Genomic DNA, 132,302 nt, shown 5'->3' with positions numbered 1-132,302 from the left:
GGCAACCCATGAAATTTGTTGGCTTGTATCATTGAGATCAATCCACTCTTGATTTCATAATTATTATTGGCAACTGCAGGAGGCACAATACCAGCTCTTTGGTTGTGTGTGTTAGGTGCATCCCCAGCACCAATGTTCCTTGCCCTTGGAGCTTGTTGATCTTGTTGCTCCATTAGCACTTGTTGTTCTTGTTCCTGAACTACTCTTTTTTGCTTATGTCTCAAACCCTGTTGTAGCCTGTCGATGTTGTCAATAGGCCTTTGAAGATTGTCTTTGCCTTTTGACCTTGTGTGCATCAACAAACTCGAGTACAGACTCGAACAGGTACACGGTCGAGCGCAGGCTCGAGTGGGTGGTCGAGTCGACTGGGCAGTAATGGCTATTTGTATCCGGCTTCTGACTCGATCAAGTGCTTGATCACTACTCGGTCGAGTGGTGGTCGAGTGGGTGGTCGAGTGGGTACCTGAAACTCAAGACAGCCAAGCAAAAGAAGATTCAAGTACAATAACTTCACAAGTGTGTGAACGAACTTAATCTTAGACTAATAATGATCCTAAATGTCACAAAACAAACTCAAATGGGCAACAGCGCCAAATTGAAACACATAATTTTTTGTGCTGTGGGTGAATGATGTATGGAATGATGACTTATGAATGAATGGATGGCAGGGTGTTTCAATTCCCCTTATGCAGTTGTAGTATAAGAGGTGTCAATCCAATCTGAGTGTTTGTGAACAATCAAGATGTGCATATGAGTCTAAGTCAAGCCAGATGTAAAGGTTGTTTGTCACTAACAATCCTATGATGAAATGGAAAGTGCAGAAAGTAAAACTACAAGAACAGAATGATTATGACAAACAAAAATAGAAACTATGGAAATGCAAGTATTGAACTAATGCAAGATAAGTAATGAACATGATACTAAATGAATGCAACAGAAATGCAACTAGAATGAAACAGGACAAATATAAATCATAAACACAAGTTCTGGGTTGTAACTCGAGCAAGCACTCGATCGAGTGTAGATCGAGTGCAGGGTCGAGCTGGACAAATACGCAAAACAGAGCAACACAAGAAAAACAGAGCAATACCAAAACGAATCAAACAACGATCAAACAACAGGATTTAAGCTAAGAAATCAATAAACAAGAAAGGTCTTGAGGAGGGATTCATGGGCTGGACTATGATTGAGTTCATCTAACTTGCTCAACAAATCTCAAACAACTTGAGCTAATCTCTAGACATATATTTCTAAGACATGTTTAATCCACTCTCATGGCAAGAAACAGTCAAACTCATGCATCTCTAGACTTGTTCTCACAAAGTAAAGAATCTACACAAGAAGGCATTAAGCAATATGTCAAAAATCAAACAAGACTTCTAATCTCTTAGCAAGCCTAATGATAGTCTCTAAATCTAGCCTTATCTATGCTCCTTAGACATTGGTGTGATGCTAAGAGGCTTGAAATCAGATCCTACCCTCTCAGATATAGGATCAGCATTAAGAACATCTAGCCTAGAAGAGATCTACAACAATCAAGCTTGACCAAATCAAACAAACCTCAAACACAACCCAGCCTAACCCATCCTCAAGATCCTAAGCAACTACTCACAAGCATACATGATGAACATCAAAATCATAAACCCATAAAATGATGAAACTTGCATGATTAGATAGGTAAAGCAAAGATCTACAATATTAAAGAAAGAATCAAACTCAAATTCTCAATATTCTGAAAGTTATGAAACCAACAATATTGAAGAATTTAGTCTTTTTTTTCCTTTTAAAAGAAGTACAAGATCTTAAGAAAATAAAAGTGCAAAAGGAATAATTCCCAAAAAGGTAAAAACTAGGTTTTTGACTCTCTAAAAAGCTGGCCTCTTTGGTGGCTGCAGGTACAAGCCCTTATATAGAAAAAGTAGTGGAAGCCCTAAAAACGCTAAAAGACAAAATAGCCAAGCGGCTCGACCAACTCGACCTGGTGCTCGGTCGAGTGACCGGTCGAGTTGGCTCGTCTTGTGCTCGTCCCACTCGGTCGAGTCCCTCTCAGCACACGGTCGAGTGTCTGGTCGAGTGGGCAGTCGAGTTGGACTCCGGACCTTGGTTCTTCAGCCTTAGCTCTCTTGCTTTCTCCTCATGATTGCTTCACTTCTCCTCAACATTGCTTCCATGCTCCTTAAGCTCCATAATCACCTGTTTATGCATGAAAAAATGCAAATGCAATGCAACTAAACTCTAATGCAAGAACAGTCCTAAAGCTATGCAATAATGGTCAAAATGGATAACAAAAGATGCAAAAAATTTGAATATATTAAGGGAAAACAGGGTAAAATATATGAACATCAGACAGTGCACGGTCAGGAGCAGCGGTGATAACTCTCTAATTTACATGTTTTTAGCATCCTTTTTTGTCCATATTTTGCATTGTTCATACCTTTAACTTAGCATTTTTATGTTATTTACTTTAAGAATCAACTTTTAGAGCATTTAGGGTGTTGCATTTCTGCATTTGCATATATTGGATGAAAACAGGTGCTAAAGAGCCAAAAATGGGGAAAAACAAGGATAACTCGAGCATGTACCCAAAGGAGCCATCGAGCAACAAGAACAAGTTCGAACCCCAGCATGATCGAGGAGGATCCAAGAGCGCGAAGAGCAACCCGAAGATCCACCCGAGGAGTTACCCGACTTCACCCTCGTGTACCCCATCGAGTAGACCATCGGGCAAGTCTGGGAAGCTAGGTCAAATGGGTTTCCATATATAAACCCCCTCTTTCCCTAGCTCGCAAAGGAGCACGCCACAGACCCTCAAACCAGAGAGTGAGAGGTTCCGTGAGAGAACTGAGCGACTCAACATTTTTCTTCTTGTTTTGCATTTTTACTTTGTAGTTTTCTTAGATCTTTATCCCATACTCTTCCTACTCTACTCTATCTTTTTAATACAATGTCATTTTCATTTATTTTGATTGCTTTGTTATTCGTTTCTATGTCCGAGTAGTGTAACAAAGTTTCTAGGGATGGGATAGATGATTAGGTGTTCTTGATCGGTTAGGATGCTTTAGTTGATTGTGATGATTGATAGATTTCCTTCTAGGTTGATGTTCTTAATGCTGTCAACAGACCGAAAGGTTGAGATTAGATCTATGGCGTTTACAATGCTACAGGCCGAAAGGAGTAGATAAAATGCTTGATTAGGTCAATGCTAGAGGTTTACATAGCTCTGAGTGACAAAATCAGATGAGTTTAAGTCTACTGACAGAAATGAATTGTTCTTAATGCCTGCTTGTTCATATTGCTAGTGTGACAGTGTAGTAGTGTGTTCAAGGTTGATTGTTCCTAGTGCGAAAGTGTGGTAACAAGGTTTTAGAGGTTCATTGTCTAGGAAATAATTGCTTGAGGCATGTAAGGCATCCGTGCTGGTCTAGAACACTTTGGATTCGATTACCCCATCCTTAGGAACTTTCGTATTTCATTTCTTGCATTTTCTTTACTTACTCGACCACTTACCCGATCAGGTACACGATAACCTGCATCGAGTAATACCTCGAGCTGTTCATATCTTACTTGCATACTCGATCACCCCACTCGATCATGTACTCGATTGCTTGCATCGAGTGCTTAGGTCGTGTGGTTTACTTGTCTATATTCTTTTACTTTGTTTATATTAGGACTGTTAGAACCCAAACCTTAATTGCTTGGCTTGACTTGTATTGTACTGATCATATCCTTCCTGCTAGCAATACACAACCATTTGGATTGATAACCCTTTGTACTACAACTGCATAGGGGATTGATACCCTGGGTGAAAACCTGTCTATCAATTTGGCGCCGTTGCCATTTGGTTGTTTTAATTTTGCTACGTTTAGGATTTCAGGACTTGCTAGATCAAGTTCGTTTGTTCATATTTGTTTCAGATACTGACCTATTTGCTTTCGCTTTTGTTTGTTTTGAATCTCAGGTACAACCCGAGCACCCACCCGACCCGTCACTCGATCACCTGGATCGAGTTGATCCTCGTGTACTCACTCGGATACTTACCTGTGCATGCAAACACGATCCAAGGATAACTAGAACCTGAGTCCTTTCATCTACAACATCGACCGACCTCGGCTACTCAGACAACAACAAGCTCAACCAGAACCAGCAATCATTGAGGAGACGATGAATAATCAGAACGGTCCACCAGCTCCTCAAGCAAGGACCAACATAGGAGCAGGAGATGCTCCGACTACTCACACTCAGAAGAATGGCATTATGCCACCAGCTATGCAGAACAATAATTTTGAGATCAAGAGTAGTCTCATCCAGATGATACAGAGCAACAAGTTTCATGGACTACCAATGGAGGACCCATTGGATCATCTGGATCAATTTGATAGGCTCTATAGCCTAACTAAGATAAATGGAGTCAGTGAAGATGGATTCAAGCTCAGGCTTTTCCCATTCTCTTTGGGAGATAAAGCACACATCTGGGAGAAATCGCTCCCTAAGGAGTCCATCATCACTTGGGAAGCGTGCAAGAAGGAATTCCTAGCCAAATTCTTCTCAAACTCCAGAACCGCAAGGCTGTGAAATGAAATTTCCAGCTTTGTACAAAAGAACAACGAAACGTTCAATGAAGCTTGGGAACATTTCAAGGGGTACACTACTCGATGTCCACATCACTGTTTCAGTAATGCTTCATTGCTGAGCACACTATACAGAGGAGTGGTCCCCAAGATATGGATGTTGCTGGACACCGCAAGTCATGGTAACTTCCTCAACATGGATGTTGATGAAGGTTGGGACCTAGTGGAGAACTTGGCTCAATCTTATGGCAACTACAATGAGGATTATGATCGCTCTGTGCGATCTACCAGAGAGGAAGATGCCAAGTACAAGAGGGACATGAAAGCCCTCAATGACAAGTTCGATCAGCTCCTCAACTAGCAGAAGCATGTTCATGCTATATCAGAGGAAGAGCAGTTTCTACAACAAGATGAGGATACTATGCAGCTAGAGGATGTTAACTACAACAACAACCAAGGAGGTTACAACAGAGGGTACAACAATTTCAAGCCGAATCCGAATCTATCTTATCGGAACCTGAATGTCGCGAATCCTCAAGACCAAACCTACCCATCTGCAGTTCAAGGGAACAAGACTCAACAGAAGCCTTTTGTCCAGTACAACCAAGGATATGCACCTAAGAAACAGTACTCAGGAACCTACAACCACCCACCTGGATTCCAACAACAACAAGGTCCACTAAACCAATCACTGGAAGCTGATTTACGCGGTCTTATTCAGCAGATGATTCAGCAACATGCTACAGCTTCTATGGACATCGCGAAACGGTTCGCGGAAATGAGCAACAAAATCGACTCAGGATACAATGACCTCAACGCAAAGTACGAATCACTCAACACAAAGGTTCGATACCTATAAGGCCACCATAACAACCAACCCGCACCAAAGATCAATCAACTGCCAGGTAAAGCTGTTCAAAACCCCAAAGATTATGCGACTGCCCAGGCCATTTTCCTGGATGATGACTACGAGGATTACCTCACTTGGGACAGTGATGATCAAGATGGGGAGGATGTGGAAAACCAAATGAAAAATGAGGCCAAATACTATATATCCGAGTATGAACCCGAGCCTTCACCCGAAGAGACTGAATCGAGTTGATGATCGAGCACTGGTTCGAGAATCATAAACTGAAGAACAACCCGAAGTGGAACCCGATGACCTACACGATGGTGTTGATCGGATGATGCATCGAGTAGATGTTGAGAAGGTAGATCAGCCTCAACCACCTGCGCTGGTAGGAGGGGAGTTGGAGGAAAGGTTCAATGCTGCACTTGACATTCAGCTGGAGGCGCTTGCAGAGCGAATGGCTAAGCGCAAAGCTCCACCACCTAAGTTGTTGCCCCCACACGAGCTTCAGAAGAAAGCTGCCAAGGAAGCAGCTCAATTGGAGGATGAGGTTAAGGAAGCTGTCAAGGAGATCGGTTTTGAAATCATGAGAAGTGGAGTTTGCTTGGATCCTGAGGTGAGAATTGAGGAAAAACTTGAAGATCCTGGCTCTTTCACCTTGTCGTGTTCGATAGGACTTCAGATCTTCAAGAGTTGTTTGTGTGACCTTGGAGCTTCGATCAGCATTATGCCGCTTTCAGTTGCTAACAAGCTGGGATTCACTGATTTCAAACCAAGTAAATTGTATTTGGTTCTAGACGATATAACGGTGAGACATCCGATTGGCATTCTGGAGAATCTGCCTCTAAGGATTGGGAGACTGGAAGTGCCTACCGACTTCATGATCCTGGATATGGATAGGGAACCAGAAGATCCACTGATTCTAGGAAGACCATTCTTGGCAACAGTTGGTGCTGTGATCGAAGCGAAACAAGACAATATCAAGATAGAGCATGGTGAACACTTCAAGATGGAGTTTGATGTGAAGAAAGGGGTTAAGAGGCCAACCATTGATGGTCAAGCTTTTTCCACCAGGACCAAACAAAGGAAAATGCTACGTGTTGAAGAGGTCAAAACCACAATTGCCATGGAACCTGGACAAAATCTGGAAGATCATTTGAACCAGCCTGCTGTAGTGGAGAGGATTCCAGAACCTCTTCCACTTGAACCCCATGCTTAAGGAGCATGAAGAGTCAAGCTTAGTGACTTTAAACAAGCTCACTTGGGAGGAAGTCCCAAAGGTATCTTTTAATTTTAGTTTATTTGCTTTATTTGCTTTTATTTAATTTTTCTCCTTTCGCAATTTTATAAAAAAAAAAAAGAAAAAGAAAAAGAAAAAAAAAACCGAAAATTGGAAAGAGGGAATTGGTAAACCCGAGGATCAACCCGACACCGTACTCGACGCGCCTGATCGTGTCTCTGCTCAGGTAGCAAGTGAAGTCCGAATGCAGCAAGGAAGCCCACTCTCGGTGAAGCCCACCAACCGAAACCCTAGCCTATTTAAGGGAGTCGAACCCTTCTCCCTCTTCATCACTGATAAGATTCTCCTAAACTCTAAAGCTTTTCGTTTTCATAAGTTTCTATTCTTCTCTCTCGATTCCAAGCTTATTCAATTTTCTTTGGAAGACTAACCCTATTAACCTCAAGAACTAGCCTTTCTTTTTCTTCTCAAGGAATCGACATGGAGCCAACCGCTAGAACCTACCAAAGGAAGGGAAGAAGAACCACCTCCGCCGCTGCTACAACCGGAGGAGATGCCGCCAAAGTTTGAGCATCTCATGGAAGAGGAAACATTCCACATTCCCAACCGTTGGGTGGACGTTTAGCCTCCCCAACCCGATGCACAACTCGATCCACCACCCGACCTGATGCACGTGTAACCGATCGAGTAGGCCACCGAGTTCGCTCACCGAGTCCAATGGCGAGTGCTGTCCGCCGTTCTCTTCGACGTAGGGACCTGTCTACGTCGGAAAAAACTCTTACCAATCCTATGGAGGTCGATTCTGATGCTGGAGGAGAAGAACAAGGGGAGATCCAAAACTCTCGATCAAGGAGCAGAGCCGCAATTGCAAGGGGGAAGAGACCGGCTTCGGAGAAGGCTGAGAAGATAGTTGGGAGAGCGGTTGAGGAAGAAGATCAACACGCCGAGGAGGAAAAAGAAAGAGAAGAGGAGCTAAGAGAGAGGACCCGCCAAGCCTCGCGGAGGCTGAAGCAAAAGGAAGTAGACACTCCGGCGAGACTATTCAAGGTCTTCCGGAAGATGAGCTTTGTTGGTACCTGATACCCTCATCGTGAGACCATGAAGCAATTGGGCATCGCTAAAGATGTAGAATTTCTGTTCGATATGTGCCACCTGGGCAATATGATGTGAACCCATCTAGAAGCATATAAGGAGGAGACGGTCCACTTCCTTTCAACCTTGAAGCTGCACTATTTCGAGTACCACCCGACCCTACTACCCGATGGGGGGATCGGGTTCATCACCTTCTCCGTTAGGAACAAGGAATACCGGCTCACTTTCAAGGAGATGGAGAAGCTATACGGCTTCAAAGCTGGTAGTGGAGAAGGTATGGAGGTCATCAAGGAGGAGATGAGGTCCCTATGGCTGACAATAAGAGAAAAGCACCCCTACAAGTCCACAAGCTCCAAATCCGCTCAAATAAGGAGCCCTGTCTTGAGGTATTTTCACAAGTCCCTCGCATGCACTCTTTTTTCTAGAAAAGAGACTGGGAATGTGAACGACCATGAGCTTCAGTTGTTATATGTTGCACTGTGTGGAGTTTTGGATAGTGCTAGGGATGGAACACCGCTAGTAGGAGATGTTGCTGATACTAGTATGTTGTTTGTGCTACTCGATCAATTCCTGTACTTGATATCGTGGGCCGTGAAAAGGAGAGAAGGAGGCGGAGAGATCTCTATTGGGGGACTAGTCACACCAATCTTAGTGGCATGTGATGTGCCCTTGAAGGGAATTGTTCACGAACCAAGGTGGCTGGATGCGGACTACCTCGTTCTAGCGAGATTTTTGGCCTATGAGAGGCCTAATGACATGACACTGTTCAAGTTTGTACATCCAACCGCCGGAGCTGCTCAAATGGTATTACCCAATGTCATATGCACCAAGGTTTGGCTAGGAAACAACATTGACTTCGCACCACCATTGGAAGAGTTGTACAACTCGGAGGAGGAGTCCGAAACCGAGAAGAGAGAGGAAACCGGGCAAAGACAAGGAGATAGCTTGGAGGAGTTTGATTTTGAGGAGTATGTATGCTATCAAAAGCAACCGGTTGGAGTGAGGGAAGCTCACAAGAGGATTGGGTGGCTGAAGAAAATGAACAAGTTCTTGGTGAAGAAGGTGAAAGATCTTACCGGTTCGGTGAAGATAATGGGAGGTCAAATCAAGGAGTTGCAAGATAAGGCAAGCTGTGCCTCAGCTCCTACCTCGGCACAAGCACCTACTTGGATGGGGAGAAGCGGACCGCTAGGAGGAACCCAAGGACTGCCACCTCCGGAACCTCAAAGAAAATCATCATACAAGCCCCAAGCTGAGGAGGACATCACCCGACCAGAAACATCGAGGAAAAGCCATTCTGACGCTTACCCGACACCCAACGCGATGGGGTACACGATGCATTATCCGATGCACCCATCGAGCACCCAATCGGGTGATTATGTTGGACTTTTTCCTCCACCGTACCAGATGCCATTCACGATACCGTACACGATGCACCCTGCGAGTGGATACACCGGTGATCATTCTGGACCTCTTCCACCATTTCCATCCTACTACCCGATGCCCTACCCGATGAGCTACGCGATCCCACCCTCGATCAACACCTCAGATGCTGGTCCGAGTAAGTCGTCCGTGCACATTACTGAGCTCTCTGACGAGCAAACACCGGCACCTGATGAAGCCGGAGACGACCCTGGCTACACGTTGGCAAGTATGGAGGCTGCTGCAACCTCCTTCTTCACCAACCCATAAGGTACCAATTTCATACAACACTTGTATATATCATTGCATTTAGTTTTATTTTGTTTTTTGTGGTCCTTGGGTTCTTTTTTCCAACTTTTATTTACACAGGGACTGTGTAATTTAAGTTTGGGGGAGGGTCCTAGAATGTATTTAACATTGTGTTTTATTTTCTTATTTTTATTATTTCAAATTTTTGCATGCTAGTTTTATTCATTTGAGTCTGCATTTATGTGCATTAAAAAACCCAAAAAAAATTGAAAAATTTTGTCAACAAAAAAAAAAAAAAAAAAAGAGAGTGTTCATGTAGTTTGATATTCATATATTTTACCTTGTTTTCCCTTAATTTATTCACAACTTTTGCATCTTTTGCTATCCATTTAGGCCATTATTGTGTAGCTTTAGGACTAATCATGCATTAGAGTATAGTTGCATTGCATTTGCATCTTTTCATGCATAAACAGGTGATTTTGGAGCTTAAGGAGCATGGAAGCAATGCTGAGGAGAAGTGAAGCAATCCTGAGGAGAAAACAAGAGAGTTAAGGCTGTAGAATCAAGGTCCGGAGTCCAACTCGACCGCACCACTCGACCACCACTCGACCGTGTGCTGAGAAGGACTCGACCGAGTGGAGAATGCACGAGAGAAGCCAGCTCGACCAGCCACTCGACCGAGCACTGGTCGAGTTGACCGAGCCGTTGACTTCTTTGACTTTTTGTATTTTTAGGGCTTCCACCTCACCTCCTATATAAGGCCCTTGTACCTGCAGCCACCAAAGAGTCCAGCTTTTTAGAGAGTCTAAAACCTAGTTTTTACCTTTTTTAGATTTTATTCCTTTTGCACTTTCTTGTATTTTAGATTTTGTACTTGTTTAAGAAAGAAAGACTAGATCCTTGTATTTTGTTTGTTTCATAACTTTCAAAATATTAAGATTTCGAGTTTTATTTCTTCATCAACATTGTAGATCTATGTTTCATCTTTCTAATGATGCAAGTTTCATTATTTTCTGGGTTTTTGACTTATTTCACCATGTGTTCTTGTGAGTAGTTTGTTTAGGACCTTGAGGATGGGTTAGGATGGGTTGATCTTGTGGTTTATTTGATTTGGTCAAGCTTGATTGTTGTAGATCTCTTCTAGGCTAGATGTTCTTAATGCTGATCCTATATCTGAGAAGGTAGGGTTTGATTTCAAGCATCTTAGCATCACACCAATGTTTAAGGAGCATAGATAAGGCTAGATCTAGAGCTTACCATTAGGCTTGCTAAGAGATTAGAAGTCTTGTTTGGTTTGAGATGTATTGCTTAATGCCTGCTTGTGTAGATTCTTTACTTTGTGAGAACAAGTCTAGAAATGCATAGGTTTGATTGTTTCTTGCCATGAGAGTGGATTAAACATGTCTTAGAATAGTATGTTTAGAGATCAGCTCAAAGTTTGCTTGAGATTTGTTGACCAAGTTAGATAACCACAATGATTAGCTCAGCCCATGAATCCCTCCTCAAGGCCTTCTTTGTTTATTAATATCTTAGTCTAAATATCATTGCTTGCTTGTTGTTTGATTAGTTTTTGCATTGCTCTGTTTTTCTTGTGTTGCTCTGTTTTCACGTTTAGTCTAGCTCGACCACGTACTCGACCTACACTCGGTCGAGTGCTGCTCGAGTTCATCCCCAGAACTTGTGTTTATGATTTGTGATTGTTTTGTTTCATTCCTGTTTCATTTCCATTGCATTCACTTAGTTTTCTGTTCATTACTTGTCTTGCATTAGTTCATTAGCATAGTGTCTATCTCTGTTCTAGTTTCATTATAGCTTTAATTTGTCTTTTCTGTTTGCATTTAGTATCTTGTTCTAGTTGTTTTTACTTTCTGCATTTCATATATCATAATAGGATTGTTAGTGACAAACAATCTTTACAATTGGCTTGACTTGGACTCATATGCACATCTTAATTGTTCACAATCACTCAGATAGGATTGACACCTCTTATACTGCAACTGCATAAGGGGAATTGAAACACCCTGACTTCTATTCATTCCATACATCATCATTCCATACATCATTCATTCACACACCACAAAGAAAGTCAGTTTCAATTTGGCGCCGTTGCCCATTTGAGTGTGTTTTGTGACATTTCGGATCATTATTAGTCTAAGATTAAGTTCGTTTAAACACTTGTGAAGTTACTGAACTCGAATCTTCCTTTGCTTGGCTGTTTTGTGTTTCAGGTACCCACTCGACCACCACTCGACCGAGCTGTGATCGAGCACTTGATCGAGCCAGAAGCCGGAACTAAATAGCCATTACTTCCCAGTCGAATCGACCACCCACTCGAGCCTGCGCTCGACCGTGTACCTGTTCGAGTCTGTAGTAGAGTTTGTTGATGCACACAAGGTCCAAAGGCAAAGACAGTCTTCAACAGCCTATTGACAACATCCACAGGCTACAAAAGGGTTTGAGACATAAGCAAGGAAGAGTAGTTCAACAACAACAAGGTCAAGACATCATGGAGCAACAAGCTATCCATGAGCAGAGACCAAGGCACATTGGTGCAGGAGATGCACCCAATACCCACAACCAAAGGGCTGGAATTGTACCACCTTCAGTAGCAAACAATAACTTTGAGATCAAGAGTGGATTGATCTCAATGATACAGGCCAACAAATTTCATGGGTTGCCAATGGAGGATCCACTAGATCACCTTGATGAGTTTGACAGAATATGTGGACTCACAAAGATCAATGGAGTGAGTGAAGATGGATTCAAATTAAGGCTCTTCCCATTTTCTCTTGGAGACAAAGCTCACCTTTGGGAGAAGACTCTTCCTACTGGAGCTATCACCACATGGGATGCATGCAAGAAAGCTTTTTTGGCCAAGTTCTTCTCCAATGCAAGGACTGCTAGATTGAGGAATGAAATTTCTGGGTTTGCTCAAAGGAATAATGAGAGCTTTTGTTAAGCTTGGGAGAGGTTTAAAGGATTCCAAACTCAGTGTCCTCACCATGGCTTCAGCAATGAGTCACTTCTAAGCACCTTGTATAGAGGAGTGCTCCCCAAGATAAGAATGCTTCTTGATACAGCCTCTAATGGAAACTTCCTCAACAAGAATGTGGAAGAAGGATGGGAATTAGTTGAGAACCTTGCTCAATCTGATGGCAACTATAATGAGGATTATGATAGGACCATAAGGGGCTCCTCAACTGATCAAGAGGACAAGTATAAGAAGGATTTGAAGATAGTCAATGAGAAGCTTGACAAGATACTCCTAAGCCAGTCCAAGTCCATTCACTTTATTGGTGAAGAAGAAGCTCCAGTTCAAGAGGGGGAGCCTGAATTTGCTGATTTGTGCTACATGCAAAACCAGGGAGGATTCAAAGGCTACAACCAAGGAGGTTTCAAAAACAACAATCTCTCTTATAGGAGCACCAATGTGGCCAACCCTCAAGACCAAGTCTATCCACCTCAACAACCTCAACAGCAATAAAACTACATCCCCAAGCAACAACACCAAGTGTTCCAGCCCCAATTGTGTCCCCCACCAGGGTTTCAGACTAACCAAGGCCAGGAACAAGACTTAAGAGCAATGATGCAACAGTTGTTGATTGGGCAAACACAAGGCAAGATTGAGGAAGCCAAACAGTTTGCTGAATTGAATCAAAGGCTCACATCACAATACAATGATCTGAACATGAAATTTGAAGGTCTCAACTCCAGAGTGAAGTATATGGAGAGCAACATTGCCTCTACTTCAGCTCATAAACCCAACCAACTCCCTGGAAAAGCTGTTCAAAATCCAAGGGAGTTCACTGCAAAAGCCATTCATATCTCTGATGAGGAAGTCACTGAGGACAGTGAAGTCCAAGTTTGGGGGAATTCATTAGTTACTGAAGCCCCAAGTGACGTTTGTGCAAAGCAACTGGAGTCCGCTATTGCACTCGACCAAGTACTCGAACAACCACTCGACCGAGTGCATGCTCGAGTGGTCGATCGAGTTGCAGACTCAGAAGCTGTCAAGCCTGCTAAGTACATTCCTCCTGCTTACAAGCCACCTCTTCCATTCCCAGGACGTTTCAAAGCACAAAAGATTAAGGAGCTTAGGGAAATCATTGAGAGAAAGGAGATGATGGCTAAGCAACAAGAAGAAGAGAGGGTTTTAAAGGAAGAAACTGTGGTTGAGGAAGTGTTGGCCATACAAGAGATCACCATTGCTTACCAAGAAGAAGAGAGAGGACCTGCCTTGGAACAGTATGATCCATATCCTCTCTACAAAGACTTTTTGCTTGATTTGTCAAAGAAGAAGGCTGAAGCTCAAGATGAGAAGGATCTTGAGGACCTTGGAGGAGTTATCATTCCAATCAAGCTTAAGAATCCAGGTCCATTCTATCTGCCTTGCACACTTAGCTATCTTCACTACAACCAATGCCTTTGTGATTTGGGAGCTTCAACAAGTGTGATGCCATACTCCATAGCACAAAAGCTTGGGAGAACTGATTTCAAATCCACCAACCTTCATATATGTCTAGCTGATGGGTCAAACAAGGAGATATTTGGAAGGTTGGAGGATGTCCCAGTCAAGATAGGGAAGGCAAGGGTTCACACTGATTTTGTGGTGTTGGAGATGGACAAGGAACCTGAAGATCCAATCATTCTTGGAAGGCCATTCCTAGCAACTGTTGGAGCAGTTATTGATGTCAAAGAGGGTCTTGTGACCTTGAACATTGCTGAAGATATAGCCATGAAGTTTAACATCTATAACCCAACCAACCTTCCTACCATTGATGATCAACCTTTTACTATCAAGGACAAAGGAGGTCAAGAAGGTTCAAGTGGTGAAGCAACTCCAAAGGCTAAGCTCTCCTTTCAAGATGATTATGTGGAAAAGCTTAAGAGGTCAGTTCAAGAGTTGACTAGTATGGTTGAGGATCTTCAAGTTAAGCTGAACAAGAGGTCCTTAAAGAAAGCAAGACCAAGGCTCAAAATCAAGAAGAAACATGGTTTGTGTGTTAAGGGTGAGGTGATCAAGGATCAACTTCACAGTGATCAAGAGGTTCCAGGGAGGATTTCATCACCTCCTTGGTATCTAAACAAAGCTTAAGAAGGTAACCAAAGTCAAGCTTAGTGACTTTAAACAAGCTCACTAGGGAGGAAGTCCCTAAGGTATCCTTTGTAAATATGGTTTATTTTCCTTGTAGTTTTGATGTGTTTTCTTTTATGTTTGTGTTGGACAGGCCTTTAGGTGAAAATGTAGTTGGGTAAGGAGAGATTTAGACTTGGAGAAGGAGACTCGCAGGCCCACTCGACCTGCCCACGAGAGGTACTCGACCGAGCTAGAAAGGAATTAAGGCCCATTTGATCTTCAAATCGCTAGAACGATCAAGTGGAGGGAAGAACAAGAAGAAAAATTTTGAAATTTCAAAATTTGGTCAAGGTGCTCGACCGTGTACAGTCGAGTATGGGGTCGAGTGGCAGCAAAAAGCAGGTCAAAGATTCCCATTTCAAATTTGAATGCTCTTGCCAACACCTTCTTTGCTAGGAAGGAAACTGGGAACATTAATGAGGGGGAGCTAAAGATGATTGATTTGGCTCTCAATGGAGTCATTTTCAAGCAAGAAATGGTACCATCATTCTTGGGAGCACTGTGGAGACTGACCTAGCAATGGTGCTCATTGACCACATGATTTACTTGAGAAGTTGGGTAGGCAAGCTGGAGAATAAAGGATCAAGAGGAGCACTAACCATTGGAGGCATCATTACTCCAATCCTACAAGCTGCTAAGGTTCCACTTAGAGGAGAAAGGGTTTCACCAAGATGGATTGACTCTAGCTACCTCACCTCTACTCTCATCCTAGCCAAGGAGATGCATCAAGGGAATCACATTTTCAACTTTGAACTTCCAACACTTGGGAAAAAGCAACTGATTTTGCCTAACCAAGAGCTCACCACCATTCAAGAAGGAGCCAACATTGACTTTTGGCCAGCTGAGGAGCATTTGTTTGATGGGATAGTTCAACCTAGAGTTGATGAAGCTGGAGATGTGCAAATGGCTGATGGGGAGGAGCAATTTTACTTTGAGGATTATGAGCTCAACCCAAGAGATAGTAGAGGAGTGAGGGAGGCTACCAAGAGATTAACCCTTTTGCAAAAATGGAACAAATGGCATGGGAAGAGGTTTGATAAGCTGAAGAAGAAGGTGACCAACATGGCTAAGTCTATCAAGGGCTTAAAGAAGGAGATTGCTGAGTTGAAGAGTGGGAATTCTTCACCTACACCATCAAGCCCTTTGAGGAGGAGTAGCTCAACTAGAGCACTTTCTAGAGTTGTGAACCCTGTGGAACCAGTTAGGACTTCAATGTATGAGCCAAATCAGAGGAAGAGGAGCTCAAGTACCCGAGAACAACCATTTTCAAGGTACTCGACCGGGTCACTCGAGCACCCACTCGACCGAGCACCTCCAATGTACTCGGCCGAGTTCCAGCCCAGATCACCCTATGGCTTCCCACCTCCAGCTGCTTATCCAGGTTACCCTCCCATCCACCCCAGTACTTCATGGATCCAGCACTCTACCAGCAGTTCTACCAGCAGCAAGGTCAGCATTTTGACACTCGTGGTCCAGCTCGACCCCCCACTCGAGCACGTACTCGACCGAGTCCCGGCCGATTCCCATCGTCGAGCTGCCCCAATCTCCACCTCCAAGTCAACAGCAAGACCCCAACTACTCCTATGACAGCATGCAGATGGATGTGGACAACTACTTCCACAATCCCTAAGGTACCACTATCACCTTCACTTGTAGATATCATTGCATTTCATATTGTGTTTTGTGTTTTATGATTTGTTTTTAATCTTGAATCCTCAATCAAATTTCTTTCACACAGGGACTGTGTGATTTAAGTTTGGGGGAGGGTTTGAGATAGCATTTGACATTGTGTTTTGTGATTCTTATTTCAAATTTTTAGCATCATCATGTTAGTATTTGCATATCATCTAAGGCATAGAAAAACCCTAAAAATTTGAATTTTTTTACAAAAATCTTTATAAAAAAAGAGTGTTCATGTAGTTTGCACTGCACATTAGGATCTTGTTTAGCATGTTTCATGTAGGATTGTATAGTATTTGCATTAGGGATCTATGATGAGTATTCCCTTGTTAGCTTGTTTATTCACTAGACTAGGATCAATGCCCAAGTTAATAGTACTTTGATGCTGGTTGAGTGGTTAGAAGCATAAGATTGAACCAAGCCTTAAATTTCTACATTGCATTTGGTCTAAATTGAAGCATGTTGAGATTTGAAACCATTTCCTATTTATAAGAACCTAATATTGACTTTCAATTATCAATGTGTGCATTGCTTTAAACTCATGGATACCATATACATATTTGGATCATCTTCTTTCTTTTTACCACTCTTGTTGATCCAAGTAGATGATTGAATCATTAGAATCAGTTCCCCTACCCCTAAACCAAACCTTCTTTCAAGCCATGTTTATTCTTGTGTGTGTGAGGCCTATTTTTGGGATTGAGCTTGGTAGAAAGTGTTAGATTTGAACTGACAAGAGTAAAGCCTTGTGTAGTTCTAGTTTGCATTTTTCAAACTAGATAGGACTAGGTGGTTCACTTGTTGGATTTGGAACTTGGCTGTTATGAAAAGAAAAGAGGAAAAAGAGAAAGAAAAGAGGTTAGAGTCTTTAGGAGGGGAATGTGTTTAAGTAAATTTAAATTCTAGTGAAAGAATGGGAAGAATAAGGTTGTTTAAAGATGGTTCTAGTTAAAGAAAAGAAAGAAAGAAAAGAGAAGTCTAGCAAAATGCTTATATGTCTTAAGAATAAGAAGAAAAGAGAACCATAGCAAATAAGTAAGAATCCCCCATTCCACTAGAAAGATCAAATAAGAAACCTCTCCTAAGACTTTAAAACCAAAAGAGAAAAGGGTGAAAAAGAAGAAAAGAAGTTAAAGGGTAGCACTAGGATCAATTGGGTTTAGATTGATAGGATAAACACTTTGGGTGTCTTTGGGTAGACAAGGTTTTGTTCTTGTATGTGTCTAAGTGTTCTTACCTTTAGCATTCTTCTAAAGCTCAATCCATTTTTTATGAGAGAACCTTGATATTGATAAGCCCTACTCTAAAAAGAGACCATCATTGTCTCTAAACCTTTTACTGCCAAGCCAAATGAGTTTAAGCATTGCATAGAATTGATTCATGTTCTTGATTAATGAATGTTAAAGGAAATGGTTGATTTGAATGCATGTGGACATCTAAGACTCAAATCAGTAAAGGTTGTGATATGCTTGTCTAAAGTCTTTAAGTATAGCTCATTCAACTTGCATCATAGTACTAGTAACTTGGACATTGATTCTAGATAGTCTATTTGGAAGCTTTAGGAGCTGAGATCCCACTTTCAAACCTCACCTACCTTCTTTTGTCTTGATTATTTGCTTGAGGGCAAGCAAAGACTAAGTTTGGGGGTGTTGATGTTCATATATTTTACCTTGTTTTCCCTTAGTTTATTCACAACTTTTGCATCTTTTGCTATCCATTTAGGCCATTATTGTGTAGCTTTAGGACTAATCATGCATTAGAGTATAGTTGCATTGCATTTGCATCTTTTCATGCATAAACAGGTGATTTTGGAGCTTAAGGAGCATGGAAGCAATGCTGAGGAGAAGTGAAGCAATCCTGAGGAGAAAACAAGAGAGTTAAGGCTGTAGAATCAAGGTCCGGAGTCCAACTCGACCGCACCACTCGACCACCACTCGACCACCACTCGACCGTGTGCTGAGAAGGACTCGACCGAGTGGAGAATGCACGAGAGAAGCCAGCTCGACCAGCCACTCGACCGAGCACTGGTCGAGTTGACCGAGCCGTTGACTGCTTTGACTTTTTGTATTTTTAGGGCTTCCACCTCACCTCCTATATAAGGCCCTTGTACCTGCAGCCACCAAAGAGTCCAGCTTTTTAGAGAGTCTAAAACCTAGTTTTTACCTTTTTTAGATTTTATTCCTTTTGCACTTTCTTTTATTTTAGATTTTGTACTTGTTTAAGAAAGAAAGACTAGATCCTTGTATTTTGTTTGTTTCATAACTTTCAAAATATTAAGATTTCGAGTTTTATTTCTTCATCAACATTGTAGATCTCTGTTTCATCTTTCTAATGATGCAAGTTTCATTATTTTCTGGGTTTTTGACTTATTTCACCATGTGTTCTTGTGAGTAGTTTGTTTAGGACCTTGAGGATAGGTTAGCCTGGGTTGATCTTGTGGTTTATTTGATTTGGTCAAGCTTGATTGTTGTAGATCTCTTCTAGGCTAGATGTTCTTAATGCTGATCCTATATCTGAGAAGGTAGGGTTTGATTTCAAGCATCTTAGCATCACACCAATGTTTAAGGAGCATAGATAAGGCTAGATCTAGAGCTTACCATTAGGCTTGCTAAGAGATTAGAAGTCTTGTTTGGTTTGAGATGTATTGCTTAATGCCTGCTTGTGTAGATTCTTTACTATGTGAGAACAAGTCTAGAAATGCATAGGTTTGATTGTTTCTTGCCATGAGAGTGGATTAAACATGTCTTAGAATAGTATGTCTAGAGATCAGCTCAAAGTTTGCTTGAGATTTGTTGACCAAGTTAGATAACCACAATGATTAGCTTAGCCCATGAATCCCTCCTCAAGGCCTTCTTTGTTTATTAATATCTTAGTCTAAATATCATTGCTTGCTTGTTGTTTGATTAGTTTTTGCATTGCTCTGTTTTTCTTGTGTTGCTCTGTTTTCACGTTTAGTCTAGCTCGACCACGTACTCGACCTACACTCGGTCGAGTGCTGCTCGAGTTCATCCCCAGAACTTGTGTTTATGATTTGTGATTGTCTTGTTTCATTCCTGTTTCATGTCCATTGCATTCACTTAGTTTTCTGTTCATTACTTGTCTTGCATTAGTTCATTAGCATAATGTCTATCTCTGTTCTAGTTTCATTATAGCTTTAATTTGTCTGTTCTGTTTGCATTTAGTATCTTGTTCTAGTTGTTTTTACTTTCTGCATTTCATATCTCATAATAGGATTGTTAGTGACAAACAATCTTTACAATTGGCTTGACTTAGACTCATATGCACATCTTAATTGTTCACAATCACTCAGATAGGATTGACACCTCTTATACTGCAACTGAATAAGTGGAATTGAAACACCCTGACTTCTATTCATTCCATACATCATCATTCCATACATCATTCATTCACACACCACAAAGAAAGTCAGTTTCATAGTTGCATTTACATATTAGGATTGAGTATAGTTTGTTTAATATAGGATTGTTGCATATGCATCTTAGGGGACAATGATTAAAACCACCTTGTTTAAAAATCAAACCTTAGGATTGAAGCTATAGCCCTTAGTCACAGTTCATTGTTGCTAGATCAATCTTTGGAAAGGGGACAATGATTAAAACCACCATGTTTAAAATCAAACCTTAGGATTGAGGCTATAGCCCTTAGTCACAGTTCATTGTTGCTAGATCAGTCTTTGGAAAAAAAATGAAAAATCTTTGCTTAGAACCTTTATGTCGTTTGAATGCTTCCTCTACTTGCTTGAACATTAGAACATCTCTATATTATTGGATTTAATTTGAACTTTAATTGTCTTGCTTATGGAACTTGAATACTTGCTCATGGTAACTCTAAACTCGGGTTAGCACGCCATTTTTACCAATCTTTTCGTTTAACCCGATTCATTTGTCCTACCCATGAACCAAAACCTTTCTTTCAAACCTTGTTGTGAAATGTTGAGTGAGGCCATTTTCATTGTGCTATAGGTTGTGAAACCTTGAGAGTATTGAGAACGATAAAGAACTATCTCTTGATTTAGCTAAGTTAGGATCTGAACTAGCTAATAGATTTGGTTTTGAAAGTTAAGTGGTTAGAATGTCTATTTGGGGTTGGGTTGTGGAATAAAAAAAAAAGTCCCTAAGGTTAGAATCAATTAGCTCTAAGTCTCTAAGTGAAAAAAAAAAAAAAAAAAAAAAAAGAAAAGAAAAGTTCTTGCTATAGTCTCCTAGAAAGAAATGAAAGAATATATATATATATATATTAGGAGTTTAGCAAAGAAGAAAAAAAAAAAAAAAAAAAAAGAGTTAGAAATTTAAAGTTTAAAAGTCTAAACCTTAAAGAGTAAAAAAAAAGAGTTAAAATCAAGGATGTGGGTAATTTAATTTTAGGGGGGTTTTAAAAGGGTAGATCATCAAGAGTTAAGTTTTGTATGCCCAAATTGTTCTCAATCTTAGATAGTTTTCACGACTGTCTAGCACTCCATCTTTTGAGAAAAAACCACCCAAAGAATTTGTTTGAAACTACCTTACTAAAAAGCCTTACCTTTGAAACCGATTGAGCTCGATTCACTTTCCATTTGCAAGAATTCGCCAAACACTTAATGAATGTGAAAGAGATGTTCTTTATCTTTAGTAGGAGGTTGAGCTAGATCGATGCATGTTAATAAGCATAGAAAAATATTTGTAAGTATGTTGATTGATCTTAGGACCATTAAACTATCTTTAAGGACTATAGCTTGAATCTTTCGGTTAGCATCTTAGGGTTATGAATCCCCACTTTCAAACCATACCCTCTTACTTCCTTACTAGAGGACTAGCAAGATTTAAGTTTGGGGGTCTGATAACTCACTAATTTACATGTTTTTAGCATCCATTTTTGTCCATATTTTGCATTGTTCATACCTCTAACTTAGCATTTTTAGATCATTAACTGTAGGAATTCACTTTTAGAGCATTTAGGGTGTTGCATTTCTGCATTTGCATATTTTGGATGAAAACAGGTGCTAAAGAGCCAAAAATGGGAAAAAACTAGGACAACTCGATCATGTACCCGAAGGAGCCATCGAGCTACAAGAACAAGTTTGAACCCCAACACGATCGAAGAAGGATCCAAGAGCGTGAAGAGCAACCCGAAGATCCACCCGATGAGTAACCCGACTTCACCCTCGTGTACCCCATCGAGTAGACCATCGGGCAGGTCTGGGAAGCTAGGTCAAATGGTTTCCATATATAAACCCCCTCTTCCCCTAGCTTGCAAACGAGCACGCCGCAGACCCTCAAACCAGAGAGCGAGAGCTTCTGTGAGAGAACTGAGCGACTTAACATTTTTCTTCTTGTTTTACATTTTTATTTTGTAGTTTTCTTAGATTTCTATCCTTTACTTTCTCTACTCTACTCTATCTTTTAATACAATGTCATTTTCGTTCATTTTGATTGCTTTATTATTCGTTTCTATGTCCGAGTAGTGTAGTAAAGTTTCTAGGGATGGGATAGATGATTTTGTGTTCTTGATCGGTTAGGATGCTTTAGTTGATTGTAAATGATTGATAGATTTCCTTCTAGATTGGTGTTCTTAGTGCTGTCAACAGACCGAAGGGTTGAGATTAGATCTAAGGCGTTTACAAATGATACAGGCCGAAAGGAGTAGATAAAATGCTTGATTTAGCCAATGCTAGAGGTTTACTTAACTCTGAGTAAGAAATTAGATGAATTTAAGTCTACTGACAATAATGAGTCGTTCTTAATGCCTGCTTGTTCATATTGCTAGTGCGACAGTGTGGTAGTGTGTTCAAGGTTGATTGTTGCTAGTGCGAAAGTGTGGTGACAAGGTCTTAGAGGTTCATTGTCTAGGAAATAATTACTTGAGGCATGTAAGGCATCTGTAATGGTCTAGAACACTTAGGATTCGATTACCCCCATCCTTCGGAACTTTCGTATTTTATTTGTTTACATTTTCTGTACTTACTCGACTACTTACCCGATCAGGTACACGATAACCTATATCGAGTAATACCTCGAGCTGTTCATATTTGACTTACATACTCGATCACCCCACTCGATCCAGTACTCGATTGCTTGCATCGAGTGCTTCGGTCGTGTAGTTTACTTGTTTATATTCTTTTACTTTGTTTATTTTAGGACTGTTAGAACCAAAACCCTATCTGCTTGGCTTGACTTGCATTGTTCTGATCATATCCTTCTTGCTAGCAATAGACAACCATTTGGATTGATAACCCTTTGTACTAAAACTGCATAGGGGATTGATACCATGGGTGAAAACTTGTCTATCAGCCACCAAGGCCAAACAAATGTCCTAAACAGGACCGCCACCAAGGCCAAACAAATGTCCTAAACAGGACCGCCACCAAGGCCACTCGTCCCGAAGGACCGTCACAAAGACCATCTGTCCCGAAGGACCGTCACAAAGACCATCTGCCCCGAAGGACCGCCTAAACAGGCACTCTGGCTAAACAGCCCGCCACAAAGGCCACACAATTGGCTAAACAGCCCGCCACAAATGCCACACAATGGCTAAACAGCCCGCCACAAAGGCCACACAATGTCTAAAAAGACCGCCACACACGGGCACACTGACTCGAAAGTCCGCCACTAAGGCCACACAAGCCCCTCCAAGGCACTCCATCCCTAAAATGGACAAATTCTAACTCCCGTAAAACTTTCCATATTTAGCACTTTTCATTTTTGGAAACTTTCCATTTTTGGAAACTTCTACTTCTGGAAACTTTCCCCAAAACAACCGCCTCATGGAAACTTTGTACCCGGAGCACCACCTCATCTTGTTACTGAGTCGCACAACCAACCACCCCAAGCGACCGAGTAAACAAGAGAGATGGGCTGGAATACTCCATTCCTGCTCTAGCCATGGATTACAGATGGGACCAAGCTAGACAAGTTCAAGTTGCGGCTTGCTTCTCATACCACTTCTTAAACCTTGCCTTTATCTTCGCCTCAGGCTCCCAAGTCTGCTCCTCAACACCATCACAGTCCCACATGACTCTCATCAAAGGAATCTTCTTCTTCTGAAGTTCCTTGATCCTCCTCTCGAGAACCCTTACTGGTCTCGCCTCCAATGTCATGTTAGGCTGAAGATCCTCAGGAATCTTAGCCAACACCCGCTCCCCCTCACGGAGACACTTCCGCAACATAGAAATGTGGAACACCTTGTGGAACACACGCATAACCTCAGGAAACTCCAGCCTATATGCTACCGGTCCCACCCGCTCAATCACTCTGAGCGGACCCATGTACCTCGGACTCAACTTAGTCTCTGACAATGACCTGTTCGGACCCCGCAACATGACCATCTTTAGATACACTCTGTCTCCTACCTGAAACTAAAGATCTCTCCTCCTCCTATCATCATAACTCCTCTGCCTATCCTGAGCCTCCTTCATGTTCAGCTTGAGAACCTGAATCTTCTCTGAGGTCTCCTGAACAAAACTAGCACCAAACATGCTCCTCTCCCCCACCTGAGTCCAGCATAACGGTGTACGAAATGACCTCCCATACAAAGCCTTATAAGTAGCCATTTTAATACTCGCCTGATAACTGTTATTGTAAGCAAACTCTACCAGGTTCAGATGATCTGCCCAATGGCCACCCCAACAAATCCTCCAGCGTCTAGATCGTCCTCTCTGACTGTCCATCAGTCTGGGGATGATAAGATGTACTCATATGCACCTTAGTGCCCATCTCTGCGTGAAATGCCTTCCAGAACACTGAAGTGAACTTAGAATCCCTATCAGACACAACGCTCGCTGGCACCCCATGCAATCTGACTATCTCTCTCACATACTTCTTAGCCAAGACCGCTACTCCATCAGTCTTCTTAATGGCCAGAAAATGTGCTGACTTAGTAAACCGGTCCACAATGACCCAAATAGCATCAAAGGTCTATGACACTGGCAATCCTACCACAAAATCCATAGTGATCATATCCCACTTCCACTCAAGAATGGGTTGACTCTTCAGTAAACCGTTAGGAACCTGATGCTCAGCCTTCACTAGCTGACACACATCACACCTCGAGACCCAACTAGCCACATCCTTCTTCATCCCGACCCAGTGATAGTACCTCTTGAGGTCACGGTACATCTTAGTCGCTCCTGGATGAATAAAAAACTTGCTCTCATGAGCCTCTCAGGATCTCATGTCTTAACTCCTCATCCTTGGGCACACAAACCCGACCGTGCACCAAGATAGTACCATTATCTGAGACCTGATACTCTAAATCCACATCCTTTGAGGCATTCACCAGCCCCAAATTCTTCTCCTGAGCCAACCGCACCCTACTCAGAAAATCTGCTCTATCAACTGCTTCCAAACCCAACGATTCTTGTGCAACCGCACACAAACTCAAAGCACTGATCTCTCCCACCAGAGTCTCCATCTCCTGCTCCTGAGCCGAAGCTACCCTCTTCCGACTCAGAGCATCTGCAACCGTGTTAGCCTTACCAGGGTGATAAGCTATCTCCAAATCATAATCTGCCACAAGCTGCATCCACCGCCTCTGTCTCAAATTCAACTCAGGCTGAGGGAATATATGCTTCAGGCTCTTATGATCTGTAAACACTTGTACCTTTGCACCATAAAGATAAGATCTCCAAATCTCCAGGGCAAAAACTACAGCAGCCATCTCGAAATCATGAGTAGGATAGTTGCCCTCATGCTTCCGCAGCTGCCGCGAAGCATAGGCAATCACCTTCCCATGCTGCATCAGCACACACCCCAAACCAACTATGGATGCATCAGTATAAACCACATAAGGTTCTCCCTGCTCAGGCAAAGCCAACACTGGCGTAGTAGTCAACATCTCCTTAAGGCTTTCGAAGCCCTCCTCACACTCCTATGACCATACAAAAGGAACATCATTCCCTGTCAACTTAGTCATAGGGCGTGCTCTACTTGCAAAACCCTGCACAAACCTCCTGTCGTAACCTGCCAAACCAAGGAAACTCCTGATCTCTGTGGCATTCTGCGGTCTAAGCCAATCCCTGATAGCCTGAATCTTCTCCGGATCTACAGAAACCCCCTCTACATAAACAATATGACCCAAAAAGCCCATCTCACGCTGCCAAAAACTACACTTGCTCAACTTGGCAAACAACTTCTGCTCCCGCAGCTTCTCCTGAACTGCCCTCAAATGCACTGTATGCTCCTCAGGACTTAGAATATACCAGGATATCGTCGATGAAAATGATGACAGACACGTCCAGAAACTCCTGAAACACACTGTTCATCAATCTCATAAACGTTTCTGGCGCGTTAGTCAATCCGAAAGGCATCTCTACCTTGGAGAACACAGTAGCACCCCTCAACTGATCCAACAACTCATCGATCCTTGGTAGAGGATACTTGTTCTTCACAGTGATCTGGTTCAAACCCCGATAATCAATGCACAACCTGAAACTCCCATCCTTCTTCTTCACAAACAACACCGGCGCTCCCCACAGTGATACACTAGAACGGATGAATCCCTTACTCAAGAAATCCTCTAGCTGCTTCTTCAGCTCTGCCATCTCTGCTGGAGCCATTCTGTAAGGAGCCTTGGATAACGGCATCGTCCCCGGTTCCATTTCAATGGTAAAAGGATCCGACCGAGATGGTGGTAATCCCTGCGATGACTGAAACACATCCTCAAACTCCTCCACTACCGGAATACCGCTAACCGTAGACTTCCCCACTGACTCTGGCATAGATATAGTAACCAAATAAGCCTCACAGCCCTTCTCGATCATCTTCCCAGCCTGAATGGCCGAGATCACGAGACTCCCCGAAGTCGGTCTAATACCCTGAAACACCAACTTCCCTCCTGGACGCTCAAACTCAACTCTACCCCGATGGCAATCCAAATGCACCATATGCTGATGCAACCAATCCATCCCGAGAATAACATCATACAACTCCACTGGACTGATAAGCAAATCCGCTGGCCACGACTCTCCTGCGATCTGAATATACCCCCCTCTAGTTTGTCCATTAACTCTCAAGAACTTACGTCCCACAACTCTGACAACTCCTGTACGCTCCCTGGGATCCCCTCTGATTCCCGCGCTCTCTGCACATTCCGGAGTAATGAAGCTATGAGAAGCTCTAAAATCAAACATAACATGGGACTTAAACCCGCCGACCAACAAGGTCTCTACACAAACCTCATGTGTTAAGAACCTAACACTTTATCACAGGAAAAACATAAAATCTGAACCTACTAAAATTCACAAAGTTTAGGTACCAGAAATTATACCTGTGATCGCCCCGGCACTGGTTCCACCAGCCTCTACAGTCGTGTAAACCTGTGGCGCCTGCTCAATCCGTGCCACCTGCTAACCTCCAGGCTGCACCTGCTGCAACGCTGCCACTGCCACCAGCTGCAACCTGGGACAGATGGGCCTGGTATGCCCTGGCTCCCTACAATGATAGCATACATGAGCCGCTGCCGTCGGGGAACTCCTATTGAGACAAGTAGCAACCTTGTGATCCTTTCTCCCATAACTGAAGCAACTCGCACCACTCGGCCTCTACATAGCCTCCCACCTCCTCTTGGTTCCCTGTGCAGGCCTACCGCCCCTACTAGGCTGAACTTCTGGACTAACCGCCACTGACTGTGCCCAGATATCCTCCTCAATCTCTCCTGCAGTCTCAACCAGCTCTGCACGCGTAGCATAACTCCGCCCTCTACAGTGAACTCTCAAATAATCACGTAGAGCCGTCAAAAACCTCCTGATCTGAGCCTCCTTAGACTCCATAGCCCGACCCTCATAACATAGAAGTCGACTGAACTCCAAGTCCAGCTCCCGCACAGACCGCGTCCCCTGAGATAACTGAAGGAACTGCACCTCCAACCGGTCCAATGCCTCTCTAGGAAAATACTTGCAGTTGAACTCCAAGACGAAGTCAGCCCAAGTCATCTCCCGCTGCACACTCCTAGCAGCCACTGATCTCCACCACAACTCAGCATCACCACTCAAATGGTGGACCCCTATGTCCACCCAAAACTCCTCAGGACATCTCAGAGTATGGAAGTTACGTTCCACACTCGTCCTCCACGCATCCGCAACAGTAGGGTCTATACCACCCGAAAATATCTCAGTGAAAAGACCCTTCATCTCCTTGAGCATAGACAAATAACGTCCATGAATCCTGCATCTGCAGCCACTGGCTGCCGCTCCTCCGCCACAATTGGTGTCACTACCTGAGCATGAGCCGGTACCACTGGTGGTAACCGCACTAAAACCTGTGCTAGCATCGCCGCAAATTCAACACCAGGGACTCCACCCGCTGGGACTCCCACACCCAGGACCCTAGCACCACCGGCCACTGGAGCATCAACACCGCCCCCTCCGACCACACTCACTGAATCCCCCAGAACACCCTGCGACTCGCCAACACCCTCAACAGTCACACTCTGGTCCTCGGTCTCACTAACCTCTGGGACTCTGCCCCTACCACGACCACGTCCGCGTCCACGACCACATCCGCGTCCACGACCACGACCAGCAACAGTACCATCTCTAGGCATCTGCACTACCATGAACATAAGACTAAGCAAACAATTACTATTATAACACAGAAACATAAACTCACCGTGGAATCACACTGTCGGCTCGAAGAGGATGTTCTAGGACACCATGCCACACACAATTGACTAACTCACATAATTAATCAAGATATGCAATCCCAAACATCACAATAGAAACCTAGTGAACCCAAACCTACAACCGTAAGGGTTCTGATACCAAAATGAAAGGACCGACCCTTTTTTTTAAAAAAATAAAAAATAAAAATAAAAATAATATAGTAAATAAACTACAAGTAGTGGTCCCATACCCACTAGCCACCTAACCACAATCATAATCATCAGCGGAATAACCAATCTCAATATCCAATAAATATCCAATAATATAACCAATAAATATAACATCAACAATATCCAATAATCAAATAATAGGAAACATAGAACCAGCAACCTAGAAATATTTTAATGATCCAACTCTAGCAAACTAGCAATGCCAGACAACATCAAACCGAGTCCCTAGAACATTCTCCTCTTCATTGCCTTGATTCCACGATCACACTTTGCCTTTACCTGCACCACAAACACATATTGAGATGCATGAGTATTTGATAAAAGTTCAGTGAGGCAATCCTCTCATCTACTGGGCTATACACACAAGCAACAGTGATTCCAATGTTCTAAACAATCAACAAACAAGCACACAAACCAGGAAAACGAACACCGACTCGCTGGAAGGGAGGTGTCGACCGACACCAGCCAAGTGTCGACCGACACCAGCCAAGTGTCGACCGACACTGGCATTGGTGTCGACCGACACTACCCCACAGTGTCGATCGATGTCGTTCTGCTGGTGTCGACCGACACCAAGTGGCGTTGATCGACACTACCCCTGCAACTGTGATCCGCACGAAGCCAAGAGTCGAATCTCGCTCCTAAATCTCCACCAAATCGTCCAATACTCAAAACCCAAGCCTTATACATCCGTAGGAACCTGTAGCAACCAATCCCAGCAGGAGAACACACAAACAAGCAACAAACAAGCAAGAACAAGGAAATCAAAGGGTTACATTAGCCATGGTCATGCACTCACCTCTTTGTAGGAAGATTCAGACCAATAGCAACGAATCCAACCCTCCTAGCAAGCCTCTAGATCCTTCCTAGCTCCAAATCTCACAAGAACAGCTAAGAAAACTCACAAATCTCTCTCAACACCGAATTCTCCTTCTTCTCTCTATTTCTTTGTCAAAAACGGCCAAAAGGGGAGGGAAAGGTCGAGTTCTCCTTTAAAAACTCGAGTTTAGGGTTTTCCTAAACCAACCACACAAACCGAACGATTAAAATCGAACCAAAGTTTAGCTGAATAACACTCTGTGAAGGGATTCCAAAGTCCTATTCCTGTGCCGAGAACCAAAACTTAGCTTCCTCCTCTGCTAAACGTAAAATCGCTAGTGGGTTGGAATCCAAATTGCTAAAGATTTTATCATTCCTAGCCTTCCAAATATAACAAAGGATCCACTGGAAAACATCTGCCAACGGAAGCTGTTGAAATCTCCAGAATAAAGAATCCATGTTTGCATAGATAAATTCTGAAGGAAAACAACCCGCAGATACCAGAAATAGGGACAAAGCCCAAACCTGTCTAGTTGGGGGTGTGAAAACCCATCCTGCGGACCCCACTAGCCCATTGCTAGCCGCCCCAACAGGGAGGCTAGTGGGGTCAGCAGGACGGGTTGTCATATAAAATCAATTGGTGACAGCTTGTCCTATGGGAAGGTTGTTAAAGGGTGGGGACCAGGGTTCGAGGAACGCCTGACGCACCAATAACCTGCTGGTGGGATAGTGGGGTCCACGGGACGGGTTATCATAGGGGGACATCAAAATAGAGCATGATTGATCGTCTCCTCCGACCCGCCACAAAGGGCACACTCAAAATCATAGCCCATTCCATGCCGCCGCAAATTAGTTGTTGTCGCCACACAACCCTTAACAACTTGCCACATAAAATGTCGAATTTTTGGTGGACACCGTATTTGCCAAACAAAGTCCTGTAAATGTATAATATTGGAGCCAGAAATAGGTAAAGATGTCTGGCTCTGCCGCAAAGCTTTATACCCAGATTTAATTGTGTAAAGACCGGTTTGGATCCGCATGTACGTGCTGGGTTTTTTAAAAAAAAAATCGTTTTTCATGATTATGGAATTGATACTTTAGAGTTCTGATTTTTGAAAAATCATTTTTCAAGATTTTAAAATTCATATCTTGAATGACTTGTATTCTATTGAACTGTTAGATAAAAAAAATTTAAAAGTTAAGAATACCAACTTATATGGGCTGATTGTTTTCAATTGGTATGGGTCGTAATGTTATTGTTTTTGTTCTTATTGGTTTGATGGAAGAAAACAAAAGGAAAACAAAAAACCGAAAAGAAATGTAACGTCAAAATATCTAGATTCGGATTCGCACATACGTGCAATGTTATATTTAAAAGACAAACTTATGATTATTTACATGAAAATGTCAAAGAATACTACATGTATATTTTATAAACTAATCCAAATATTTTTAACAGTTTGATTAGGGGTGTTAAATCGGGTTTGGATTCGGTGTTAAAATAACAATTTGAGTTATTTTATCTATTTTTGAACAGAAAATCCGTCTCATCTCATCTCGTATCCGTCAAAAAAATTTATGGAAGTATATAAACTAAGTAAAATGAATTACTTCAGAAACAAATGAGGTGAAATTAAGTAACATCAAATATATTTAAATTTGTTCCTAAAACGATTAAAATGCCATGAACCTTATGATCTAATGCTTTCTTAATTAACAGAGCTAAATGTTTTTTGGGAAAAAACCAGAAAAACATGCCATCTAATTTTTTTTAGCAGTTTAATTCCTCTAGTTATTAAATTTCTCAAAAAATACTTGGTTTAATTTCCGTTGTTCTTAAAAGCATTTATTTTATTAATAACGGAAGATCTATACTTACGACATAACGACTATTAATTCTAATGACGGAAATTTTAACCAGGGTTAAACTATAACCCCATGTAGTTAATTAAAGGGAACTAAAAACATTGTTGCCCTCTTCTTCTTCCCCCAAATCGATATAGAGTTTTAGAACCCTAAAAATTTCAGAAAATCAATTTTTAGGATCAATCAACATATCAATAGCCTCTTCTCCTCCAATGAAGACCAAGGATCCATCCTTCAACAAGACATCTCCTCTAAAGTGAATATTGAGCTTAATTTTCTCGACACCACTGAAAAATTAAAAAAAAATAACTGATTAGGCATCGAATTACCATCCCCAACCCAGAAAACTTGATCTAAACTAAAACAAATACAAAATCGGGACCCAAATGAATATATCTCCAACCTAGATAAATCGCCATCCCTAAATTGCGAACCCTAAATTAATTTGGGGGAAGAAAAAGAGGGCAACAGTGTCTTTAGTTTCCTCTAATTAACCACGTGAGGTTATCGTTTAACCCTGGTTAACATTTACATCATTAGAGTTAATAGTAGTTATGTTGTAAGTATGGATCTTCCGTTATTAATAAAATGAAGGTTTTTAAAGACAACGGAAATTAAACCAGGTATTTTTGGGAAATTTAATAATTAGAGGAATTAAACGGCCAAACAAAAAAATTAGATAGCGTATTTTTTCGGGTTTTTTCCCATGTTAAATCGGGTTTAGATTCGGTGTTAAAATAAAAATTTGAATTATTTTATCTATTTTTAAACAGAAAATCCGTCTCATCTCAACTCGTATCCGTCAGAAAAATTTATTGAAGTATATAAACTAAGTAAAATGAATTACTTCAGAAACAAATGAGATGAAATTTAGTAACATCAAATATATTTAAATTCGTTCCTAAAACGATTAAAATGCAATGAACCTTATGATCTAATGCTTTCTTAATTAAACGAATACCAACTTTTATAGTGTAGGACCTGTATGTTTCTGTTTTCAACAATTTGTATTAAATCCAATTACGAACGGGTTTGAACAAATAACAGGTATCACAATTTTTTTTCATTTTTCTTTATGAAGTCTCTAAAATGAAACGACAATGTTTGACGATGACTTTTTAGTTTTGGTTAAGTAGAAATCTTCGACCTCAACAAAGAGACTCCGGCAAATCCGAAGAAGCTCCAGCGAGTCCCGGTTCCTGATAGATTTTGGTCAGCCACTTGCTTAATCTCTCATTCTCCTTAATCGGTAAGTTCATTACAACAACATATATATAGCATTACGCCTATAATAGTACTTTAGACTTTACTTTAGGATTAATTATTAACTAATTTAAAGTAAAAACACTTACTACTTAGACATTGGCGTTGATTGGTAACACAAACAAAGCTTTACCACTTGTATACTTTTCATTTTTTACCAATCACAAAAACTTTACTAAAAAGTTTATTAAAAACTTTACTTTCAGTTTTTCTTTTACCGCTTTCCTGTACAGTTCTTTCTCACAGCTTTGTACTATTCCGTAAAAGCTTCAGCTTACAGATTTTCTGTACAGCTTTGGCTACGTTACCAATCAGACTCATTGACTTTGTTTTTGTTTTAACTATTGAAACCCAATTGGGCCTTGACTTGCTGCCTCTTTCTTTCTTCGTTGACACAAAACCACACTTTGTTCTTCTCTTCGTCTTCCTCCTCTTCTTTGCTTTTACTTCTTTCAATGATTTCTTCTGCAATTATTCTTACTAACTCTCTTCTTCTCATGCTTGATTCTCTTGCACATGATTGATAAAAGATGAGGTTCCAACAGTTACTCCGAGCCTTTTCCGGCACTTCTTATGCGGACTAGATCTGGTGCTTCTCAAGATAAGTCTCAGCTCCCACCATTGTCGCCACCATGTTCATGCTCAAAGGTACTGCTTGTAATCCAAGCATACACAACCCTTGTTCGATTTTCCTTTGTTATTGATCCTTCAATTTCATCTATATTTTCCATTACTTCTTCAAATTCAAAGATTCAAGTTTTAGCCCTTTCGTTTCCTACAGATTTGGGTATTTCTGTTTTTTTTTTTTTTCACTTCATAATTCATGGGTTTATTGTGGTTTCTCTGAATAAGATTCGTGGGTTTTGTTTATTTCACTGGAATTGTTTTAATTCATGTATCTTTCTCATCACTCTCAACTTAAAGTTTTATCATTGAGTTGTTTATCTTCAAAGTTAAGAGTAGCAACCTTAAAACCAAATTCCTTTTCATATTTCTCCAAGTATATTGGTTGAACATACAACTTCTTAGAGGTGGATGATTGTTCGGTTGCCTCACCATTAGAAGAGTAGACACATTAGTCTCTTGTAAAATAAGTCAAGGAGAGTGAAACCTGATATTAGGCAAAATTCAATTATACATAAACCACAGTAGCATATAGACAATGACCAGATCAGTAGAGAATATAAGATAGTATTAGAACTTGATCACCATGGTAGTTGGATTCACCATTTCAGTTGAATCATCAATGACTTCTTATGCTAGAAGGCCATCCTTTTATAGTACCTTAGAACAATTTTGTAAATAATTTTTGGAGTTTTTAGATTAATTTAGCCGATTTTTTTATTTATTTTTAATATAAAAAGTAGGAAAATTTACGTCCAGAGGCAAAATACTTCAACGACAAGAGTATTCTTCATTAATGGCAAAGCGATAATTTGTACCTGAGAGCGAACGTGAGCCCTTTTCACTTTGTGCTTTAATATAATAGATAATGTTACCATAATATATATATATATATTTTATATAATGTTGTAACATATGTATCAATTCAAAAACTTAGTGGGGGTATTGGTTTAGGATTCAAAGAGAATTTTAATAATTTTAATCTAAAATGTTCATAAATCTAGTGTTATTGGATTAAGAGTTTTATCAAGTCATTAAAATTTTTATGTTATTCATGTAAAACAAAAAAAATCTTGGATTGTTAATGAATTCAACTATTATGTTATTGGTTTTGGATTATATATTATTTTCTTCATAAAAAAGTCTTGTAAACACTCTCATCAAATTAAAAGAATTATAAATCATAGTCCATGACTTTTTGTTTTTCTTTTGTAGAAAATGAAAGAAACAATGAACGTGGGCTTTCAATGTGGGTCTTCCTAATCATCTTTCATCATATCTCCACCACTCCACCCATCTCAACCAAACTCATATACCCAAAAAAAAAATAGACAGAGTTACAATTATTTAGCAATGATCGAAAGCTAAAATATCAAAACAAAGCAAAACAGAACCAGAAAATTATAAAACTCAATGCCAATTCCTTCAGCACCACCACGGAGCAAGATCAATGAACCGTTACGTCTGATTCCTCCACCACCACCAAGAAAGAACCATGGCCCGTTCAGATTCCTCTACCACCACCGACAAAGAACCAACGTTTATGATAATGAAAAAAACTTCTAGTAATAAAACAACGTTTCGGAGATTTTAACTTCCCACCATATCCTCCTCCGAGTCTCTTTCTCTCTTTTTCTTTATATTTTTTTATCTCTTTTTTTGACAAAAGAGTTGAATAAACAAGAAAATATTATGCAATATTTTTTGAGAAAGTTTGCAAGATTTTATAAAAGATTTTACAAGATTAGGAAAAAAAGTCAGCAAAATTTTAAAAAACTTTCTAAGCAATCCCTTATAATTTTTCATTTTATACTTTCAATGATTTTATTTAACGTCATTAAAAATCTCAAACTAACACTACAAGAAAACAGGGTATTTACGACTACGTTTGGTGACTAAATACGTAGTCGCTTAATTTCCCGACTACTTGCCAACTATCTTACGACCAAGTTACAACTGCGTAACTTTAGTCGTAACTCAGATGTTATTTGCCGACCAAATACAATAGTCGGTATTGTAGTCGTTGATTCACGACCATTATATGACTAAACTAAAAGAACTTAATTTTGTTGCACCAAAGTAGCTAATTTGCCCACTAAGTAGCGACTATGCCAATTAGTCGGTAATTTGGCTACTAAGTAGCGACTAATGTTTTGGCATTCTTCAAATATAAACCATAAAACAATCATCATGTTATGGCATTCTCATATTATTCTCATTTTCAAAGGTACAAACAAAATCTATGTAAGTAATATCATTTTTTTTTATGCTTGCTTTACCATATCTATACTTATTGTTATATAATTTTAGGTGCACCATGTCTTAATTAATTATTAATTGTTTAGACTTGAGCTTTTGTTTTCTATTAGTGCAGATGTGAATTGATTGCAAAGTAAAAAATTACCTATGAAGGTGAAGCTCAAGAAAATGTGTATGAATCAGTAGGTCTGAATTTTTAAAATTAGTATCTTCATTTATGCTAAGTCATAAATGTAATTTTAATTTAAAAATAGAAAATGTAATTTTTATTATAGTAAGTATATATGTAAGTAATATTTTGTAAATTTAAAGTGATCAATATATTATGTAGTGTATATATAAGTAGTATGCTTTAAATAATATGTAAAGTAAATTAAATTATATTTTTTTATAAAATTAATTTTGGGTACTGATTGGCCACAAACAAGTGACTAAATTCAAAATATTGGGTTTAAACATGGTTATTACGTGTTGGACCAGATTTTGGACTCCAAAACAAGCCCAATTGGATCATTTTGCACCAACTAATCCACGACTAATAAGCGACTAAGTTTAAAACATTTTGGGTTAATTAAACTCGGGAATCCATTTACGCGGTCCAGCCCATAACCCTAACAAACGAGATAACCCTAATTTTTCAACCCTAATCTCTCATTTCTCACCATCCTCCGATTCTCTCAATCTCTCAATCTTCGATCGCCGAAACTCTAATCTCCCAATCTTATTTCTCACCATCCTTCATCTTCCTCCTGCCGATTCTCACGATGCCTCCTCTTAAGAAGCCTGGACGAAAGAGGAATGTTGTCCCCAACGCTCCTCTCAGACCCGGTGGCTCTAACCCTCCGTCGAAGGTGAGAAAAGTCAACCATATACCACCTCAATACAACTTCACGCCGGCGGCTCAAAATCCTACACCTCAAGAACAAGTCCGCGTTTCCCCCCAACTATCGACATCAGCCGCATCGCAGGTCAGAAACTATCCACCCCCACAGACCCTATTTCAGAAGTCCATGAATCGAAGCGTTGATGACCAACCAACTCGGTCATTACCAGAAGTTCAGAACAATCCACCGATTCGATCGAATCCTTTGTAAGAATCTGTGAGATCCCCAACTCAGAACTCTCATGCTCCTTCTTCTCAAGGTAACAACTTCGACGAGTCTGATCCAGTGTTGCCGGAACTCCAGGAAGACACGTTGAGGGCTCTTAACGCCATACTTATGGTACCGGACCTTCATACTTTTACCACTGTCCTCTCTCCGGAACCGAAGCCTAACACAACTTGGTATGTAAACACGTTTGTATCTCCAGCTCAGAACATGTTAGAGTTGCTTCTAGATTAGAGTTGCTTCTATATTAGAGTTGCTTCTAGATTAGAGAATATGTGTGGACTCCATGAACTATTGTTAATTGTTTTGTCGAGTATATGTGTTTTGTCATTCACTATTATTTATTGTTTTGTCATTCCCAAGTCTCTCATCAGTTAGTAGAGTATATGTTTTGTCATGAACTATTGTTTATTGTCATGAACTATTGTTTATTGTTTATGAACTATTGTTTATTGTTTTGTCGAATATATGTGTTTTGTCGAGTGTATGTGTTTTTGTCATGAACTAAAGTTTATTGTTTTGTCATTCCCAATTCTGACTTGATTATTATGTTATGAGGTTTACTCTTGATGCCAAATCACAACTGGTGCGGAAGATTACAAAGGTTTTTACAAACAAATTTGATGGTCCATACTATAATTGGTCATGTGTACCTCCGGATAGACGAGAAAGATACTTTCTTGAGTTTGCGGTATAGTTTTCTGTTATATCATTCACAGACAGGTTTTAATTGTTGTTTATCACTAACTTAATTCTATTTTCTTTTTACCTAGAAAACACACACTTGAGATCCATTGATAACAGGGACAGTGCAACATTTTTTCTATGAGATATGTCAACGCCGGATGAAAAATATGGTAAGCGACGCTAGGACTAGTCGAGGGCAACCTAAATGGATCGCGAGTGAACTCTAGAAAAGAATGGTTGCGTAGTGGGATACTGAAGAAGCACAAGAAAGGAGTCGAATCTATTCCAATGCTAGTATGTCAGAACGTAATGGTCTCGGTCCACACTCGCACTTATCTGGGCCAACATCATATCAACAAGTCAAACAAGGCTTGGTGAGTAACTTTAACTTATGTCTTAACCTTTTTTTTGTAACTTCAACTTATGTCTTAACCTTTTTTTGTTTTTGTAACATTCCAGGAAGAGAAACTTGGGAGACCTGTGAGTCTTAGTGAGGTTTTCAAAGAGACACATACAAGGCCAGATGCTACGTATGTCGATCGAAAAGCCAAGAAGATCTTCTCAACTTATGAGAAAAACTTACAAGCTAAGATATCTGAGATCGAGTCAGATCCTTCACGAGCTCATTAGCTCACAGCAGAAGATTATATGGTCATCTTTCTTCAGGTAAATTACCATTTTCACAATATATAATTAAAGAGTCTTCAAAACTTTCATTTTCAGAACTAACCGTTTCAGTTTTTTCTTTTCTAAGTCCACTGAGAAGGATTCACGAGGTAATCTTTTTGGACTTGGAAGCCTCAAGGATCATCTTCAGGATCTTCTCAATGACAAGAGCTATCAACAAGGAGAGTCGTCATCGTTTGTAGCATTGCAAGAGCAAGTGAAGGAATCTCATCGTATAATTGAAGAACAAGTTGCCTATACTACAAAACGTGATGCTGAGATTGCTGCTCGTGAAGCAGAACACTCCAAAGTTGTGGCTGACCAAGAGAAGAAGATAGAGAACTTGGAAAAGTTCATGCGTACGATGTGTCCAACCTTTGTCGAATTCCAAGAGTCTGAATCAAGTTACGCATCCACCACCTCTCCAACACAGATAACAGCTCCTACTTAGGTTACTTCTTAGGCCACTTATTATGGTTTAGGTTCTCTTTTGGTTACTATGAACTTGTCACTTTGGGATGATGTGTCAATCATATTTTTCGATTGATCGTTTTGGTTCTCTTTTTGTAATTGCTAATGTGGTGAACATATTACTATTGTGGTGAACTTTTGGGTATTAAAAATGTGAATTTTAGGTTTCTGTTTCATTAGTAATTCAATTTAAAAAACAAAACAAAAAAAGATTATGATTTTAATCACTATAGTCGTCAAACCAGTCATTAAATCTGGCTTAAAGTCGTCGTAACATAGTCATCAAATAGTCGTCCAATAGTAGCCACAGAGTCGCATAATTTAATGACGAATTCACAACTATTCTCAAACTAGTCGTAAAATATTTCTGTCAATATTTTTTAAGTCGTAACATAGTCATCAAATAGTTGTAAATAGTAACGACTAAATTACGACAACGTGCCATAGTCGTAAGATTATCGCTATTTACCGACTATGTTACAATTGAATTTCCTTACCGACTATAGATTTACGACAACAGTTATTAGTCGTAACTTAGTCGTTATGTGTGATTTAGCGACTATTAGTGCAGTCGTAAATCACCTGTTTTTTTGTAATACCTTCCCCTTAATCTATTCATAATTATTATTGTATTTCGAGATTGGTTTGTTGCCATAAACGGCATTTTGCGGATATTCAGATTTATGGAGGTTTTGATGTGAAAGAGTGTTGCTATGGTTGGTTTCTAATTTTCCGTAACATAATATTTTGTTTGTGATAAATTAACATATTTATCTCCATAATAATTTACATAATTTTTTCACAGGTCTTTGTAAAAGAATCTGTTTGGAAACGATTGTATTCTAAACAGGATCCAAATAAGATAAATACTTACAACTAAGGATCCGCGTCCCATTACTTCTTTTAGATTACCATGTTGTCCTCATATATTTTTTCTTCTTCTTATTTTTTGTTAATCGTAGAGGCATTGTATGTCATGAATAATTTTTTTTTAAAATCCCTAAGTGTGCTTTCCAATCTATACTAGTATTTTTGCAGCAGTTTTTACTCAAAAATATTTTTTGGAAAGTTTTTGCATTTAATGCAATTACTTTAATATTAGTTACCAAAAGTTTCAAAATTAATTATTGGTAAGATTTAAAAAATAAGGAAATCTGTTCTACTTCATTTAAACATAAATATATGATTCTCTTTCATTTTTATTTGAATTTATATTTAAATTATCTTGAATTATTCTATAATACATTTAGTTAATAAAAATTGTGATTTTTTTCTTGCATATGATGTAATAATATTTTTTAAAACGGACATATATTACTTAATAGATGACTAAAAAAAATACGGGTACAATATCTCACTTCGCCTAAAAAATTAGGCAATAGTTCAGAGTCATATTATAAAAAAGACCAAATTGATTCGGAATACAAATGAGTAGAAAGCTTAATTTATCAGGCATTCAAACTTAAAAAAACTTTTATTTGGTTTATTCCAGTTCTTTATTTTAAATATTTTTTCAAAATTCATTAATTAAATTTTTAAAAAGTTAAATATTAGAAATATTTATATTTTATAAAACGTATAAATATTTATATTTTTAGAAAGTTAAACTTTATAAAATATTAATAATATTTAAAAGTTTACGAAGTTTTAAATATTATAAATATTTAAACTTTATAAAAAAGTTTAAATATTATATATATTTCAACTTTTAAAAAAGTTTAAATATTATAAATATTTCAACTTTTAAAAAATTTAGAAGGCCTTTAAAAATTTAATAATATATATTAATTTTTATAAGAAACGTCAATCTTATAAAATGTAAATGGTTACAATCTTAATAAATAACATATCAACTCAATCTAATATTTATAATACAACAAAAATAAATATTAAAAATTAAGATGATATAGTGCGAGTTAAAATATCTCGGAACGCGATTATATAGCGGGACGGGTTTTGTCGATATTTATATAAATTGAAAATATCATTAATTCGGTGTTACACGGATAAAATATTATTTCATTAGTTTGTTAACACTATTGGTATCAGAGAATAGACATATCTAATTAAATTGATTAAATAAATATTATGTAAAAAATAAATTATATTAAGGTATTGTATGGTTTAAACTATAAAATTAACAATTATTCTACAATTATTTAACCAATAAAAACAACTTATAATTTAAATGTTTTAATTATAAATAATTTGCTCCGCGGTGTACCGCGGGTCCTAATCTAGTTAATAGTATAGATGTTACCATAATCTATATACTTTATATAATGCTGTAACATGTATCAATTCAAAAAATTTAATCTATTCATAATACAAAATCATAAAGTTTATATATAAAAGTAAAATACAAAAAAATTGTCCCGAGGTATATTAGGCTGGAGAAAAAAAAATGGAATATCACGTCGGAAAAAAGGAAAAAAACAAAACACACAATATATACATATTTCTTTAGGAAATTAAACTCGTGCCAATCAATATTATAGTAGGACACAGAATATTAGGATTCGAATATAAGTAGGATTTGGAATAAGATTTAATTAGAATATTTATAATATTCTGTGTATATAAAACCTTACTCCGGAAGTTGAAAAAACCTTCCGTAGTCTGATCATAAGAAGAAACTCAAAAACCTACACACATACTGACACGCTTGTTTTTGCTTGAACGACGATGCCTAAAAGAAAGAGAGACGTGGATGACATTATCAGCAACACGAGCTTTGTAGAATTACCCCAAGATGTGGTGGGAGAGATACTTGAGAAACTTCCGGTGAAATCACTATTGAGATTCAAAGCAGTTTCCAAACTATGGAGAAGGGAAATCGAATCCCGGCGTTTCCAGAAGAGACATCTAAGACATGAGCAGAAATCTCGAGACCCGAGTATCCTGGTATGCCATCCTAGGCTTGACCAAGGCACAAAATTAGCTTCTCTTAGGACATTGAGTGTGGGAGCAGCGTCAGTTTCGTTTGAGACCCATACTCAATACCCTGTCGATACAACGACTAGATCATACATGCTAAGAAGTACACGGAGTTGCGACGGTCTGACTTGCATATATTCAGAAACCTTTATGTATGTGGTCAATCCCACAACTAGATGGTACCGTAGACTTCCCGAGGCGAGATGTCAAGCATTTTTTCGTGATACAAAGAACCAGTTTTTTGTGGGTTATCCAGGATTCGGTAAAGACAATATCACGGGAATATACAAGTTGGTTTGGTTATATAACTCTCACTGCGTAGACCTATACGACGGCCAAACTAATACGTGCGAGATTTTCTCTTTCGACACCAACAACACTTGGAGGTATGATGTGATTGTTTCTTCTCCTCATCCAATGCTACGTCAGAAAGTCCCGGCTCACGCACATGGATCCCTCCATTGGTTTATTGATGCAGTCACAGAAACACAAGTCTTAGCTTTCGATCTTCACACTGAAACTTTTACGGTAATGGCCAACATACCGGTTGCCCATGCACCTCATCCACGGATCTCGATGTGCACTTTGAATGACCGCCTATGCTTATCGGAGGATAAGGGAAACACACAAACTATATGGTCGTTAAATCAAGACAATATGACATGGCACAAAACTTTCTCCATAAATCTCCGTGCAACTCTCTCTTGTATTGAAGAGGAGAATATTTTTCCAATACCACCCGTCGCATCACTTTTCAACAACCGGTTATTGCTTTATGATGACAGCGACCACGACCGGAAGCTTGTGATATTCAATTATCGTTTAAATTCGTATGGTGAGATTTTCAACCCTCGTTATTTGGTAGGTGCCATTTCTTTTTCGGAAAGCTTAATCACTCTTCCATAAAACTCTCTTTTAACTTTGTTTTTTTTTTTGTTTTTTTTCCACATATATAGCAGGAGGTTATTGACTTATTGTCTAGTAACTTTCATGGGCCTGTTGATGGCAACTCCTATTTTTATATCTACTCAATTTTTCCTTATCAAAACTCTTTTTTTTTTTTTCTTTTTTTTTTTTCATTTAACTGGTAAAATTGAGAAAGAAAACCAACAAATCCTCTCTTTGTCTCCACTAATGTTGTTGGAGATTTGTACTATGTGAACGTCACTAATTAAAATCAAACAGACTCGGTCTGTTTCTTTATGACATGAAGTGACCCGGTCCAGTGCAGTAGGTCAGCCTATTAGGTTGCATCCAAAAACTGAGGCGTGTGCCTCGTTTGATGAGGCTCAAGTTATGGTGCACGCAGATTTGACTAAAGAGTTACCTCGGGAGTATGTTTTCACGGGAGAAGAAGAGGGGGAATTGGAGTCAGTCATAACATATAGCTACCCTTGGTTACCACCAAGATGCTCTCGTTGTAAGAAATGGGGTCATCTTGTTGCAACTTGTTTATCCTCTGAGGTTTCTGCTCTTGATATGCATGTTTTGCCGCAGTCCACCTCTAAGGCTGTGGGGGATGAGGTCTCTGCGCCTGAAAAACAAGTTTTGCCGCCGTCCACCTCTAAGGATGCGGGGGATGAGGCTTCTGCTAATGATAAGCGAGTTCCACCACCGTCCACCACTGGTGAGATTTGTCCGCCACTAGCCGTAGTTGAGATTCCGCAGATTCAAACAGCCTCTTCGCCGATCCCAAGAGAGGATCCACCGGGGGAGGAATGGATCACACCTAAAACAAGTCGTATCAGCCCGAGAAAACAATCAGCAGCCCCTAATCTTGGTGTTGTCTCTATGTTGACGACTTCATACTCTGTTTTGGGGGAAGAAACAGAGCTGTTAGAGGAGGTTGAACCGGGAAAAGCAATGACTGCAGGGGAGGTATCCACTGTAAGTTGCTCTGATGCCTCAAATGTCACCATACGTCAGACAGGAGATGCAGGAGCTGTGGTAAAACGCGGCCAACAATCCGGTGTACCTGTGAGGACTTATTTACTTCGCGGAACAAAATCAGTCAATAAACAAATCTCAACTCTTCCTACTCATTCTGCTATGGATCCTCCTAGAGATCAGAGTAAGAAACCTCAAATCAAACATTAATGTCAGGTTTCCGCTAGAATGTGCGTGGTTTGAATAAAACCTCTAAGCATTCAGTTATCAAGCAGTGGGTGGAGGGTAATAAGTTTAAGTTTGGGTGTTTGCTGGAAACTCGGGTTCGGGAAAGAAAGGCTCAGCGGTTGGGGAGTCGGTTGTTTCCTGGATGGTCTGTCTTAACGAACTATGAGTATAGTCCTCGGGGACGTATTTGGGTGCTATGAAAGGATGATGTGAGGATGGATTCTTTCTATAAAAGTGAGCAGATGATAACGTGCTCAGTGAAACTTGATGATCGAACAGAGGAGTTTTTCTGTTCGTTCATATATGGTTTAAATACAGTGGAGGCTCGTAAAGTGTTATGGCGGGAGATAAAAGATCACCATGATTCCCCTATATTCCAAAATAAGCCTTGGATATTATTTGGAGATTTTAATGAAACCTTAGATATGCAGGAACACTCGAGAGTCGATGACAATCCGATAATCACTGGAGGAATGCGGGATTCCTGTCAGTTGTTAACCATTGTTCTCTCTCTGATATGGCCTGGCAGGGACCACTTTTTACATGGTGTAATAAGCGGGAAGATGACTTAATTCTGAAAAAGCTTGATCATGTGATGGTGAATGCCACTTGGGCAAGGATGTATCCACAAGCTTACAACGTTTTTGCAGCAGGGGGTTGTTCAGATCATTTAAACTGCCGGATTATGGTGCAGAGTGACACTCAAGGTCGTAGGCGTAAACCTTTTAAGTTTGTCAATGTCATGACTGAGATGGAGGAGTTTCTCCCGCTAGTAAGAGATTATTGGCAGGGCACATCACCTTTGTTTCTGTCTACGTCAACTTTGTTTCGGTTCACCAAGAAACTTAAGGCTCTCAAACCAGCTCTCCGTTCCCTAGCTAAGCGCCGTCTTGGTAATCTGGTATTAAGGACGAGGCAAGCTTTTGATCTCCTGTGTCAAAAACAGCAGGCAAATTTGACTAATCCGTCACTACTAACAATGGAGGAGGAGAATGCAGCCTATCTTTGATGGGATCATTTGGCGGGCCTAGAAGAGAAATTTCTAAAGCAGCGGTCGAAGTTACACTGGTTGAAGGTAGGTGATAAGAACAACAAAGCATTTCACAGAGCAGCTGCAACTCGGGTTGCACAGAATTCTATCAAGGAGATCCATTGTGCTGATGGAAGGGTGGTTACAAATGCTGACGAGATTAAGGATGAGGCAGAACGACACTTTAGATAGTTCTTGCAGTTCATTCCCAGTGAGTTTGAGGGATCCACGGTTGATGAACTTGAGCACCTGTTGTCGTTCCGCTGCTCTAGCATTGATCAACAAATTTTAACTCGGGAAGTAACTGGTGAGGAAGTGAGGCAGGTTCTTTTTTCAATGCCGAATGAGAAATCGTCGAGGCCTGATGGTTTCACCTCAGAATTTTTTTAAACGACATGGGATCTGTTGGGAACTGAGTTCGTCTTAGCTGTACAATCTTTCTTCGCCAAAGGTTTCTTGCCCAAAGGTACAAATTCTACAATACTAGCCTTAATCCCTAAGATGGTTTCTGCTATGGAAATGAAAGATTATCGGCCCATCTCATGTTGTAATGTGCTATATAAAGTAATTTCGAAGATCATCGCTAACAGGCTCAAGAGGGTGTTGCCTAAGTTTGTGTCTGCAAATCAATCTGCTTTTGTCAAGGATCGTCTGCTGATTGAGAACGTGCTTCTTGCTACTGAGCTGGTTAAAAATTATCATAAGGAGGCCCTCTCTGGTTGTTGTGCTATAAAGATTGATATATCCAAAGCATTTAATTCTGTTCAATGGTCTTTTCTGTCCAAGATTCTAACTGCGTTGCAGTTTCCTCCTTTGTTCATCCACTGGATAATGCTATGTGTTACAACAGCTTCGTTCTCAGTGCAAGTTAATGGTGAGCTGGCTGGTTTTTTTCAAAGCTCTAGGGGTCTTCGTCAGGGCTGTTCTCTCTCACCGTATTTATTCGTCATCTGTATGGATGTTTTATCTAAGCTCCTAGACAAGGCTGCCGGTGAACGTGTGTTTGGGTTCCATCCACGATGTAAAATTCTTGGTCTCACCCATTTAAGCTTCGCCGACGATCTCATGGTTTTGTCGGATGGCAAGGTACGGTCTATAGAGGGAGTTGTCACCGTGTTTACTCAGTTTGCCAAAATGTCAGGTTTGTCGATTAGTATGGATAAATCAACACTATATATGGCTGGTAATGCAGAACATCTTGACACGGAGCGTTTCCCATTTGCGGTTGGTTCACTCCCGGTTCGCTATTTGGGGCTCCCTCTAGTCACAAAACGGCTCACCTCTGCTGACTGTTTGCCGCTGGTGGAGCAGCTTCGAAAACGAATTGGTTCATGGACAGCTTGCTATCTCTCTTTTGCTGGTCGGTTCAATTTGATTTCCTCTGTTCTTTGGAGTGTCTGCAATTTTCGGATGGCGGCCTATCGTTTGCCGAGTGCGTGTATTGCGGAGATTAACTCTATGTGTTCAGCTTTTCTTTGGTCTGGCGCAGAGATGAATGTGCGAAAGGCAAAGGTTGCTTGGGAGGTGCTGTGTAAGCCACGAAATGAAGGTGGACTTGGGTTAAGATCTCTCCATGAGGCAAACAAGGTTTGTTGTTTGAAGCTGATATGGAGGTTAGTATCTCATGGAGATTCTCTGTGGGTAAAATGGTCGCATACCAATTTGTTACAGGACGCCTCTTTCTGGTCAGTGAAGAGTAACTCCTCTCTTGGGTCTTGGATTTGGACAAAGCTCCTGAAATACAGGGACGTGGCTAAAACGTTTTGTAAGGTCGAAGTTGGTAATGGTGACCGCATATCTTTCTGGTTTGACGATTGGTCTGGTATGGGGATGCTTGCGGAGGTTGTGGGGGACAGAGGAGTAGTAGAGTTTGGGATACCTTGGCAGAGTTCTCTAGCGGAGGCCTGGGCTCAACGGCGACGTCGACGTCACAGTGCAGATCATCTAACAGCGATTGAGGCTGCTTTGCTTCAGTCCAGTCAAAACCGGCAGTAGGGAGAAGACAGAGTAGTCTGGCGTGGGAAAAATGATGTGTTTCGTCCCAAATTCATTACTAGGGATACTTGGAACCACATACGTACGACAACACATGTGGTAGCGTGGCATAGGGGGGTCTGGTTTGGTCATGCGACTCCAAAATTGTCCTTCTGTGTATGGCTGGCTGCTCTTGATCGTCTCGCGACAGGGGCGCGTATGATTGCTTGGAACGGGGGGTCGGCTGGTACTTGTACTTTCTGTCAACTTGCCATGGAAACGAGGGATCACTTGTTTTTTGTGTGTGACTATGCCTCTGCAGTCTGGTCAGCTCTTGCTAAAGGTCTGCTTAAGGCACACTACACTACTGACTGGTCTATCCTACTTGATTATATTTCAAACCCACACATCCCACTTGTGGAGGGATTCCTCGTCCGGTATGTTTTCCAAGCTGTCACTTACATGCTTTGGAGGGAGCGAAATGGACGTCGCCATGGTGATGCGCCAAAGCCTGCATCAGCACTAATCGAGTGGCTTGATCGACAAGTTAAGGATCAACTCTTAGCTATTGGCCAACTAGGTGATCGGCGTTATGATGAAGTGTTTCAGCTTTGGTTACAATCTCGTGGCTAGGGTGTATGGTTAAGAGATTCTCAATTATTTGTCTTTTTCAAATTAAGTTGCACAAGTTGTAAAACAGTTCTATTTTTCTTTTGAATATAATTTAACATTAAATTAAAAAAAAAAAAAAGAAGTGACAAAATTAGAAAAATTAAGTAAGGCCTATCACATACTGTGTTTATCTTCTTTTCTTTCTTTATAGCTACACATTTATCTTTATGCTATTTAAGTGACAATCTTATGTAATAAGACGAAAATTTTGGACATTATTGATTCTTATTTTCTTTTAAGAATACTCTATGAATCCAATGTGCTCAATTGTTCTTAAGAAACACTACTAGCTTGTTCATCAAACAAGCTAGAAAACCTTTGTAATCTTTGAGTTTTTGTTGGAAATCAATAAAGACGCTTGTTCTTCCCTTTTCTTTTATTCTTATAATTAGTTATGCCAGTTTTCTTTATATAATTTGACTCTATCTGTCGGGAGTCGGGACAAGAACAAATAGTTGTGGCTATTTAGAATAGATATCTCCTAGTTTTCACATGTATATATACATTTCAATTTTGCATACTAATTGGATATAAATTTCAGTTCCAAAAATATTATTTAATTTTATTTTCCCCAGCAATAATATTTTGTGTAAATTGACAAAAATCTATTAAATTGAATGCGGGTAATTAAAGACAATTATTATTTCGAGCAAACGCAAATGAAGTAATATCTGAACATTTATATAGATTTTTAAGTTAATAATACTAATTTATATCCAATTTTGCATACAAAAATATTATTTATTTTATTTTGACCAGTAACAATTTGTATTATATTAATATTTTAAATTGTTCGTAGAAGAGAGATTTGTTCACATTCACTTTTTCAACGTTACTCTTGATTTATTATTAAAAATAACTGGAAACAACATCCTTATTGAATTGGGAAAATAAAAGGAAATCCTAGTAACTGTAATAAAAACCAAAAAAACTTAAACCGAGCTGTAGTCAAATTTCTGTAACGTTGAGGAGGTGAATACAACATGATGCTTACTTAGTCCCTCCGTTCTTGACATCCTCTTCCTTGGCCACTCCAACAACTGATCCTTCATTGGGACTCTCATCTTTCTTATCATCAAGAGTTGGCATCTTAGGGATGGCTGGGCATTGCTTCTTAGTCGTAGATTTTTTATCACTCCCATCTGAACTGTCATCTGATTTACGTTTCGATGATGGCGTTGAGCTGGCGTACATACCAACTTCAGGGTCACCAGCACTGTTAGTGATCATCAATACTTCCTGAATTGTACAAATATATTTTGTCTCTGTTATTCAAATGTTGGAGATAATGATGAAACATGCAAACCAAAAGTAAACGGAACCTCGTTAGCAGAAGGAATTGTATTTGCGTCAACGGAAGATTCAGACCCTTCACTGTTAATCGCCCACCCCATATCAACATCTGACCAAACCTTGGCAACTTTGTATGTATCATAACGGCCGTAAATGTTCTCCTTTCCAATAGCAAGACATAATTGGAATGTCTTCCCAATCAAATTCTTTATTGGGTCAGGCACATTTTCTGGATCCTCTAGCTAGTATCACAAAAACATATAAACTCAATTGTAAAATATAACATTGTACAACAGATATATATTATAGTACAATATATGTCCTTACTAAATAACATACCTCATCCAAGGAACCCCCAAGTAACTCTGTTGCGGAGAATCCAATCATAGTTTTAACAAAACTGTCAAAAAACATACATTTGGATTTCCCGGTGTTGTCCATGATATGAACGTGTAGCTTGTACCTACAAAGTATTTATTAGGATAACTGTTGTAATAAATGTAAATTATTGATTGGATATATGTGATGACTTACTTAGGAACAACAGACTTAGAGTAGTTGTTACAAATCTCGCACCAAAACTTTGGCTTTGGTGGTTCATCGACACCTTCCGCTTTAATAGCTTCTACTTTGATAGATTGTACAATAGATCCGACACATACTTATCTGGTTGGATCAATTTACTCTAATTAGTAAGGACTATCATTTTATCCTTTAAAACATTAACAATAAAAATGACATACTGTTATATTACCTCTTCGATTGAGATTAACTCAGCTATTGTTCTAGCTGGATACTGTAGGAATGCATCATTTTTTTCTTTCTTAGGCACGACCCTTTTTACAGCCTTGGTGATAGTTAAAGCTAGTCCAGTCCATCTTTTGGAAGTCTTTTATTTTTTATTTTAATTAAAAAGAAAAACAAAATAAGGTTAATAGCACCAATATATATATATATATATATATATTATAGTTCACTAAATATAGTTTTTGGGTATATACCTGTTTTTGAAACTCTCGATTTCTTGTAGTTTCGGATTAATTAAGACTTGTGAGCTATTGAAAGCGTTAGACACACTCCTGATATCTGCGTGATATATATATTTACAATAATAATTAAGTTTTTTTAATAAAGAGAACGTAGTTAAGAATTGCCTAAAAAAGTACCTTTATAAAGACCTAACTTAGCAAATCGAATGACACAGATCACAATTCCATCCTCTGTTTCTTGGCAAGCTGCGTGGAGCATTTCAGCAAAATTGTCCCATAGTGTAGTAGGCATTAGATTCTCACTGAAAAAAAAAAAAATGGGATAGCAGTTAATGATCTAAACCGTTACGTATAATTATATTTTATTAAGTTAAAAATAGAGGACATAAATAAGGGAAAGACATACTTCTCGTCCCTCATTTGGAAGTCAATCTTAGTTTTTATTGAGTTTGAGGCATTAACGACTTGCAGTTCTCCACAATGAACCACTTGACCGATGACATCTAATAAATTATTGGCAATATACATAAATAGTTAGTAAGTCATCACATAAACAAACAAATGAATGAATTAGTAAGGAAACAAATAACACTCACCAACTAACACGTTTGTGTTAAGAGTTCCAGCAAGAATTTGATCGAATTTTGCAAATCTTAGGAATAGATCATTAGAGACATCATCAGTAGGGGTCATGGTAGTAGCGGTTTGGAAACTGATCTTATAGCGTTCGTCTGTAACCCTATATTGACCAGTTGATGGATTTAGTCCAAAGTTTTGGATGATTTTCCACGACCCCTCAGAAGCTCCATTCTCGAATTTTTGGATCAAGTCCTTTTTGACTACAGCTCCCATCCGATCACCCTATATGTTTTGGGAAAAATTTGTTAAATAAGACAATAATGAGAAGATAATAATAATTTGAATATATGATGAAATAACATACAGCTTCATCCACTAAGATGAACTCCATGGTTTCACTGGCAGTAAGCGAAGATTGCATTAAGATTGCGTATACGCCATGAATTCTTAAAAGGCTTCAGTTGTTTCAAAGGTGTGAAAGGTAATGGCAAGGATAACATGTTTGTAGCTAAGTTTTTTAGTAAATGTTTGAAGACGGGATTGAATGATGGTGTTAAAGAGAATAGACTATTGTATTTATAGGGTTGAGGATGATTATTTGGTTAGGATCGTGATATTATTGTGAGTATTTTTAAAAACGATACGGTATTTGTTCTTTTTAAGAGTATATTCTTCTTTTTAGTTATGTAAATCTTATCCGTGTAATCTTATTTTTGGTTAAGCAAATAATTGATCGGGAGTTTATGATATTGAGTAGTATCTTACATGGATATTTTATGGGATTTTGTTAAGGGGATATTTTTTGGTTTGGAATATTTGGTTAGTGTATCCCACTATAATCGATTTTATCCATGTATTAGCGATTTTTAGGACTTAAAAATCACGGCATAATATCTTGATTATTCTAGGATAATTAACAATTAATAGTAGGATAATTTTCTTTTATGCCCTCAACAATTTTACCCATTATTTAACAATTTGTAATGGCAATTGTATGTAATTTTTTACAGTTTTCAAGGTTAGTTTTAATTTTGTACTTCTCAATTAATATAGTAAGGATATGAGATGTATATTAAAAGAATTTTAGATATTTTAAAAATATTTTGAGAGGTTTTGAGAAGGATAATTTACACTAACTATATAAATTAAATATTCAAATGGAGACTTTATATATTTCGTGAAGTAAGTCTCCACTTTGGAACAGGTACTTTTAATATTTTAGTATTTTTTGAAAACAGTTAGATAGTTTGTTAAAATTGTAATTCTTTTTAGATAATTTTAACCAACTAAATAAAATTAAATATTCAAGAAGAATATGGGTATTCTGTCTAAATTTCTTACCCAATCTCTGTTAAAAATATTATCTAACAAGTAATTATTTAAAAGAGAACAATCGTAAGTATGACATACCGGTTTGCGGAGAGGTTTAAAAGAATTTATCTGGTCACCTATGTTACCAAAATGCAGTTTTATTTTTGGTCAAATATTCTGAGAGAACTTTAGGTCATCTCCAGTGGGAGTGCTTATTGGGTTACTCATGTTTTTTGTGGGCCAAATTTTAATTAAAAAACTCAAAATTTGGCCCCACTAGAAAGAGAATCGCATCTAAAATTACTTGGTGTGGAAACATTTCTCTACTGTTTTTGTGGGCCATAGACAATTTTATTAGTTCAATATAACTGTATAATTAAAGTAATTGTTTTTTTTTGAGAATCTTCTCCCGTTTCTGGAATGGAGATGCCCTTAGAGTTAAGCATGCTTGAGCTGAAGTAGTTTTAAGATTGGTGACTATCCGGAAGTAATTGTAGGAACTGTGCGAGTGGAGACAAAACACATGGAAAGATCATGTGGTGATTTGTAGGGATAGTAAACAAATCTTTAAAGCCTTACGGACGTAGCAAATCGGCGGTCGGATATGGATGGGCCCACAGGCCAGAAATAGATATGAGCCTACTAAGTGAGATGGGCCCATGGACTGAGAGTGGACATGGATGGGCCCACTAAGCAAGGTGATTATTAGAGCGTTACAATAAGACATAAAATTCTGATTGATATAGGACAAGAGGAGATGGAACGGGACTTGATAAAACGGGACGTGTTTCCAGTTTCAAAGTAGATATGTCTAGGTTATATATGTGTAATAATCCAAATTAAAACTAAACTTAAATTATATATATTTAAAATAATACAATTATATGAAAATATTTTGTCCGTGCTGTAGCACGGGTTACTACCTAGTCTTTGACTATTTCTAAAACCTCTTGTATTTATATATTACTATGTACAATCAAAATTATTTTCATTTGAAATTTAATTAATCAAAATTAGTTGGCGTGAAAGTAAACATATGTTACTATGTATAACACGGTTCATACTTCATATAGTAAATTTAAATATGATCAACCAATTTGAAATTAGTTAGTTTAGTATATGAGTGTGATGAAACATGTAGGTTTTATATAAGGTTAAGTCTTTAAGATATTATGTGTGTATATTTAGACCAACCTCCAAAAATATATAATTGTACTAATGTTAATGCTAATTCCCATCAAACTTGTGATTATTAGTATGTCTTTGAATATAGTATTGTTGGTTTTTTTAAATATTGTGCATATGTTAAATTGGTAAATCAGTATTTACACAGATTTAGTTTTCTTTTTTTTGGTGAACACAGATTTAGTTTTCATATCACAAAGTAACATTGCTGATATATATTACTCATGACTAAATTTAATTTCGTCAATATATAAACTGTGTAATTGAATAAGATTTTTGGTCAAACATGTAAGATTTGTGGAGGTTAAAACATAAAAAGTAAAAACAAATATAGTATAATAAAATCATACAATGTTCTTTAGTTTAGTTTTCTGTTTTTTTTCTTATTTCTATCCATTTTGACATCAATTGCTCTAATGTTTGACACCATTGGAAGATGAGATCAAATCAAAGGAGGAAGATTGTACATATTTTTATTTTCCTGCAAGAAATTAAAAAAAAGTATTAAAGATCTTAGATATTTGTTAAAATCAAATCAGAAAGAAAAGCACACATAGAAACTTAAAATTAAACTTATAAAAACAAAACATATATGATGCGGATAATAATTAAAAAAAAACAAATAGTATCCTTATAAAAATCGTAAAAATTAAAAAAAACAATTATTAAAATTTTATTATTATATGTACCCTTCCAAAAAAAAAAGAAAGAAAAATAATGTATATGTTATCCTATAAAAGAAAATCGTTATAGACTTAAAAATTTGGGAGAAATAACCTTTGATTTGATGAAATATATTTTTATATCATATTAAAAAATCAAATTTATTTTTTTCTGAAATTAAGTTTCTTCAAACAAAAGAAAAATCTATGAAAATGGAAATGAATAAAAAAATTTGAAAATCAAAAGATTTATGCTCCTTATCCTTAAAACAACTCATATGATGGACTAAAATATGGTTATGTATTCTATATCTCTTCAGTGTATAAAAAATCTCGAGTGGAGCTCTCCAAAATATCTCTTTAGCATAGGGTTATAATTATGGTTAAAATATTTCCAAAATATCTCTTTAGCAATTGAGACTAATCTAAATTGTTACGTCTTATCTCCAACACAAATTTATATTATTCTTTCTTTCAATTTATTACCATTTTATTTTCTCTCAACCAGCCACTAGCTGACATCAACTCTCACCCTGTCAAAGATTTGCTATGTATCCCCCAAGACACAGTGTCGATTCTTGGGGTTTATTGGGTGTGCAAAAGCACCACAAATTCTTTTTTTTTTTTTAGAATTCAAATTTTAAACGTTAAATATTTAGGCTGTTATTTAAAAAAAAAATTAAACATAACACATGGTTCAATATTTTGTGTAATAGGTAGAAATACAATTATTTTCTCATAATGGTATGTTAGTTTTCCATGGAATTTGTTTCTTATTTATTTTAATTAATTCAATTACTCTTTCTTAACAAATCTATTTTCTTTACACTTAACTATATAAAAATGTTTCCAAAATTTTAGTGATTACACTCATTTAATATATGAATTTAAACCTGAACATATAAAATTACCAATATACATTTCAAAAAAAAAAAAACTCTTCAAGCTAATAATAATAATAATAATAGTAGTAGTAATAATAATAATAATAATAAGAATAATAATATAATAATAATAATAATATCAGTGTTATTATCATAACAATAATAATTATTATAATTATCAGTGACTTATTCAAGATTAATATGCAATATAATGTAGTACTATATAATTGGCTTAAGACTTGATATTACGTATCTGGTTGGAGTAGTTGGAAGATGCAAGGAGCGCATGCGTTAAATGGATTTTAAACTTAAAAGAAAAAATGTGTTATATAAACAAAACACTAGGTTCTGACCCGCACACGTTAATTAAACACCTCGTAAAGGCTCTTTACAATATTGTTTAAAGAGTTTTAAAAGGTTTTAAAAATATCTTGTAAACGCTTTTACAAGGTTTTTAAAAGGTTTTTAAATGGTTTTTAAATGGTTTTTAAAAAGGTTTTTAAAAGGTTTTTAAACACCTTGTAAACGATTTTACAATGTTTTTAAACACCTTGTAATCGTTTTTACAAGGTTTTTAAAAGAGTTTTAAAAGGTTTTTAAACACCTTGTAAACGCTTTTAAAAGTTTTTTAAAAGCATTTACAAGATTTTTAAAAACGTTTACAATGTTTTTAAAAGCGTTTACAATATTTTTAAAAGGTTTTTAAACATATTGTAAACGCTTTTTAAAAGGTTTTTAAACACATTGTAAACGCTTTTTAAAAGGTTTTTAAAAGCGTTTACAATGTTTTTATAAGGTATAAATTTCAAAAAATTTGGCGGGAAATTTTTTCGATTTTGGCAGGAAAAATATAATTTTTGAGGGAAAAATTTATGATTTTGGCGGGAAAAAAAATAATTTTTGGCAGGAAAATTTTTTATTTTTGGCAGAAAAATATTTTCGATTTTGATGACTATACATTCTTGTTGTCACTAAAAAAATGGTATTTTCGTCATTTTGTACATAAAAAGGGTAGTTTTAAAAATGGTCAACATGGAAGGGTATTTTAAAAAAAGGGCGTAGAAAAATGGGCATTTTCAAAAATGCCCCAAAAAAATAAGGAGATTTGCACTCAGACACACTTTACTAAAAGTATGTTCATTTGACACACTTTCTGACCAAGAGACACTTTTTAGCCAACTTTTATATTGTTCACGTGATTTTTAGACTATTTTGGCTCTGATCATGTAAACATATGTGTAACTAGAGAGAAAAAAACAGTTGTATTAAGGTCCGTCCGATTCTAACTAAGAATTTGATCCGACGACTAAAGATGAGTGTGTAATTGGTTGCATCCTAGACCATTTGATTTCAATTACTAATTTGGATCTAATGGCTTAGAATGGTTGCAAAAAAATGACTGAAAATTTTTGCATCTCTCTCTTCTTTCTTACTCTTTCTTCTTCCTTCTACACTTTTTTTTCTCTTTCTAATTATTATGACATATATATTCGATTTTGTTTTTATGATTCATTATAATTTTATTTTTTCTACATTTTAAGATCTATTTTACTATATTTAAAGTGAATAATTATAATACATATTATCCAATTATAGTTGAATATTTGTTAATTGTGTGGATACGTATTTGTGGATATCAATGTCTTATTACGTGGATACATATTTGTGGATATCAATGTCTTATTTGTGGATACTTATTTTTAAATCAAGTCCACATGGATGATGAATATATGGACATTCTTTGTATTTGGCTATGAACCGATGATTTATCATGGCTGATGATATGCAAATAGATTTTTCTTTTGATTATACCAGACAAAAAAAAGACAAATGAAAAAATCTGAAAGTTGTTGTCCAAGAGACAATGACCATATGGTCAGTTTATTTGTGGCATCAACAACTAATTCCCCTATGTTGCAAGTCTATAGCACAAAAAAAAAATCCAACTAGTCCATAAGCGTTTTGTTTCGAATACACATGTATTATGTGCACTTAGTTATGCTTATAAACTATAAAAGAAAAATCAGCAATAACAGTTTTTAGTAATGTCTAGTAACATATCTAAGTACAAACACAAGACAAACATATTTCACAACAATTTTTACTCCTCTTTGCTCTGCAAAACACAACCAATTGTGGGAGTGTGAGAGAATCTGCAATATCAAATACATGAATAGACGATGTGAAAACAAATTATTTGAACTGTTGGATCATAAGATAAACGAGTATGTTCAGTCATACAACCATCCACATAAAAACAATCCATGTTTATTCATACAAGTATACGACCATCCACAGAAAACCTATCCACTCATCCATATCCATTAAGTTAGGGTTCATATATCCTTCTATACCACTTTATAGACACATAACCATCCATATTATGCTGAAAATCATATTGTTTTCAATAGAACTTATCTTCTTTTCGTAGAAAAAACTTATGTAAATAAAACCAAGCTTATTTACTTTAGCGGCATTATGTGTAATCTTAAATAAAATAAACGTAAAGCTACAAACGAAGTACATATATAGAGAGAGACACATGGGGTGAGAGATGACATTTGTTCTCATTTCAGATATGAATGTGAGAAAATAAAGCGTAATATGAGAAAACTACTAATAGAGATCGTGAACTGTCCATTATTGGTTGATCATTTGTTCACTATTAAATGGACACAAGAATGTTTAACAAAACCATTGTTTTTGGTATATTGCTACCAAAAATACAGTCCACTATTCAACCATCACACCTATTTTCCACTCTTCTACCTCTTCCATCATCCAAATGATGTGGATCAGTGACGTGATGCACACATGACATAGAGTAAGACTTGACATAAAAAAGAAGAAGGTATAAAATGAAAATCATAGCAAGAACAAATGTGGAGGCAACAATAAAATACTGACCAAGAAGCAGGAGCTAGACAATGTGGATCAAAAGAAGAGCTTGTCAAGGAACACACAAAGCCAACACATTGTCCTACACCCTAAACCCTAAACCCTAAACCCTAAGCCTTAACCCCTAAACCCTAAACCCTAAACCCTAAACCCTTAAACCTAAATCCTAAACCTTAAATCATAAACCTTTAACCCTAAACCGTAAACCTTAAACCCTTAACCCTAAATCCTAAAATCTAAACCCTTAACTCTAAACCGTAAACTTTAAACCCTAAACTTAATTTGACATAAATTAACAAAACTTAGCTAAAACTTAAGAATTTTTTAGTAGAAACCATATTATAACTTGAACAAGCAAATTACATTTTATTATTGTTTATATCAAAATATTTTTGTTTCAATTTTTTCTCAAAATTTTGTAATGAACATCTAAGCATATCCTAGAAACTGTGACCACATGGATATATATGATCAAAATGTCCAAAAAAAATGAATTAGTACGAATCTAACTGACACCCATAAAGTTGGAAAATTTTGACCTTAAACTTTGGACAGAAGATTTACGAAACCATATTATCATTGTTTTGTGGACATCAACTTTTGAGCTTGCTTGATTCCACAAGGATCTGACCATATAATAGTTATTGCCTGGACATAAAAAAATGTGTTTTAAAAATTGATGGTGTTATACACAGCCACAAGAAAAAAAAATGATGATGTGGATACCAACCTTTTAAAGATCACAAAGTTATACGGCTGGCTATAAAAGAGCAAAAGTTAACTAGTTCTAGTACTTTACATTGGTCATGAGGATCTTAGTCTTGAATTTCGATTGTAAATTTTTCATTCTTCTTGTCTACATAAATCTACAACAATGTTTATTACAAAAGCCTTAGTTTGACATTTATTCTTTTGACCAGTGTTCATCAACCAGATTCAATCTCAAATCCATTTAATTAATTCTTGGAGTAAATTTCAAATATTGATAGAAACAAATAAACTAAAAAGAACTCTAATTTTGACGGCTAACGCAAATACCAAATAATAATTACCAAATCTAGCTTAAATCTAAGATTCAATTACCAAATCTAGCTTAAATCAAAGAAAAGAACTTGTAATGCTCAGGAAACAAAAAAAATGCTCAGGAAACGAAGGTACATCAAAGAAGAGGAAGATGAGAGAGGAAAATTCTCGCAAAGCTCAATTCGTTATTATTTTGTTTAAATCAGCAATTGTACCACTAGATGATGAAAAAGGCGAAAGAGAAAAACCAATTAGACGATTCAAAGATAAAACCAAGTTTCGAGACTGCCATCACGGAACAACCTTTGTTCTTCGCATCGCAGCCATGAGTTGGAAATGACTCAGAATTAAGTAATTAAAAACATTATTCTCCACAGTCAAAAATCAAAGGTGTTAGATTGGTAAATGCTCTTCTTTGAAATAGTAAACCATAGTTCCCCAAAGTAGTAAACAATAAATTGCAGAGAAATTGAGATAGAGAAGAGCGATGAAAGAGAGAGGAGAGCGATAAAAGAGAGAGAAGGAGGTGAATTTGGTAACTAGAAGAAATTTTTAGTTTGATGGTATTGTTGTTAATAAAGTTGTAACTAGAGGGTAAAAAAGTTAATAGATATAGAAAAAGTGCCTTGTGGACAGAAAGTGTGCTATTGGGCAATTAAATGTATGAAAAGTGTGTTAGAATGCAATATTTCTAAAAAAATAGATATTATGGTTTGATATAATAATTATTTATAATACGTTCTAAAGGTATATCATTATATATATAGGTGAGAGTTTATGTTGCTTTTAATTATAAATAGTAAGGATTACAAAGTTTCTTTTGGTTGCTTTGTGGTTATTTTCAGTTTTGGGAATTCTTGATCACAAATATTTCGGAGTGGATGTAATTATTTGATCGATTTATTAAAAGATAATTAATAAACTAATAAATATTCCGGGTCAATCCGAGATCGGCGCGTTTTCAAGACTTAATCTAATGGCATTACATGTAATATTATCTAACTTTATGTCTACTTAATTAAAAATATTTCCCTTTTAATAGTATAGGTATATAGTAAATATATACTAAGGTTTTCATATTTTTTTCTGTTTTTTTCAATATGTATTAAGATGAATTAATTAACATAGGTTTTTTGGTTAAGAAAATTTAAAAATCTAAAATAAAAGATAATATTCAAAAATTAAATTAGATTTCTATAAATATCTCAAAATCTAGAACCATTTATATGATAGATATATGATATGTTTTTTTTTTTTTTTCAAAACTTGTTTTGTACTCCCCAATTAATAGAATAGATGGTGATTTTGTGATGAAAGGTTTATCTATAGAATGTTTATAAATGAATGATTTCAAAACAATTTGACAATTGAATGCCCTTTAACAAAAACAAAAACAAAAAAAAAATTTGACAATTAGCCCTTCCCTGCATTTAGATGATCGAATAAACATTGCATTTTATTTTGAATCTCTATTATATTATTTAAGCAACCCTTTAAACAAATAACCTTACTCTATTTAGTATATTACACAAAATGCCACTGTATTTAATTACCAAATATAATAATCTCATTTTAATATTAATTTGTTGTAACCATAAAACAGATTATTTATTAATACAGTTATTAAAAAAAAACTAATTCACGTAAATATTAATATAGTTATTTTTTTAGTATTTATTAACTGTTTTTTCTATTTTTCAACTCAAAAAATCTTATAAAATCAGAAAAAAAATCTTGAACAATATATATTTACGTGAAAGTATATTGGAAATATTTTAACAACAATATTTTAGAAAAAATATATATATTTAATGAAGTTATAACCAAATATTTTTGAAATTATTTAATAAAATTATTTTAACAGATTTCATTTATTATTTCAAAAATCTTAGGAAACAATAATAAACTATTTAAAACAATTATCAAACTTAATTTTATTCATAAAACTAAGATTAAATATATGCATCCCTAAATTGTTTAATAATAACATACATGTTTTAAAACTAAGATACAACATTGCTTATATTTTTAAAATATAAAATATTATATCTAATTTATTAAAAAAAGTTTTGTACTTCACATCGACGCAAAGAGATTATATTAAAATATAGGAAATTATAAATCTTATATTTTTTTTTTGTCAACAAAATCTTATATTTTATTAAATATTTTATATGTAACTAAAAAATAAATAAATAAGTTAAATCTAGATTTCAGAACATGACCGCTTCAATACAGGTTTTATTTATTTTTAGGATTTTACCAAATTTATATGATTCACGGATTTGAACATTTATTCAAAAAAATAATAGAATTATAAATAATTCAGAATACATTTATTCATAAACCAATTCAGAAAATCTCAATTTTATAATAAATATATTTTAATCAATTAAAATAAAATAAAAACTTACTTTTGTCAATACTTTCAATAAAACAATTATTCATAACATTAATATTAGATTATAACAAATGATATTTGAATAACTAGAAATTCAATCTTTCTTACACATAATTTTAACCTTAATTTTTCAAAAACATCTACACAAATGTTTTTACTAGAAAATTATAAATAATAATTATGATCAATTATAATATTATTTTTCCTTAAATAATTATTTTGATCATTCGAAATAAAAATAAAAATAATTATCCACGGAAAACTATTAAATCTCCACTATCTAAAAAATGCGGGTTACAATTTTTTTTAGTAAATTTTATACAATGGATGATCTTATTTTCTAAAAGATTTCACTCATTCACAAATTAATTCAAAATTTTAGAGGATTTGATATATATAATTTAATATAATGAGATGATTAACTAATCGACAAAATTTTCTATCGTAGGATAGGTAATATATTGTTCTGTCATACCATTCAAAACATATATATATAATTACGGGTTAACTTATTTGATACTTATAAATATTCAAATTTCATGATTTTGCACTGAGATCGATGAGTTTTAGTAATAAAAATATTTTATTATACTCCATTCTACCTTCCAATCATATAATTTTCTTGCACTTTAATTCATTTCTTACTTTGACTCAATACCGTTACAAATTGTAAAGCGGATCACGAGTAAATAAGGGTTTTCTTGATTCTACCAATTCTAAAAAAAATTAAGTAATTATACCCAAAATCTAATAATGGTAAATCGTTAAGTTTGTTGTACCGACTATAGTCGAAACCGAAGTATGAAACTAAGTAAATTAAATTTATAAATTATAAAATACATAGAATAAATCAAATAAAGATAATACTATTATTTTGTAACTAATAAATCAAAATTTACGTAAATATTTTTCCGCACTGCACAGTGCGGATTATCATCTAGTAGGAATATTATGATCGAATTAAAAGTAAAATGATTTTGTTAATACTTAAGAGTGGTAAGAGTTTATGATTGGAAAAAACTAAAAATATAAATCTATTAAAAAAAAAAAAAATCACATAATATCTACAAAAGCGTATGATTTGTAAATTTAAAAATAAAGGGGTAAAAAGAGAGCCCAGATATAAATTAAAGGTCAAATTGCAAATAGTCAAAAAACTTGTATTGCCTTTCTCCTTTATCCACTCGTTCGCCCGGCCAAAAAACCTTGCTAAAACCTTCTTCACTCACAGTCTCTGCCTCTGGTGAGATCTTGCCGGAAAGATATTTAAATGTCGTCTTCCAGAATATTCCTAGTCGGAAATACAATCTTCCGGCCTCACAAGCCCTCGTTTCCCCTCTCTTTCAATCGCTTCCCGTCCGTTGTATCTCTCCGCTACCGATGCTTCTCCAGTGACGCCGCCACCGCAGTAGCAACCACCGTGGATTCGGATTTATTGTCTCATCCTCCTCCTCCTCATCCATGGCCAGAGTGGGTAACTTTCGTCGATCGTTTGAAGACGAAAGGATATTTTACCAAAGACACCGAAGATGATACGGTTTACCAGGAGATGAATCTAGTTAAAGACGCTTGTCTCAGCTTCGCTCGTGATCGATACGACCTTCTCAGGTTTACAATTTCTCTAATTTTATCAATCTTTAGTGTTGAAACTGATGATGTTGTTACTCTCTCTTCTTGATGCAGATCCTTAACATCGGGAGATGTACAAGCTCTTGTAGAGCGTGGATGCCCTAATCTATTCAGAAAAACTGTGAATTCATCTAAAAGGATTCGAGCTCATGTTCGATTAGACGAAGGAGATGTATGTAATGTACCCTTGTTGCATTTTGAGCTATGGAGTTGTTAATACTTCAGTTAAGAGATATCTTAACCTATAAGAAAAATGTTTCCTTTTTTGATTTAGGTTTGTGGTTCTTGTGATCTTCGTAGCTCGTGTGATAGAGCTTATGTGATACTTAAGGATACAGAAGCTGATGCTCGAACTGTTGATGTTATGCGTTTGCTGTTGTTCAATGCGCTTGATTCGATTGTTATCTCTCGTGGTGAGATTCCACCTGGTAAAGAACTTATTCATGAGTCTGCAAGAAGACTTCTTTTAGAGTTGGTTGAGTTTAGTGAGAAGCCTCTAAGTCCTGCCTTGCCTAAACCTTCTTCCAAGGAATCTTTGCCTCCAAAAGAGAGGGCTTTTAAATCAAGGAATGATGAGCCTTCTTCTCAGCGTGTGGCTTTTAAATCGAGGAATGATGAGCCTTCTTCTCAACGTGTGGCGTTGAGGAATGATGAGCCTTCTCAACGTGATCGACTTCATTACAGTGCAGATTGGGCTTGTCCCAGGTAAGTTATTTCTAAGAATGATTAGCTTTGTATGCCTTGTCTCTAGAGAAATTAGACTGCTTCTATATACACGGTGAATCCATTGTTTAGTTTCCTAAGCTCTTGTCTTCTAGATAATGTCGTATCTGAGGTTGCAATAATGGTGTCAGCTTCTTTGGATGGAGAGGTTAAAACATTGGTTTGAGATATTAGTGTTTTTTTCAGTAAATTGACTTAATTTTGGGGGTTTTCTGCCTCTTTGTTCCTCTGCAGATGTGACTTTGTGAACTTTGCTAGAAATGAAAGATGCCGAGAATGCAATGAAGTCGCTGACAGACGACCTGCTGCTACTGTTGTCAAGGAAGGTGACTGGCTATGTCCTGAGTAAGTCTAAATCTGAAAATTACCAGTTTCTCTCGAAATCAAAAGTATAGACTTTTATATCACACCCTCATTGGTTATTTCCATGCTGACTCCGCAGGTGCAGTTTCTTAAACTTCACAAGAAACCAGAGCTGTCTGAAATGTAAAGCAAAGGGACCAAAGAAAACTTCAATGGTGAATGTTGTTGAAATGAAAAAAGGAGACTGGACCTGCACTGGGTAAGTTTCCCTTACCTCTCAAAGCCTTTACAATATCATTTTTATTTTGCTTCTACGTCTTAGCGTTTGCTTAAGACCATCAGCTGTATCTGCCCCTTAGTCTTTATTTCTGTCTGCTAAGAATTGAAAGTGTGTAAAGGTCATGGTGTCTTACTATCTTTGCTCGATTGCTCTGTACTGATCAGACTGTTTTGTATGTATATTTTCAGGTGTGGATATATGAACTTTGCTAGCAATAAACAGTGTCGACAGTGCCGAGAACAACGTAACAAGACACTAGCAGAGCCTGGAGATTGGGAATGCCCCTCGTGCGTCTCACTTTCTCTCTCAATTTCTTATTTAGTAATTTGGTATCTTCATATCCTAAACCAAACATTCTTGTTCCCATTGGCTCATGTTAATTTTGCAGATGCGACTTCGTGAACTTTAGGAGAAACGATGCTTGCAAGAAATGCGAGTGCAAACGACCAAGCGAAGCCAATACCGATCAAGAAGACCATACATGGAAGCGACCCGCCTTGCTGTAAACTTATGCTTATGGACTTGCCAGATTTACAGCTTGCTACTTCCTTTCAACTTGTTATACTTTCTTCCTCTCTTCGTTGAGTTCCCAAATTTCCAAACATAAAAACAATTTTGAAGTAGAAAAATGGAAACGTAGTTTGTAGTCACGTTTATCGTCAAAGCTATTTTATATAGTCAAGTACAAACTATGTTATCTCTAATACAAAACAAGCCATGCTTATACTTCTACATAAGCTTCAGGGCCACACAAAAAAGTGCTAGTTTTTCGTTAGGAGTAGACCTTAGCTACTAACAACATGAGAAAGACATAAGTTATGCACAAAACAACTAAGATAACGATAAGATCTGATTCATCAGTTAGCCTCCATTTGAAATTTCACCTTCAGATTCCTTTTTCCCTCTTCTTTATCTTCCGAACCATGTTCCTTGAGACATGATTTTGGTGCCTCCTGAGACAAAAGAACGTCGTTTACTTCATTGTCTTCCTCAAAGGCGTCCAGGCGGTACGTAACTTTACATCGTCCTAGTCTAAACTTTTTGGTCCTAGCAAATTGATAAGCCGTCACTGCATCTATACTCTGCATGAATACTACTTTCGCAGAGCTTTTCTCTGGGCTTACATCAGTTCTTGAAGCATCTATTTTCCCAAACACACTGAACCTCTTCAACACTTCTGATTTGGATGGGATATCCCCATGTCTACTCAAGAACTTCATTCTCAAACATTTTGGATTAGCAAGCCGCATATCTTTCATCAGGTGTAGATTCAGTGTTTTATCAGTAGAAATAGATTGTTGGGCTGCTCTCTTCTTTCTCATGGAGTTACGTGCAGATGCTTTGTTTCGACTTGCTTTCCTTTTGACTCCAATGGATCTGACATTATCAACTGATCTCATCTGGCTTTCAACAGTTCTTGCAGCATCCAAATCTTGTAATTGTTCTGCAGGTGCAATGCCTGCATCATCAGAACTGAATTCTTTGTTTGAAGTGCCTGAAATATGTCGCGAAGTCTGTCCTACCTCCACTATATGCGACTCGAATGCATCGTCAGACCAGTTTCCTTGTGTTCCATTAAAACTCTTCCTACCTAACGACTGCTCGTTGATGGACTTGGCACTGAGTATAGAACTATCAAGCTTGTCTCTTGGGTTAGCATATGTTTTTCTCATTGAACAAGCTAGAGTATGACAGGCTCCCGGAACAACAAAAGAAACAGGCTTTGCCAAATATGCCTTGTCGTTACTCGCATCAAGCAAGGGTGACAACTGTTTTGCGGATGTCACAGTTGTATCAACCAAACCAATGATGTCATCATGAGTTTCAATCATAAGATCAGAAGGTTCTTCTGATACATCAACTTTTGGTCGAGCAGTGTTAGTGTTGTCTTCCTCTATCATATCTTCAACAGAAGGTTCTGAATTCAGTAAGCAGACACTGTGCTCAACTTGACACCCTCTACTCTTGGACCGGTGACCATCATCTTCATGAACAGCTGTCCTAGTTGTTTGTTTAACGGATGTCACAGTTGTATCAACCAAACCAATGATGTCATCATGAGTTCCAATCATAACATCAGAAGGTTCTTCTGACACATCAACTCTTGGTCGAGCAGTGTTATTGGTGTCTTCCTCTATCATATCTTCAACAGCAGGTTCTGAATTCAGTAAGCAGACACTCTGCTCAACTTGACACCCTCTACTTTTCGACTGGTGACCATCATCTTCATGAACAGCTGTCCTAGCCATAGTTTCACAAGCTCGCATGGTGCTAGAATAAGAGTCAGGGTTCCTCGTATTCCATGTGCTAGAATATGAGTTAATTCGAGGGTTCCTCGTATTCCATGTGCTAGAACAAGAGCTAATTCGAGGGTTCCTCGTATTCCATGTGCTAGAATAAGAGTTATCGACAGACTGGTCAGATGAATAACAATGGATATCCTTCGGCAATGGACTCAAATCGCTACTGTTTTCCACGTCTGCATCCCATGTTGTAGGAAACATATAATCCAGGTCCACGCAGTACATCGTGTTTGAGGGATCAAGATACCAATCTGATTCTTCAGATCTGTCCATTAGTCTTGCACCTGTGCACATATTCACAGAATCATTTAAGAATACAAATCACAGAAATATCTGTCAATCAATACTGCACCTTGGTCTAGTTCTGAACAGAGCATATAAATTTAACACTCAAATCTGGCTTCTTTAAGTTCCTCTAAAACTACTCGAACAAAACAGTATCAATAGCTCTAAAGCATATAGAGAACAACACCAAATGTGTCTTCTTTCCCAATTGAACTGAGCATAAACATAAGTAGTAACACAAAAACAACAAAACCACAAAAAAAAAAAAAAAGAAGAGATTTTTCACACTTACTTGCTCTGATTTCCTCATAGACAGATGCAGAACGCTTAAAATCAACAGCGTACCGCCGAAAACTAAGGATCTGAGCGCTCGAGCTATTAGTATTAGCTAAACTCCTTAGAGGCACTTGTATCGAAACGGCCATATCTCGAACAAAACACAGAGCCGAATCAGATGAGTTTGGAAACCACGATAGAGAACTTTCACTATCGAAGTACGGCGATTCAATAAGCGGCTGACACGGACACCATAACCCAAACGAGATATTCCAAAAGTGAGCTCGCAGTGCTCGATTCACAAACCGACGAAACCTCCTCGAATCTGAAACCAGGGCTTCGAAATTGCGATCGAAGCTTCGGAGACATGGCTTTGGAACGTAGCGCGGCTCAATCAGGCCGAAGAACGAGACTAGAATTCCAACCGGTACGGATGAATTAAGAATCCGACCCGGAATCCATGTATCTGACAAGCTCAGGTTTACCCAAACTAGCTCCCCTCTCTCCCACATCTTCTTCTTCTCTGATGAAATTAGGGTTTAAAGCTTTCTCTCTCTGATACCATCACAGTGACAAGACAAGAGAGAAGAAGTTGTAAAAGCTGTGTGTAATAACGTCTCTTCTTAAGCTTTTTGTAATTTAATTGAATTGCACTTCATGATGTTTCAAACTCTCAAGAACTGACTACACGCCGTTTATTAAAGTTTTGCTGTTTTTATATTACGAAAGAGAACTTCTTGCCGTTTCATTTATTCCGCCGTTGAAAACCACAAAAAGCCGCTGCTCTGCTTAGCTTCGGTGCTTCAATGGCGACGGCGACGACGGTGAATATCAAACTTTCAAGATCAAGCCGTATCTATCGCTCTTACGTATGTAATCGAATCTCTTTCTTATGATCACGATATCAATGGCGATTACGAATTTGAAACCCTCCGGTTTTTGAATTATTGACTCAGGAACCAGTGGAAGGAAGAATTGTGATCAAATCTGCGAATTCGATTTCGCATCAAACGATACGTTTATCCGTCAATGGATCAGTCAACTTGCAGGTTTCAGATTCTCTCTCTCGATTAAGCCTTTGTTCGATTTGGTTCCAACGAGTTAAATCTATCTTCCTCACTCCTACAGGTTCGTGGAGGATCAGCTGGAGTTATCGAGTCTTTCTATGGAGTCATCAAACCCATTCAAATCGTGTAAGCATTTGTAGGTTCTTGAATTGATTACTTGATGTTTAATTACTTGAGCTGAAGCAAAGAATTCGAGTTTTGGCCACAGCAAGAAGACAATCGAAGTTGGATCCTCTGGTAAAATCGCTGCTGGAACTACAGAGGTAACAACACAGTCCCATTGAGTGAGAGAAAGCTAAGCTCTAGATACCAAACCTCTCTGTGTGGTTGTGTTTGTTGATGTAGATACCATTCTCTTTGAATCTGAGGGAGCCTGGGATTGTAGAGAAGTTCTATGAGACATTTCATGGAACAAATATTAACATCCAAGTCAGTAAATTTTGATCATTTTTTTTTAGAAAAGATTTTTAGATTTTATTTCATCTGAGGATTGGGAAAAAATTGATGCAAAATCTGTGATAGTATCTATTAACTGTAGATATACCACGAGGATACTTGCACAAACCTTTGTCTGCAACGGTGGAGTTTATTATTGAGGGCAGTAGAGGTAACCTTGTTTTTTTACTGACTTCATTGATGTTTCTAGGATAAACTTGAATTGTTTTGTGATGTTTTTTCATCGGTTTTTGGTTGAAGTTGATCTTCCGGAGCGGCCAATTCCTCCGGAAATGGTCATCTTCTACATTACTCAAGACACTCAGAGACATCCGTTGCTCCCAGAGATTAAGACAGGTTTGTTCTTCCAACAACTTCACTCTAGATTGGAGATTTTTTGATCTGGTAATGAGAGAAGTAATCTGACTATTGATCTCCCTAGGTGGTTTCCGAGTTACCGGAAAATTAGCCACCCAATGCTCTTTGCAGGATCCACTCAGTGGCGAGTTAACAGTGGAAGCATCATCAGTTCCTATTACTTCTATCGACATTCACCTACTCCGTGTCGAGTCGATAATTGTAGGGGAAAGGATTGTCACTGAGACCTCTTTGATTCAGTCTACACAGGTGTTAACTATGACCATTTTTGTTTGTTTATGTAACAATCGTAATATCTAAATGATTTGCTAATTGAGTACCTGTTCAGATTGCAGATGGAGATGTGTGCCGTAACATGACTTTACCCATTTACGTTGTACTTCCTCGGCTTCTGATGTGTCCTTCCGTTTTCGCAGGGTAAGTTTCTTTGCTTCATTTTCAATAAACCTAGGCAGTTGATCGAAGCAAATGAATCTCTAACTAGTATATACTATCGAAACTGCGATATTGATGATCATTCCTGTCTTTGTCGAACAGTCCCTTCTCGGTGGAATTCAAGGTCTGCCTCACCATAAGTTTCAAATCAAAGCTAGCCAAAGCACAACCGAAGTCAGATCCAACTGCTCCCCGACTATGGGTGAGAAAGCAAACTTTTTTCTTTCTTTTCTTCGCTTGTGATTTGGATCATATGATAAACAATTCATGTGAGATTTTCCAGATGGCACTGGAGAGATTACCGCTGGAACTTGTCCGGACAAAGCGAGATCAGTTTAGCTGCTAAAGAACAAGCTAACATATCAGGTCAAGGCATGTTTCTTTGTTTGTCATACGACTCATACGCTTACACTTGGGATTGGAGTTGGATGCTTATTGGCTTGCTCTGCCTGCCAAATTTACGCGGTTTTTTTTTTGTGTCTGTACAAATTCTGATTTTTTTACCCTGCCAGTGTGTTAAGGTAGACTTCAAGATGTTCCTACTACACACCATGACACCATAGGCTCCAAATGAAATATACTATGTTTTAAAAAGGGAAAGAATGACTCAAAACAGAGAGGGATTAAGAGATAATTTTAACCCAAAAACAAATTGAATCAAATGAACGAATATGAACAATGTACATGTGTGATGTATATACATAGATAGAGAAAGTGACCAGTAAAAGAACTAACGGAAAGGCAAACAAAGACTTATCTCCTGTATCTTACAGCCAACGGCCATCGTGTGGAATTAGGGTGAAGAGCTTTCAGCAAAGCTACAAACTTCAGTGCATTCTCTTTGCTGCACCACTTGAGCTTCCATGCAACTGAATTCACTGTTTTTTTCTCTATGATCTTCAATGACACAACAGTTCCTTCCGATTCAACAATCTGAACAAAAACAATACTCATTGAAGTTTGTACAAGGAAGTTGACATCTCATCTCGATGAAGTATGAGCAAAAAGGGAAGAAGAATGAAGAAACTGATTACCATCTCAGATATAGCATAAATAGAGCAGCACGAGTCCAGCAAGAAATATGGAGCAGAAGAAGAATAAGCAGCTCGAGAACTAAGTTCTGCGAAGTCCTCATTACAGATAAAGAGACGCCTACCAGCCACAAGTAGCGACCGCCAAAGCCACGGCACTTCTGTTTAGTTTAAATCAAACAAAAATCTTAGTGGTCAATCAGTGATAGCTTTTATTTGGAGGTTTTGGACGCAGTGAACATAATAATACAACAACAATAGTGATGAAACTGTTCTGCTTCATGATTCATGATTCAGAGTGAACTTTATCTGAAGCATTTAAGTAAAAAACAGGGACCCAATACATTTTATCTGGTAAGGTTCTCGATCTCATGTAATATGAACCAGAGAAAAAAAATGAGGGGGAGGGATATGGCATATCGAGAATATTAATCCTACAGTCTAGGTGGCCAATGTGAGCATGATTTGGCCTAAACACAGGTTTGCAGAATTATCGACAAAAAAATACTCTTTTGAGGTTTAATCACATTTAGTTTCAGGGGGGAGATGTAACTTTTCATGAACCATTTTTATCAATCTAGGATATCATAGTTAGACAAGAGAGTATATACCTCCAAGAGTGCTGCTCTGAAAATGGAGAACATTGTACTGGAATATACTCAACTGCAAACCTCCACATATTTCTTTCTCAAACAAGTCCACCTGAATATTCTCCAGACTGCCATTAACATGGAAGAGAAATTATGACAGCAAAAATTTACATAGCCGACTCTGAGTTGAAAGTTAAATAGCCTACCTTTGCAAAGAACATTTAAACTCTGTAGCATGGGAATCAGAAACTTGTATGAAATTGAGTAATTCTGTTGTTTTCTCAATGCACTTCGTTACGAATATGTATTCTACATCCTCCCAAAAGTGTAGCCTACCTAGAAGGAAAGAGAAAGGTTCAAGGACATGGACAATGGATAACAAAACCAAATCTACAATGTCGAATCAGAAGAAAAAGACTAACATCACAAACTGAAGTCCTAGACCAACTGAAACGTCTTGCAATTCCTTGGTTTTATGGCAACACAGTACACTTAAGGTTTTTCCTGCAGTCACCCATCGCCATTAAGGACTCAGCATTATTAAAATAACGTGCTAGGCAATGAACACAGCTGATTAGTCTAACCTTCATAATCAGTAGCCATACCTACGAGTAGCACGTACAGCTTGTCTTGGCTACTCAGCAGCAACAGTGCTTCCCTGTATTTCAGAATATTGTCAGAAGGGTAGCGAAAATATAACTCATGATACGATGTGGCTTCTCAAACCAGCTATGAAGCAAAAGCCGAAACTCAGAGACGGCTTCTCTCACTCATCACTCATCTAAGGGAGCCCAAAACATCTAATACTAAGACTATCGTGTAGTTCTGCAAGTAAATTGAATATTAAGTAAGCTTAGCCATACTGAGAAGAATGAAATCACTTTTTTCCTTTGGAAGTCAGGAATCAGATATGGATACTAATGTATAAACCTATTGAAGGGGACTCGCATTACTATCCTTTACCTATAAACTACAACCATGCAAATGGAACAATAACTCACCGTTGCTTGTATGTGGAACCTTCCTTTAGTATAAGATCGCAACTCATGTACATCCTACAAGTTTCTTGAGAACTGGAATCTGACAGATTAGCTGAAAAATATTCCTCTACTAAATCGCTTTTTCCTTCAAGTGCTCTTTCAGTCCCCAAAAATCTAATATTGCTATTACTACTACTACAAACTGTTGACAAACTTCCCCGCAAATGATCAGAAATACACTCATCTTCACCGGAATCACTGATTTCTACATCATTCCTGAGAGATGTCTCTCCACTGAGAATGCAACTTTCCTCTTTCTGCAGAGAAACAAATCTTTTTATTGGTTTCCTTTTCCTTTTCTCAACCAAATGGTAAATCTGATTAACACCAGAATCAAGATCACCATTATGCAATCCAGAAACGTTAGTAGTATTCTCCTTCCCCGAGTCATCTGTCCTCAAAGTTTTACTTATGCTACCATTCTTCCGTTGAGAATCGAAAGAGCTCGTTCCGTTTGTTTCAGATTTATGAATCTGCTCCCTGAGTCTATTCACATAAAAATTATCTGTAAACCGCCCCTCTTCATGATTTGAATACTCAGACTCAGAGTCGTAGTTAGCATCTTCACTGCAGCTGCTTGTGCTATCAGATGATGCCACTGAAAAAGAATCTGCAGACAACTGCAAGATTTCTTCCACCAAGTTATGTCGTCGATATAAGACATCTTTCTGATAATGAGGGGGTGACCCAGGATATGTAGATCCCGTCATATCCTGGGTTATATCCAATGTTAACATGTTTCCATTTTCAGCTACTTTCTCGCTAACAAGTGTTGTAGGAAACAGGTTCTTTGATTCAACTGACAAGGTAACCATCTTATCGTGTAAACATTCCTGATGCTTCTGATTTAGATCTGTACTCTGAAGGCTTAATGAAGAGATGTCATCGGCTATCTTTTGTGTCTCATTACCTTCAACGTACTCCATATCATCCATACCAGTATTATGATCCACACATGAACCATTGCCTTCTAATTCTAAACCTTTCCTATAGCTCTTAGCTCTTGGAGCATGTAAAGACCCAGGCGCATATCTCGGTGTTCCACCACGATGCCTCGAGGTTTCTCTAATCTTTGAGTACTTCTTTTCCAAATTGATACCCGGACTGTCTTTGCTGACATCTGCAAAATCCTCTAGCGAATGATCCATCCACTCCTTGAACTCTCGTAACCACAGAACATTACGTTCTTTCTTCAGGTTTTCAACTTTACTGATAAGACCAAATATATCGGCTTCTTTACACTTCACATTCTCTTTGTTCTCGTGATCAATTGAAGCTGAATCTTCGTCAGAATTCACATAGGTACTCTTTTCCTCATAATCAATAGAAGCGAGACGGCAGATCTTTTTCTGTTAAAGGTTAAAACAGGAACATAATAAGCTTCTGATGATTATATATCAAACAAAACAAACCATGATAATGAAAAGCACAAATAAAGAAGTGGAATGCGATATCTCCGTGGCTCACAAATTTCTACAAAAAGCCATACCACAATGCCCAATTTCTTATTAGCTTGAATTTCTTTTCTTTCCATTTTTTTCATTTTTCTGAATTCTACTATCAAACAAATGAAAATAATCTATATATGTGTGAAAGTATATATAAATGGATTTGCGGCTGCTTACCTTTATTCTATTACAACTTCCTTCTTCATTTGCTTCCTCTCTAGCTAGAGAATAGAACCCGAGACTGGCAGGCTCCCACTGCCTGTGGGCTACAATGATGTGCCTCTTCCAAAATTCTCTAGTTCCTATATGTTTGCCATCTAGCTTCAGCTGAAAATCCGTACAACACAAGAGGCATTAAAAACAAGCAAAACCTCACATGATGCAATTTCTGCCTTCTCAACAAGATCTCAGGGTCTCTAAAACAAGAATATTAAAACTAAGCTTACATTATCCGGAAGAGCAATGTAGCTGAAGACATGCGCCCTGTACCATCGAGCACAACACACTGGATTTCCTTCTAACCACAATTCTTTAAGTGCTGAAAGACTCCAGAGGAACTCCAATTCTGAAAAGTTGGAGATAATATTGTAGGAAACATCGAGGCCTTCGAGTGACTTCAAGTTCTCAATCCCACGCAACGTAGTTAGAGCATTGTTCCTCAAAACAAGTTTTACAAGATGACATGATACCTGCATCGTGCAAAAACCAGAGTAAATGTTTCAGCTCCGATACATGATTTCAGAATTAAACCATCATACTCTCCCACTAAGGAGACAAGCTAGGCAGTTCAAATAAGGAACTATAAGTATACAAACTTCAAGGGAAATGTACTAAAACATTAGTAACATTGCATTTAAAAAAAAAAAAAAAAAAAAAAAAAAAAAAAAAAAAAAAAAACAATGCAAGGATATGCTGAAGATTGAAGTCTCCTACCTGACTCAAATGCGAGACTGTTCTAAGATGATTGAAACCTAGATCAAGGTGCTTCAGTTTGGTGCATCTCCGAAGATTATCCACTTTTGCAAACTTATTTCGACTCAGATCAAGAGACTCAGCAGCTGGCAGAAGCTGCAAGGACTCATCCATAAGCACAAGACGGTTACAGGCACAAGATATGACCGACAACTTATTCCACTCTGGCGAATTCGTTATCTCTGCAATTCTACTCGCAAACACATGCCGCAAAGCATCCTATATCAAACGAGAATAACAGTGTTCAATTTCTTTATACAACCTAAAGCAGCACAAAGGAAGTAAGAAGTAGGAAGCAAAGCTGACAGTGGAGTTATGGCAGATGATTTTTTCCAAAGTGTGGCGGAGCTCAAGCAAGCCTTTGGCCGGAGAAGTAGACAAATCACAGCGACGAAGTTCCAAAACCTTAAGCCTACCAAAGGGAATAAGAGAGAGAGGAGTGGGATCACGAGCAGGAGAAGGAAGCGTGGAAACGACCTTAAGTGAAGTGAGGATACGGAGCATACGACGGAGCTGCTCGAGAGCGCGGTAATCTCCGAGATCGGAAACGTAAGCGCGAAGGTAATCAACAGGAGCGCCAGAGAGCATGCGCTCGAGTTCACGGAGAGACTCGAGACGGAGATGGAGGTAGTGAAGACCAGCGGGATTAAGCTTGAGAATCGTGGTTTCTTCGAGAAGAGACTCGGCTTCTTGTTCTAGAAACTTCTGTAGCTTCTCAATATAGCGATCTCCCGTCACAATTGCCATTGAAATCGGGGAAAATTGAAGGAAGCTTCTCGGGGAAAGAAATGAAGAACCGTCGAGGAGATGAGGAGACGGAATCGAGAGAGAGAGACAGAGAGGAAGGCCTAGAGAGGGAAGAAGAAAGGAGGTTTTGGAGGGATAATGATAGAAACCGCCATGGCTGATGCTGATGCAGAGAGAGAAGGAACAAAGGAGGAAACTGGAAAACGAATGATTGGGGAGAAACAAAACAAAATAAAATAAAATAAATATAGTTTAAAGGGTAATTTTGTCTTTTTGTCACATGCATCAAATTTCAGTAAACCACCTAGCTGACATGCCCTTTCAAGAATCAAACAAACCTAGCCTTGGGACAAAAAACTGAACCGAAGTAACCGAACCGAACCGAACCGAAATTTTGGGTATTCGGTTCGGTTTCGGTTATTAGGGTTAAACCGATCGACAAACTTCTAAAACTAAAATCGGTTCTCGGTTATTTCGGTTCGGTTCCACTTAACCGATCGGTTAACCGAACTTAATTAAATCTAATAGACAATAGTCTCTTCATTTCACTTTTTCAAGCTTCTCTTCGCCTCTTTTACGTGACACGAACGACGTGATTCTACTTCCTGTCTGCTTCAATTTAATTTCATCTCTGCATTCTCAGACTCTTAGCTTAGTTTCTGCATCATCTCAGTCTCAGCTTAACTTCTGTTTGGTGAGATTCATTTATTTGATTTTTCATCTTTTTTTTTCTCTACTTCATTATAGATTACAGTTTTGACTTTGATCTTCTTTAGTTCTCTAATTCTCTTAATCAAACGTCATAGAGTATTAGAAATTTAGAATATTAGTTGTTGTTGTCTTGTTGTTATATTATATTACTTGGATTGTTTTTTTCTATTATTGGTTGAGGTTTAGTGATTTTGATTTATGAGTAAGATAAAACTATGAATCTTTATTGGTGATGATTTTGCTGTGAATTAAACAACAGCAATTGGAGCCATTTGCGTAAGATAAAGATATATAATTATGTATGAAGTTTGAACAAAAAACTAGATACACTTTTTTTTCTTGTTCTATACATGTGTGTTGATATTTTTTGTCTTTCGTCTTTATCAACTGATACGTGTTTGTTGCTATTATTTTCTCTGTTCTTGGAGTTTTTTTTGTGAAATATAGCTAATGGTTGTGACTTTATGCTTTGTAGATGTCTTCTCAAGACAACAACGATAACATGTTTGAAGAAGAGGTTGAAGGAGAAGAAGAAGAACCTCGACAACCTACTGCAACTAGTGGATCTAAAAGGCAAAAAAGTGGCACAACTGCTAAATCAACCTCTGATTCTCCTTTGGTGAAAGTAAGGAAACAAATGGCTCCAAGATCGGATGTGTGGGCTCATTTCATTAAACAGATTGTTGATCCCAAGCTGGCCAATTGTCGATATTGTGGAGCAGAGATAGGGTGTGACACAAAGACGAATGGAACAAGTACTATGAGAGGTCACATAACAAGATGTAAGTTGTTCAAAGCTCATGAAGAGGCAGGAAGTCAAAAGGTTCTAAGTAGTGATCCTAGTGGTGTCATGACAACTACCATGAAGTATGACAAAGAACTGTCTTTAAGATCAGTCAATGAGATGATAGTGTTAAATGAGCTGCCATTCTCCTTTGTTGAATCAGAGGGCTTTAGACGATTTTTCTTTAATTTGCTGCCATGTTATCATGTTCACTGCCGAAGGACAGCGACGAAGGATATCTTTGCAATGTTTTTGCAAGAAAAAGTTGCTTTGAAGAAGCTGTTCACAAGTGAGAAGAAGAGGATATCTCTCACTACAGACATTTGGGTAGCTCCTACGACCTCATGTAGTTACATGGTTGTAACAGCACATTGGATCGATGCAAATTGGGTTATGCAAAAGAGGATCATCAATTTCAAGCCCGTCATAGACCATAAAGGGGGAAACAATTGCATCACACCTTGTCCAATGCTTAGAAGAATGGGGGATTGAGAAAGTATTCACTGTAACGGTTGACAATGCGAAAGGAAATGACAAAGCTCTACGGTTATTCATGGATGCTTTGAGGCTGAAGGAAGGTAATGCCTTGATTCGAGATAGAAATTTTTTACATATGTGTTGTTGTGCTCACATCTTAAATCTGATTGTGAGGGATGGTTTAGCGCATGTGAGACAGAGTATTGTTGCCATTCGAAATGCGGTGAAGTATGTGCGGTCATCTAGTAAAAGGTATAAATCATTTGAATTGCGTGTCGAGACTGGAAATGTGTCTAGAGGCAGCTTGTGTCTGGATGTTGTCACTCGATGGAATTCAACCTATCTTATGTTGAGTGCTGCACTTAAGCTACGGGTTGCTTTCCAGAAGATGCTAGAAGAAGACATGCCATACAATGAATACTTCCTTGAGCATGAAACAGATGAGGATGGAGTCGTGAGGGATTTACCGCCACAAAAACGGATTGGACCACCATCTAATGCAGATTGGGAAGAAGTGGGAAAGATGGTAAAGTTTCTGAAAATCTTTTTCAACTGCACATTAGCGTTTTCAGCTTCTAAATCCGTGACTTCCAGCATGTGTTACCAATGAGATTTTCATTGTGGAGAAGAATTTGATCACACTAAGCACCCACAATGATGAAAGAGTAAGGAACCAAGCAGGAAGTATGAGGGCTAAGTTTGACAAATATTGGGATGGCATTTTGAATATGAATCCACTAGTGATTATTGCAAGTGTGATGGATCCAAGAAACAAGATGCAGTTTGCTACTATTTGTATTGACAAACTCTATGGAAAAAATACCATGGAAAGTAACCATCTCAGAACATCAATTAAACGTGTTTTGAAGGAGCTGTATGAAGAGTATGTGATGATTCTTAGACCAAGTGAGACCCTTGGATCAAGAAGTGGACATACAGAGTTTGACCAGCCAAGTGTTGTCTTTGATCTATCTGATGATGATGAATATGATAGGTCTAATGAAGTTTACATGGAGATGGACAATGAAGTTAGAAATGAAGAACTATGTTGTGAGCTTGACGTCTACTTGCTGGAGAAAATTGTGAAACGAGATCATAATAGTTTGGGTATGGATTATGATGTTTTAGCATGGTGGAGGCGTAACAATCAGAAGTATCCTGTCTTGGCAGAGTTAGCAGGAGATATTCTAGCTGTACAAGTGTCTTCTGTTGCTTCGGAATCAGCTTTTAGTACCAGCGGTCGTATTTTGGATCCTTTTCGAAGTTGTTTGACACCTTATATGACAGAAGCTTTGGTATACACACAACAATGGTTGAGGAATTCTATTGCAGAGGAAAAACTTGCAAACTTGGCTGAAATGTTTGAAGAGCTTAATTTCCATGAATCACTTGGTACCACGACTGAAACCATTGAAGAGTAGGTCATTAGACCAGTACCATCTTGAGGTTTGCCATATGCTTTGTTTCAGCTTCTCTACTTGTTTATGCTTCGTCTATAATCTTTGTTTTGACTTATATATTGTTATGTTTTGGTAGCTAGTCTGATTAGTATTGTTCTTGTCTAATTAGTGTCTTGTTTTTGTTCTGACTTTTTTGTTTTTTTCCTCTTTTACTTGTTGTATATTCAAGATCAAGAGTCAAGACCACTTGGAAAGGAGCGTGTTGATCTGTGTCAAAGAACCACAAGTGGTACAAAGGATGTTTTCAGTTTGTGTTATGTGTGATTTATTATGTTATGTCTCTCTTTGATGTTTGTTTTCAGTTTGTGTTATCTATGTATGACTTAAGACTCATGTTATGTCTACGCTCAGTACTATATGTTTTCAGTTTTTGTAATGTATGAAACTATGATGATATGTCGTAAAATCTACTTTTTTTTCCCTTTGTTAAGTCCTCTTTTTTGTACATCTACCACATTGTTAAAAAAACAAACTCTTGCTTAACAGATATTATCGGTGCAGGATTTAGCACTCACGACATACCGATCTAAACCGAAGGTAAACCAAATAGACTTTGCACATTAACTAAACCGAGAGACCCCCTTTTGGGCTAACTAAACGGGCCTATAAGCAGAAGCCCGGCGAAGTCACTTGACCGACCTCCGAGACCGCCCCCTAAGCCCGACTTGATCATCAGAAGAGGAAATTTACCATATTTGAAGATCAGAGATTTAAGGAAAATAGACTTATTTTGTAATCAATGTATTCATATAAATAGAGAGATATCCTCTCATTGTAAAGGATCCAGCAATTAATACAAAAAATCTAAGTTCTTCTTTGTTCTTAAGAAAACCCTATCTTCTTTTTCAAGAAATCATAACCCTCTTTGTTTTCTAGCTTTAATCCATTATTTTAGAGAAAGATCATAAGTGAATTTGTTCCCCACTCAAACAAATTCATTGTGTGAATTCTAGATTCAACAATTGGCGCCGTCTGTGGGGATCCTTACACAAGTTCTACGTTTCCTCTCTCTACTACCAAACCTAAGACAAACCAGAAGATCAAGTTCAACCATCCGAACCGCCTCCTTGCAAGGCGAGTTCCTGGCAGTTCCCGACAAACTAGAAGACGAGTAACCTATCTACGGATTGCCCCAAATAGTAGCTTTCCGTGGAACTAGATTTCGTTCCAATCCGAGCTCTCGTCTGGATGATATTGCAGTTTCTCTGCAACATACTTTATCCTTCAAATATAGATTCGTCTGTTTTTAACCAGCCAGCCTCGGGATCGATTTTCAGGATGCGTACAACGAATCAGGTCGTGAATAACCTATCTATGGATTGCCCTGAAATAATCTTTCCACAGAACTCAATTTCGTTTTAATCGGAGTTTTCTTCAGAGAGATATCGCCCTCTCACTGCCGTATATTCTATATGTCGAAATTAATATAGATCTGACGGGTCCCGACCAGTCGATCTCCGAGACGATTTACCAGCCGACTCCGCCGAACTGGGTTATGAATAGCCTACTCATATATCGCCCCGAGAATCATCTTTCCATAGAAACCGGTTTCATATTGATTGGACATGTCTGCCGAAAAATATCACCGTTTGTTTGCAGCATATACAATCTGTTAAAACACAGATCCGTCTTCATCGCACCAGGCAACCTTCGGGATCGATTTCCCGACAAATTACTATGACCCAAATTACGCACAACCCATCCACGGATAGGCCTTAGAGTCAAATTTCCGGAGAAGGCGACCTCAACCCATTCCAAAGTGTCTATCGAAAGTTATCGCCCTATTTCCGAACTGACACATCCTGTTCAAACTATAGCTGTCAGTTCGTCATCTCGACTTGGAGAGCAGTTTGCCACCGATCTAGATGGAACCTAGAGCCGGTATACATATCATTCTGAAGCTAAGAGGTTTATCTTCCCAAAAAAGCCAATCTCAACTCAGTCCGAAGTGTCTACCGAAATTAATCACCCTACTTCCGAACTGACGCATCCTGGTCGAAAGTCTAGCTATCAGTTCTCCGTCATGACCTGAAAAGTAGTTCGCCGCCGATCTAGAATGAAACAAGAATCGAGATACATATAAACTTTAAGCTCCAAGACTTAGCTTTCTAACAATATCGACTATGCCTCAATCGGTGCTCTGTATCTCAACTTACGACTAATTTGTTTGAGCAGATGCAGCCTGTCCGCAATTGTCAGATCGTCTTACATCATGACGATATTCCCAGGAATCAATATAGAATATATAGTCGATCTGCATATCAGTTTGAAGCCCCGAGTCTCATCTCTCTTATGAGACCAACCTCGCCTGGAGCCGAGCTGTTTCAAGAAATTTATCACAAATTTCCCTCAACAGGTGTGATCTGTCAAAACTCTAAATGATAGATCTGACTTGTCCAAATAGCCGACTTTGGAAGCAATTTTCTGCCACTCTAGAAAGCGCCAGACGCCGATCAACATATCAGTTTGAAGCCCCGAAGATTATCTATCTAACAAGACCAATTTCATGTCAATCGGCTATTCCTACCAAAAGCTATCACCGTGTTTCTAAAACAGACACATTCTGTCTGACACATTTATCGAGATAAGTTTTCTATACATTCATATATGTTAATTTACTCAAATCAGGTTGCGCTAGATATCCTCATGCCATATAGAATCATCAAAACACATGAACTTGAAAATCATTATCATTTGATCATATGCATTTGATTTGATATCCTCTTTATCACATGCTTAGTATTCTTGATTATTTATTCCACGATAGAATTGAGCTCTATTATTACATGAATCGCTACTGTAAGAGATCTCTTCAACATGATGGCATATATGATCAGTGTGAAGCAAGCAGAGACTTATCTCGCCAAAAAAAAAAAAAAAGAGAAGAAGCCGAGTCTTGTCTCGTAACCGAGCCACGCCTCGTTAAAAAACAAAACACAAGCCGAGTCATGCCTCGCAAAAAAAAAAAAAAAAAAAAAAAAAAAAAAAAACGAGCAATGCCTCGTATAAACTCAGTTCGGGACTCCGAACTCATTAGTGCAAAAAGCCGGGTTCCACGCTCGCAATTCAAGGATGAACATTTCTTTAAACGGACATGTTTAGCTCATCTTCGGACAACTTCTCAGTTTGTCCTTCAGATAACTGTTCAGTTCGTCTACAGACAACTTTTCAGTTCGTCCTTCAGACAACTAACTTCTCAGTTCGCCTTCAGACGACTGTTCAGTTTGTCTTCGGACAGCTTCTCAGTTCGTCCTTCAGACAACTGACTTTTCAGTTCATCCTTCGGACAACTTCTCAGTTCGTCCTTCGGACAACTTTTTAGGTCATCTTCAGACACCTCACTTTCAGGTCATCTTCTGACGCCTCAGTTTCAAGTCATCCTCAGATAACTTAGATTCAATTCGTCTTCAGATAGCTCCAGTTTTAGTTTTTCTTCGGACAGCTCCATTTTCAATCCTTCTTTAGACAGTTTCAGTTTCAGTTTGTCTTCAAATAAGTTCAGTTTCAGCTCGTCTGCATACAACTTCGATTTCAGTTCATCATCAAATAGATTCAGTTCGGTTTGAATCTTTGTGAGTCATACAAAATCTTTCGACATCCTGGCCAGATGCTCGACTCGCGTCAAACCGCAAAAGGGGAATAAGCCGAGCCCAGTATCTCGCTCCCCTCAAACTTTTAAAAGGGAAATAAGTCGAGCCCAATATCTCGCTCCCTTTAAACTTTTAATCGAGGAATAAGCCGAACCCAAAGTTTTTATTTCACACCTCAAACTCTCTGACGAGAGATAAGCCGAACCCAGAGAATTCTTTTTTGAATTGTTTCGCAAGTTCCGGTTTGGACGGATATGTAAGCCGAACCCAGAGTTTTAAATTTTACCGTCCGACTTCCAAATTGGAACAAAGGAGGTAAGCCGAAGTCCCGTACTTCGCCCTCCGCCAAAGCGCATGTACGCTTGGGTTAAATTACTCAATAAGGATTACTCGATGTAAGGCGGGAAACGTCCCGCCTCGTGTAAAATTCCGAATAGAGTGAAAACTTTATTTCTTGCAAAAACAATTCGTCCAAATAAGACAACTTCTCATTATGTCTTCAGACAAGTTTCCAGTTCGTCTTCGGAAAACTTCTCAGTTCTTCCTTCAGACAACTTTCCTGTTCGTCTTCGGAAAACTTCTCAGTTCTTCTTTCAGACAACTTCTCAGTTCGTCTTCGGAAAAGTTCTCAGTTCTTCCTTCAGACAATTTTTCAGTTCGTCTTCGGAAAACTTCTCAGTTCTTCCTTCAGACAACTTTTCAGTTCGTCTTCGGAAAACTTCGGAAAACTTCTCAGTTCTTCCTTCAGACAACTTCTCAGTTCGTCTTCGGAAAAGTTCTCAGTTCTTCCTTCAGACAACTTCTCAGTTCGTCTTCGGAAAACTTCTCGGTTCTTCCTTCAGACAACTTTTCATTTCATCTTCGGAAAACTTCTCAGTTCTTCCTTCAGACAACTTTCCAGTTCGTCTTTAGAAAACTTCTCAGTTCTTCCTTCAGACAACTTTCCAGTTCGTCTTCGGAAAACTTCTCAGTTCTTACTTCAGACAACTTCGGAAAACTTCTCAGTTCGTCTTCATACAACCTTTCAGTTCGTCTTCGGAAAACTTCTCAGTTCTTCCTTCAGACAACTTCTCAGTTCGTCTTCGGAAAATTTCTCAGCTCTTCCTTCAGACAACTTTCCAGTTCGTCTTTGGAAAACTTCTCAGTTCTTCCTCATACAACTTTTTGTTTCAGGTCGTCCTCTGACGTTTCAGTGCCAGGTCGTCCTCATACACCTCACTTCGAGTTCATCATTCATTTCGGAGATCACAAACCTAAATAGCCTGCAAAGATAGAGCTTCCTCTTCCGGAATTGCGAGCTAGCTGGTCAGCAATGAAGAGAGCGACCAACTTACAAAAAATCATTATGATATGCGACACGTCTCAACTTGGATTAGGAACTGCTATGGTGCGTGATGTGAGCACGAGATCGGACACGCGTCAAGCGACGCTCGAGCCAGACCGGGACACCTTTCGGACACTCGTATCACTCGCGGGAAAACTCAGACCAAGAGTTCATCCAGGACTTCAAGAAACAAGATCAACCACTTCGTCCAAGCATTCGTCCAAGAAGACTAAGAGATCGACGCAGCCAAGGCAACCATCGGCGAGACCGTCCGTATGAGGGCGCAAAAGACGTTAGGATCATGACTCATACTCTTTTTTCTTACTTCGGGTTTTCTCCCATGTGGTTTACCGGAGAAGGTTTTAACGAGGCGACGAGTCCTGACGCACAACATCAGTTCGCGTGCTCGGAATTCAGTTTTCCTAAAGTTTAGATCGAATATTTTTTTCTATAGTTTGGAAACTCGAATGGATAATCGAATCTACCGAACTAGGGGCGACTAATTGTTGGTGCGGGATTTAGCACCCAAAACATACCGATCTAAACTGAAGGTAAACCAAATATACTTTGCACATTAACTAAACCGAGGGACCCCCTTTTGGGCTAGCTAAACGGGCCTATAAGAAGAAGCCCGACGAAGTCACTTGACCGACCTCCGAGACCGCCCTCTAAGCCCGATTTGATCATCAGAAGAGGAAATTTACCATATTTGAAGATCAGAGATTTAAGGAAAATAGACTTATTTTATAATCAATGTATTTATATAAATAGAGAGATATCCTCTCATTGTAAAGGATCCAGCAATTAATACAAAAAATCTAAGTTTTTCTTTGTTTTTAAGAAAACCCTATCTTCTTCTTCAAGAAATCATAACCCCTTTTTGTTTTCTAGCTTTAATCCATTATATTAGAGAAAGATCTTAAGTGAATTTGTTCCTCACTCAAACAAATTCATTGTGTGAATTCTAGATTAAACAGATGTGATAGTCTTTTTGATTGATTTCTTCCGTTGGCCGTAGACCATAGGATCATAAACTTTTCAAAAAAACATATAATTCGATCGGTTAACAATAATTCGACACTAAACCAGGAAATGCAAGTAAACCAAATTGCATAAAAAATGAGAGAATTAAGGGTAATGAGTAATGACTAATGACTGTCACATGATCACATCGGTTGGTCAATCTAAACGGCATCTCCAAAGACTCCAACTGATTGCTCCTTCATTTATGGGTTTTCCTTTGACTTCGGTATTTATTTTTATTTTTCTCTGGCTTAGTCTTGGTTATTTGGTTATGGCAGATGTATTCGTTGGCTTTTCCTGAGTCGAGTTTAGTGACACACCCAACACCAACTGTGTCTATTTTACTAAATAAGCTACGTAGACTATATATTTTGGTAGATATATAGAAGAGAACAAATATTGGAATCAGTATTGGGTTAAGACTATATTTTGTATATTTTTCGACCATAATCGATTTGGCCTTGCCAAAGCAAAACATGGAGCTCCAGAAACTGCACATAGAAACAATCACGCGCACCACCATAAACAAACTAATTAAACAAAACATAAACCAGTAATGAGTGAAAATAAAGTTGAAGTAATGTACCATAACAATGTGTGGTAGTAATAGCCCAGTGGTAAATCTTTACTAAGAATCAAGTTCTGAACGTCTCTCGCAGCTGGATAAGGTTTACTTTCATCCATAACTTTGTATGTATTCTCTATATACATTGTGTCCTCACCAAATCCCATGGCTGGAGCCAGTTTAGGAACGTCAAGGTAGAACCACGCAAGCGACCTTGGATAATTTACTAGAGTATATACGCTTGGAGTTTCATTTTTCCTAATCACACCAACCACTTCCACATGCATAGCCCTAGAGACATGGTCCTGCTAAAAAGAAAAAAGAAAAAATCCCATAACTAATCTGTATATGATATCAAAATATACAATGAAGGATTGAGTACTTTTTAAGTTTATGAAATGAAGACCAACCTCAGCAACCATTGGGTTGTTAAACGTATACCAGAAGTTCGACAAGAGGCTTTGTTTATTAGCTTTTCTAGACTCACTTGCAGCAGAAACAACTATCCCAGTACCTAGAGTTTCTAGAGAATTTTCTTTCCAATCGGAAGGAACCCATCCGCGGTTTACTAGAACAGGGGACTTCACACTAGTTACAAAAGGAAGAAGCAAAAAAATTATCAGAGCATGTTAGTCTTGTATAATTGCATGTGAATGCAATCTTATTTATAAGAACATCTAGATGAACTTAGTATCAAAATCCAAGTAAAGAAACGTGCAAAATCTGCATCTACTCTAGATGTTGCATCCAAACACATACACAATCAACACCTTAATACATAAGCAACAAGATATTTGAGTCTAGATGATATATATATAATTAAGATCACAAAGTCCTCACCTATTTGGTTCATTTGGGATTGGCAAAAGAGGTGTAATAACATAGAACCCATTTTCTGAATCTTTAGACGACTTGGATCTAGGCTTTGGACCAACATAGATCGATCTTTTCACATCAAAAACGCCTTTGCATACAACCCGTTGAAATCCTAACTCGTCCACATTCATCACTGTATTCAGCTTCCTTGGTTTCGCTTCCAAGCATTTTAGTCTGACATCGACAAGTTTCTTGGCCTTGAAACAAAAGAGTGTGAACAAGTTTCTTTAGCAGAACTACACATATATCGGATAGGTTAATATATAAATGACAATCACAAACCACTTCTGTTTGTTGGGACTTATACGCCTCCCCGATACCGTAGGTAATGGATGCAGCCAAGTACCATAACCACACTGACCCTACTCTCCTCTCTCCAAACATTTTGAAAACAAAACTCCATCTTCATCCTTGAGAATATATGTATATATATATATATATATCACCAAGATTGAGAGCTTAATCACAAATTTGGGCTTAGAGAGAGCACACGTGATACTTACTTGCAGGTGGTTTAACCGAAACAATCCATTTGCTCTCAAGGTTGGGAGTTTGTGGAGCAGCAGAGAGATTGCTAGTCGTAGAAAATGAAGAAGACCTGTGACTGTGAGAGATCAACCTCGTTAAAGTCTTAGAGAAGAGTTTAGCCATCTTTGTCTCCTTCAAGATTCTTCTCCTTGTCTCCTCCAAGTCCAAGATTCTAAATCTTATAATGACGACGACGACTCGACGAGCTTTGACCAACTCTTTATTTAATGTTTTTTTTTTCTGATTTATAAGCACATGGCACCAACTTATAAAATTATTATCATCTCTGTTGACGTGTTGGTGGAAATATTTTGTAACAACTATTGAAAGAAAAATAATAAACAAACTAGACTTTCAACAAAATCTAAAAGATTTTATTGTCTTTTATTCACATACACAAGAGTAAAGAAGAGTAAAGACAAAAAAAACAGACAGTTTCCAAACAGAACTATTGGTATGTTCTTAGCCCAATTCTATTAATAAAAAAAGGAATAGTAGTTTTAGATCAATAATTTTGGTTTTGAGATAGAACTGATCTAAAGCCCAGTTCTCCTTTCTTTCCTTTATTCTGATTGGTCGAGATATTTTGGAGAGAAAGAAAAATATTCATTTCTCTCATCCTTCTTCGAAATCGAGTCTAGGGTTTGTCTTTCTCTCCAAAACGGCGAAAGCTTCGTTCTCGCTATATTCACCACCGAAGGTTTGTTTTCCGGCAATTGAAACACCAAAATCGAAAGCTCTTCTATCTAGCAGTCGATCTTTGCATAACTTCTCCGACAAATTCGTTTCAATTCCCTTCTTTTTTCGATTGATCTGTCCGGCGATTTGAAGGTGAAGTCGAAATCTTCTTGACGAGCCTTTGCCTCCTCCTCTCCTTTGTCGGGCAAATCTCCGGCCATATAGAGAAGGTAGTTCCGTCGTTTCCTCTTTCACTCTTTGTTTCTTGGATGTTTCATCGATTTAGGGTTAATCTCAAATCTGTGAATTAGGTTTCGGTTTAGTATAGGATTTGTCTCATCTGTCATAGGGTTTGTTTCATCTGTCATAGGGTTTGTTTCATCTGTGAATTAATGGTTTTGATTAATCAATATACAATTTTATTGAGCTTATCTATGATTGAATTCCGAGAGTTGTATTTTGAATTTGAAATCAACAATAACACTCATGTATTAAAATTGAATTTTTTTTGTTTCAGAGGCTTGTAGGTGAGGTTAACTAGCGCAAGTTAAATCGGATCCTTCAAGAAACCTGCGGTTGCTCGAAAGTAAAAGGTAAGTCGCATGGTTGGTTTCTTGATTTGAGTGGTGTACGTGTTTATTCACTGATTTTATTTGATTGAAGTGGCTTGTTAATTGTTGTTTGATTGTGTAATGAGTTTATCTGAATTGTTTTGTGGTGTCAGATGTTAACTGAGTTGTTGTGAATTTAGTGTCTCTTTGTTTTGGTTTGTATGTCTCACCATCTAACCTTTTATCATTTGGTTTGTTTGTATGTCTCTTTGTTTTGGTTAGTTGTTGTGATTGTTGTTTTGCTTTGTAGGTTTGAGTTGTCTTAAAAACTTTTGAAACCGAGTAGCTTATGAAAGGTTTTGGTTAGTTGTTGTGATTGTAGTTTTGCTTTGTAGGTTTGAGTTGTCTTAAAAACTTTTGAAACTTTTAAAAACTTGTGAAACTCTCGAAAATTTTTAAACTTTTGAAACCGAGTAGCTTATGAAAGGTTTGAAAAGGTTTGAAAATTATGAATGCTTTAACAAATCTAGTTGAGTAGTTAACAAATCTATGAGAGATTTACTTTTAAAAAACACTAAATGACCTTTATTTACTTCTGAGAAGTAGGTAATGGTTATTTACAATTAAAACTCTCTAACAACACCAAACTTTTGATTTAATGATGGCAATCTCTCATATCTATTATTTCTCTTCTATCATCCATCTTGTTTGCTTCTTAAGTTCTCTATATAACATCCGACTCTTCTATCAATCTCTCATATCTTTTACTTCTCTTCTATCATCCATCTTGTTGGCTTCTTTCTTCCAATCTCTAAGAACCTTCGAATAATATCTCTTCCTTGTTTAATTCTGATTGCTATGGAATCAAACAATACTCCTAACAGTCAGTCTCAACCCTACTTTAGCCTTCTTAACTTCCCATATGACAGCTTTGCTCCCAATGTAAACATTGGTTCCTATCAAATCCCTGCTTTTAGTTCACAACCAAGTTCACAGCCGAGTCAACCTCCTAGTCAATCAGAAGAGACAGCAGAACAGCATAGGGAGAGAAGGATATGGTCCACACAAGACGACTTAGTCCTAATAAGCGGCTGGTTAAACACATCGAAGGATGTAGTAGTTGGGAATGGGCAACAGGCAGGGTCCTTTTGGATCCGTATAGGAGACTATTACGAAACAAGTAGTCATGTCCGTGGTGGTGCTGAGCTTAGGCGCCCTGACCATTGTAGACAAAGATGGCAAAAAATCAGTAAGGAAGTGAGCAGGTTCTGTGGAGCTTTTGCAGAGGTAGAGGGTGAGAAAGCTAGTGGCATAAACGATGTAGATGTTTTACAAAATGCTCACCAAATCTACACTAAGCTGTACAAGAAGAAGTTTGGTTTGGAGTATGCTTGGAATGTGCTACGCTATGAACAGAAATAGACAAACCTAAAGACTATGAACCCCACTCCGAAGAAAACCAGCTCTAACAAAAGAAAAGCTGATGATGTTGTACCATCCACGGGTTCTGTCGTTGGTGAGCACGAGAGTAGGCCCGCGGGCATAAAGGCAACAAAAAGTGTAAGGAACAAAGGTAAAGAGAAGGCTGCACCATCTGCGGAGTTTAGTCACATGTGGGAGATAAAACAGAAGGATTCGGAGGGCATGAAAGAACTCCAAAAGATGTCTGAAACTGAATATTTTTGTAGGTGGTGGTGAATGATGTATGGAATGATGACTTATGAATGAATGGATGTCAGGGTGTTTCAATTCCCCTTATGCAATTGTAGTATAAGAGGTGTCAATCCAATCTGAGTGTTTGTGAACAATCAAGATGTGCATATGAGTCTAAGTCAAGTCAGATGTAAAGGTTGTTTGTCACTAACAATCCTATGATGAAATGGAAAGTGCAGAAAGTAAAAGTACAAGAACTAGGAGCTAAAAGCCAATGGAACAAAGTGATTATGACAAACAGAAATAGAAACAATGGAAATGCAAGTATTGAACTAATGCAAGGTAAGTAATGAACAAGATACTAAATGAATGCAACAGAAATGCAACTAGGGTGAAACAGGACAAACACAAATCATAAACACAAGTTCTGGGTTGGAACTCGAGCAAGCACTCGATCGAGTGCTGATCGAGTGCAGGGTCGAGCTGGACAAATACGCAAAACAGAGCAACACAAGAAAAACAGAGAAATACCAAAACGAATCAAACAACGATCAAACAACAGGATTTAAGCTAAGAAATCAATAAACAAGGAAGGTCTTGAGGAGGGATTCATGGGCTGGACTATGATTGAGGTCATCTAACTTGGTCAACAAATCTCAAACAACTTGAGCTAATCTCTAGACATATATTTCTAAGACATGTTTAATCCACTCTCATGGCAAGAAACAATCAAACTCATGCATCTCTAGACTTGTTCTCACAAAGTAAAGAATCTACACAAGCATGCATTATGCAATATGTCAAAAAATCAAACAAGACTTCTAATCTCTTAGCAAGCCTAATGATAGTCTCTAGATCTAGCCTTATCTATGCTCCTTAGACATTGGTGTGATGCTAAGAGGCTTGAAATCAGATCCTACCCTCTCAGATATAGGATCAGCATTAAGAACATCTAGCCTAGAAGAGATCTACAACAATCAAGCTTGACCAAATAAAACAAACCTCAAACACAACCCAGCCTAACCCATCCTCAAGATCCTAAGCAACTACTCACAAGCATACATGATGAACATCAAAATCATAAAGACAGAAAATACTGAAACTTGCATCATTAGAAAGATAAATCAAAGATCTACAATATTGAAGAAAGAACCAAACTCAAATTCTCAATATTAAGAAAGTTATGAAACCAACAATATTGAAGAATTTAGTCTTTTCTCCTTTTAAAAGAAGTGCAAGATCTATGAAAATAAAAGTCAAAAGGAATAATTCTAAAAAAGGTAAAAACTAGGTTTTTGACTCTCTAAAAATCTGGACTCCTTTGGTGGCTGCAGGTACAAGCCCTTATATAGAAAATATAGTGGAAGCCCTAAAAACGCTAAAAGACAAAATAGCCAGGCGGCTCGACCAACTCGACCTGGTGCTCGGTCGAGTGACCGGTCGAGTTGGCTCCTCTTGTGCTCCTCCCACTCGGTCGAGTCCCTCTCAGCACACGGTCGAGTGTCTGGTCGAGTGGGCAGTCGAGTTGGACTCCGGACGTTGGTTCTTCAGCCTTAGCTCTCTTGCTTTCTCCTCATGATTGCTTCCATGCTCCTTAAGCTCCAAAATCATCTGTTTATGCATGAAAAGATGCAAATGCAATGCAACTAAACTCTAATGCAAGAACAGTCCTAAAACTATGCAATAATGGTCAAAATGGATAGCGAAAGATGCAAAAGATGTGAATATATTAAGGGAAAACAGGGTAAAATATATGAACATCAATGTCCATTCTTGACACCCTCATTGCCAAGAAAGAAACTCTAGACGAAGATGAAAAAGCTCTAAAGAAGAAGCTAATGGCTGAACTGTTTTAACTATGTTTTTTTTTTTAATGTTTTTAAGCGGATGTTTGTTGTCTATGTTTAACTATGTATGGTCTCTATGTTTGTTGTTTATGTTTAGAATGAATCTCGGATGTTTGAGAATATGTTTTACTATGTATGGTCTCTATGTTTTTAATGAATCTCAGATGTTTTATATTAGTTGGGAACTTATATATGTGTTTCGGTTTCAGTGAAGAAGTCATGGACCGTGAATACGACTATGGTATAAACAACCCATTAGACTATAGTTCCGATTCAGAAGAAGAGGCTGAGACCTGTTACTATCCTCCGCAACTAGCTCCTGCGATTGGATTCACAAGTCTGTCGAGCCGTGAAGCTCCACTACCTGCTAATGAGACACAACTTAACCAGCTCAACGACCAAGTGATCCAGCTCAACGACCAAGTGATCCAGCTCAAGGACCAAGTGATCCAGCACAAGGATCACGTGATACAGCTCAAGGACCGAGTGATCCAGCTGACAGACAAGTGATCCAGCTCAAGTAAATTTGTTTCGGTTTCGGTTGTTGTTGTTTGCTATCGTATGGTGAACCCGTGATGTTTGGTTGCTGTTGTTTCTTTTCGAATGGTGAACCCGTGATGTTTTGTTTGGATTTTTGTTTAGGCTAGATTGATAGCTTTGTTTACAATCTTTGGTATGTATCTACCCTTCCTAGTGAACCCATGATGTTTGCTATGTACTCGTGATTTGCCTTCTTTGGATTTTAGTTTGATCACTCTATATATATGAGAAGAGCACAAGGTTTTTTTCATCAAAAACAAACATTTGCTTCTCTCAACAAAACACAAATATTTCCTTCTCACACCAAAATCAAATATTTCCTTCTTTCATCAAAAACTAACAATTCCTTCTCACCCAAAACAAATATTTCTTTCTCTTCTTCATTGTTATGGCATCTTCTTCCAAGAATTTTCACTACCATTATGATCCAAATAATGATAGTATTAACCCATTTTTTCAAGAGCAATTTAATAATCAATTTGAAGCTGCTGAAGAGGCAATTCCGGTGGAAAAGAATACACATATATATATCGATAGACAACGGGAAGATGGACACGAACGTTTTTGGAACGATTATTTTAGTGATAACCCGACTTACATGGAGAGGCAATTTCGCCGACGGTTTCGAATGAACAAGTCATTGTTCTTGCGTATTGTGAATCGTCTCAGTGAAGAAGTTCCATATTTTCAACCAAAAAAGGATGCAACCTTCCGGAATGGTTTCTCACCCCTACAACAATGTACTGCAGCAATTCGACTATTAGCATATGGGATTGGGACGGACTCGGTTGACGAATATTTACGTATCTCTGAATCGACTTCTCGTAAATGTTTGGAACATGTCGTCGTCGGAATAGTTGACTTGTTTGGAACTGAATACCTACGCCGACCCACACAAGCGGATCTTCAAAGGCTACTCTTTTACGGAGAACAGCGGGGTTTTCCCGGGATGGTTGGAAGCATCGACTGTATGCATTGGAAGTGGAAAAATTGCCCAACCGCTTGGAAAGGAATGTATTCACGAGGCACCGATAAACCAACAATTGTTTTGGAGGCGGTAGCTTCACAAGATCTCTGGATATGGCACGCATTTTTTGGAGCTCTAGGTACTTGTAACGATTTAAATGTTCTTGGTCAATCACCGGTATTTAATGACATTATTTACGGTCGAGCTCCCAAAGTTACGTACTATGTCAACGGAAATGAGTATAATTTGGCTTACTATCTGACGGATGGTATTTACCCGGAATGGGCGACATTTGTTAAATCCATCCCACAACCACAACACGGGAAACATCGTTTGTTTGCAGAATGACAAGAAGGTGCACGAAAAGATGTTGAGCGTGCATTTGGAGTCCTACAATCTAGATTCGTCATGATTAAAAATCCATCTCTTTTATGGTCAAAGGATAAGATTGCATATATTATGAGAGCATGTCTCATAGTCCAGAATATGATTGTCGAAGATGAACGATTCATACACACTCTATGACGAACAAGAATTCCAACAAAAAGATGGAACCGGAATTACTCCGGATATTTCGTTTTCAGTAAATATGCCTTCAAATCTTGAGGGTTTAGGTGATGGCCATACAATAATTCGTGATAGACAAGCACATCAGAAATTAAAGGAGGATTTGATAGAGCATATATGGAATAAATTTGGACATTAAACTATGTATTCATTAAATAAGATGTTTATCTGCTTTAATTAATTAAGTAATATGTTTGTTTTTTTTTTACATTTTATTTATAATGTTTTTTTGTTTCATAAAAATTTGGTATTGTATTTTGAATTTTAGTAAAAGTTTATAAGTTTGCAATTTAAATGTTATTTTAAAAGTTTTTATAATTGTAAAATGTTTAAAAATATTATATTATTAAATCTTATGTTCTTAAACATGTTCTCCCAATAACTAACTTTTTAACAAAAGATCTTAACTACTGATCTTACATTATTTTCCCTATATCTTTATTCTAAGAACACCAAAATTAGTTCCCCCATTAATGATGCCCTATAACTCGCTTTTACAAACCATACTACCCGCAGAAAATCCGGCTGAACTTTTCTTTTCGTAAAAAATGTAATAATTTATTTTGTAATTATGTTATATATAATGGTTTGTGATTAAAAATTCGGTTTGTTTATATTAAACTTTTTGTAATTTATAGATGTTTATTGAAAACCTATCAGTAAAACATTTGCATAATGAATACAATTATTTAAAGTTTTGTCAATCAAACACAATTTTTGGTATAATTATGAAGCAAGTAAAAAAGATATAAATAACATGTAAAAAGAACAACTAAATATAGCTAGTGAACGTTCTGAAAAACCTCTTTGAAAACAACATTCATTGTTTTTCTTTCTGTGACTTCCCTTTTTGTCTGTAATAAGCATCTCCAAGAATTGAATATATTTAAATCTCTTAGTTTTATTTTCCTAAAGAACGGTGGCTAAAAGAAAATTATAATTTTTTTAAATAGATTAGATACTACATCTATATATTTTATTTTTTAGTTTATTAATTTTTAAAATCTAAGCAAACTTTTATATATTTTATTTGATTAGATTTTTGATTAAAAAGTTTAACATGTGCTGGAAAAGTTTTTTGATAAAATTTGTGGTTATATAGATTTTATTCGATTAGATTTTTAAAATCTTAGCTGTTAATTTTTTTTAAGGACGTATTAGTATTGATTCTAATAAATTTTTTGTACTTTTCTACAATTTATTTTATTTTATGTGTCCCCAATTTTCGTTTTTAATTAATTATATTTATTTAATAAATAATTAATCTTAATTAAGTTTTTTTTCAACCTAAAATTAATTAAAATAAAACTCCTAGATTGGTTGCCCAAACTGGAGGATAAGAGTTTACAAAAATCGTTTCTGACACTAGCTTTCTAGAAGAACGAGCTAAACAATTAGCCTTCACATTTGACTTCCTTGAGATCTTAATTAAGTTTATCTAATGACAATTGAATATAATTTTAATGTTAGTTTCATATTTGTACTTCACAATTAATATAGTAGGATTCTACCAAAATCTAAAGAAACAAAAGCTATAACTATACTACTATATATAGTCTAGGATACATACACTTAAAGTGGGCAGAGAAAAAGAAAAAACCCTTTAGAACCATGTGGTGTCTAAATTGGTCTTAGTGTAGATGATTAGCTGAAGGAGAGCTTAGGCATTCAGACATTGTTCTACAATCTATTGTTGACTTGTTGTCTACGTAATAAGGTGATACGTTATTGACCCTGCAAGGAAATAAAAGCAAAACAGAGTACATATGTTGATTACTTGATTACACTTGATACTACAATTGTAAGATGGACTTTGAGCAAAATTCAGAGAGCATGCAGTCTTTTTTTTATACACATATACAAGCGTAAAGACAAAAACAGAGAGCTTCCAAATTGAATTTAAAACTTGCTTTTTACAAGCCCATTTAATCAAAATTTGAGAAACAAAAACTATTCACTACTATTCTATAGTCTCTAGAAGATACAGATACTGGCCAGAGGAAAAACAAACTTTTAGAACCATGAGGGGTCTAAATTGGGTCTGAGTGCAGATGATGAGCCGGAGGAGAGCTTAAGCATTCAGACATCCATGTGTACAGTCTATTAATGACTTATTGTCTAGGTAATACGTTAATATGACCCCGCAAGAAAACAAACGCAAAACAGAATACATATGTGTTTGAATAATAGATAGTTAATGATTTCTTCCTTTGGCCGTAGAACTTACATACCTGAATCATTAAAACAGGACTGCAAGTCAACCAAATTGCATAAAAGATAAGAGAAGAATGACTAAGGACTGAGAAGATTCACATCTGTCGAACTGATTCCTCCTTCGTTGGAATCGAGTTTAGTGACACACCCAACACCAATTGTGTCTATTTGACTAAATAGGCTACGAAGAGTGTATATTTTGGTAAGTATATAAAAGACAAAAATTACTAGAATCAACATTGGCTTACTACTATAAATTGTATATTTTTCCAAAAGAATCAATTTAGCCTTGCCAAAGCAAAACAGGGAGCTCCAAAAACTGCACATATAAACAATCACGCACACCACCATTAACAAACTAACCAAACATATAAACTTGTAAGTTGTAACGAGTGAAATAAAGTTGAAGTTATGTTGTTAATTACCATATCAACGTGTGGTAGTAATAGCCCAGTGGTAACTCTTTACTAAGGATCAAGTTCACAACGTCTCTTGGAACTGGATAAGGTTTGCTTTCATCCATATCTTTGTGGTTACTCTCTATATACATTGTGTCCTCACCAAATCCCATGGCTTGAGCCAGTTTAGGAACATCAAGGTAGAACCACGCAAGCGACCTTGGATAATTAATTTACTAGAGTATATATGCTCGGAGTTTCACTTTTCCTAATCACACCAACCACTTCCACATGCATAGCCCAAGAGGCATGGTCCTGCTAAAAAAACCCCCCACAAAACTAATCTATATGATATCAAAATATACAATTAACGAGAGACTAGGTACTATTTTTTAAGTTTGTGAAATAAATACCAACCTCAGAAATCATTGGGTTGTTAAACTTGTACCAGAACTTCGATAAGGGATTTTGTAGAGAGGATATTAGTTTATTAGCTTTTCTTGACTCATCCTCCGCAGCAAAAACAGCAACACCGGGATCTAGAGATTCTAAAGACGTTTCTTTCCAATCCGAAGGAACCCATCCGCGATTTACTAGAACAAGGGACCTCACACTAGTTACAAAAGGAAGAAGCAAAATATTATTAAAGCATGTTAGTCTTGTTTTTTTAATTGCATTTAAGTGAAATCTTATTAGTATCAAAATCCAAATAAAGAAACGTGCAAAATATGCATCTAGTCTCGATGTGCATATACACAAGCAACAAGATATATCTGAATCAAGATGATACTGAGATCACAAAATCCCTCACCTATTTGGTTCATTTGGGATTGGCAAAAGAGGTGTGATAACATAGAAGCCATTTTCGGAATCTTTAGACTTGGATCTAGGCTTTGGACCAACATAGATCGATCTTGTCACATCGAAAACGCCTTTGCATACAACCCGTTGCAATCCTAACGCATCCACATTCTTCATTGTATTCAGCTTCGTTGGTTTCGTTTCCAAGCATTGTCGTCTGAAATCCACATATTTCTTGGCCTTGAAACAAGAGATCGGGTGTGAACAAGTTCTTTAGCAGATCAAAAGATTCAACTCGAAATATATATATATATATATATAGATACACACAAATGAAAAGAGAACAACAGATATATCGAATAGGTTAATATAAATGAAAATCAAATACCACTTCTCCTTGTTGGAACCATACGCTGCAGAACCATACGCTATCATACGAATTGCTGCTGTACACTTTTGTGTTGCAGAGAGACCTAGCCTTCCGTGACCATTTCTTCTTTGTTCAAAGTATGGAACTTCTGTTGAGAGTCGTTCGACAAGACGCATGAACAAGGGTTTGTTCATTCGAAAACGGCGAGAAAAGATTTGAGGAGGATATGTTGCATCTTCACGGAAATAGTCATCCCATAAGTGTTGGTGACCCTCTTCACGTTTTCTTTTAATGTGGACTCATTTCTTCTTCTCGGGTTTCAACGGATTCATTGCTTGATCAAAACGATTATGGATTGCTTGATCAAAATAATTGTTGAGTGTTCGATCAAAATACTCATCCATCTTTTCTTCAATGTTGTTAGAAGAAGATGCCATTATAAAAAAAAAATACAAGAAGAGCTTGATAAACTGGGAGAATAATATTGTAGAAGAAGAAGAATATGTATTTTTGGAAGATGAAAAAGCTTGATATTGTGGGTACAAATTGGAAATCGAATAAGCATACATTTATGTGTCTACGAAGATGCTCTTATATATTGACGATCTTGTGGTGTTACAAAGGCATGAAACTCTCGTTCGTGACCAACTATGCAGGTCCGTGAACAAGACATGTGACTCTAAGCAAAAGCTAAGCTTTCTTGTCCGTGAGAAAAAAGATGCAGGTCCGTGACCAAAAGCTTCTTGTCCGTGACCACAAGCTTCTTGTCTTCTTCTTCTTCTTGTCGGCAATCCTAATGGAAGGAGACATAGCATATCATTAAAACACAACACAACAAACATTCGACTATTGCATATCATTAAAACATTGTTTCTTAAACATTTGACCATTTTTATCATTAAAACAAGTTAAACTGAACAACAGAAACAAACATTGAGACTAACATAAACTCAAACTGAAACTAACTTGACAACATGTCATTAATTATCTTATTCTTTAAAGCGATTTCCATTTCATTCAAAGGCTCAGTTTTAGCAAGTAGACGGTCAAGCATTTTATGTTTGCTTTGCTTCTCTTCAATCATACTCTGTTTCTCTTTCAAGGCAAATTCTTTTTGCCTTATCTCCCACATGCTCTGAAACTCGACAAGGGAAGAGCCTTCTGGAGCTGAGGTTGGCTTGTTCACAAGCCTTTTGCCTTTCGCCTTTGCTGCCTTAATACCAGTAGGCCGAGCTTCCTCCTCTACATCATTAACTGGAACAAAGCTTGATGACTGTGATCGAAGATAATTACACTTCCTTCTCTTTGATGCTCCATTACCTTTCGCAGAATTGGATCCACACCATTTCTGATCATGGCGAAGCTCCCTCCAAGCATGCTCAAGTGTGAAGAAGATTTCATAAGCCATTTTCATGACATCATCTTCATTCTGGCCACTTGATTTCAGCTTTGTTGCAGTCTCATAGCTTCCAACAAACTTGCAGACTGTTTCGTTGATCTTCTGCCACCTTTTCTTACAATGACTAGGCTCTCTCTTTTCTACACCAACTAGCTTAGGATTTGCAGCATAATTAGTTGCAATTCGTGACCAAAAAGTACCAAATTTTTTATCGACAACAACGATTGGATCCTTGCTAGTGTTGAGCCAAGCACCGATGAGACACACATCTTCTGTGTGTGACCACTTCCTTCTACGTCCTTTAATTTCTGTTCACCTACAGGGCCCTCCTCAGCATACGAATGGGTTTCAAGGGTGTGGCTTTCTTGTTGACTACTTAACAGGTCCATAAAACCTAAAGCTTCACTAAATGGGTCCATAGGCAAGTTTCTTGGTTGAGTTTTAAAGAGGATCGATACCAATGAAGGGTTGATTGTCTGGTTAGGTGTGTAAAGGAGAAGAAATGTATGTGTTTAGGTTCAGCTAAACACTTAATATATAACTAGAAGTGAGGTGTAAGTGTATTTGGTTTTTAAATGTGACATAACAAGCAATTGATGACAACTACCAAGCATTGAGTATAACCTAACACTAGACAATAAGTGTTTCACTGTGACAACAACCAACAATGCTTGTTTAATTGTGACATAACAAGCAATCAATCAAGTACAAACATTGAGTGTTTAAGTGTGACAATTACCTAACAGTTCTAGTTCAATTTAATGATACAAATTTATGATGCAAATAGCCAAAAGACCAAAAAAACAAAGTGACATACCGATTGAAGAGACCAAGGGCTCCAACCTACCGTTTTTATGTGGCTTCTGCCAACATCCGTGTTTAGGTGGCTGCTAGAGCTGCAGAAATGACAAAAAAAAAAGAAGTTGAGTGTAGTATATAACTATGTTGCAGAGATAACTATGTTGCAACAATAAAACAAGGACGAACCTTATTCCATCGCAATGACAATGCACACATCGTTGGCAGAATAACCTAAAACCATTGGAGTTGATTCTGAACCCCTATACACCTATAAAAGATAAGGAACTTGGTTAATGCAACACTAAAGAGGCGTCATGTTTGCAGAACAAGAGTCGCATTAAAAAATGAAGGTCATGTTAAAGTTATTGATAACACTTGTTTAGCTTAAAATAATAATACCTTCAAGCATACATGACGTGAACAAAACTGATAAAAACCAAAAGCATCACAGCAAGTATATGATAAAAACCACCTGTTACATTAGAAAGCAGATGTGAACAAAACTGATCAACATAATTTTTAATAGGAAATTCCATCTGCAAATCCTAAACTGGCCACAAAGTAAATTTTTATGCTCACTTGTGTGGAGGAGGTTGGCAATAAAAATGGTAAGCAACATCACACCTTAGGATCCCATGTTCTACGGTAGACCAAGGAGGGTAACAACTCAGTGAGACAGGTTAAAGATCAAATAAACTCTATATAGCGGTAGCCTAACACTTTTATATCTGTTTGTTACTAAATACAACTTATTTCGTTAAACAAAACAGAAACATATGTTATATCAATCACTTTGCGAGCAATTGGTAGTGCTTAGATGCAACATACATCACAAATGAAGTAAAATTGAGAAACCAGAAACAAACTACCTCACAAACCCGGAATCTTCAGCTGACTTGTTACCAGTTAACAACTTCCCATCATAGAACCATAAATCAATTTTATCACCTTTAAACTTTGCTAAAATTGATTCTAATTTCTTGAAACCTAATCTCTTCTCACATCCCTAAACTCTGATGCATGTCGATCCAAAGGAAATCAATAAGATTATGACCAAGAAAAAAAACTTATTCCATTGGAGATTTAATCGGATATTTTAAGATCTGATTGGGTCAACCAAAGGGCTGCCGGATTGATGAACCAAGATCATGTCCTTCTTCACAACAAATCTCCTGCATGCATCACTCCCATAAGAAAAATACCCAGTATGATTGATGACTGAATCACCGCCGGTAAAATACAAATCGAGAGTCTTGTTGTTTTCTCTGTCGAACAAAGAAGAGAGACGAGAGAGATGAAAAAGAAATTTACTTAACAAAAAAAATAAAAGAAAAAATTATTTTTCTCTCACCCAATCAGAAACTGACACACCCCAGTTTCTAAACATAACAAAAACATCTTAGCTAAACAACGATTCTAAACTAAAACATACAAAAACAATTAAATTTAATCACATCTAATACTTTAGTAACTCTTAAGCAACGGTTAAAATTCTTTGATGGACTTGCCCTTATATACCTCCCCGATACCGTAGGTAATAGATCCAACCAAGTACCATAACAACATTGACCCTACTCTCATCTCTGCAAACATTTTAAAAAACAAAAATCCAACAAGATTGAGAGCTTAATCACAAATTTGGATGAGAGAGACCACGCACGAGATACTTACTTGCAGGTGGTGTAACCGAAACAATCTATTTGCTCTCAAGGTTAGGAGTTTCTGGAGCAGCAGAGAGATTGGTAGTAGTAGAAGAAGAAGAAGAAGACCTTTGACTATTAGCATATAGGTTGGTTATACCCGTTAATGTTGGTTAACTCGGGTTTGATATGGTTTAATGATTAAGTATAAATACTTTACAGTTGACATAATTGAGGGTTTGTCCTTTTGTAATATACACTTTGTCAGTTAGATAAATAAAGTTCTGTTATCTCTCCGATCATCTCTTTCAGCTCCGATCGTTTAGTTCGTCGGACTTTATCATGGTATCAAAGCTTTCTCTTTGAGTTTTATACAGCTTCCGCATTATCGTCTCTTTCTTTTGATCGGAGATGAGTTTTCCGGTTTTCTCTTGGATGCAATTTCTGCAATCTCTTATTTTCGCGATTTGCGATTTGTTCATCGGAATTTGTTTTACACTTCTGATTCTTTTGCTTTTGGTTTAATCGAGCTTGGGTAACGATGAATCTTGTGTTCAATTTCACAATTCGTGTTTCAATTTTGTTTTCCATTTTTTTTTGGATTCTTGGATTTCGCTTCACGCGATGAGCTTGCCAAATCAGACTTCAGTTCCGATGACTAGACCACCGGTTCCACCATCTTCTACTAGTGAGCAACGTTATCAGGTTGATCAATACAATAACCCTTATTATCTTCATAATGCTGATCATGCTGGTATGATTCTTGTTTCGGATCGTCTTTGTACTGCTTCTGATTTTCATTCTTGGAGAAGGTCGATGTGGATGGCCTTGAATACTAGAAATAAGTTGGGATTTGTTAATGGTACAATAAGGAAACCAGCAAAGGATCATAGGGATTTTGGAGCTTGGTCTCGATGCAATGACATCGTTTCTACTTGGTTGATGAACTCTGTGGATAAAAAGATTGGTCAATCTTTACTTTTCATTCCAACTGCTGAAGGCATATGGAAGAACTTGTTATCTCGTTTTAAACAGGATGATGCTCCTCGGATCTTTGCTATTGAGCAAAAGCTTAGCAAGTTAGTTCAAGGGTCTATGGATATCTTGACTTACTATACAACCTTGCTTACTTTGTGGGAAGAACTAAGGAACTATGTTGATTTGCCTGTTTGCACATGTAGTCGGTGTGAGTGTGATGCAGCTACTAAGTGAGAGAATTTACAGCAACGAGGCTGGGTGACAAAATTTCTCATGGGATTGAATGAAAGTTATGATCAGACTAGGAGACACATTCTGATGCTCAAACCTATTCCGAGTATTGAAGAAGTGTTTAATATGGTCACTCAGGATGAACGCCAGACCACGGTGACACCTGCTACTCGTGTGGACAATGTTGCTTTTCAGACTACTGCTCCTCTGGTTAGTAATGCAGAGAATGCTTATATTGCTGCTTATAACACTGCTCGACACATGCAAAAACCTATGTGTACTCATTGTGGAAAAGTGGGACACACTGTGCAAAAATGCTACAAGTTACATGGATATCCTCCAGGACATGGGAAGGTTAATAATGGAGGGTTCAATCAGAAGGGACATACATCAAAATTTCAGCCACGGATGCCTATGGCACAAGTCCAACCGAGAATGCAACAACCTCAAATGCAAATGGTTCCTTATGGGAGTGCTATGCAAAATGCAAATGCAGTTGCTCAGGTTTACTCTGATATGGGGACTTATCCGGTTGAGGGAACCAATTCTTATGGACCTGTAGCCCCACAATATGCAACATACAATGTGCCTGGGGTTAACAATCTTCAAGGTCTTTCTCCTCAACAGGTTGAGCAACTAATTTCGCAATTTCGGGCAAATGTTCAGGTACAAGAGCATGCGGCTTCTTCTTCTAGTACCCCTGGTAACATTGCAACCATTACAGAACATGGTCTGATGGCTCATACATCTACTTCTGGTACTATAATTCCTTTTCCTTCTACTACTCTTAAATATGAGAATAATAACCTTGTTTTTAAAGATCATGTCCTTTCTACTCTTCAGAAATTTCTTCCTCATGATGCTTGGATAATCGATAGTGGGGCATCTAGTCATGTTTGCTCAGATTTAGCTTTGTTTAGTGAAATGAGATCTGTATCTGATGTCACTGTTACATTACCTAATGGTGCTAGGGTATCCATCACGCATACAAGAACAATTCATATCACTCATATATTAGTTTTACATAATGTTTTACATGTTCCGGATTTTAAATTCAATCTCATTAGTATTAGTTGTTTGGCAAAGTTTTTAAACTGTTCAGCTCATTTCTTTGAATATTTTTGTTTTATTCAGGAGCTTTCTCAGGGCTTGATGATTGGGAGGGGTAGACTATTTCACAATCTATACATTCTGGAACAAGAGAATGCGACCCTCTCTACATCAACACTTGCAGCTTGTTCCTCTGTTCAGCCTTTCTCTGGTTCAGTGATTGATGATAGTCAGCTTTGGCATCAGCGTTTAGGGCATCCTTCATCTATTATTTTGCAAAAACTTGTTAGTTCGATTCCTGCTTTGAAGTCTTTTATTTCTTCTCCTACTCCATGTTCTATTTGTCCATTAGCAAAGCAAAAGAGGTTAGCTTACGTTTGTCATAACAATTTGTCGGATCATCCTTTTGATCTTATTCATATGGATGTTTGGGGTCCTTTTAGTATTGAGTCAATAGAAGGTTTCAAATATTTTCTTACTTTGATTGATGATTGTAGTCGAACGACTTGGGTATAGATGTTGCGAAATAAATCAGATGTTGCTATTGCCTTTCCAGCTTTTATAAAAATGGTAATGACACAGTTTAATAAGAGAATCAAAACTATTAGATCAGATAATGCACCTGAATTAGCCTTTTCAGAATTAATCAAAGAACATGGCATGCTACATTATTTTTCTTGTGCATATACACCACAACAAAATTCTGTAGTAGAGAGAAAGCATCAACATCTTTTGAATGTAGCTAGATCATTGCTTTTTCAATCAAATATACCTTTGCAATTTTGGAGTGATTGTATACTAACTGCAGTTTTCTTAATAAATAGATTACCTTCTCCTCTATTGGCAAACAAATCCCCTTTTGAACTTCTTTTACAAAAATTGCCTGATTACTCTCTTTTAAAAAAATTTGGATGTCTTTGTTATGTTTCTACTAATGTCCAACATAGAACTAAATTTGATCCTAGAGCTAAACCTTGTGTTTTCTTGGGTTATCCAACTGGTTATAAAGGTTATAAAGTCTTAGATTTAGAATCTCAGGTAGTTTCCATCTCTAGGAATGTGATCTTCCATGAAAGTATTTTCCCTTTTAAAACTAATGATTTAGTTAGAACTGTTGTTGACATGTTTCCAAATTCTATTTTACCATTGCCTGCTCCTTTACATTTTGTTGAATCTATGCCTTTGATTGATGAGGATAACTTGATTTTTAATCCTGATAAAGTGCCTGAATCATTGTCATCTGCATCACTGTCATCACCATTAGTTTCTGCACCTACTGGTAATATAGCGGCACAAGATACAGATGTTGGTACTCCGATCATAACTAGGCCTAAGCGAACTACTAAATCCCCTAGTTATTTGTCTGAGTATCATTGTTCTCTTGTTCCCTTTTCATCATCTTTGCCACCTACTACTTCTAATAAAGACATTTCTTCTTCTACTAAGCGAACTACACCTTATCCTCTTTCCACTGTCGTTTCTTATGATCGATATACTCCTCTTTTTCAGTCTTATATCTTTTCTTATAATATGGAAACCGAGCCTAAGACGTTCCATCAGGCTATGAAGTCTGAGAAATGGACAAATGCAGCGGATGCAGAGCTTCAGGCTCTTGAACTTGGTCATACCTGGGATGTTGAATCTTTGCCACCGAGAAAGAATGTCGTTGGTTGCAAATGGGTATTCACCATTAAGTACAATCCGGATGGCATAGTGGAACGCTACAAAGCTCGTTTGGTAGCTCAAGGTTTTACACAACAGGAAGGAATTGATTATTTGGACACGTTTTCCCCTGTTGCAAAATTGACTAGTGTAAAACTTATGCTTGGTTTAGCTGCAGTGACTGGATGGACTCTGACAAAGATGGATGTGTCGAATGCATTCCTTCATAGAGACCTAGATGAAGAGATTTACATGATCTTACCTCAGGGTTACACTCCTCCACCGAATGTTGTCTTGCCTCCAAATCCAGTTTGCAGATTACGAAAGTCCCTTTATGGACTGAAACAGGCTTCCCGACAATGGTATAAACGGCTTTCTTCAGTTCTTTTAGGAGCCAATTTCATTCAGTCTCCTGCAGATAATACTCTTTTTGTCGAGATTGAAGGAATTGTCATGATCGCTGTGCTAATATACGTTGATGATATCATGATTGCCAGCAACAATGACATTGTCGTGACTACTTTGAAAGATTTACTAAAGTTAGAGTTTAAGATTAAAGATCTTGGTCCTGCTAGATTTTTTCTTGGTTTAGAAATATCACGATCATCAGCAGGTATCTCAGTGTGTCAGAGGAAATATGCTCAAAACTTATTGGAGGATGCAGGTTTACTTGGCTGCAAACCAAGTTCTATTCCAATGGATCCTAACTTGCATCTTACCAAGAATATGGGCACGGCACTGGAGAATCCAAGGACTTATCGGGAGCTCATTGGCAGGTTACTTTATTTGACCATTACTAGACCGGACATAACGTTTGTTGTTCATCAGTTAAGCCAATTCATTTCATCTCCTTCTGATGTTCATCTACAAGCAGCATATAAGGTTCTCCGGTATATTAAAGCTAATCCCGGACAAGGATTAATGTATTCGGCTACTTCAGAGCTTTGTTTGAATGCCTTTTGTGATGCTGATTGGGCAAATTGCAAGGATACTAGACGCTCTATTACTGGTTTCTGCGTCTATTTAGGTACTTCTCTCATATCCTGGAAATCCAAGAAGCAAGGCGTGACTAGCAGAAGTAGCACAGAGTCCGAATATCGCAGCATGGCACAAGCAACTTGTGAGATCATTTGGCTTCAACAATTATTGAGAGATCTTCACATTCAGGTTACCTGTCCAGCTAAGTTGTTTTGTGATAACAAATCAGCTTTACATATTGCAATGAATCCAGTCTTCCATGAACGTACGAAGCACATAGAGATTTACTGTCACACTGTTCGAGATCAAATCAAAGCTGGGAAGTTAAAGGCATTGCATGTTTCTTCGGAGAATCAACACGCTGATATTCTAACCAAACCACTACATCATGATCCTTTCCATCATTTGCTTCAGAGAATGTCATTGTCAAGTCTTTATCTCCGAAGTGGCTGGAGCAGGGCGTATTAGCATATAGGTTGGTTATACCGGTTAATGCTGGTTAACTCAGGTTTGATATGGTTTAATGATTTGGTATAAATACTTTACAGTTGACATAATTGAGGGTTTATCCTTTTGTAATATACACTTTGTCAGTTAGATAAATAAAGTTCTGTTATCTCTCTGATCATCTCTTTCAGCTCCGATGTTTAGTTCGTCGGACTTTATCATTGACTTTAAGAGATAAACCTTGTTAAAGTCTTAGAAAAGAGTTTCGTCATCTTTTTCTTCTTCAAGATTCAATCTATGCCGACGACTACGTTTGATTAAGTTATTCAACTGCCATGTAATCATCAAAGGTTTCACGAGTAAGGAGGTATAGAAATACAAAATTATGATGAGTCGAGTACAGCTTGGACCTTCAACACTAGTCGACAGTCTACTGGCATTTAATCTTGGATGAATTCAATTCCAGTAGAATCTAGCTAGAATAGTGAGATGGAAGACCTTATCTTTCTTTCTTTTTTTGGGTCAACTGATTAAGAAGGTGTATTCAAACCATGATTTTAGAGGATTTTATGGGATTTAGTACATTTGAGATTTTGAGAGATTTAAGGAGAGTTTTTAAGATATTTGGTGGAATTGTTTGTGATTTGATTAGATTTAAAGGGATTATATTGGATGGATTGTAAGAGATTTATAGGAAAAATAAAATGGATTTCCAAAATAAATTGAAAGATAAAATTCAACCTTACGGCTTGTACAGTTAAAAAAATTGAAAGATAAAAATGGATTTCACTGTTCATCATCCCCTTTCCCCAAATTTTGTTTCGTCATTAGTTTTTTTCTTCTAGTTTTAATTGTTAATTAAGAACTGGGGAGTGGAGAATCATGGTACCGTGGATAAAAAACATTGCCATCTCCCAGTACTGTTCATCATCTTCTAGTTTTAACTCCAGTACTGTTCATCATCTCCTTCCCCCAATCATCATCTCCTTTTCAATGGCCGAACGTGGAGCTCAGATGGTGAGGACGTGGTGGTTTCGAACGTTGATATGGAGGCGGCAAAAGAAGACAAGATTCAAGGATTTTGTTGTCGTTAGTGATGATAATGGTCAAATTGTATTGATAGTGAGAGGAGAGGTCACGGTGTTACTAGGGTGATAATTCTCCCTAAGCTGTCTATTGTTCTAGTGAGAGGAGAGGTCACGATGTTTTTCTTTTTGGGTAAAACAAATCCTTCAAAATAGCACATTTAGAGGTGTGATTTTACAAATTGGATTTGTAGTGTAAAAATGTATTCATAATCTCTCAAAATCTTCCAAAATCATTGTTATGAGATTTTAAAGAAAAAATAAAGTTATATTTTCAATAACAGTTGATTTTATATGATTTTTAAAAATTGTTGTTTGAATAACAAGACATTTTGAGTGATTTTAGTAAAATGTCATTTTCAATAACACTAGATTTAGAAAATGATTTTAAATTTCCAAATGGAATAACATGTGATTTTAATAAAAATCTGAAATCCTCCAAAATCATGGATTGAATACATCCCCTAAGTCTTCATCTAATGTTTTGTTGCACATGGCCTCAACTCATTATATTATATTATTATCTATGTTGCATGGAAACAGAAACGGAAACGCGGAAACGAAACGTTTCGGAAACGGGAAACGGGTTTTTTTGAAAAATAGGTAATGGAAACGTATAGGAAACGTATATATATTAATAAATCCCCAAACATGAAAATCATAATAAAAAAATTCTGAAACAACACAATTTCAAAACATAAATATTAAATAGTTTAATTAAAAATAAAACTGTTATAGCTTTTGCTTTTTAGGGTTCGACTAGTTATAACTTATGAATTCTTATAAATTAAATTATTTATTTATTAAATTTCAAAATTATAAAAAAGAGTTTCCGCCGCGTTTCCAAAACGGAAACTTCATTTCCATCGTGTTTCCAAAACAGAAACGGAGTTTCTATCGTGTTTCCAAACTGGAATTTTTAGGAAACGTGTTTCTGTGACTTGTTTCCGAGTTTCCATGAGTTTCCATTTCCGAATCGTTTCGGAAATGGGAAACGTACCTCAAAAAGAGTTTCCATGCAACATAGATTATTATCACCCATAGATAAACAAAGTAGACTTCAACAAAATCTTGCAGAGTCTTATCTTAATGTTTTTATGTGCATATACAAAAGTAAAGACAAAACCAGACAGTTTCCAAAATTAAACTTATAACTTGCTTACAAAGCACACATTCTACCAAATCTGAAGAAACAAAAGCTATAACTATACTATGGCTTTGAATGATTGTACAGTATGCTCCAAAGCAGACTAAAATTGGACTAGTCTGCACTTAATTTACCATTCACCATTGCATACCAGTATGCATTGTTGCATACTAAAAATCTCCATACTAGTATGCATTTGAGCGTACAACTCCATATCATTCTAAATTCACTATTAGTATGCATTTTTCATTCTGCTCCTCAAAAGCTCCATACTAATATAAACTCCATACTAATCTGCTCCATACCACAGTCCAATGTTTTGCATACCAAAATATTGGTATGCATTGTCCGGTTTATACCATACCGTACGACCATTGAAAACCTATATAGTCTACAAGATACAGATACTTAAAATAGCCAGAGGAAAAAAAAAAAGAAAAAGCCTTTAAGAACCATGACGGGGTATTGGTCTTAGCACAGATGATGAGCTGAAGGAAAGCTTAAGCAATCAGACATTGGTGTTCTACAGTCTATTGTTGACTTGTTGTCTAAGTAATAAGGCGATACCTTAACGACCCTGCAAGAAAACAAAAGCAAAACAGAATACATGTGTTGATCACACTTGATCACTGTGAAGAAGTGAATGATCTTGTAGCTTAGTACCTTTCTTTGCGTTTCTCTAAGAACCGAGCCAAAGATGCTTTGCGCGTTTGCGGTAAACCCACTGTATTGGATAATAGCAATATCAAGCTGACATAAATATTTGACGACAAAATATTATTAGGTTATCTTAAGACTTCATTGTCAACCTTGTTGTGGTGGAGCCATATTGGAGGCATCGGTTTGGTTGTTGCACGTGGATACTAAGCTCACCATTTTTTGTCTGGGTAAAAGTCCAGTGATTCCGTTGGAAGGAAATAAAGTTGGAGAGTAAGTGGTTGCAGGAGAGTGATGAACCCGGTTTTGAGGTTTAGGCATTGAAATCGGTGTAGCCTGAGGTCCATTTCTGGCTAGCAACATGATAGCTTGGGCCTATGAGGGACAAATGAAGATTTAAGCAGACTGCTTATCAGATTAATGAATCATTCACCTTCTAACTGGAACCAGATTAGAGGTTTTCTGACTTGAGCCTATAATTAATGTTACTAAAATAGCCACTAACTCTAACTTGTTTCATCGACAGCTTACAACGTTGAAAGTGGTCTGAGAATGTAATGTATATTGGCATGGGGGAAAGTTACCTTTTCAGGAGATATGTCTTGGTAAACAGATACTGAACCGGCATAAAAGATTGTCAACTGATCAGGTGGTGACCCTGTAGGATTTGAAGAACATCTGGAACAAAAAAAAAGAGAGTGAAAGCTCGAGTCAAGTACGGGACAACTAAAGGAGTTGTGTCTCTACGTAAAGAAGAGGAAGATAAAAGCATTGCGTTCCTAATATTGGTTGGAGCAGGAAAGACTGAAACTGGAGGTGCTATGGTAGGAGATCCTCCCAAAGTTTGGTCGTTCATGAAACCGTTGATGAAGCTTTTGCCTCCCAAGAAAGTTTTCTTATTCTAGATACCAATAATATTGTAAAAGAGTTTATGAAGTTCATCATTAATACAAGAATAACATTTAAACAAAACAATTAAAAAACACTATTGATATTTGCCTCCCAAGAAAGTTTTCTTATTCTAGATACCAAACCAAGTGCCAAGTTTTTTTTACAATATAATTAAGGGTTAATAAATCACACTTAATAGATACAGTTTGTTTTTCCAAGAATTAGCCTAACCTGAACTGAGCTGTAGTAAGTTCTCCGGTTTACATCAGTTTCACCACAAGGAAGCAAATGGTCACTGACTGAAGTTCTACACCTGTCTTGATGGGATGTCCCAAAAGAAAGAATCTGAGGAGCAGAACAGGTTTTGCTTGCGAATGACCACTCCATCATACCTCTTGGGGCTGAAACATGAGCAATATGTCTCAAGAACACTCACGATCAATGCTAAAGTGGACAACTCTTATCTAAGTTTGAAACGTCGCAGATAAAGGGAAAGATCCACCAACAATGAAACAAATCTGAATAAGCTAACACCTTGGGGAATATAAGGATCATACAAATACTTCACAAACACAATTTTTTTTTTAAATGGTACTTAAAAGTTGAGACTCCTATTAAAGTTAAACACACATGACAATCCCAACTACCTCCAAGAAATTGCACGTTTCAGAATATAAAACAAGACAAAAACTATTGAATTCTCCGTGGTTAGGTATATCATTCATCCAAATTTGTAAATTGAGCTAAATTTAACACCCAACATGGTTCTAACTTAAATCAATTAGTCTACAATTGGAAAGAAAGAAAATATATTAATCAAGTCACAATCAATCTTGGTTATATTTAAATCATTTACGGATGATGGATCCTGTATATTTTTGTTAAACAATTCAACTTGCATTTGTTGTTAAATCTTCAATCGTCAGCCGGTCGCTATTTTAATCCATTCTTTTCCCAACATTTCACGTCTTCGTTTTTAAATAATATATGGAATTCAAGAAGTTTAAATTAATAAAACAATGGCATATAAACTGTTCAAAAAGAGCAACCAGTGTTTTCATTCTCAATCTAATCAGGCTAATTAGAAGAAGAAAAAAAAGATACATATACAGAAAACTGCTCATATACCAATATATTGATTTCGTAAGAAACAAAAAAAAAAAACAGCATCTATATTGTGGGCTGTTAGAAGAAAAAAAAAATATTTTGAGAACACTGATCGATCAACACCAATAGGCAACAGTTATAGAAACGTAAGCTTGTATTTTGTACTTTGCGAAAAGTAATTATCATTAGCTTTTAGAAAAAACGCACAACAAATTCACGAGTAAACGTTGAATTTTTAAACAATCGATGACCAAAAACATGCTTTCATCGACAGATCGACTACGTAAAACAAATTATAAGTTCTGGCTAACCTAATATGTTTCTTTTTTTTTCGTTTCCCTAGAGACAACATGAAAATAGAAGTCCCAAGCAAGGACGTAAACGTTCAAGCTTCAACAAGACAACCCCCAAAAAAAAACCTAATCGAGTACGTCTTTAACGACAAAGTGTTCCATAATCAAAGCTATGATTTATAAGTAATCATAATGAGAGGATTTGGTAAAGGAATTTTACCTAAATCTTGGTTAGTTTCCTCTTTCACAGTTTTCGGATATAGATTTGATCCAACCCCGAGAAAATCTCTCTCCATCACGCAAATCGTTGAGAAAACCAAGAAACGATTAATAAGCTTTCACCGGGGAGAAGAGTCGCCGGATCGGAGAAGAGATCAAGAAATGATAGAGAGAATATAAACGACTAAAAGAGACTTTGGAGAGAAAAAAAAATGAAAAACGTGAGTTGAAGTCACACACACCGCCGATTATATAATTTAATTTTCTCCTAATAATATACAAATCATCCCATACGATATACTATATCTAAGGTCTGCTTTCCTGTTCCGGAATAAAGACTTCCAATATTAGAAATTTAATCATTGGACTTAGAAATCATATTTTAGTTAATTTATTTATTTATATTTCAAGTATACTAATATTTTAATCATATTTATTTAAAGCTTAAAGCTGCTGATAAACCAATTATAATATGAAACGTTCTTCTTAAATTCAAAGAGGGCAAACCCGAAGTGCATTGACTCATTCTCTAGAATCTCTACTACACCAACATGGTAGTTAATTAATTATGTGGTATAATACTATAAATAATATGTTTAGACAATTGTTAAGGAAATATTAATCTTCTTTTTTGTCCAGGGTTCAAGTTTCAGCTACCTCTTTTCAATTCTGTAATTTGTTTAATGTGGTTGGCAATTAACCATTTGAGGCAAAGGTTACGGGCTTCTGGCCCAAGCCATTCCATTGTAAAATTGTTTATACATATGATAATAATGATATGATGGTGTATAAGAATTTAACCAACCAAGTTGGTGTAACAGAGTTTATAACGTATACAAAGAAAGAGTTAAGAGAAAAACTGAAAAAGTATGGAGTTGAGCAATTAAGTTTGTCCGCTGCACTGTTTCTCTCTCGGTTGACATGATCAAGAAGTGAGTTGGGTAGCTTTGACATCAAGTATCGTATATTACATAATAAAGATCCCAGTAAGGACATTGGACTTCTCCTCCGTTAATTAGAGTGGTTAATGAACACTTCATTACCGCTTTCAAACCACATATATCGCAGACCATGCATGAGTCCACACCATTTAAAGAACATGTAAAAAACCGAGAATTTCGGCTTGTAACGGACTAGTTGAGGCGTGTTTTGTGCATAACCCGCCAGGAGAACATGCCCATTACTATATATATCTAATCAGCCAACATATACTTGTAAAAGAACGACCATGAACAAATCTACTATCAAAGCTACGTACACTTAAGCCATCCATTTGGCAGTGGAGACCATTGATACCCTTTGTGGCTTTGTCTATTTTCATAGTCTTACTTTCAAGAGGAGTGAAAAAAATTTCATGCATCCTATCATTATTTGCTTCTATGTCATATATCCATTGTTAGCTTCTTCTTCTTCTTTTTTTGAACACCTTGCTTCTTTTATCCTTTTATCTGCATTATTTTGGAAGAGAAACGTTTCGATTTCCAAAGTCTCCACGTGATCAAAACGGTAGTTAACACTGATGGAGAGTAACGAATGAATATTTTTGAATCTTAGTCACATGTAAGAACCAATGTTGTCTTCTAGACCATCTGATATTATGAATTGTTTGCCATTTCTGTCTACACATTTCTAAATAACTTGAGCGAAGGTACGCGTAAACAATATATGGTTTATTGTTTCCTTCTTTTGACAACATCTTTGACATGAGATCAACTAAAAATGTTCTTGTTTTACACCAACAAAAAAAAAATGTTCTTGTTTTAAGTTAGAGTTAGTGTTGCAAGAGCACCCGATAAGCATCGTCATAGGAAATGTCTAATCTCTTGAGCAATTTACGGTCCCCATATTTTCTTCTTAATTTAAAGCAACTGAGCCACAAGTGGTGGGATAATCTCTCCATCTTCTTTACTATGGACATGAGTTTCCACCCAATAACCTGATCTAAATCTAAGTATATATCAGATTGTTAGTATAGCTCATTCAAAGGTGTTATGCTCCGCATACTTTGAGAGATACAAGCTCTTAGCCAACTACTAATCCTCAGGTTCAAACACCTAAAAAATATATTGGAACCCATTCTTTTTTACTCTATTGCAATAAATTAGAGACTGTCATTTTAGTATTAAATATTTTAACAAATATCAATTAAATTTAACAAATATTAATATAAAACCTGAATAATTAAATTAGTATTAATTTTTTTAAACAAATAACAATTAAATATATGTTACATCATTTATAAAGATAAAACTTAATCAATTACTGCAGTATATATACTATTTTTTCAATTATGTATATCATATGTTGTTTGATCAAAAAAAAAATTTACTATAGACATACAAAATACATAGAAACAAATCACACTGCATGTATAATAAGTTTCTTTGGTCAAGTTTAATAAAAAAAAATTAGTATGTTAGTATCATAAAGTTAATAATTTTCAATAAATTCAATTAGATGCGGATATTATTCGTGCAAGTTACAAAATATTAGTTAAAAATATGAGATTAAAATTTTAAAATGGAGTGTTGTACATTATTTATAAAGCTATCGAAAATATATCAAATATCAACGGTAATCATAGTTTTAACTTTAGTAATTACTCAAATATACACAACAATACATGCTTATCGGTTTACAATTTAGATTATAAGTTAATATCAATCATTAATTATAAGTTTTAGTTTTATCAACTCAAATATTAAAATTATAGGCACACAATCTCCTTGTATTAATCAGCACTATAACTTTTTAAAATTTGTATCTAGCCATTATTAAATATATCAAGTATCAACAATATTAATAGTTCTAAAATTAGTTAGATTTATTCATTCAAATATAGAAAAAAATACTAGAGAAATATTCTTATGATAATCAAAAACTATAGATTTAAAATTTTTATCTAACAAAATATTAGTTGTTCATGTGATTATATCAAATCTCGATAGTACTAAAAAGTTTTAAATTAATTGGATTTATACATTCAAACTTAGAAAAAAATGTGGGAAATCTCTTATTATATCAATCGAAACTATAATATTATAAAAAGATATTTGGGGATGTACCAATTATAATTCGATTAGAGGTGAATATATAAAATCTCAACGGTCATGAAAATTCTAAAATTAGTTAAGTTTGTTCGTTTAAAATACAAAATGACGCGCAAAATCTCGTAATAGAAAGAAAAAATTAGATTTTTTTTCTGAACAAATGAAAACTTACAAGTCACACAATAAATTCATTAATGACAAAATCCTCAAGAAAAAAAAATTAAAAAAGTGTTCAATGTTCATCATAATCTTATCAACTCTACTCATATAAATAAGAAAATGCATTCCCCTCTACTCATATATAAATGTTTTAATCATTATATAGTCAAAGCTGCGTCTTTAACAGGTTTGATTATCCCTAATCTCTCTTCGTTTTAATTAACCTTATTAGATAAAAAAAAAGGATTATAGCTTCGCACTTAACAACAGTTACGTCCATCGTCTTCTTCGTCGGGTTCATCGAAAAGCTTCTTCGTTTTGAAAAATTTTCTCAAGGTTTTCGAAAACGGAGATTGAAGATATTAAGAGAATTTGTTCTTTCGAATTGTAGATGGTGTTTGGAGTTTTGCCTTAGCGTGTTGTGTTGTAAAATTGTAAAGGATTAGGTTTTGAAATCTCTCCGCTTGGGAGAAGAAATATTTTTAAAAAATGGTGTTCAAGAGTAAACTCCTCTTTTCCTCGAAGAAATCGGGATCGTCTAGTCCCAATAACGCAAACAGTCCTCGATCCGTTGGCTCTAATTCTCCGGTTGGGTCCGATAAGAAGAAACCGAAATCGAATTCCAAAGAGGAGATTTGGAGCTCTTACCCGAAGAAGGATGGTTCATCGAAAGGTAAAGAAGCTTGGTTCGAAGTTCACTCTTCTAGTCCTGGGAAATCGAAACTGTCATCTTCAGGTTCTGAGGCGGCGAAGAAGAAGCCACTTGCTGAAACGCCTATCATGGCTTCGTCTCTTGGTTTGAATCGAATCAAGACGAGGTCTGGCCCGTTGCCGCAAGAAAATTTCTTCCGTTTTGGGAATGATGATGAACTTCCGGTCTTACCGTGTTACAAGTTGTCAAAGTTTGATACTAGTTCAGGTAGAGGCAAGAAGGAAGCTGGGAGTAGCAAAGCTGATCACAAATCTCTTGATATTGGAACGCTAAGAAGCAGCAGCAGCAGCCCCGCTTCGGGAAATGGTATGGCTAATACTTCTTGCATTTTATCGTGGCACCCGTTGATGTTTCAGTTCTCAAGTTTGATTTTGATGTTACTAAGCAGGTCAATTGAAGGTATTACCTAGCATATCTAGCCCTGAAGGAAGCTCAGGAGTTTGCACCCCAGAGGTATTCTTTTCTTTTTTACCCTAACAAAAAAAAAAGAGTGTGCTATGTATATATATAGACAGTTCTAAGTGACTTTGGTGACTTTGATGTCTATCTTTTCTAGAATTCATATGAATTGGAAAAAACAAGTGTGTCAGAGTCGCCTCATTATCAAGCCTTACTTCGTATGACTAGTGCTCCAAGAAAGAGGCTTCCTGGTGACATCAAGAGCTTTTCTCATGAGCTCAACTCTAAAGGTGTACGGCCTTTTCCATTGTGGAAGCCTCGATGGTCAAATAACGTGGAGGTAGTCTTGACGCTCCAGTTTTTTTTTTTTTTTTTTTTTTTTTTTTTTTTTTTTTGTATTAATTTCATTTAAAATCTGTGCAGTGCTTTCTTTCTCTAATGATTTGTCTTATGCAGGAAATCTTGAATCTAATTCGAACAAAATTTGACAAAGCAAAGGAAGAAGTAAATTCAGACCTTTTTGCATTTGGTGGGGATCTGTTGGATATTTATGATAAAAACAAAGAAAGTCATCCTGAGTTGCTAGTACCAATTGAAAACTTGTTGGTTTTGGCAAAGATTTGTGCTAAGACTACTTCGGGAGATTTCTGGCTTCAGTGTGAGGGCATAGTACAAGACTTAGATGATAAACGTCAAGAGCTTCCTCCGGGCGTGCTCAAGCAACTTCACACTCGGATGCTTTTTATCCTTACCAGATGTACCAGATTATTTCAGTTTCATAAGGAAAGTTGGGGGCAGGAGGAAGATGCCGAACAACTATGTCAGTCAAGAGTCTTGCATCTTGTTGATAAAAGAGTCCCCACTGGAGAAGTTAGGGACGGGATGTGTTCAAGTACTGCCAATAACTTAAAGGTACCATCCACCCAGAAAGCTTAAAGTCAGAAGCAGCGTGATTTGAATTGGAACGAGGGCTCTGTTGTTAGTCCAGCTCCTCTTTCCTCTCCATACAATGAAATGTCAAAAGATTCTGAATCGCCTGCAAACATCGATAAAATGTCATCTTGGAAAAGACTTCCATCTCCAGCATCGAAGGGTGTAAAAGAAGCTTCAGTATCTAAAGAGCAGAATGATAGCAAATCTGAACCTCCACAGGTCGTTAAAAATCGAGTAGCTATGAGTGATGATATGGCTGTTTCTAACTCGCCAGACATTCTTCAAGAACATATGTCCAAGCATCCGCACAATATTTCTTGGGGCTATTGGGGAGATCAGTCATGTATTTCTGAGGAAAACTCAATTATTTGCCGTATATGCGAGGAGGAAGTTCCCAGCACCCATGTGGAAGATCACTCTAGAATCTGTGCATTGGCTGATGTATCTGACCAAAAGGGTGCGAGTGTTGATGAGCGGCTGGCGGCAGTTGCTGTAACCCTTGAAAAGATAACCGAGAACTTAACACAAAAGGATAGCCTAGCAGTAGTAGAAAGCCCAGATGGTATGAAAATATCTAACGCAAGCTTTAGCGAAGAATTTGATGTTCTCTCCCCAAAGCTAAGTGATTGGTCCCGAAGAGGGTCGGAGGAGATGCTTGACTGTCTTCCAGACGCTAATAATTTAGTTTCCATGGATGATATGAGATTTTTACCTTCAATGTCATGCAGAACTCGTTTTGGTCAAGGCATGACTACTTCATCTGCCGGTAGCATGACTCCTAAATCCCCTATTCCAACCCCTAGACGCGATCCAATTGAATTGATATTAGTAGGCAAGGGTATATTACATGACCAGGATGATATTTCACAGGTTTGTGTTGGTTCTGCTCTATCTTCATAACTTCCTAGTCTTTTGTTATTGAATATGCGCACTGACGAATAAAGACCTGGATAACTGATGATGCAGATGAGTGAACTTGCTGATATTGCAAGATGTGCATCAAAAAATATTCCAGTTGATGATCAATCTATTCAACTCTTACTTTCTTGTCTTGAAGACTTGAGGGTTGTCATTGACAACAGAAAGTTTGATGCACTTATAATAGAAACTTTTGGTACACGCATAGAAAAGTTGATACGGTGAGTTCCTCCTAGTACCACTTTTGTCTTGAATATATATTTATTTGGCTCTCACCCAGAGCTGTCTTTGCTTGAAAATTGAAATGCAATGTTCTGGTCTCCAGAACTATTCTTTTCTCAGTTGAGGCAAGAATAACAGGCTATGAATCTATTGAATGAATACTTTTCCTTACTTTGTTCAAAAAAAAAAAAAAATAATTACTTTTCTTTATTATTTAGGGAAAAGTATCTTCAGCTGTGCGAGCTTCTGGGTGATGAAAAATTTGATCTATCAAGCACCATAATTGATGAAGATGCTCCTTTGGAAGATGATGTTGTTCGCAGCTTGAGGACCAGCCCAGTACATCCGCGGGACCGCATATCCGTAGATGATTTTGATTTCGTAAAAGAAATTAGTAGGGGAGCTTTTGGGCATGTTATCTTGGCTCGTAAGAAAACTACAGGAGACCTATTTGCGATTAAGGTGTTCCAATATTTCAGTTCGTTTTGCTTCTATTACTTTTCTGAAAGATTTTGCCTGTGCAGTAAGCCTGACTTGGTTACCAAAATCGTCAAACTGTTTTTCTAAATCTTGTTTTTTGGGGCTGCCATACTCCGTAGGTTCTAAGGAAGGCAGATATGATCCGCAAGAATGCTGTGGAGAGTATACATGCTGAACGAGATATTCTGATCAATGCCCGCAATCCTTTTGTGGTGAGCTGTTCTAGCTTTATGCATATTTTGTCCTCTGCTGAGATCTCTCATGCTAACGTAACCTTCTTTTTACCAGGTTCGATTCTTCTATTCTTTTACTTGTAGCGAAAACCTGTATCTTGTGATGGAATATCTTAATGGAGGGGATTTTTATTCAATGTTGAGAAAATTTGGTTGCTTGGATGAAACTAATGCCCGTGTATACATTGCAGAAGTTGTAAGTGTTGAAGGCTCTCACAGATCATGCCGTAATAACAAGTAATTTATCGAGATGTTGTGATTTAGTGTCCATTTCGTGTCAGGTCCTTGCTTTGGAATATTTACACTCCGAGGGTGTTGTGCATCGTGATTTGAAGCCTGACAATTTGTTGATTGCCCATGATGGTCATGTTAAGGTAATACAATAACCATTTGGGAGCTTGTATTGAATATATCAGGCCTTCAGAATGTTTTGTTGATTTCATGCAATGTGATGATCTGGCGATTATATAGTCCTATCTGAATCTCGTAAAACCCACACGGATAATTAGCCTCTGCATTTATAATATGTATATATAATACATGGATACATTATCAGAACCATGCTTCCCTGTAGACCTTATGGTACTACCGTTTTGTTTCGTCTGAGCAGTTGACAGATTTTGGGCTTTCAAAAGTTGGGCTTATCAACAGCACAGATGATCTTTCTCGTCCAGTTTCCAGTGCAACGTCGCTGCTTGTTGAGCAGAAACCAAAATGGCCAACGTTGGAGCATAAGCGGTCTGCTGTGGGCACTCCTGACTACTTAGCGCCAGAAATTCTTTTGGGGACAGGACATGGTGCATACACATTTCTTTCTCATCTTGTTGTTTGCTACTCTCTATCATTCCAAATCTTACTTTTTTGTAGAAATTGGTGCTTGGTTGAGATCTTTTATCTAAATAACAATGTAAGTTGATTACAGTTCTACTTATCTGGTGGTGGTATAAGTAGAAAGCTCGAATACGTAGCTTATCCCACTTTAGGTTCATACTAAGTTGTTGTTCTGCTACCTGTCTGACTATAGTTTCAGATATATAATTTTTGTTATTACATACCAAAATTGTAAAGACTGATATGTATCCATAACTGTTCAGGTGCAACTGCAGATTGGTGGTCTGTTGGCATCATTTTGTATGAATTCATTGTGGGGATTCCACCCTTCAATGCTGACCATCCGCAGGTCAGTGACTAGATATTGCATCGTTCTTGTAAGTATTTTGTTAGAGGAAATAGAGGTTTCTCAAGGTTATGAAAACCGTTGTTATAATTTTGGCTGGTCATCAAATGTCACGTATTTGTTATTGGCCTCTTAACTATCAAACACTTCCAGTTAACATCATCATATGTTGCTAGCTAGTATTTAATATCTAGTCTCACTTTCCAACTCCCTCATATTTGATCTGCATCTTCTTTGTTTGGTTTTAGCAAATATTTGACAATATTCTCAACCGTAATATACAATGGCCTCCTATTCCTGAAGATATGAGCCATGAAGCCCGTGATTTGATAGATCGGTATGTGAATCTCCTCTGTTCAGGCTCTATATGCGTAGTAAGAATAGTCTTTACAAAATATGTCAGCAGCTCCGTTGTAAACATTAATAAGTAACCCTTTACTTCTCATGTTTTGTTCGATTGAGTAAATGCCCATTTTAGTGTTTGGTTCAAGATCAGCTTATAACCTAATCGAGAAGAAGACAAGTAGTATTTTCTGTAACACCGTGTCATGTGCATTATCTAGGTTATTAAGGGAAGATCCTCACCAGAGACTTGGGGCTAGAGGGGCAGCTGAGGTGACATTGATGTCTTTTTTCTTGGATGCCTGGTTCTAGTTTATTGTAAATTGTGTGTAGTGATGAAATAAATATCATGACCCAGGTCAAGCAGCACATCTTCTTTAAAGACATAAACTGGCATACGCTAGCACAGCAGAAGGTGCATTCATTTATCTTTCGCTGTTAAAGTCGAAGCTTTGCAAAGCTCATACTCATGTTATTATATTCTTTTTCTTTATTTTAGACATTTTAATGCTTGTTTTTTCTAGGCCGCATTTGTGCCGGATTCAGAAAATGCTTTTGACACAAGTTACTTCCATAGTCGCTACTCGGAGAAATATCCGGACGAAGAATGTTTATCAACCAATGAGAATGAAGATTCTAGTGATGGTGACAGTTTGAGTGGCAGCAGTGGTCGGTTGAACAATCATCACGACGAGGGGGTAATATCTGCTGATCCACTCTCTTTCCCCCCTCAGAAGTATTTACGTTAAATTTTTAGATGTATAAAGTCCCTGAATTGGATCAATGATGATATGCAGGTTGATATACCCCGCGGACCTGCGGAGTCTGAAACTGGTGTCTCTGAAAATTACCCATTCAATAATTTCTCGTTCAAGGTATTGTCTCATGACTTTCTTCCGAATATACCTTGTCACCCAAGTATACGATTGATCATAGTTTTATACAGTTGTAGAAAAGTCCCTAGCAACTTTCATTTTAGAGTTGAGATCTTGCTGCAAACTTTATTAGTTATAAGTTGGGTCCTGATAAAAGTTGCAAGGATGGCTTTGTATGAGGATCACTTCAAGTAAAACATAGGCTGTTAGCTTTATAACAGACTTGCAGAATCCTTCGGCTATAGATCCGAGTTTGGGTTGAGGCTATAAACTGCTAGGTTATGAACTTGTGGGCTGTGCTTCTACCTAAATCAAGTCAGTAACTGGCTTGTAATTTGTACCATTATGGCAAGTGATTCAAGTAGCATTTGAAAATGGTATTCTCAAGAGAGAAGAACCAATTTTAGTGTTCTGACTCACTTTTTTTATGGTCTGAAGAACCTCTCGCAGCTGGCATTTATCAACTATGATCTGATGTCCAAAGGTCACAAAGATGAAAGATGAAACCCAACCAAGTTCGCATCGAAGATAGCAGCAAACAAATGAACATAACTTATTATTCTGTCCATGTAAGTCAGTCATCATTGATTACTAAATTTGTGGTATCCATAACTATCTGATTTTTGTTGAGTTAACTCTTTCTCTTTCTGATGCAGAGACCGGAAGAAAAACAAAAGCAAAAGGAAAACACTATTTGATCGTACAGCGCACAACCGCACATGTGGTTTATTGGTGTTTTGCGGTTTGATATTTGTTTGGATTTGTGGTTTAACATATTTATGTACATGATCTGAGACTATTGCTTTCCACCTTCACAGAAGGTAGTGAAATGTTTTTTTTTTTTTTTTTTTTTTTTAAAAAAAAAAAAACCTTACTTTCATTAACCAAGAGACTGAAACATACAACGATGCCTCCTGAAACGAGTAACACCTACACCGAGAAAGTTACAGAGATAAGATACCACATCATCAGTGAAACACTCCAAACCAAGTGATCAAGAGAGTGGGAGCCGGAGGGATAGTACTTTGTTTGAGTGAGATGTCCCAAGTGGAATCTGAGAATGTTCTTGACTTCCAATAACAACAGCGATACTGGTTTTGAGACGGCAGAGTGAAGTCTTGAGTTACGTTCCCTCCATATAAGATACACCGAAGCTTGAAAGGCAAGGCGAAGTATCTGAGCGATGTTCCTGTCCCTAACAGGGTTTTTTAACCACCTTAATCTATCCTCAAAACATGATGGGGAGGATAAGTGAGCTTTATCGAGAAAGTACTGCCACAATTCACCGGAGTAGGAGCAATCGAAGAACAGATGCTGACGAGATTCGGCATGGTTACTGCAGAGGAGACAGTGTGAGGGAACTGACAACCCCCACCTTATCAGCTTGTCCCTTGTGAGGAGTCGGTGTCTTGCGTTGAGCCATGCTATGAAAGAATGTTTGGGAATTCTCCCTTTGATCCACACTGATTCATACCAATCCACTTTCGTACCCTCAGGGTATAGGTAATCCCAAGTAGCCGAAGTTGAGAAGACATCTGAAGCTGGAGCATGACCTATTTTCCAAAGGAACCGATCATCTGTAGCTTCGTCTATAGATGTAGTCATTGGAGGGGACGGGAGGCAAGCTTGTAGCAGTTGAATGATGGGATTCCGACTTCGAGAATTGGAGATCCACCACTGTCCTTGGTAGACAGCATCCACAACAACCGCTGAGACAGGTAACCCCTATACTCTGGGTCCAGAGAGACCCGTGATATTTATCAGAGGACCTAGAGATGTCCAGTTATCAGTCCAAAACTTGCAAGTTATACCAGAAGCAAGTTCGCAAACGATGAAAGGTCGAGCCAAGGGTCGAAGCTTGCAGAGACTCCTCCAGATCCAACTTCCTGTAACTGGTCTACTTAGCTCCCAAAAACAGTGGTTGCGAATTAAATGTCTCCTCACCCAAGACACCCACAAGGAACCACCATTTGCGAAGATTAACCAGATGAGTTTAAGTCCCAAAATCTTGCTCCAGTGGGCTAGACGTTTTAAACCCAAACCTCCACACACCTTCGGAGTACATACAGAATCCCAACACACTTTAGCTCCTCTTCCCGAGTCTAGAGATCCTTTCCATAAGAATGCATTACACAGAGACTCAATCTTCTCCATTACCGAGTTAGGTAGAATGAATATTGATGCCCAAAAGGAGATAATAGAGTAGATTACGGACTGGATCAATTGTAGCCTGCCCGCAAAGGACAAACGCTTAACTGTCCAAGAGTTGAATCTTGCCATGAGTTTATCTAAGAGAGGCTGGTAGTCTTGCGGGGACATCTTTTTGGTGGATAAAGGAACCCCTAGATACTTTAATGGAAAGGACCCTTGAGCAAAACCCGAGTTGTTGGCCACTGTTTGGTTAGCGTTAAAGTCTCCACTGTCCAAAAACCACGTTGTCTTAGTCCTGTTGATCCCCAACCCTGATTCAATCCTGAATTCCTCAAGGATTTCCAGAATACCGTCCAAAGATGATTGCTGACCGTCGAAAAAAATGAAGATGTCATCTGCAAAGCTCAAGTGAGTGATCACAGGAGCTAGACAGAGAGGATGCAGTCCAAAACAACCATCGAGAGCTCCTTTATCCAGTTTCTTAGCAAGAACATCCATTGCAAGAACAAATAACAGGGACGAGAGAGGGTCTCCTTAACGAAGTCCTTTTTTGCCTGGGAAGAATCCTATGAGTTCACCATTGAAAGCTATACTGAACGAGAGGGTTAGTATAACACTCTTTGAGCCACCCTATAAATTGAGGAGGGAGGTCGATGGCCACCAAAATATTAAGCAAGAACTTCCAATCCAGATTATCATATGCTTCAGCAAGATCAACCTGGAGACACCCTCTGGTAGTAGGACCATCCTCATGAAAGTTGTGAACTAGCTCAGAAGCCAGAAGGACATTCTCACAAAGATGTCGACCCTGAACAAACCCTACATGGTTCCCTTGTACAGCATCCGCAATGAAGAGCTTCAATTTCTGCTTGAGGAGCCTCGCTATAATCTTATAGACAATATTACAGCAGGATATCGGTCTGAACAAAGGAATGGAGTCGGCTCCTTGAACTTATGGAATGAGAGTAATGGCGGTGGCATTGAAGTACCGTGGGAGGTGACCGGAGGTGAAAAAAACTTGGACAGCTTCCACAACCTCTCGCCCCACTATATCCCATGCTTCCCATAAAAACTCCACAGGAAAACCATCAGGGCCCGAAGCTTTTGACTTAGGCATTGAGACGATAGTACGCCTTATATCACCCAACGAGGGAATGGTCACCAACTGAGCTGCCAAGTCGGGAGAACACCTAAAGGAAACCAGGTCTCTAATCCCACTTACGGATAAGGGATGCACTTCCGCGTTTTTAGAGCCTAGGAGTCTCTGATAGTATGATACAAGGAGATCCTTAATTTGATCCAGATTAAAAATCAAATCTCCATCCTCCCCTCTTAAGAACTTGATGCAGTTTCTACCTTGATTAGCAATAACTGACTTGAAGAAGAAAGCTGTGTTAGCATCCCCTTCAGCCAACCACCGCACCCTAGACTTCTGTCTGTAGAAAGATTCCTGAGCAGCTGCAAAGAAGTTCCATTTCTGTCGAGCTACAAACTCCTCTCTGAAAAGAGTATCTGATGGCAATCTCAGTAACTCAGCTTGAATGGACTCAAGGTGATCCAAGGCTTCTTTGGTTCTCTGTTGTATATTGCTAAAACCAACCCTGTTCAACTGTTTACAAGCTGCTTTAACTACCTTCAATCTCTGAGCCAAAATAAATAGAGCGGAGCCTACCCCAATTTCCTCAGACCAAGCTGCATCGATCACCTCCTTGAAACTTGGATGAGTGGACAGGAAGGAGAAATATTTGAAAGATTTCTTACTATTCTGAATATGAGAGGATGTATACACCAAAGCAGGAGAATGATCTGAATCTCCCGGGGGATCAAAACTGTCTATAGCTTCCGGGAAAGAGTCTCTCTACTTATCACTCACCAAAACCCTGTCTAACTTCCTCAACACTGGATCATTGGGTTGGTTATTCTTCCACGTATAAAAGGCTCCTCGACTCGACAAGTCTGACAAACCATTATCCTCGAGATATTGACCGAACTCCGACATACCCGCTAGAGGCAAGGGATGGGGAAGTAGAGAATATTGCTCATTAGCTGTTAAGATCTGGTTGAAATCTCCCATAATCATCAGAGGAAAATCCTTGGCAGGAGAGTTACTAGTTATTGTTATGATATCTTCCTAGAGGTCCCGTCTCTGAAGCAAGGTGTTATAACCATATACAAAAGCTACTGCAAAACTTTCTTTCGATTCCGGAATGAAGACTCCGCATAACATAACCTGAGCTGACTTGTAATAACAAATGACAGACACCGATGGGTCCCAGACCACCCAAATTCTGCCATTCTCCGCAAACTGGTAGTTATAATCTCCTCTCCACCCTGGAAAGGAAGCCCGAAAATTTTGATCCACATTCTCCTCCGAGACATGCGTCTCCAAAAGACTACCCAATACTGGTTTATTTTTAGACATCCAACTTCTAACAAAGCGTTGTCTCGAGAAGCTGTTTAAACCTCTTATATTCCAACAAAAAACCTTCGTCATCTATAACCCAAAAGTGAAGGTAGAGCTATGCTCTTTCAAGGATTAGCAGTCACTAACCGGGGAACTACCCCGAGAAATCCTGTACTTCTCTGGACACGGCTTCCTAAACTGAAGCTTATCCTCACCTCTCTGAGTCCCAAATTGCTTCTTAGTCTCCATTTTAGCAAACTTCCGAGCACTCAACGCCCCCGGGAACCCAACGGGCGTGTCTGCAACACTCTGCGTCTTCTTACCCTTATTCTTTCTCTTAGAACCAACTTCAACCCACTGATTCTGTAGTGGCAAAACCGCTTGATGATTCTCGAAAGGCGGTTCCTGAATTTGATCCTTCAAGGTCAAAATCTTCTCTGATTCCAACTCCTTCAACCAACCCGCAACTATATCCGGAGTAGGACCTGATACAGATTCAAACCTTGCAGATCTCTCAGCTCTCTGTACCGGAGGAGTACTACTACTTCTCCCCTTCACTAACCCGCTAGAAGAGCCTCCCATCTCCAGGGCGCGGGGATGATCTGGGGGCTTAACAGGGGAAGGCACTGAGGCAGCCTTTCCTTCAGACTCCAACTTCTCTGGTTCCGTGATAGTCCCTGTCCCTGAACCTAGCGAAATTGTCGTGTTAGTTGTTGCAGTTCCACCAGCCGAAAAACCACTCTTACGATCCATCACAACCTTCTTCTTCATAAGAGGCTTTGGACATCTGTTCAACAAGTGTCCAAACCTGTTACAATTACAGCACTTCAGAGGCAAGCGTGGGTAAGATACGTGAACTTTGACAGAATTCATGAGCTCGTCCCTAACAATGATCGTTGTAGGAGGTGACTTATCAAGCGAGATTTCCACCTTTACTTTGGTGTTACCAAGATAATAAGGATCCAGCCTCGATTTCTCGGTGTGCAGAGGCTCTCCAATAGCACTTGCGATTACGCTTATTCCTGAGAACGAATACATTTGAGGCGGGACATTGTGCAACACTGCCCAAGTTGGCACCGTAGAGAGTTCTTGTACCTGAAGGGAGGCATCAATCGACCACGGATAGACATGGACTGCACAGTTCCCAACTTGCCAATATCCTACCTGTAAGACCCAATCCCTAGTCTTCACACAGGGAATCAATATGAGGCAAGAGGTATCCGAAACCTGACGAATGGTGATGTTTCCATATTTTCCCCAAACGGGGTTGAGATCTGAGTATATTTTTGCCGAGGGAGGAATCAGACCATGAAAGTTTGTCGCAATGTGACCCTTCCATTGATCTGCGGTCTTGAGTAAGATCGAGGCAGGAGCTTGAACCACCAGAATTCCATCTTCCATCGTTACCGGCGAGTCAATCTTCTTGAGGTTTCTTAATGAGGCCTTGAAACGTTCTGCTTGAGTCTGGCTGGAGGAGGAGTTGGGGAGATGGTGCGAGTTCGGGCCCGAAAGCGAGGGTAGCTGAGGAGGAACCGTATCTGAGCTAGCAGGTAGATCTGGATCTGAACAAGAAGGTAGATCTGGATCTAAGGCTGAGGGCGATGTAGAACTAGGAGGAACTCGTGGATCTGGGGGATCTAACATCTTTAAGGAGAATGAAGAAAAACGAAACAAGAAAGGAAAGAGGAGGGAGAAAGGGGAATTCTCGGCGAACGGCGTGAGGCCGAACTCCGGCGGTGGTTTATGAAGAGATCGTCAATCGCCTAAAACTCTCTTGACACGCAAATCGATAATGATCGTCAATCGTCAATTGTCTCAAGGTTGTGAAATGTTGTCTTAAGTAAACCGAGTGAAAAGGGATGTCAATGTTCATTATTAAATATTCTCAATTTGTCTCTTTTAGCATATTTTTGTTAGATTCTGAACGAGAGATACCATTTCCAAACCAAAGTTTTAAGACCTATCATAATTGATGGACACAGTCCAAACTTCTTAAACCCATACACAGTTAGCCATTGCGTTTGCGGTTTTTTAAAAATGTAGGCAATTAGCAGCCGCATTAACCGCAAATGTAGGTGTAAGAGACCACGTCTATACAAAGGACCCTTTCATAAACCCTATTTGGGGGTTGCTCATATATTTGAATCATATGTCTCTCAATGTCCTCTTATCTTCTCTCTCTCTCTTTATGGTCCCTCCCCTCTAATATCATGTGTGTACCTTTGGGACCTCTCTAAAAAGAGTCATACAATTATAGCAGCCTTAGTACTGTTACAGTTGCACCCATTCCTACCTATTTAAACCTTTTGCATTAAATGCTTTACTCATAAAGCTGCCAATGTTTGCTAGCCAACCTTTCTTCTTCACTCATAGGAGTGGTTTTGTGAACGAGAAAAAAAAAACAAATTATTCCAAAATCGGTATACTTAATTGAAGAGTTGTCCACATTTCACTAATAGCAAATTTGGTTGATTCATTCATTCTATAGATCATGTGTTAAGTGTTTTATTTCGGGTATAATTAGCTCTCTCCATCGGTACTAAAATTGGATGTGGGTCTCTGTGATAGCAAAAGATGTTGACGAAACTAATATATTGGTATCATAAAATTACACATAACTTCCACCACACCATAAATAAGCTGAACAAGTGCTAAACAGGCGAAACCTAAACAACTAATCTTAAACTAATTTTTCATTTCGAATGATCAAATTTTGTTTTCGGATATAACACTATTCTCTGGTGGATAAAGCTAAAGTGTACAACAAACCTATCAAACGCATCAAATCTGCCGAAAAAGGGCGATCAACAAGTGGCCAACCAAAAAAATATTTTAAATCCAAACAGTTTTGTATTTTTGTTCGACAAACTGACTACATCATTTTCACAAAACACTGACCAACTGCGTTTGCCACTATACACAACTTTACATTACGATATGAAGTCACGAATATGATTATAACATAAGAGACAAAATGATTAGCAACCATTTAGAAAAGTAGATTTAAGAAAAGAGAAGCAACAGCAATAATTACAAAAATCACCACCAAATCCTTCACCCCCAAACACACACAACTTCAATTGCCAGCAGAGTTAACCACTAAAACCCTTCTCCTTTTTTGACAAGTAGGGTCAAAAGTTTAAAAATTAAATTAAAAACCCTTCATTTCTGTTTTTTCCCCCCAACCATTTCATTAAAATTAAATAATTAAATTTTTCAACAATTAAACATTTTTTACTTAATCAGCTTCGTCAACTTGGTCTGAATAAGGTCGCAAATTCTCCATCTTCCTAACAACTTCCGACATCTCCGGCCTCTGGTCTGGATGCTGTGACGTACACTCAAGTCCCAGCTGCACCATCTCCGCCATCATCTCTTCTTCCTTCGTGGCCAAGCTAAGCAACTCGGAGTCGAAAACCTCTCTCCTCCACTCATCCCTCGCAACCGATTTGACCCATCTCGGCAAATCAACTCCTTCCTCGTTCATCACCGAGTTCGAAGGAGCTTTACCCGTGATCAGCTCAAGCAACACAACTCCGAAACTGAACACGTCACCCTTCTGGGACACGCGTTTTGGATCGGTTACTTCTGGCGCACGGTAACCCGTAGCACGGTTTGGATTTGTTGCTGATGATCCAACGAGCTGGGATAAGCCAAAGTCTGAGATTTTAGCATGGTGGGATTTTGTTAAGAGGATGTTTGAGGATTTGACGTTGCCGTGAGAGGTCGTAGTGCCTTGTGAGTGAAGGTAGTCTAACCCACGAGCTGCACCAATAGCAATTCGTGATCGGACGTCCCAGTTTAGTGGACTCCTTCCCGCTCCTCTGTTTCCTGTAAACAGAGAAAAGACAATTATAGAAACTAAACTAAACAGAGCAAAACACCCAATGCTAATTCAATTGAGCTAAGCACTAAAGCTATTGTAAATGCAAATTAAATCTTCAAGATTCCTAGATGAAGCTTATTGAATGTTTTTGAAGTAAACTCACCATGTAAGAGAGCTGATAAGCTTCCCATAGGCATGTAGTCATAGACAAGAAGCTTCTCATCTCTGCTGAAATAGTAAGCTCTCAGTGGCACCAAGTTCTCATGATCCATCGCACCAACCAATTCAATCTTCTCCCTAAACTCTTTATCAGCCATCATCACATCCTTCAGCCTCTTCACCGCAACAACCGTCACCGCGTCAAGCACCGCCTTATACGCCGTCCCAAACGTTCCTTTCCCCAAAACCTCCGCTGAAGCTCTCAGCAAGTCTTCAAGATCGAAAACTTTAGTCGCGTTACCGAAGAACACAAGCTTCTTCGTAGCTGGACCGTTAACTTCTCCAGCTTTTGAGTTTCCTGTCATCGCCGCAGCTGCAGCCGCCGACACCGAGTAGACATTTCTGTTATCCGCCGCTTCTTTATCGCCGGGAACCTCAGTTTCTTGCTGTTTGATAGTTGAAATGTCAACAGCTCTTGATCTCTCGTTACCCTTTTTCCGGCAGAGCACCATTAGTATAAAAACAATCAAAGTGAAACCAGCAACACATCCGATCACAATTCCGGCAATAGCTCCACCGGATAATTTGCTTTTTTTCTTCTTCTCCATACTTCCTTCAACACTTGGAGGTGTTCTGTTTCCACCAGAAGAAGGCTGGCTCGGTACAGTTTCTTCATTAGGGCAAAGTTTAAGCGGTTTGCCACAAAGTGAAGTCTGGAGAAACGAATCAGACTCAAACCTCTGCAGATTCTTAGGTATAGATCCGTTCAACAAGTTATTCGAGACGTTGAACTGAACCAACGGTAAATCTAAGTCAAGGATGGAACCAGAGAGTTGGTTGTTCTCTAAAAACAGAGTCTTGAGCCTCGTGAGGTTCGTGAAACCAGAAGAGATCTCTCCGGTGAAGCTGTTGGAAGCGAGATTAAGCCTCACGAGGTTTGTAAGACTGAACAAAACTTGAGGTATCTCGCCGGAGAATCTGTTTCCTTGTAAGTAAAGGTGTCGGAGATTGGTGGAAGTACTGAGATCGTTAGGGAGTGAGCCAGAGAGAGCATTGAGACGAAGGCTGAGTGTACGCAGCTGAGTTAAGTTACCGAAAACACCTTCCGGGATGTTGCCGGAGAGAGCAACGCCGGGGAGACGGAGGGCCGTGACTCTGTTACTCTCGCATTTGACGCCGGCCCAGTTACACGGTGAGGTTTGTTTGATGTTCCAGCGAAACGTACGGCCCCCGACGGCGGAACGGAGAGAGAGAAGAGCTACTCTGTCGGCGTTGAGGTCTTGTGTTGATGGAAGAGGGAAAGAGAGGAGAAGAAGGGTTAAGAGAAAAACAGAGAAAATCGCCATGGACGAGTTGGGAAAGACTCGCATTGTGTTCTTTTGACGACGATTCAGAAGAAGAAGAAGAAGAAGAAGAAGAGAGAAAAAGCTTAAAAATGAAAACTTTATTAAGAAGAACAGAGAGAAAGAGAGCTGTAAAAAGGAGTGAAAGCAGTCAACAGCCTAATCCTCTTTTCCCATGTTTGTTTTCTTCAATTTCCTCTTTTAATAGTATCATTATGTTAATAAAATTGGTCAAAATTCTCTAATTAGCATTCGTCGAAAGATTCTCTGATGATTTAGCAACCTACCTACTCGTTTAGTTGAACATTTCACAGAGTTAATAATAGTATTAAACTATGGAGTATACGATTGGAGTTAGTTATAATTATTAGTAGTATATAAATTTTGAAAAATGAAAAGGGGTGGGTATAGACTAGAGACTAGAGAGAGTTGGTAGGACCGTAACATGTTAGAAGATGATCACATTCACAACCATATTTGCCTACATTAAAGTTTTTTTTTTCTTTAAATTAAACTCTTCGTTGTGTGTCTGTCTCTGCCACTCTGTATTTTACAGGTAAAAAAAACTTCTTTAGTTTTGTTTTGTGTCTAAGAAAATTCTCGACATTGGTCTACTGTCCGGGACCATTATGTTTAGATGATAGTATAATTAAGTTTCGCATCCGCATATCTTATATAATATGAGAATGTTTTTTTCAACTTTGCTAAGGAGATGACACTTATCGTGTTATCTATGTAACAGCTTTCCTATTTTGTTGTTTGGACCTAAATGACTAAACTCATTTCTACTTTGGATCTAGTAACTACTGGTCCATAAAACAAAAAAAAATTCTCAACATTTTTTTTTCCTTTTTCAGTAAGAACCAATTATATGCATTTCTATTTTTTTTTTTGGTAAGAGAGGGAGACAAATTAGGCTCCCCTCATATTACTAGAAAAAATAAAAACAACTACAAACGGACCGACCGTGGCCGAGTACAACCGACAACATCCTCAAAAATAATCCCATGAACACACTCAGGACTAACAATCAACGAATGAAACCCAAAGGGAGAGTAAAAGCATAGTTTACTAATTCGTCAGCAAGACGATTAGCTTCCCTATACACATGACGAATACGGATACCCTATAGTTTGGGGTGTCTAAGAAAGATAGGGGATGAGAATCATTAATCCTTGTAGTAAAAAAACCTACCACCAGCTCGGAGTCCACCTCAAGATCTACCCGCGTACATCCCTTCTACCAAGCCATCACCAAGCCATAATAAACACCCCAAGCTCTGCAAGTGGTGCGGAACAGAACCCGATATTCAGAGCAAACCCGATGAGCCAATTACCTTCCACATCCCGCAAGACACCTCCGACTGATGCCATCCCTGGATTGCCCCGTGATGCACCATCCGTATTTATTTTTAACCACCCCTCCTGCGGCGGAGACCATGATATCAAACGTTCTTCTCGAACCACTTCTCCCCTCTCACTCACCGAGACTAAGAAAGCCTTATAGGTCTCCTCAGCCAAACCCTTCAGAAAACGAATTCTATCATGAAACTTACCCAAACCACCAAAAATATCTCCACACCGCCACTTCCACCCCCACCACACTGCTCCAGCAAACAGCGTAGCCCAAGAGTAACCATTCTGTTCCACAGTATCCGACAGGTTGACATACAACCACTCCAGCAGCGAGGCTCCAAAAAAGAAGGAAGTAGTTTCTATGGCACTAACCTCTGCCAAACCCCGACCATTGCAAGACAATCCTGCAACATTTGTAGGATTGTTTCCTCTCCACTACTACAAACCGAACAGAGGCTTGAATCACTCAAATGCCTCCAAACCCGTTCAACATTTGTCATCAAAACTTGATGGGAGACCAGCCAAAGAAAGCAACAAACTCGCTCTGTAGACATCTTCTATTTAAAGCTACCATTTATCAGTTTGTGTTTTCATCCTAGGAAAGACTGATGATAGTTTATTTTGATATATCATATGAGAAGGTTTTTCTCAACTTTTGCTAAGGAGATGACACTTGGCGTGTTATCTATCTAACATATGTCCTATTTTGTTATTTTGACCCAATTGACTGGCCCATAAAAAAAAGATTCTCGACATGTCTTTTTTTCCTTTTTCAATAAGAACCGATTGTAAGCATCTTCTATTTAAAGCCACTATTTATCAGTTTGTGGTTTCGTCCTAGAAAAAACTGATGATAAATATGGGTAAATATGGGTTTCAATGGGCAAGAACAGATACTAAATTATGTATAAAATTTATTTCTGGGTTTCAATATTATAAATGATTCATGGGCAAGAAATGATTCTAGATTATGTTATATTTTGGGATGTTTATGTGTGTTCTAAATTCTCTTATCAATTCATAAATCTTTGGCTCAAAGTTTAAATTTTTGGTTTCCTACCTGCTTAGTTTTTGGCCTTTAATCTTATATTATCTAATAGTGAGATGTTTTCCGTAAGTAATTTGATAACTGCTTACTCATTTATTCCTCATAAGATCATACCAATTCTTTTCCCATAAAAGTAGAATTCATTCCGTTTTCCATAAAATTATAGTTCAATCCCTAATTACTCTCTTTTTAACACAAATTTTCAGTCATTATTATTTAATTTCAGTCATTAGGTTCCTATGAAGAATATATTTTTATATATTTTCCAAATTTTAATAGGTATTCTT

The 132,302-nt window shown here is 37.8% G+C and overlaps 12 protein-coding genes, 1 long non-coding RNA gene, 2 other non-coding genes and 4 pseudogenes across 31 annotated transcripts; 8 read left to right on the top strand and 11 right to left on the bottom strand.

Moving 5' to 3' along the window:
- Nucleotides 1-4,563: 4,563 nt before the first annotated feature.
- LOC147928716 (small nucleolar RNA R71) lies at nt 4,564-4,670 on the bottom strand. The gene has a single exon (XR_015581099.1). It is a non-coding gene; the product is annotated as a small nucleolar RNA R71 (small nucleolar RNA).
- Nucleotides 4,671-12,323: 7,653 nt separating this feature from the next.
- Nucleotides 12,324-12,430, bottom strand: LOC147928715 (small nucleolar RNA R71). The gene has a single exon (XR_015581093.1). It is a non-coding gene; the product is annotated as a small nucleolar RNA R71 (small nucleolar RNA).
- A 19,943-nt stretch (nt 12,431-32,373) lies between these two features.
- Nucleotides 32,374-38,001, top strand: LOC104742377 (uncharacterized). The gene is made up of 5 exons (XR_760522.3): nt 32,374-32,657; nt 36,560-36,692; nt 36,775-37,062; nt 37,148-37,354; nt 37,443-38,001. It is a non-coding gene; the product is annotated as an uncharacterized LOC104742377 (long non-coding RNA).
- Nucleotides 38,002-40,510: 2,509 nt separating this feature from the next.
- LOC104743960 (F-box/LRR-repeat/kelch-repeat protein At1g09650-like) lies at nt 40,511-41,668 on the top strand. The gene has a single exon (XM_010464987.1). It carries the CDS (start codon nt 40,511-40,513, stop codon nt 41,666-41,668), a length of 1,158 nt encoding a protein of 385 aa, XP_010463289.1.
- A 5,754-nt stretch (nt 41,669-47,422) lies between these two features.
- On the bottom strand, nt 47,423-49,939 carry LOC104742376 (uncharacterized). Of its 2 annotated transcripts, XM_087482964.1 has the most exons (7): nt 49,779-49,939; nt 49,432-49,696; nt 49,242-49,338; nt 49,013-49,137; nt 48,848-48,932; nt 48,601-48,735; nt 48,195-48,512 (listed from the first exon to the last, which is right to left on the bottom strand). In XM_087482964.1, the coding sequence occupies exons 1-6, from the start codon at nt 49,833-49,835 to the stop codon at nt 48,711-48,713; spliced, it is 654 nt and encodes a 217-aa protein (XP_087339090.1). In that variant the 5' UTR covers nt 49,836-49,939; the 3' UTR covers nt 48,195-48,512; nt 48,601-48,710. The 2 variants fall into 2 exon arrangements, with proteins under 2 accessions (XP_019091495.1, XP_087339090.1); XM_019235950.2 differs by lacking the exons at nt 48,848-48,932; nt 49,013-49,137; nt 49,242-49,338; nt 49,432-49,696; nt 49,779-49,939 and adding exons at nt 47,423-47,792; nt 47,876-48,088 and having other exon boundaries at nt 48,186-48,309; nt 48,381-48,512; nt 48,601-48,613.
- Nucleotides 49,940-60,937: 10,998 nt separating this feature from the next.
- LOC104742374 (uncharacterized) lies at nt 60,938-63,363 on the top strand. The gene is made up of 7 exons (XM_010463375.3): nt 60,938-61,386; nt 61,462-61,579; nt 61,682-62,112; nt 62,365-62,475; nt 62,573-62,692; nt 62,902-63,000; nt 63,102-63,363. The coding sequence occupies exons 1-7, from the start codon at nt 61,049-61,051 to the stop codon at nt 63,217-63,219; spliced, it is 1,335 nt and encodes a 444-aa protein (XP_010461677.2). The 5' UTR covers nt 60,938-61,048; the 3' UTR covers nt 63,220-63,363.
- A 2-nt stretch (nt 63,364-63,365) lies between these two features.
- On the bottom strand, nt 63,366-66,376 carry LOC104742375 (uncharacterized). Its single transcript, XM_010463376.3, has 2 exons — nt 65,594-66,376; nt 63,366-65,300 (listed from the first exon to the last, which is right to left on the bottom strand). The coding sequence occupies exons 1-2, from the start codon at nt 66,087-66,089 to the stop codon at nt 63,571-63,573; spliced, it is 2,226 nt and encodes a 741-aa protein (XP_010461678.1). The 5' UTR covers nt 66,090-66,376; the 3' UTR covers nt 63,366-63,570.
- LOC104742371 (uncharacterized) lies at nt 66,313-68,486 on the top strand. 4 transcript variants are annotated; one of them, XR_015579569.1, is made up of 11 exons: nt 66,313-66,446; nt 66,534-66,626; nt 66,706-66,770; nt 66,853-66,907; nt 66,990-67,073; nt 67,183-67,251; nt 67,341-67,436; nt 67,522-67,706; nt 67,793-67,874; nt 67,995-68,094; nt 68,176-68,486. XR_015579569.1 is itself a non-coding variant. In XM_010463372.3 (11 exons), the coding sequence occupies exons 1-11, from the start codon at nt 66,384-66,386 to the stop codon at nt 68,236-68,238; spliced, it is 978 nt and encodes a 325-aa protein (XP_010461674.1). In that variant the 5' UTR covers nt 66,313-66,383; the 3' UTR covers nt 68,239-68,486. The 4 variants fall into 4 exon arrangements, 1 of the variants encoding a protein (XP_010461674.1); XR_015579568.1 differs by having other exon boundaries at nt 67,786-67,874; XR_015579567.1 differs by having other exon boundaries at nt 67,167-67,251.
- A 40-nt stretch (nt 68,487-68,526) lies between these two features.
- On the bottom strand, nt 68,527-74,472 carry LOC104742372 (uncharacterized). Of its 8 annotated transcripts, none has more exons than XR_015579561.1 (11): nt 73,280-73,937; nt 72,935-73,192; nt 72,448-72,690; nt 72,179-72,328; nt 70,515-71,902; nt 70,098-70,171; nt 69,936-70,017; nt 69,720-69,849; nt 69,535-69,641; nt 68,927-69,084; nt 68,527-68,825 (listed from the first exon to the last, which is right to left on the bottom strand). XR_015579561.1 is itself a non-coding variant. In XM_010463373.3 (11 exons), exons 1-11 carry the CDS (start codon nt 73,718-73,720, stop codon nt 68,646-68,648), a joined length of 3,207 nt encoding a protein of 1,068 aa, XP_010461675.2. In that variant the 5' UTR covers nt 73,721-74,472; the 3' UTR covers nt 68,527-68,645. The 8 variants fall into 8 exon arrangements, 2 of the variants coding, with proteins under 2 accessions (XP_010461675.2, XP_019091789.2); XR_015579563.1 differs by having other exon boundaries at nt 69,720-69,845; nt 70,098-70,338; nt 73,280-73,936; XR_015579565.1 differs by having other exon boundaries at nt 70,098-70,338; nt 73,280-73,931.
- An 8,568-nt stretch (nt 74,473-83,040) lies between these two features.
- On the bottom strand, nt 83,041-85,253 carry LOC104742370 (surfeit locus protein 1-like). 4 transcript variants are annotated; one of them, XM_087485891.1, is made up of 6 exons: nt 85,034-85,253; nt 84,813-84,940; nt 84,495-84,727; nt 84,065-84,242; nt 83,676-83,962; nt 83,041-83,580 (listed from the first exon to the last, which is right to left on the bottom strand). In XM_087485891.1, the coding sequence occupies exons 2-6, from the start codon at nt 84,912-84,914 to the stop codon at nt 83,289-83,291; spliced, it is 1,092 nt and encodes a 363-aa protein (XP_087342017.1). In that variant the 5' UTR covers nt 84,915-84,940; nt 85,034-85,253; the 3' UTR covers nt 83,041-83,288. The 4 variants fall into 4 exon arrangements, with proteins under 4 accessions (XP_087342017.1, XP_010461673.2, XP_010461671.2 ...); XM_010463371.3 differs by having other exon boundaries at nt 83,676-83,959; nt 85,034-85,250; XM_010463369.3 differs by having other exon boundaries at nt 83,676-83,959; nt 84,813-84,904; nt 85,034-85,247.
- A 1,892-nt stretch (nt 85,254-87,145) lies between these two features.
- Nucleotides 87,146-87,709, top strand: LOC104743959 (glutathione S-transferase T3-like). The gene has a single exon (XM_010464986.1). It carries the CDS (start codon nt 87,146-87,148, stop codon nt 87,707-87,709), a length of 564 nt encoding a protein of 187 aa, XP_010463288.1.
- Nucleotides 87,710-90,715: 3,006 nt separating this feature from the next.
- LOC109128730 (uncharacterized) lies at nt 90,716-93,968 on the top strand. Its single transcript, XM_019235584.2, has 2 exons — nt 90,716-91,460; nt 93,913-93,968. The coding sequence occupies exons 1-2, from the start codon at nt 90,716-90,718 to the stop codon at nt 93,966-93,968; spliced, it is 801 nt and encodes a 266-aa protein (XP_019091129.2).
- An 86-nt stretch (nt 93,969-94,054) lies between these two features.
- On the bottom strand, nt 94,055-95,820 carry LOC104743957 (surfeit locus protein 1-like; annotated as a pseudogene). Its single transcript, XR_015580814.1, has 5 exons — nt 95,682-95,820; nt 95,285-95,549; nt 94,891-95,086; nt 94,501-94,788; nt 94,055-94,394 (listed from the first exon to the last, which is right to left on the bottom strand). The product of XR_015580814.1 is annotated as a surfeit locus protein 1-like (transcript).
- Nucleotides 95,821-96,605: 785 nt separating this feature from the next.
- On the bottom strand, nt 96,606-97,462 carry LOC147928714 (glutathione S-transferase T3-like; annotated as a pseudogene).
- A 2,646-nt stretch (nt 97,463-100,108) lies between these two features.
- LOC147928713 (uncharacterized) lies at nt 100,109-102,259 on the top strand (annotated as a pseudogene).
- A 4,682-nt stretch (nt 102,260-106,941) lies between these two features.
- On the bottom strand, nt 106,942-108,437 carry LOC104742369 (protein TIFY 6A-like). Its single transcript, XM_010463368.2, has 4 exons — nt 108,304-108,437; nt 107,872-108,094; nt 107,726-107,786; nt 106,942-107,639 (listed from the first exon to the last, which is right to left on the bottom strand). The coding sequence occupies exons 2-4, from the start codon at nt 108,080-108,082 to the stop codon at nt 107,534-107,536; spliced, it is 378 nt and encodes a 125-aa protein (XP_010461670.2). The 5' UTR covers nt 108,083-108,094; nt 108,304-108,437; the 3' UTR covers nt 106,942-107,533.
- A 5,358-nt stretch (nt 108,438-113,795) lies between these two features.
- Nucleotides 113,796-120,292, top strand: LOC104743954 (putative serine/threonine protein kinase IRE3; annotated as a pseudogene). Its single transcript, XR_015579656.1, has 17 exons — nt 113,796-114,456; nt 114,539-114,603; nt 114,707-114,889; nt 115,006-116,352; nt 116,449-116,621; nt 116,841-117,084; nt 117,222-117,314; nt 117,391-117,531; nt 117,617-117,709; nt 117,946-118,132; nt 118,430-118,515; nt 118,761-118,849; nt 119,076-119,127; nt 119,213-119,269; nt 119,379-119,552; nt 119,652-119,729; nt 120,168-120,292. The product of XR_015579656.1 is annotated as a putative serine/threonine protein kinase IRE3 (transcript).
- Nucleotides 120,293-120,659: 367 nt separating this feature from the next.
- LOC104743952 (uncharacterized) lies at nt 120,660-122,378 on the bottom strand. The gene is made up of 2 exons (XM_010464979.2): nt 121,782-122,378; nt 120,660-121,454 (listed from the first exon to the last, which is right to left on the bottom strand). The coding sequence occupies exons 1-2, from the start codon at nt 122,376-122,378 to the stop codon at nt 120,660-120,662; spliced, it is 1,392 nt and encodes a 463-aa protein (XP_010463281.2).
- A 4,881-nt stretch (nt 122,379-127,259) lies between these two features.
- On the bottom strand, nt 127,260-129,989 carry LOC104742368 (putative inactive receptor kinase At1g48480). Its single transcript, XM_010463367.3, has 2 exons — nt 128,274-129,989; nt 127,260-128,115 (listed from the first exon to the last, which is right to left on the bottom strand). The coding sequence occupies exons 1-2, from the start codon at nt 129,637-129,639 to the stop codon at nt 127,523-127,525; spliced, it is 1,959 nt and encodes a 652-aa protein (XP_010461669.1). The 5' UTR covers nt 129,640-129,989; the 3' UTR covers nt 127,260-127,522.
- Nucleotides 129,990-132,302: the final 2,313 nt, after the last annotated feature.

This window comes from Camelina sativa, chromosome 14 (genome assembly GCF_030686135.1).
Source record: "Camelina sativa cultivar CO46 ecotype springtype chromosome 14, ASM3068613v1".
Lineage (NCBI taxonomy): Eukaryota > Viridiplantae > Streptophyta > Magnoliopsida > Brassicales > Brassicaceae > Camelina > Camelina sativa.
Note: the sequence above shows the minus strand (reverse complement) of the source record. Positions and strands in the feature narration are given on the sequence as shown.

Bases quoted from the DNA above. Each gene is read 5' to 3' on its own strand.
- LOC104742375 (XM_010463376.3), bottom strand. From the start codon at position 66,089: ATGTGGGAGAGAGGGGAGCTAGTTTGGGTAAACCTGAGCTTGTCAGAT. The intron at 65,301-65,593 runs GTAAGTGTGAAA...ATATGTGCACAG, and splicing joins CTATGAGGAAATCAGAGCAA to GTGCAAGACTAATGGACAGA.
- LOC104742376 (XM_087482964.1), bottom strand. From the start codon at position 49,835: ATGCAATCTTCGCTTACTGCCAGTGAAACCATGGAGTTCATCTTAGTG. The intron at 49,697-49,778 runs GTATGTTATTTC...CAAAACATATAG, and splicing joins TCATCTTAGTGGATGAAGCT to GGTGATCGGATGGGAGCTGT. The intron at 48,933-49,012 runs GTACTTTTTTAG...TATATCACGCAG, and splicing joins TAAGTTAGGTCTTTATAAAG to ATATCAGGAGTGTGTCTAAC.
- LOC104742368 (XM_010463367.3), bottom strand. From the start codon at position 129,639: ATGCGAGTCTTTCCCAACTCGTCCATGGCGATTTTCTCTGTTTTTCTC. The intron at 128,116-128,273 runs GTGAGTTTACTT...CTCTGTTTACAG, and splicing joins CTTATCAGCTCTCTTACATG to GAAACAGAGGAGCGGGAAGG.
- LOC104743952 (XM_010464979.2), bottom strand. From the start codon at position 122,378: ATGGATGTTCTTGCTAAGAAACTGGATAAAGGAGCTCTCGATGGTTGT. The intron at 121,455-121,781 runs GTGTGTGGAGGT...CCCAGAGTATAG, and splicing joins ATTCTGTATGTACTCCGAAG to GGGTTACCTGTCTCAGCGGT.
- LOC104742372 (XM_010463373.3), bottom strand. From the start codon at position 73,720: ATGGCAATTGTGACGGGAGATCGCTATATTGAGAAGCTACAGAAGTTT. The intron at 72,691-72,934 runs GTAGGAGACTTC...TGCACGATGCAG, and splicing joins CAGTCTCGCATTTGAGTCAG to GTATCATGTCATCTTGTAAA. The intron at 71,903-72,178 runs GTAAGCAGCCGC...AACCTTTAACAG, and splicing joins GAAGTTGTAATAGAATAAAG to AAAAAGATCTGCCGTCTCGC.
- LOC104743959 (XM_010464986.1), top strand. From the start codon at position 87,146: ATGGAATCAAACAATACTCCTAACAGTCAGTCTCAACCCTACTTTAGC.
- LOC104742370 (XM_087485890.1), bottom strand. From the start codon at position 85,181: ATGGCTAAACTCTTCTCTAAGACTTTAACGAGGTTGATCTCTCACAGT. The intron at 83,963-84,064 runs GTTGGTCTTCAT...TTTTCTTTTTAG, and splicing joins ACAACCCAATGGTTGCTGAG to CAGGACCATGTCTCTAGGGC. The intron at 83,581-83,675 runs GTACATTACTTC...TTCTATGTGCAG, and splicing joins TACTACCACACATTGTTATG to TTTCTGGAGCTCCATGTTTT.
- LOC104742371 (XM_010463372.3), top strand. From the start codon at position 66,384: ATGGCGACGGCGACGACGGTGAATATCAAACTTTCAAGATCAAGCCGT. The intron at 67,252-67,340 runs GTAACCTTGTTT...TTTTGGTTGAAG, and splicing joins TATTATTGAGGGCAGTAGAG to TTGATCTTCCGGAGCGGCCA. The intron at 68,095-68,175 runs GTGAGAAAGCAA...GAGATTTTCCAG, and splicing joins CAACTGCTCCCCGACTATGG to ATGGCACTGGAGAGATTACC.
- LOC104743960 (XM_010464987.1), top strand. From the start codon at position 40,511: ATGCCTAAAAGAAAGAGAGACGTGGATGACATTATCAGCAACACGAGC.
- LOC104742369 (XM_010463368.2), bottom strand. From the start codon at position 108,082: ATGTTGCTAGCCAGAAATGGACCTCAGGCTACACCGATTTCAATGCCT. The intron at 107,787-107,871 runs GTTGACAATGAA...TATCCAATACAG, and splicing joins TATGGCTCCACCACAACAAG to TGGGTTTACCGCAAACGCGC. The intron at 107,640-107,725 runs GTACTAAGCTAC...GTTTTCTTGCAG, and splicing joins TTAGAGAAACGCAAAGAAAG to GGTCGTTAAGGTATCGCCTT.
- LOC109128730 (XM_019235584.2), top strand. From the start codon at position 90,716: ATGGCATCTTCTTCCAAGAATTTTCACTACCATTATGATCCAAATAAT. The intron at 91,461-93,912 runs GTCAATCACCGG...GTCTGAGTGCAG, and splicing joins TAACGATTTAAATGTTCTTG to ATGATGAGCCGGAGGAGAGC.
- LOC104742374 (XM_010463375.3), top strand. From the start codon at position 61,049: ATGTCGTCTTCCAGAATATTCCTAGTCGGAAATACAATCTTCCGGCCT. The intron at 62,113-62,364 runs GTAAGTTATTTC...GTTCCTCTGCAG, and splicing joins GCAGATTGGGCTTGTCCCAG to ATGTGACTTTGTGAACTTTG. The intron at 63,001-63,101 runs GTGCGTCTCACT...TTAATTTTGCAG, and splicing joins GGAGATTGGGAATGCCCCTC to ATGCGACTTCGTGAACTTTA.